Source organism: Dipodomys merriami, unplaced genomic scaffold, assembly GCF_024711535.1.
Source record: "Dipodomys merriami isolate MVZ:Mamm:240054 unplaced genomic scaffold, mDipMer1.0.p SCAF_22, whole genome shotgun sequence".
NCBI lineage: Eukaryota > Metazoa > Chordata > Mammalia > Rodentia > Heteromyidae > Dipodomys > Dipodomys merriami.
Window position 1 is genome coordinate 12689 of NW_027203604.1, and position 144179 is coordinate 156867.

The 144179-nt window shown below is 41.3% G+C and overlaps 2 protein-coding genes and 1 pseudogene across 8 annotated transcripts; 2 read left to right on the top strand and 1 right to left on the bottom strand.

The window, feature by feature from the left end:
- Nucleotides 1-2262: 2262 nt before the first annotated feature.
- Nucleotides 2263-49623, top strand: Psip1 (PC4 and SRSF1 interacting protein 1). Of its 6 annotated transcripts, none has more exons than XM_070033136.1 (16): nt 2263-2390; nt 2903-3109; nt 7926-8002; nt 18771-18909; nt 22023-22127; nt 23383-23445; nt 31314-31410; nt 32985-33060; nt 38695-38923; nt 40534-40652; nt 43680-43735; nt 44237-44307; nt 44552-44653; nt 44752-44965; nt 47955-48066; nt 49316-49623. In XM_070033136.1, the coding sequence occupies exons 2-16, from the start codon at nt 3038-3040 to the stop codon at nt 49374-49376; spliced, it is 1593 nt and encodes a 530-aa protein (XP_069889237.1). In that variant the 5' UTR covers nt 2263-2390; nt 2903-3037; the 3' UTR covers nt 49377-49623. The 6 variants fall into 6 exon arrangements, with proteins under 6 accessions (XP_069889237.1, XP_069889238.1, XP_069889236.1 ...); XM_070033135.1 differs by lacking the exon at nt 2263-2390 and adding an exon at nt 2565-2664; XM_070033141.1 differs by lacking the exon at nt 2263-2390 and having other exon boundaries at nt 2908-3109.
- A 3177-nt stretch (nt 49624-52800) lies between these two features.
- On the bottom strand, nt 52801-99115 carry Snapc3 (small nuclear RNA activating complex polypeptide 3). 2 transcript variants are annotated; one of them, XM_070033143.1, is made up of 9 exons: nt 98802-99115; nt 98057-98134; nt 85836-85920; nt 75105-75209; nt 72631-72780; nt 66533-66615; nt 63136-63300; nt 57590-57697; nt 52801-53932 (listed from the first exon to the last, which is right to left on the bottom strand). In XM_070033143.1, exons 1-9 carry the CDS (start codon nt 99098-99100, stop codon nt 53893-53895), a joined length of 1113 nt encoding a protein of 370 aa, XP_069889244.1. In that variant the 5' UTR covers nt 99101-99115; the 3' UTR covers nt 52801-53892. The 2 variants fall into 2 exon arrangements, with proteins under 2 accessions (XP_069889244.1, XP_069889243.1); XM_070033142.1 differs by lacking the exon at nt 52801-53932 and adding an exon at nt 55384-55604.
- Nucleotides 99116-103230: 4115 nt separating this feature from the next.
- Nucleotides 103231-104177, top strand: LOC138834566 (stathmin-like; annotated as a pseudogene).
- The last annotated feature ends 40002 nt before the right edge of the window (nt 104178-144179 follow it).

Sequence of the window (144179 nt, forward strand, 5' to 3'; positions counted from 1 at the left end):
ATCCATTCCCTTCCTTCTTCCCCTCCCCCCCTTCCCCCATCAGATTCAGAACTGCTGCCCCCAGGGATCCTGGCTTTTGTTCTGTGGAGGCTTAAACTCTGACCTGTTTTTGCCCTGGTTCATTGTTTAAAAGTTATCACCTGCTGTCTGGAGAATATTACAAATTGAAACTGCCAAAATTTATTGGCAGGAAATGCTAAATATCATGCTTTGTTCAATACTTACACATCAATGCTTTTACTTTTTTTTTTAATTTCCTGAGGATCCCTTCCTCCATCATAATAACCACTCCCTCTTCACTTGTTGGTATTGCCATTTAGCAACAAAAAGTTCTATTTATGTTCTTACATATTCTTTTAATATTGATTATAAAATTTATCAACCTATCTGTCTATATGTGTTTTTTTTGTTTATTTTTGAGACACAGTCTCATTATGTATTCCAGGCTGGCCTTCAAAACTATCCTCCTGCCTCAGCCTTCCCATTGCTGTGTAGGAGCTCCCATCCAAGTGATTGTAAGTTCTTACAATCTGTTTTAATATCCCCTGCAACTTGCTTCTCAAGCTTGAATATTCATAAGAGCCATCTGGGAATTTGTTAACATGAAGATTATGATTTAGTAAGCCTGGACTTTTAACAAATGCTCAGGTGAAAAGCTAATGTTGTGGGCTATGACCACAGGACCATCCACTGTTGAGAACAAAGGAGATGCATTACACACAAATAGATTGCTGGATAAGGCCTCGGTCTCTACTAGTATAAATGTTGGACTTTAATGCATCTTTCTGTCCCTTTTCCAATGAACAATTTACATCCGGAAAGTCTTATTTTCCTTTAAAAGACATTCTGTATTCCTTAAATAAAAAAAAAAGCAACCCAATTTTTGTCTACTCAAAAATTTTGCTTTTCCTGAATTATTTCCAATTGTGACTCCTTTATTGAAAGCAGCATTAGCTAGGCATTGATACTTACATGCTTTAATATTTTTATTTCTCAACCTGTTTTAACTAACAAGTATCTGTTCTTGTTTGTGGCTGTAACAGCAATACAAGGCAGTGCTTGACATGCAGTAGGCACTTCCAGGGGAGTTTGAAGGATGAAACAAACTTAAGGTTAATTTTTATTACTATTCAATTATTTTCATTAATGTTCTTATCACATATTTACTGGGAATCTAGGTGAATGTTAAGAGACCAGTAAAAGTTGTAAAATTATGGTGACATAGCTTGGGCAACAGTAAAAAAAACACTTAGAATCAATTCAAATAAGACTGCTGGGTATATTATTACCAATATTAAAAACATGCATTGGCTAAACGATCAAAAATAAAATGCTTTTTTTAAAGATACTCTTAAAAGAGTATTATTAAGAGCCCAGACCTTTCAGGTTTAGTAACACTTCTCTGCGGTGCAGCATGTCACTCTTACAGGGAAATAAAATTTAAATGCAGTCACAATTTTGTTGGGGGCCCAAACCCACATCCTTTCTAACAGTCTTAGTTTTCCTGTCATTGTTTTGTACCTTTCATAGTATGCATTCGTTAGGAGTACGTTTTCCTCAACAGTTCTTGCTTGAACTGCAAAAGAAATGAAAGGAGGTTTGCTCATATTACATTCTCAGGCCAAGGAGACTGCAAGGCCCATTCAAGCGAGGTGTGAGAGGCCTACCAGCTGCACACCCTGCAACAGCTTCAAGCTTCAGTTTTATCTATGGGCTTCGCACAGCTCCGGGGGGAGGGGGATGTAGGGATGATGTAAATCGCCCAAGAGCTGCAATCTTCCCCGCCCTGGGAAACCGTGGAAGAACGTGCAGTTTAGGCAGCCAGTCTCTCCCTAACACGCAGCCCAGGGCCACAGGCCCCGGTAACCGACCCCCAAGCCTGGTGCACAACAATTGTTTCCTTCCTTCCCCGCCTTTTACATACAGTACACATACAAATACACACACGCAGCGCAGCCAGCAGGGGCGGGCCGGGCGCGACCACTCCGCCAGCCGCAGGGGGAACCTTCAGCCAGCCCAGATAATGTCTGCTCCCTTGTCTTCCTTGGTGTCGGTCTTTCTCCCCAACGAAAAGCAATTGTTGTCCCCAAGCAGAGACTGTTGGGTCTAGCATCCTCAAAAGCTCCGCTCTTAAGCGACAAAGCCCCGGAGGCGCTGCGTGCGCCCCCCCTGCCTCGGCGCGCAGTTGGTACAGCCCCACCGCTAGCGGGCGCCGAGCGGGAGCCGCGCGGGAGCGGCGCAGCGACGGCGGTGGCGGCAGTGGCGGCGGCGGCAGCGTTTCGGAGCCGTTGAGACGCCTCTGCGGCAGCTGGTGGCGCAGGTGGCTTGCGTGGACGCGGCCAGCGAGCGGCCAGCCGGCCCCGCAGCCTCCGCGCTCGCGGCCGCAGCAGGTGAGCGAGCGGCAGCGTCCCGCCCCGCCCCCCCCCTCGGCGGCCTCTTTGCAGGCGGTAGCGGGGAAGTGGACGCGCGGCCCACCCGGGGGGCGCAGGGGAGGCCCCGGATGTGGGGATCGGGCTCCGGAGGGCGGGAGGGGGGAGGTCTGCATCTTGTTTTCTGGGCGCTACGCCCCCTCCTCCCGGGGTCTTCAGCCCCGTGGAGAAAGCCCTGAGAACGATGGGGCGGGAGGAAGGGCTCGGTGCGGCCGAGCAGCATCCCCGGCTTCAGGTGCTGGTGGCGCCGCCGTCCTGGTGGACACCCCCCCCCCCCCCTCCCGGCCTGGAGAGGCTCCTCCGGGGCTGCGGAGGCCGCGTTCCCGCGGCGGAGCGGCCCTCCTCCCTCCTTCTCTCCCTCCCCCTCCCCTTGCCGCCCCCACCCTCGCCGGCCCTGCCCCTCCCCCTCCGCGTGCGGCCCCTCCCTCCGGCTTTGCTGGATTTTTAACCGCCCTCCCCGCTGCCCCTCGCAGGCGTCGGGACAGCCCGAGGCACCTTCCGCCCGCCCGCCCACGCAGGACCCGCGGCTCGGGCCGCGCTCCCGCATCCCTTCGCCGCCCGCCCGCCCAGCTCCGGGCCTTAGGACCCCCCGGCTTCACACCAGAAACATGACTCGCGATTTCAAACCCGGAGACCTCATCTTCGCCAAGATGAAAGGTTATCCTCACTGGCCAGCTCGAGTAAGTGATTGGTAGCCTTCGCCGTGCTCGCCCGCCTTCCCCGGGCCTGCCTTTCCTCATCTAGCCCCCCCCCACCCCCCTTCCTTTCCGATGTCCTTTTTTTCTCCCTTGCTTTTCCTTGTTAGCGCCATTGGGGAACCTGTGGGGTTTTGTTTTTTTAATGTTTTTCTTTTCCCCAGTAATCTCCCATGTGATTGTAAAATAAATAAATACATTGTAGATCTTAACTACATACCTGTGCAATCCCCTGTGGCTTGTTTGAGTCTGGGACAGGAACTCCTGGTAGGAAACATTTAGATGACATTCCAGTTCATGGTTCCATTGTAGGTGAAAGGACCCAAGGAGCAGTTTGTATGTTTAAAATTCAGTGAAACATCACCATTTCTTTAATTTTTTTGAGTAACATTCAAAATACCCACAGAATCTAATGCAGATGATCAATTCTTGAGCAACACCTATGATTAAGTTGTTTTACACTTTTTGCTTACAAAAGGATTACAAAATTGCAGTTCATGAGACTTTTTCTGTATTTAGTTCAGAGAAAGGTCTTTTTTTAAAAATCAATTTATGGTGGGATTCAAGTCCTCAGAACCCAGGAATATTGAGATCTATTAATTAGGTACAGTCAAAACCCCTTTTAAAAATATAACTGTGATGTTCCAGAGTTGTTTTATTTTCAAACTATTTGATACTTAATTTTCTTTAAAAAGACAGTTCTTAAAAATAAATCACAGTTCTAGTTATGGTACCTAGGAAGAGGAGGTGGGGGAATACCCATTAGATAGAGAATCATGGAGTGAGAAGCTAAGTGTTTCCCAAGTATTAAAAGAGCACTTTGGGGGCTGGGAAGGTGGCTCAGTGGTAGAGCACTTGCCTTGCATGCATGAGGCCCTGGGTTCGATTCCTCAGCACCACATAAGCAAAAAGAAAAAAGCCACAAGTGGTAAAGCGCTAGCCTTGAGCTGAAATGCTGGGTGACAGCGCCCAGGCCCAGAGTTCAGGCCCCACAACTGGACCCCCACCAAAAAAAAAAAAAAGATCACTTTGTTCCTTGATTTTGTTTCATATTTATATATTTTCATGAAAACAGTGTGTATAGTAGTGTGCCCAAGACTGCAGTATGTGGCTTGATGGGCTTTTCCAATGTGCCTTGATCCCTTCTTCCAGCTCTTTATCAATTTCAGTTTGTTTCCTTTTTTCCCCCTAGTCTACCTTTTCAGTAGAATCTTACTTGAATAATCGTTAATATAATAATCTTTTGGTGGGGCTGGGAAGGTGGCTCAGTGGTAGAGCGCTTGCCTTGCATGCAAGAGGTCCTGGGTTCGATTCCTCAGCACCACATAAGCAAAAAGAAAAAAGCTGGAAGTGGCGCTGTGGCTCAAGTGGTAGAGTGCTAGCCTTGAGCTGAAGAGCTGAGGGACAGCGCCCAGGCCCCATGACCGGACCCCCCCCCCCAAAAAAAAATAATCTTTTGGTATTTTAAGCTAGCAGTTCCCTTTAGGAAAATCTATTTAACTCTTTTGTATATGCTTTGACTTTGAAACATATTGCAAGCTTCTTGAGAGTAGTGGCCCTAAACCAGCTTTAAAGGCCGGAGGTTCCCTCTAATATAATTTTGTATGGTTTTCTTTGAAGTTATCCTTATTTTGAGCTATCATAAAATCTGTTTATCTAATAACATCTGTTTTGTTTCCATACCAGATGGAAATGCTTTCAAAATTTTCTGTTCCAACTCATCCTTTCCGCTCCCTTCAGTATGTTAGGTGGATAAGACAACTGAGTAAAATTATGTGGCCTTAGGAAGAGTATTTTCCTTCTCCATTTAATGAGCTGTTATTGAGTTCGCTTGGATTGAAATGGGGAGTATTTTTGTTTTTTTTCTTTTTCTTTAAAACTAATCATTGCTTATACAGGAGTGAGAATTTATTGTTACATTTTCTGCATGTTTACATTCCAATCAGTATCATAATTTTTCCTTTTGAATCAGTTGAGTTTGGTTTTAACGTATTGTGTCCAAATATACAAGTTCTTTTCAGTCTTTAATATAGATTGTAAAGTTTTGATGATAAGATCTCAGCTATAAAGCTGACATTTTAATTTTGACTCTAGCATTTCCTTCTTTCCTTCCTTCCTTCCTTCCTTCCTTCCTTCCTTCCTTCCTTCCTTCCTTCCTTCCTTCCTTCCTTCCTTCCTTCAGTGTGTGCATGGGTGTGCACACTCGTGCTGGTTCTTAGGTTTGAACATGGGACCTGGTCACTGTCCTTGAGGTTTGTTCGTTTCTTTTGCTCAAGGCTAGTGCTCTACTACTTGAGCCACAGCACAGCTCCACTTAGGGCTTTTTTGTTGTTTAACTGGAGGTAGTTTTGTAGATTTTCCTGACTTGGCTGGCTTTGAACTGTGGTCCTCAGATCTCAGCCTTCTTAGTAGCTAGGATTACAGGTGTGAGGCCATCAGAACTCACCTTTCTCTCTCACTCCCCCCTCCCCCTCCTTTTTTTTTTTTCTTTTGGGTCCATAGCTGGGCTTGAACTTTGGGCTTGGGTGCTGTCCCTGGGCTCTTGAGCTCAAGGCAAGCACTCCACCCCTTGAGCTACAGTGCCACTTCTGGTTTTCTAGTGGTTTTATCTGAGATAAGAGTCTCACGGACTTTCCTGCTTGGGCTGGCTTTGAACCTTGATCCTCAGAGTTCAGCCTCCTGAGTAGCTAGGATTACAGGCCACTGGCACTAGTGGTATTTTAAAAATAAGATTTTTTTTATTATTAAAGTGTTTTGTACAGGGGTTACCATTTCATAAGTAATGAGTACATTTCTGTTTTTGAACCTTGTCACCTCTTCCTACTAGCAGTACTTTTGAAAATAACTTAAAATAATTGCCTAACATGTATTAAGCGTTTGAACAAATTCTTAAAGCTGTTGCTGTTTACTAGCAGAAAGAAGCGTATGAACCAACATAATAGTGTAAGGATGGAGGGAACAAGTAGAGATATTAATAAGGTTCTTAGAACTATTGGATGATGATTCTCTTATTGTCTGAAACCCTCATTATTATAGATTATGAGTCCAGATTTTCTATTCTGTAATGCTTACACAGATAGATACTAGGGTCAGCTCTTGTATTTGCAGTCAACTCGTTTTCTTTTCTTTTCTTTTTTTTTTTTTTTTGGGTCCGGTCATGGGGCCTCAACTCTGGGCCTGGGCGCTGTCCTTCAGCTTTTCAGCTCAAGGCTAACACTCTACCACTTGAGCCACAGCACCACTTCCACTTCCGGCTTTTTTCTTTTTGCTTATGTGGTGCTGAGGAATCGAACCCAGGGCCTCATGCATGCAAGGCAAGTGCTCTACCACTGAGCCACCTTCCCAGCCCTTAAAGTTCGTTTTTCGACATAGCATCTTGTACATGTCATTGTTACAATGGATCAGCCTGTATCCCTGTTCAAACTATTTTTTCCCTCTTCCCAAATTATACCAACATCAAATACAGTGAAAACGGGTTATACCGTGGGGGAGGGACATACAAAAAAAACAAAAAAATCATGTGGTACCTTATAAATATGTTACAAACAATAGCAAGAAAGAAAAAAACCACTTGATTCCTTATCTTGGGGTTCATTTCATTTAACATCATCTTATTTGACCTTTTCTGCTTGTCTCCGATATATACTAGTTATAGCAAATAAGGGAAACCAATGGGATCTATGTTTCTTTGCACCTGGCTTACTTCACTTAATATAAGTTTTTTTTTGGGGGGGGGGGGTCCGGTCGTGGGGCCTGAACTATGGATGGGCCTGGGCGCTGTCCCTCGGCTCTTCAGCTCAAGGCTAGTGCTCTACCACTTGAGCCACAGCGCCACTTCCAGCTTTTTTCTTATGTGGTGCTGAGGAATCGAATCCAGGGCCTCATGCATGCAAGGCAAGCGCTCTACCACTGAGCTACCTTCCCAGCCCCTAATATAATTTTTTCCAAGTCTTTCCATTTCCTAACAAATGGGGCAATGTCATTCTTTATGATAGTGGCATAGAATTCCATTTTATATATACCGCATTTTCTTGATCCATTCATCTACTCAGGGGGATCTGGGTTGGTTCCATATCTTAGCTATGGTAAATAATGCTGCAATAAACATGGTTGGGCTGGTAGCTTTTGTATGGTCTTGTTTGTGATCATTTGAGTAAATGCCCAAAAGTGGGTCATAGGGGAGCTCTTCGTGGAGTCTTTTGAGGAATCTCCATAGTACTTTCCAACGTGGTTGAACAAGTTTACACTCCCACCAACTATGCAGTAGGGCTCCCTTCTGTCCACATCCCCTCCAGCACCTGTTGTTATTAGAGGTCTTGATTATAGCCATTCCAAATGGGGTGAGGTGGTATTTCAATGTTGTTTTGATTTGCATTTCTTCTATGGCTAGAGAGGTTGAGCATTTCTTCGTGGATTTTGACATTCTTTATGTGAAATACTTAGAGTAAGATAAGTTTAAGAATTGAGAATTTGGGGATTTGAGGAAGTTAAAGGTAGTACATATTCCATGTGTTTTGCTACTGCTAGCATGGCACATAACTTTCTGCAGAGAAATCATAGAAACATGACTGAGTAAAAGAAATGACTGAATTAGCTTTGGTTTTGCAACAAAGTGAGTTTGAAAAAGAAACACCTTTGTTTTATGGAACTTCTTAGGTTTCAGAGTTGGGAATAAGATTTGGAACCTGTAAAATGTCCAATTTTATATCTTCAGCTCTCTTGAATATGTTAATCAACTTATTCAGATGTGTTGAAGTGTATATGACTGAAGATGGTAATTTTTTTTTAATGTTTCTTTTAGGTAGATGAAGTTCCTGATGGAGCTGTAAAACCACCTACAAACAAACTGCCCATTTTCTTTTTTGGAACTCATGAGACGTAAGTCCTGTTAGCTTTTAGATGCAAATTAGAAGTTTCAGGATTGTGCATAAAATGAAAAAATAGAGATTAATTTAAAGAGGAATAGGAAAGAAATACAAAACTTTAAAATTGTGTTTGAACTTTAGAATAAATTTTCAAGCTGCCTCTTTGTGTTGAGGAAGCACTATGTATCTTTTACTTTTAGATAGTAAAGGCACTGTAGGTTTAATTTTGATTGTAGGTTTAATTTTCTTAATCAGGGAAGGAAGCAAAAGAATGGGGGAAAGTTTGTATGGGAAGTTTTTAGACGACATTCAATATTTCTGTTCAGTAAAATTATATGGACTTTTTCCCCACTATTCTGGGATTTGAATTCAGTGTCCTGTACTTGGTAGGCAGGTGCTCTACCATTGAGTCATGCCTCTGGCCCAACTAAGTGATTTCTTTTTTTTTTTTTTTTTTGGTCATGGGGTTGAACTCTGGGCTTAAATGCTGTCCCTGCGCTCTTCAGCTAAAGGCGAGCACTCTACCGCTTAAGCCACAGCGCCACGTCTGGTTTTCTAGTGGTTTATTGGAGATAAGAGTCTCATGGACTTTCCTGCCTGGGCTGGCTTTGAACTGCAATCCTCAGATCTCAGCCTCCTGAGTAGCTAGGATTACAGGCGTGAGCCACCAGCGCCTGGCCCAACTAAGTGATTTCCATAAGGATTATCTTGTGTCATGCTTTAGGCCTTAGGCTATATTGTATGAAATAAGAGAAGATGAAATCTGGACAGTTCCTTTGAGTGTACTAGAGGCTTATGGGTAGTAGAGCCACTCTGATTTGTTCTACTGTCCCTAGTGGATATGGGCACAAACTGATTTGGTGAGACGATTTTAATTTTTCAAAAATTAGCTGAAAATTGAACTGTTACTTTTACGTGCATAAGATTTTCTGGGAGCTATCTCATTGGTTTCCAATGATTATATTCCTATATACCTATCATTTAATAGCCTTCTAAGTACTATATAATTTGACTGGTTTTGAACTTAAAATAATTTCTGTAGCTTAGGCTTGCTTATTTGGGATGAAGAGAAACAAAGCTTGGTATTCCTCTTCTAATTATAATTATACTCCTAGAAATGGCTACAATGACAATGTCTGATTTAATGTTTCTTAGCAACCAGCTTCCAGTTATTAATGTGTATTTGTGGTACTGAGGTTTGAACTCAGCCTTATGCTTACTAATCAGGTACTCTGCCAATTATCCTTCAGCCCTTTTAAATTCTGGTTGTAAGTACAATGCATCTTTTTTGGGGGAGGGCGGGGGGCTGAACTCTGGGCCTGGGCGCTGTCCCTCAGCTCTTCAGCTCAAGACTAGCGCTCTACCACTTGAGCCACAGTGCCACTTCTGGATTTTTCTTCTTACATGGTGCTGAGGAATCGAACCCAGGGCCTCATGCATGTAAGGCAAGCACTCTACCACTGAGCCACCTTTCCAACCCCCTTCCTAAGTTTTTTTTTTTATTGTAAAGATACTATACAGAGGGTTACAGTTACTTGAGTGAGGTAATGAGTACACTTCCTCTTGAACATTGTTACCCCCTCCATTGTTTTCCCCCTACCATCCCCTCCCTTCCTCCCTCCCTTCCCCGAGGTTCTTTTTTTTTTTTTGATTGTGATTAAGTGATTACATAATTTCCGGAAATTCACAGTATTGTGGAATAATGATGCTCATTTAAAGTCACAAGTTCATTCTAACTTTCCTGGAGCAAATTGTCTATCACAGTCTGTAATATATAACGGTGCTCACATGTTATATACCATATATGTGATCAGCAGCATGGGGATATTTAGTAGTGGTTCAACCAGATGAGTGGGAGTTCTTTGTTTCTTAAGTCCTGTTAGTTTTGTCATATCACCTAACATTTTGGATTTATCATCCACTTATCAGGGAGACCATGTTCCGTTTGTCTCTTCGTTCTTGGCTTACCTCGCTCAACATGGTTCCTTCTAGCTCCATCCATTTCCCTGCAAATGCCATTATTTTGTCATTTCTAATGGCTGCATAATATTCCATTGTGTATAGATACCACAATTTTTGGATCCATTCATCTGTGGTGGGGCATCTAGGTTGTTTCCATATCCTAGCTATTGCGAATAGTGCTGCAATAAACATGGAGGTGCACGTGTCCTTGTATATTGGTTCCTGTTGTTCAGGGTAGATGCCTAGAAGTGGTATGACTGGGTCGTAAGGGAGGTCAATCTTTAGCTTCTAAGGACCCTCCAGACTGCTTTCCAAAGTGGTTGTATAAGTGTACATTCCCACCAGCAGAGAGTAGGGTTCCTCTTTCTCCACATCCCCTCCAGCATTTGTCGTTGGCTGATTTGTGGATGTGGGACATTCTGACTGGGGTAAGGTGGTAGTATCTCAGGGTTGTCTTTATTTGCATTTCCTTCACCACCAGAGATGATGAACATTTCCTCATGTGTTTCTTTGCCATTTTTATTTCTTCATTTGAGAAGTCCCTCTTTAGTTCCCTTGCCCATTTAGTAATTGGTTTGTTAGGTTTGGGAGGGATTAGCTTCTTGAGTTCCCTGTATATACAGGATGTTAACCCCTTGTCTGATATCCTAAGTTTCTTAAAATACAGTTTTGGTTTCAGAATTGGATTGATACCATACTTAGTTTGTGTTGGGTTCAGATATATTCTCCATATAAAAATAAAATTTGGGGCTAGGAAGGTGGCTCATTGGTAGAGTGCTTGCTTGCATGCGTAAGGCCCTGGGTTTGATTCCTCTGCACCACATAAGCAGAAGGAAGCCAGAAGTGGTGCTGTAGCTCAAGTGGTGGAGTGCTCAGCTCAGTGGTGGAGTGCTAGCCTTGAGCTGAAAAGCTGAGGGACAGCGCCCAGACCCAGAGTTCAAGCCCCATAACTGGCAATAAATAAATAAATAAATTTATTTTAGCTGGGTACTGGTGGCTCATGCTTGTAATCCTAGGTACTGGGGAGGCTGATACTTGAGGATCATGGTTCACAGCAAGCCAGATCATGAAAGTCCATTAAGACTCTTAGCTCCAGTTAACCACCAAAAGCCTGGAGCTAGCGTTATAGCCAAAGTGAGAGAATGCTAGCCTTGAGCATAAAAGCTCAGGGACAGCACCTAGACCCTTAGTTTGAACCTTAAGACTCACATCCACACCATTTATATGTATGAAATTTTAAGGAAATAAGGAATTTCTGATCCCATGGTAGTCTTCCATTTGAAGAAACTTGAGCAATTAAGTTTAATAGAGAAAGCAATCTAAAGAATTACTGCATTATATGTTAGAATAAGGGTTTTAAGAGGGTGGTACCAGGTTAGGTAGAGCATTTATCAGTTTTTTTTTGCTGGTTGTGGGGATTGAACCAGGCCTGGGTGCTGTCCCTCAGCTCTTCAGCTAGCGTTCTACTACTTGAGCCACAGCACCACTTCTGTTTTTTTCTGTTTATGATGTGCTGAAGAATTGAACCCAGGGCCTCATGCATGCAAGTCAAGCACTCTACCACTGAGCCACCTTTCCAGCCCTGTTTTTTTTTTTTTTTGGGTGGGGGTCCGGTTGTGGGGCTTGAACTCTAGGCCTGGGCACTGTCCCTCAGCTCTTCAGCTCAAGGCTAGCACTCTACCACTTGAGCCACAGCACCACTTCTGGTTTTTTTCTTTTTGCTTATGTGGTGGTGAGGAATGGAACCCAGGGCCTCATGCATGTAAGGCAAGCGCTCTACCACTGAGCCATCTTCCCAGCCCTTTTTTTTTTTTTTAAGAAACATTTCTTTTTTGGGGGGGAGGGGGGTCCGGTTGTGGGCCCTGAACTCTGGGCCTGGGTGCTGTCCCTCAGCTCTTCAGCTCAAGGCTAGCGCTCTACCACTTGAGCCACAGCACCACTTCTGGCTTTTTTTCCTTTTTTTTTTTTGCTTATGTGGTGCTGAGGAATCGAGCATTGCAAGGCAAGCGCTCTACCACCGAGCCACCTTTCCAGCCCTTAAAGAAACATTTCTTAGGGCCTATCCAAGACTTTCTGAGTCAGTCTGTAAGCTGTGGAGTTCAACAGTCTAACAAGCCTGGAGATGATCCTGAGCCATACCAGATTTACAAATACTGTATTAAATGTAGCTGGCATTAGTTGAATTTTCTTTGGAGGGGAAGGGAGGCAGTTTTGGGGCTTGAACTCAGGGCCTGGGAAGTGTCCCTTAGCTTTTTTGTTTAAGACTAGCACCCTACAGTCACTAGAGCCACAGCGCTACTTCTTGCTTTTTGTTTATGTGGTACTGAGGAATCAAACCCAAGGCATCATGGCATGCTAGGCAAGTACTCTACCACTAAGCTACATTCCCAGCCTCCAATTTTTTATTTTTGTAACTTTAAAAAATTCTTTCTGAGTGGGCTGGGAAGGTGGCTCAGTGGTAGAGTGCTTGCCTTGCATGCATGAGGCCCTGGGTTCGATTCCTCAGCACCACATAAGCAAAAAGAAAAAAGCCGGAAGTGGTGCTGTGGCTCATGTGGTAGAGCGCTAGCCTTGAGCTGAAGAGCTGAGGGACAGCCCAGGCCCAGAGTTCAGACCCCAGGACCGGACTCAAAAAAAATTCTTTCTGATTTCTCTGATTTTAAGACATTTTGTAAAATATTCATATGTGTGTATATGTGTGTATACATATACATATATGTATATATATACATATATGTGTGTATATATATACACACATCCTTATAGTTTTATAGGGCACGTGTGTAGACCATTGTTACTTCTTTTTTTTTTTAACAGTCTTGGAGATCCAATGAGGTCCTAGTTCATACAAGGCAAGTGCTCCTTCAGTGAGCTAAAACCTCCAGCATTAGGTTACTATTTTAAATTTAAAAGTGACTATTCTTTCCCCAACATTAAAAAATGGAGAACTTTTATTTTCAATGCTGAAGATTAAACCTAGGGTCTTGAACTTGCTGGGCAGTGTTACCACTGAGAAGCATATGTAGCCCAAAGTCTGTATTTAAATCACAACATTACACTGGGTAACTAAACTGATTAGGTATTACTTGGTTAATTAGATATTAAGATGGTTAATGGGGGAAAAAAACGAGAAATTAAGAAATTAATCAAGAAATTAAGGCCTGGGTAGGTAGCTCAGTGGTAGAGTCCTTGCATGCATGAGACCCTTGGTTCCTCAGCACCACTTAAGCACCACATAAGCAAAAAAAGCTGGAAGTGGTGCTGTGGTTCAAATGGTAGAACGCTAGCCTTGAACTGAAGAGCTGAGGGACAATGCCCAGGCCCAGAGTTCAGGCCCATGACTGACCAAAATAAAGGAAATTAAGATATATTCTAAGTTAAAAATACCTGTTTTAAGCTGGGTGCCAGTGGCTCACACCTGTAATCCTAGCTACTCAGGAGGCTGAGATCTTGAGGATTGTGGTTCAAAGCCAGCCCAGGCAGGCAAGTCCGTGAAAATGTTTTTTTTTTGGGGGGAGGGGGAGGGTCCGGTCGTGGGGCCTGAACTCTGGGCTTGGGCACTGTCCCTCAGCTCTTCAGCTCAAGGCTAGCACTCTACCAACTTGAGCCACAGCACCACTTCCGGCTTTTTTCTTTTTGCTATGTGGTGCTGAGGAATGGAACCCAGGGCCTCATACATGCAAGGCAAGCACTCTACCACTGAGCCACCTTCCCAGCCCCAAGTCCTCTTATCTCCAATAAACCACCAAAAAACTAGAAGTGGCGCTATAGCTTAAGTGGTAGAGCTCTAGCCTTGAGTTGGAGAGCTGAGGGACAGCGCCCAGGCCCTGACTTCAAGCCCCACGACCTCCAAAAATAAAAAAATAAAAAAAAATAAATAAATAAAACTACCTGTTTCATAAAAATTTAGTGGCATTTTTATTTCAAAGTGTACTTTAATGTTTTTGATCTGCAGTGTTTTTTTTTTTTTTTTTTGTGCTAGTCCTAGAGCTTGACCTCAGGGCCGGAGTGTTCTATTCAAGGCTAGCACTACCACTTGAGCCATAGCTTCATTTCTGGAGGTCAGAGTTTTATAGACTTGCCTGCTGGTCTGGCTTCAAATTGTGATCCTCAGCTCTCATCCTCTCAGCTTACTTAGTAACCAGGATTATAGTCAGGAGCCACTGGTGCCCAGCTATTATCAGTGTTCTTTTAAGTATACCATTTACATTTGCAAAGTCAGTACCTCCCAAAAGCTGGGAGAGTAAAGTCATGGGTTGATGATGAATTTGCTTCGTAACACTTGACACAGGATTTAATACAAGTAGATCACAGCAGTCGCATTTGCCTATTTTATGTGACCTTCAGCAAATTACTTACATTTGTGTCCTTCTGAATTTGTAAAATAGGGATATCATCTATCTTAGAACTTTCGGGCACAGCTAAGGTGCTTTCATAAATAATTACTTAGATTAATGCTAAGTATGTGTTGAATAAAATGTCAGTAAGAATTGTATGGCTTTGAAAGACTTGGGAGCAATACTAGCTGGGATTTATAAATTAATAGTAACAATGCATATTTTTTTCTAAGGCTGTTATTGTAGTGTTACTAAGTTTAGATCAGCTTAGTTTGAATTTTGCTGACTAGTTTTGCTAATCGAGAGAATGTCTTCAAACTCTCCAAACTTGAAAATTTAGTCATACTTTGTTGCTTTTATCTCTTATTCTTAATTTTATTAATGTTCAGCTTTAGAAACTTTAAAAATACTATATAGTATAAGTAGTGTATAGTATGCATATAATTTTTAATTACTGTAAATTTACAGAGGTTTCATAGTTGTATTTTCATACATGCATATAATGTACATTGTTGAAATTATGTTAATTTTTTTTGGGGGGGGGTCAGTTGTCGGACTTGACCTCTGGGCCTGGGCTCTGACCCTCAGCTCTTCAACTCAAGGCTAGTGTTCTGCCACTGGAGCCACAGTGTTAATCCAATTTTTTGCTGATTTATTGGAGATTAGAATCTCATGGACTTTCTGGCCCGTGCTGGCTTTGAACCGTGATCCTCAGATCTCAGCCTCCTGAGTATCTAGGATTACAGGCGTGAGTCACCGGCACCCAGCTTGTCCTTTCTCCTTCTGCTGGTCGTCTTTCCCCAACATTCTACCTTTTACTGTCATAGTATCTATTTATTTATTGAGGCTATTTATTTATTGAGACAAGCCTGGGCCTTGCACTCAGGGCTTGGGCACTGTCTCTGATTTTTTTTTCTCTCTCTCTCTTTTTTTTTGCTCATGGCTTGTACTTTACCATTTGAGCTTGTAGTTCCACTTCTGAATTTTTGGCAGTTAATTGTAAAAGTCTCATGGGCTTTTACCCATGATCCTCAGCTCTTACCCTCCCAACATGTTAGGATTACAGGTGTGTATCACTCATGTCTGACTTGTTATAAAATTTTAGTAAACATCCTTTTTAAGATTTCTGTTTCAGGGGCTGGGAAGGTGGCTCAGTGGTAAACCACTTGCCTTGCATGCCTGAGGCCCTGGGTTCGATTCCTCAGCACCACATAAGCAAAAAGAAAAAAGCCGGAAGTGGTGCTGTGACTCTAGTGGTTGAGTGCTAGTCTTGAGCTGAAGAGCTGAGGGATAGCACGCAGGCCCAGAGTTCAGGCCCCTTGAGCAGACCAAAAAAAAAAAAAAAAAAAAGATTTCTGTTTCATATTTTGTGATTTTATAATAGGTAAATGAAGTGGCAAGGTAGAGTTGATAAGTTGAAAATGAAACGTTTTGTTTAGAAAATACTACTTAACAAAGATAAATGACTTGATCTTGATGTCCTTGTCTCTGATAGGCCTTCATATTTTGATTAGGGCCTCTTTGGTTTGACTTAAAAGTTCTAAGTTTAGCCGGGCGCTGGTGGCTCACGCCTGTAATCCTAGCTACTCAGGAGGCTGAGATCTGAGGATCACGGTTCAAAGCCAGCCCGGGCAGTAAAGACTGTGAGACTCCTATCTCCAATAAACCACCAGAAAACCGGAAGTGGCGCTGTAGCTCAAGTGGCAGAGCGCTAGCCTTGAGCTGAAGAGCTGAAGGACAGTGCCCAGGCCCAGAGTTCAAGCCCCACGACTGACAAAAAAAAAAAAAAAAAAGTTCTAAGTTTGTGGTGACTTTGTGTGAGCTTTCTTATGGGCATCCATACTGTTAAGTAAAAAGGTAAAATCAGAGACATAACTGCTTTTCTATATATTTGTAAAAGAACTTCAATCCACATAAGTTTACTGTTAGATTTGGAATTTACTGCTTAATTTTCTCATTGCTTTTAAAAAGCAAATAATAAAAGGAAAGTTCTACAATGTAATCACTGAAGAGAAAGAATAATATTTTTATATTTTAGAATTTCTAAATCTGTTGTGTTCTGATTTTTTTTTCCTCTGAACTTTCACAATTTTCCTTCCTTCCTTCCTTTCTCTCTCCCTTTCCTCTCTCCCTCCCCTCTCTTCTTTCCTCTCTCCCTCCCCTCTCTTCTTTCCTTCTTCCCTTTCCTCCCTTCTTTCCTCTCTTTAATCTCTTTCTCGAGCTGGTACCGGCACTTGAACTCAGGGCCTAGGCATTTTCCTTTAGTGTTTTTGTTTTTGGTGCAAGGCTGGTGCTCTGCTACTTGAGCCACAGTTTCACTTCTACCTTTTTGATAGTTAATTGCAGATAAGTGTTTAATGGCCTTTTCCGCTTGATCTGGGTTCTAACCATGATCCTCATATCTCAGCCTCCTGAATAGTGGGTTCCTAGCTTCACAATTTTTTTTGTATTTGCTATCAAAACGTAATTAGATTATATCCTATTTCCATTTTGCATATAAAACAATTTTTGTAGGCCATTTGAAAATGGAACATTTCTAAGAGAAAACCATAGCCACAGCCACCATAAGGTGTTCCTTGGTAACTAGTGGTGCGGTCTGTAGGCTAATTTATGTACCATTCAGGAATCTTAGGGGATTGTATCCCCATGGACAATTCTTTTTTTCATCAGCTTTGTTTTTGACTTACCAGTCTTGAACATATCCTTTACCCCACCTACACTTGGAATTGACTGTGAAAAACATTGAGCAGTATATTTACTGTTACAATATTTATTTTATTTTTTTGTGTGCTGATGCTGAATTTTGAATTCAAGGTCTTATACTCTTGCTTGGCTTTTTCACTGGCCTGGTGTGTGCCACACTTCCAGGATTTTGCATGTTAATCGGAGAGTCCCTTGGACTTTTCTGCCTGGCTGGCTTCAAACCAACATCCTCAGACTGAGCCTCCTGAGTAGCTAGATTACAGGCATGAGCCGCTGGTCCCAGACTCTTAAAATATTGCAGCCTCCTGGCTACTTAGGAGAACTGAGATCTGAGTATCTTGGTTTGAAGCCCAAAGAAAAGTGCTTGGGAATCCCAATTAACCAGCAGAAAAGCAGATTGGAGTGTGTGACTCAAGTGATAGAACACCAGCTATGAGCAGAAAAAAGACAGCAAGAATATGAAGCCTTGCCTTGAGTTCAAGCCCTCACTATTGGCACAGAAAAAGTGCTCAAACAATAGCTTGATAGATGCATTTAGCAAAATGTATTAAATAATTACTGACATGAAAATCTGTTCATATTTAATTAGAAGTATATAATGATGTTTAAATTAGATACTTTCTGTTTTTTCACAGAAAAAAGAGTTTGTGCTTGAGCTTTGAGGCGTTGAGCTTGGTTTGTTTGCTTGGCTTGGCTGGTTCTCTACCACTTGAACCATGCTTCCAGACCATCTCTTTGCTGGTTATTCAGACTTGGTGATTTTTTTTTTCTCCCCAGCCTGGCTTTGTCCAGTTTGGGGGAGAAGTTTTTTTTTTTTCATTCGTGGGGCTTGAACTCTGGGCCTGAAAAGCTTGGTCAATTAAACTGAATGAGACCAGGTGCTGGTGATTCCTGTCTCTAATAGCCACATGAGGCTGAGATCTGAGAATTGAGGTTCTTAGCCAGTCTGGGCAGAAAAGTTCATGAGAATCCCATTTTTAGTAACCAGTGGAGCTATGACTCAAGTGGTCTAAAGCTGTAGCCTTGGGCACAAAAGTTCAGGGACAGCGCCCAGGCTCTGAGTTCAAGGCCCAGGATCAGTACCAAAAAAAAAAAGTTTATGTAAATGAGATGGTGTTATGGATCTAGGAACTCATTACTGAATTAATAAAGTATATCAGATTGACATGTAGTTCTGTGGTTTAGTGCTTTACTTGTTTCTTTGAGACCCTGGATTCAATCCTTAGTACTGTAAATGAAAAAAAACAGTAGTATTTGGAATAAAATATAGTCTACCTTATCCCTACCCCTAAACAGAAAACATTTATTGTTCCGCAAAGAAATGCAACCTAAAAATCTTTTAGAAGCCAGGTGGCTGGTGTTTCACACCTATACTCCTAGCTATTCAGCCTGAGATATGAGGACCAAAATTCTAAGCCAGCTGGGAAGAAAAGTCTGTGTGGCTCTCTTGTGTTCCAAGCTGGAAGTGGAACTATGGCTGTAGTAGAGTGACTGTAGCCTTGAGTGAAAAAGCTAAGCAGTAGTGGGAGGCTCAGAGTTCAAGCCTCAATATCTGCACATGTATTCCCCCCAAAAGACTTTTCCAACATTTGTTCTGCCAGTACTTAGAGCCTTCTCATGTCTTGGTGAGATTGCGTTCATTGAAATGAGTTCATCAGGCTTGTCTTCCCTTTAATTTGTATTTTATAAAATGCATCATATAATAGTGTTATTTTAGTAATGTAATATGTATATATTTATTTGAGGTTGCATTGTACTTATTATCTTCTTCTGTTTTAGTGCTTTTTTAGGACCAAAGGATATATTTCCTTACTCAGAAAATAAGGAAAAGTATGGCAAACCAAATAAACGAAAAGGTTTCAATGAAGGCTTATGGGAGATAGATAACAATCCAAAAGTGAAATTTTCAAGTGCACAGGTGAGTCATTGGATACCCACTTAATTTAGTATTATTTATTCAGTCTTGGAGGAAAAAATACCATCATAGCTAGAGGAAAATAAGATGGCATTTAAGAGTCTTAGTAATTTTGGATTAAATTGTGTTCTTATTTATGGGATAAACCTTGACTTTTTATGTCTAGATGAACTACTGAAATTATTACACTACTAAAGAGACCTCAGAAAACTGAGAAATGCTTGGTTATTTACTCCTAAGATAAAGTTTAATATATTAGATTTAAAGCCATATGTACTGTCTTTTTTTTCTTTCTTTCTTTTTTTTGTCAGTTGTGGGACTTGAACTCCGGGCCTGTGCACCATCCCTGAGCTCTTCAGCTTAATGCTAGAGCTCGACCACGTGAGCCACTTCACCACTTCCAGTTTTCTGGTAGTTAATTGGTGATAGAGTCTCAGGGACTTCCTTTGCCCAGGCTGGCTTTGAACCTTGGGATTACAGGAGTGAGCCACCAGTGCCTGGCTTCTATCTTTTTTTTTTTTTTTTTTAAAGATTTTTATCTTGTATTAGCTCTCAGACATTTCCATACATGCATACAAATTGTTGAAAATGTTTTATTCTGTTTTGATACATGTGTAAAGTACTTAATTTGCCCTCTCCTTGGCCTTCTTCCCTCCTGCTATACCTGATCACCCAGAAGAGCCTATATTACTTTCCTATCATTCATTTGTTAAGTGTGTATTACACAAAGGAATTTAGCCATGTTATTTCACATATATACATATATGCTATATTCAGTTCAGGATATTTTTTTGGAGGGGTCGGTCGTGGGGCTTGAACTCTGGGCTTGAGTACTGTCCCTGCGCTCTTTAGCTCAAGGTGAGCACGCTCTACTGCTTGAGCCACTGCACCATTTCTGGTTTTCTAGTGGTTTTTATTGGGGATAAGAATCTCATGGACTTCCCTACCCGGGCTGGCTTTGAACCGTGATCCGCAGATCTCAGCCTCCTCAGTAGCTAGGATTACAGGCATGAGCCACTGGCGCCCAGCTTCAGTTCAGGATTTTTATAGCATGTATCCAAGTTTTCTTTTTCTCTTTAATTTTTTTTTTTTGAGGGGGGTCTGGTCGTGGGGCCTGAACTCTGGGCCTGGGCTCTGTCCCTCAGCTCTTCAGCTCAAGGCTAGCGCTCTACCACTTGAGCCATAGCACCATTTCTGGCTTTTTTCTTTTTGCTTATGTGGTGCTGAGGAATCAAACCCAGAGCCTCAGGCATGCAAGGCAAGCGCTATACCACTGAACCTTCCCAGCCCCTGACACTTTTTTTTGCCCAATTTGTGTATTTTTTCTCATGCAATAGGAATTACTGTGTTTCTCTTCATTTTTTTTCTGTCCTGGTATTGATGCTATTTTAAACATGTTTTTCTCTATTTTGCCACTTACACTCAAACTATGTAAATACTGTCACATGTCACATGGAAGTCCTAGAATTCTTACTATGTATAATCATCATGCTGGTTTTTCTTTTTTTCTTTTTTTGGGTCCGGTCATGGGGCCTGAACTCTGGGCCTGGGCGCTGTCCCTCAGCTCTTCAGCTCAAGGCTAGCACTCTACCACTTGAGCCACAGCACCACTTCCCGCTTTTTTCTTTTTGCTTATGTGGTGCTGAGGAATCGAACCCAGGGCCTCATGCCTGCAAGACAAGCACTGTACCACTGAGCCACCTTCCCAACTAGTTTTCTGAATATTTTTACTTTATTTTGTTGGATTTGTTACACTAATGGGAATCTGTGCTCATAATTGGATACTTTGAAACATTTTTAATTTTCTGATAAAGATACTCATACTGTAATATTTAAAATTTTTAGCTGGGTGCTAGTCTCTCACACCTATGATCCTAGCTACTTTTGAAGCTGAGGTGAGAGAATCACTGTTCAAAGCCAGCCTGGGCAGGAAAGTCTGGGAGACTCTAATCTCCAATTAATCACTCAAAAGCCACAAGTGGTACTGTAGCTCAAAGTGGTAGAGCACTAGCCCTGAGTGAAAAAGTTCAGGGACAGCACCCAGCTCATGACTGACCAAAGGAAATAAAAAAAGATTTACTTGTAAAGGAAGTTAGAATAGTAATTTTAAAACACATAAAAATAGAAGAAAACAGTGACTGAAAATATAAATGTGGAACTAAGATAGCAAGACAATAATTTGACTTCCTCTGACTCATCTGGAATGTGTTGATTTTTGTTACCATATTTCAATATCATGGGCTTCTGGGAGTCAGAATTATTCACTGGTGCATACATGTGCTTGAGCTGTTTTTTTCTCATAAAATCCATAATTTCGTAGAGTGCATGAACAATCCACTGGTAGGAGTTTCAGAGCATTTTCTCCTTATTCAATATCATGAATAGTGAGTGCCAGAACAGTTTCCTGAAGATTATGTAAAATCATAGAATTTTATTTTTTGGTGTAGTTATGTACTTACTGTATAAATAAGATTAAATGCCACAAACTATGTAGAATACAATTATAATTTCACAGTAATATGTAGAGTACAAGAGGAGAAATAAGGTCATGCTTGTTACAGTATTCAGCAATGGATTTACACAAATAGTCCAGATAGTTTCATGGCTGAGGAAAAGCCCATAAATATTGTACAGTAGCAGAGCCAAGAAGCTGGTGGGTGGGGGTAGGGGAGAGGGATGGGGGAAGATGGGAGGGCAGGTATGGGAAGGAGAAACAAAGAAGGAGGCAACAATGCTTGATAAGAAACATACTTATTACCTTGCTCAAGTAATTGTAACCCCTCTGTATGGTATTTTCACAACAAAAAATCTTAATAATAAAAAAAAGAAATACTAAAAGGAAGCTGGCCCATGTTTTCTTTGCTTACATTTGATAAGATGAATAAAACTCCATTGTAAATTTGTACCACATTATCTTGGTCTACTTATCCAGTATAGGGCATCTTAGCTGTTTCCATAATTTGGATATCATGAATTGTGCAGCATTGGACATTGATGTGCAAGTGTCTATACTAGAGATGTGTAAATTTACTGTAGACAAGCTTTTGTTTCATGAGAAACTTTTAAAAATTGGGTAGAGTTTAATTTTGTGAAACTAATAGAGTTATTGTGCATAGGCATCAGCCAAACAATCAAATGCATCATCTGATGTTGAAATTGAAGAAAAAGAAACTAGTGTTTCAAAGGAAGATACTGATCATGAAGAAAAAGCCAGTAATGAGGTATGTTTTATTTTCCATTCTAACAGGGATTTTATAGTTTAATTGCAAGGGAGAAATAGAAAAAGGAGTTAATCATACGGTAGGAAGTAATCTCTAAAATATGTGGAAATGAATAATACTAGAGGCTTATTTCCTTACATAAATGTTAAATAAAATACCTTTAGATGCAGGATATTTATCTGGAGGTGGGATAGATGCAGAACAGATTAAAGCTAGCAAAAGTTTGGAATTATAAGGTCCAACCTCTCAGCCTTTGCAGAATTCATGGTACATTAATGGGTTAAATTTTTGACTTATGGAAGCATTGCTCTTGCTTGGCTTTTTCCACTCAGAGCTGGTGCTCTGCCACTTGAGCTCTGCCACTTGAGCTATACTTCCAGCCTACTTTTTTGCTGGTTAATTGGAGAGGGACTGTCAAGGACTTTTCTTCCTGGCTGGCTTCAACCCAAGAACTTCAGATCTCCGCCTTCTGAGTAGCTAGGATTACAGGCATAAGTCTCTTTTTAAAAGAGAAGTTCTTTGTGAGTTGGATATATCAGAAAGAACTTGTAGACTGAGAAATTTAAAACCCCTGTTGATTTCCACCTTTGATTTTCTGAGTTTGTGTTACTCATTTAGCTCTTCTAGGCTTCAGAAAGTGGTTGTTTGATGATTTCTGAAGTCATAGCCATCTTTTACAATTTATAACCCTGACATGGAAGGGTTTTACTATAGAAAAAGATAATCTTATAAATCTGAATAGATATATTTCTGGTGTACTATTAAGCATACTTTCTGTATCCGAGATAATTGTGGAAATTTGTCCTCTTCCACCAGGAAGATATTGGCTGTTATTTTATAATGTTTAAGACATTGAATGTTTATTATTTGAAAGGTTGGAGCAGCAGAACAGACTTTTCAATACTTAGTGAAACATGTTTGTGCCCTTTTTTTGGTGCTGGTGTTAGGGGCTTGTACTCAGGGCTTTGTGCTCTTGGATAACTTTCGGCTCACGTCTAGTGCCCTACCACTTGAGCCATGCCAACACTTCCTGCTTTTTTTTTTTCTGGTTAATTGGATATAAAGAGTCTGTAGGATTTGGCTACCTATTTTTCTGTCTGGGCTGGCTCAATCTCCTCTTGAATGACTAGGATTACAGGTGTGTGTGAGCCACTAGCATTAAGCATTTTTGTGAATTTTAAGAAAGTTTATTTTAGACTTGGTATATTAAGGCTTAATTTATATAGTGTCATCTACTTTGTTTTTTATTTTGAAGGATGTGACTAAAGCAGTTGACATAACTACTCCAAAAGCTGCCAGAAGAGGGAGAAAGAGAAAGGTAATTTCCTTAACGATAGGAATCCTTCACATGAAACTTTTTTTTAAAGGATAGGATATGATGTTTACTTTGCAAAACTCTTCTTAGTGATATACTCTTAGGATAAGTACTGTACCTGCCGGTACTCTATTGATTGATAAAAGGAAATAGAGTGAACCAATTTTAATCTTTATGGCTGCCTCAGTTTTCTCTATAAAACATATAGTAATATGTAGTGTTGATGACTTAATATTTGAAAAGTGTTTATAATAAATCCTGATCACTAAATACTGGTACACACTATATTTGTTGTCCCTATTATGTTATTGTTATGTCTCACAACATTGCGTATAATGAGAAATAGAAGTGACAGTGTAGGCCTAGAGGTTTGTTGGCTTCTAATGGCTTCTTACATGAAATTTTGTTTGCCCCTATTTCTCACATAATTTATGGCTCAGATTTTTATATATCAAAGATGCAAAGAAAAATGAGTTCTTTATCTCATGGGGAAGTTAAGCACAAGAACATAATTAAGATGACTTTTTATCTTCTGTTGTATATGTGGGAGGAGACAAATTCAATACTTGCCTGCTACAAAGTGTACCAATGGAGAATGAGATCTGGGGAAATTTAAATTGTATATCTAGTTTTGTAGAGAGAATTGTGAGCATTTTGAGTTCAATATTGCATTTCAGTATTAACAGATTTTTTTTTTGTTGTTGTTGGTCATGGGGCTTGAACTCTGGGCCTGGGCACTGTCCTTCAGCTCTTCAGCTCAAGGTGAGCGCTTTACCACTTGAGCTACAGCGCCACTTCCGGTTTTCTCCGGTTTTCTAGTGGTTTATTGGAGATAGGAGTCTCACGGTCTTTCCTGCCCGGGCTGGCTTTGAACCACGATCCTCAGATCTCAGCCTCCTGAGTAGCTAGGATTACAGACGTGAGCCACCGGCATCCAGCTATTAACAGATTTGTAAAGAGAATGTGTAAAAACCTAATGTTATCTTCAGTGAAGGACTAGAGCTTAGAGAAGTGATAGGAAACCATTCAATTCCTTTGAATTTTAGATGTCCCCTTTATTAAATCAGTGTAATGGTAGGGATTGGATAGCAACACAATTTGCTGGATGTGTACAGTGAATAAGGATGATAGGTCTCTATTTTCTTTTTCTTTTTTCTTTTTCTTTTTGTTTTTGATCGGTTGTGGGGCCTGAACTCTGGGCCTAGGCGCTGTCCCTCAGCTCTTCAGCTCAAGGCTAGCACTCTACCACTTGAGCCACAGCACCATTTCTGGCCTTTTCTGCTTATGTGGTGCTGAGGAATCAAACCCAGGGCCTCATGCATGCAAGGCAAGCACTCTACCACTGAGCCACCTTCTCCAGCCTAGGTCTCTATTTTCATTGAATTACATTGTTTTGGGTGTGAAAATGCCAGTTATGGGAATTAAACTGGGCACTGTCTTGGAGCTTTTTTGCTCAGGTCTAGCCCTATACCACTTGAGCCACAGTTCTGTTTCTTTTAGTTTTTGGTAGTTTATTGGAAATAAGAGGCTCAGTGGCTTTCCTGCCTGGGCTGGCTTCAAACCACAAACCTTAGATCTAGCCAGGTGCTGGTGGCTCACGCCTGTAATCCTAGTTGAAATCTGAGGATTGCGGTTCAAAGCCAGCGTGGGCAGGAAAGTCCATGAAACTCTTTATCTCCAATAAACCACCAGAAAACTGGAAGTAGCGCTATAGCTCAAGTGGTAGAGCGCACACCTTGAGCTGAAGAGCTGAGGGACAGTGCCCAGGCCCAGAGTTCAAGCCCTATGACCGACCAAAAAAAAAAAAACCCTTAGATCTTAGTCTCTTGAGTTACTAGGATTACAGATGTGAGCCATTATTATAGCTGAATCTTAACTTTTGTTGAGGTTAGAGACAACATAATTTATCTCTGTCTCACTTTGCTTTATTGTACTTTGCCATACAAAGTGGTACTTAGAAGCAAAGTTTATGGCAAATGTGCATAGGGCAAGTTATTTATTTATTTATTTACTTTTTGGTCCGGTCGTGGGGCCTGAACTCTGGGCCTGGGCACTGTCCCTTAGCTCTTCAGCTCAAGGCTAGCACTCTATCACTTGAGCCACAGGCCACTTCTGGCTTTTTTTTTTTTTCTGCTTATGTGGTGCTGAGGAATCGAACCCAGGACCTCATGCATGCAAGGCAAGCGCTCTACCTCTGAGCCAACTTCCCAGCCCAGGGCAAGTTATTTATTAGTACCTGGCTTCCAATTCCATGTGCTCACTTTGTGTCTCTCTCATTTTGTTAATTTTCTTAGTATTTCAGACTTTCTGTAGTTCTATTCTGGTGGTTTGCTATCAGTCATCTTTTATGTTCTTTTTTGGGGGGAGGGGCGGTTGGTCATGGGGCTTGAACTCTGGGCCTGGGCGCTGTCCCTCAGCTCAAGGCAAGCATTCTACCACTTGAGCCACAGAGCCACTTCGCTTTTCTGGTGGTTAATGGGAGATAAGAATCTCACAGACTTTCCTGCCAAGCTGGCTTTGAACCTCGATCGTCAGATCTCAGCCTCCTGATTAGCTAGGATTACAGGCTTGAGCCACTGGCGCCCAGCTATCTTTTATGTTGTTTATGATTTGTTTTTTGTTACTACACATCATGTCCAATGTGTGACAGCAAACTTAGTTGACTTGTGTTCCTACTGCTCCCCCTACTGGCCATTCCCAGTCTCTCCCTTTCCTTGGCTCTTGTAATTCCCAGAAACACAGAAAGTCTAATGAATAACCCTGCTCTAGATGTTCAGAAGTTAGAAATGGTTTAGTGAGGAAGCCATGTTGAAAGTTGAGATAGGTTGAAAACTTGGCTTCTTGGGTGGTAAGTGAAGTTGTGAATGCTAAAAGATGTTGAAGGGAATTAAATAATGCAGGAATGATAAGAAAGTGAAACAAACTTACTACGTCATGAAGACAGTTGTAGTGTTCTAGTAGAAGATAAAGCCAGGGTTGGGAATGTGGCTTAGGGATAGAGTGCTTGCATGAAGCCGCCCTGGGTTGGATTCCTCAAGTACCCACATAAACAGAAAAAGCTGGATGTGTCACTGTGGCTTCAATAGAGCACAGACAGGTTCAGGGACAGAGCCCAGGCCCTGGGGGGGAGGGGAGGGAAATAAAGCCAGCTGCCTGCAGTGCTTCCATAAGTCAAATTTAACCCATTAATGTACCATTAATTCTGCAAAGGCAGATGCAAAACAGATTGTAGCTAGCAAAAGTTTGTTCAAAAGGTTTATGGAAAGGAGCTGTCTCCATAAATTATTTTTATGTCTCCCTAAAGTACAAGGTAAAGTAGCAAGCACAGGAATTTATCCAGAAGATCTAGCTAAGTTGTTGAAGAAAGTGTCTACACAAAAGATTTTCAGGAAATATCTTTACATTGGAAGAAGTTGCCTTCTAGTACAAAATTAGAAGTAAGTGGTTGCCTTTAAAATTGTGAACAGGCTAACTCTCTGACTCTTGTTAGTCCAGTGGAGCTAGTGACTGAAGTTTAATTTATGACAACAGTAATTTATGACACGGTTTCTGAGTATTTAAAGTTCAGCATTGAGTCCTATTGCTCAGGAAAAAAAAAGATGAGTTTCAAAATACGTTCATCGACAGTGTACTTGGTTGTCCTAGTAATGGAAATATATTGTGAGATATATATATTGTGCTTAAGAATGAGCAAAGAAGCCAGGTGCCGGTGGCTCATGCCTGTAATCCTAGCTACTCAAGAGGCTGAGATCTGAGGATCATGGTTCAAAGCCAGCCCAGGCAGAAAAGTCCATGCGACTCTTATCTCCAATAAACCACTAGAAAACCGGAAGTGGCTCAATGGCTCAGTGGTAGAGCGCTCGCCTTGAAACAGCGCAGGGACAGTGCCCAAGCCCAGAGTTCAAGCCCCACGACCGACCAAAAAACAAAAAAAATGAGCAAAGAAAGTGGTTTCTTGAAATGGAATTTATTGATGAAGGTGCTATGTTATTGAAGAAAGGATTTAGAATAATTACAAGTTGTTGATTTATATTTAAATTGTAATTTAGTAATAGTAACTGATTATTATTAACCATGTATTCGTTGATAAAGCAGTGGCAGAATTTGAGGGGATGATACCAATTTTGAAAGTTCTGTGGGCAAACTGCTATCAGATACCACCACATGGTAATGTAGCAATATAGGGATTTGCATAGGTAAAGTATTTAAAGTGAAAAAAATAAAGTAGATGTTTTAACATTTTTCTTTACAGAACTTAGGAAAGATTGAGGATGTGGATGGAGATGTTAGTTGAGGATTGAGTTCTTAGAAATACTTAAGTATATGCTGGATTAGAGAAAAAAGAAGCATGTATGAGAGAATTGATGAAGAAGGGAGAGAGGTGTGTTAGCCTCTAATTTGAGAAAACAGAGGTGTGGGTAACTTCTTTAACATAGTGAGGTTCTAAGGAGATAGTCTAGGGAGAGGCAGTTGCTTGCTGGTGGTTCACAGTTGTAATCCTAACTAGTTAGGTTAGGAGGCTGAGATCTAAGGATTATGGTTCAAATCCAGAGGGGCAGAGAATTTTATCACTAATTTAACCAGCAAAATGCTGTCCTGGAGGTGTGGCTCAAGTGAATGAAAAAAGTTAAATGAAAGCACAAAGTCCTGAATTTAAAGCCCCACCCAGTATACACACATACATACACATACAAATTCTAGGAAAATTTGAAAATTTCTCTGGCCTCAGTTCTCCCCTTTCTTACTCACTTTCTGTGGTTGCAGGCAGGTAGAATGGTAGAAGTTTATGCTAGCTATTCAGGGCCTGAGATAAGATTTGGCAAGAGTAACGGATGGCTTTGAGACCCTAATTCTGATGTATAATGAAACAGAAGCATATTCCCCAGTAGTGTTCAGCATCTTAGGAATAACAAAGTACAACTTCATAGCAATCCTCTTTGGGGGATTTGTCACATAATGAAGTGTGCAAAGAGCTTGAGGAAATATATGAACAGTAGTTCTATGAGGTTTTTGTGTGTGGAAAGGCTATAAGATAAATGGAAGATAGGACATTAGACATCCCATTAATAAAGGGGGAGATATTGTGAGTTATTTTACTCTGAAGAACTTAACTGCCCTCTCAACAGATCAGGAAGAGCTTTTTTTTTCCCCTCTTGGTCGTGGGGCTTGAACACTGGGCCTGGGCGCTGTCCGTTAGCTCTTCAGCTCAAGGCTAGCGCTCTACCACTTGAGCCACAGTGCCACTTCCGGCTTTTTCTGATTATGTGGTGCTGAGGAATTGAACCCAGGGTCTCATGTGTACAAGGCAAGCACTCTACCACTGAGCTGCCTTCCCAGCCCCAGGAAGAGCTTTGAAAAATTTGAGTGGCTGGTTCCCTAATTCAGAACTTACCAATCATAGCTGGGCGCCGGTGGCTCACGCTGTAATCCTTGCTACTCAGGAGGATCGCACTTTAAAGCTATCCTGGGCAGGAAAGTCCGTGAAGCTCTTATCTCCAATAAACCATCAGAAAACTGGAAGTGGCATTGTAGCTCAAGTGGTAGAACACCAGCCTTGAGCTGAGGAGCTGAGGGACAGCGCCCCGGCCCAGAGTTCAAGGCCCATGACGGATTCCCCCCCCCCCCCCAAAAAAAAAGAACTTACCAATCAGGACTGGGATGTGGAAAGGTGGTCTCATAAATTGTGAAGCTTGTTATGAAGGAATATTTGTAGGATTACCTTAGATGAATTTTAATATTTCGAACATGCCTTAATGTTCCAATGTGAAAGCAAAAGCAGATAAATAAAAAACCAGTTTTTTTGGTTGTTTTACTAAGGGGTTTTGATTGTACATGTTTCAGAACACTTTCTTGCTCTTATTTTTGTTGGTCTGATTAATGAGGAGTATAGTTAGAGAATGGGACCTAGCTCTTTGATGGTTATATTCTTTTTTGTGTGTGTGGGGGGTCATGGGGCCTGAACTTTGGGCCTAGGCGCCGTCCCTCAGCTCTTCAGCTCAAGACTAGTGCTCGGCCACTTGAGCCACAGAACTGCTTCCAGGTTTTTCTGCTTATGTGGTGCTGAGGAATCAAACCCAGGGCCTCATGCATGCAAGGCAAGCGTTCTACCACTGAGCCACCTTTCAGCCCAGTTCCATTCTTTTGTTGTTGTTGGGTTTTTTCCCCTTCAGTTTCTTTCCTCCTTGTTTTTTTTTCTTTCCTCCTTTTGACATGATCAGTATCATCTATTCCTCATGTTTATATTTCTTTTCTGATGTTCTTAACCTTTGTTCTCTTGTAATTCTATAATGCTGGTTCTCATTTGGATCATTCTCTCTTCCGGTATTTTGTTTTGTTTTGTTTTGCAAACATTTCTCTCTCTCTCTTTTTTTTTTTTCCTTTTGGGTCTGGTCGTGGGGCCTGAACTCTGGGCCTGGCGCTGTCCTTCAGCTCTTCAGCTCAAAGCTCAGCGCTCTACCACTTGAGCCACAGTGCCACTTCTGGCTTTTTTCCTTTTGCTTATGTGGTGCTGAGGAATTGAACCCAGGGCCTCATGCATGCAAGGCAAGTGCTCTACCAAGCCACCTTCCCAGCCCATGTATATATTATTTTTAACTGAGACTTAACTCCCTTAAGAGTTAAGACTAATTTTCTCATAAAGAGAAATGTTTGGGTTGGGAAGGTGGCTCTGGGTTCGATTCCTCAGCACCACATAAGCAAAAGGAAAAAAGTCGGAAGTGGCTGTGGCTCAAGTGGTAGAGCGCTAGCCTTGAGCTGAAGAGTTGAGGGACAGCACCCAGGCCCAGAGTTCAGGCCCCACAACCAGCCCGGCCCCCTCCCCACCCCCCCAAAAAAAAAATATATATATAGGGCTGGGAAGGTGGCTCAGTGTTAGAGTGCTTGCCTTGCATGCATGAGGCCCTGAGTTTGATTCCTCAGCACCACATAAGCAAAAAGAAAAAAGCCGGAAGTGGTGCTGTGGCTCAAGTGGTAGAGCGCTAGCCTTGAGCTGAAGAGCTGAGGGACAGTGCCCAGGCCCAGAGTTTAGGCCCCACGACCAGACCCCCCCCCAAAAAAAAAATATATATATATATACATAAAGTATATATGTTAACAATTACAAATACCACTGTATGAGTCTCACATTACATTACATACACTTTGCTGTTTCTTAGATTGAGAAATTGTGTGTATGTGTACACCAATACTAAATCTTGAACTCAAGAACTAGGACTCTATCCCTTAGCTTTTTTCACTCAAGCCAAGCCCTTTTATCACTTGAGCCACAGCTCCATGCTGGCTTTTGGGGATGTGCCTATTACCTTATTTACACAAATAAGAGGATTGGAAGCAGGCTGGCACATAAAGGAAGACACCATTTCAACCATAACCAACACAAAAATGTCTTTGGGAATGGCTCACGTGATTGAGCACCTGCCTAGTCAAGAATAAGGCCCTGAATATAACCTCCAGTACCACCAAAAAAGAAATGTTCACTGGAGTTACAAGCAAAGTTTAAGCAATTCATTCTAATAATTTTTTTTTTTTTTTGGGTCTGGTCGTGGGGCCTGAACTCTGGGCCTGGGCACTGTCCCTCACCTCAGCTCTTCAGCTCAAGGCTAGTGCTCTACCACTTGAGCCACAGTGCCACTTCCGGCTTTCTTTCTTTTTGCTTATGTGGTGCTGGGGAATGGAACCCAGGGCCTCATGCATGCAAGGCAAGTGCTCTACCACTGAGCCACCTTCCCAGCCCCCATTCTAATAATTTAAATATAAAGGTGATAGAGAAATTATGTCTGTACTTGTTATCAGAGTGGCATTTTTTAGCATTGAAGTAAGTTTTGAATTTATACTGTTTATTAAGTAAGTTTATTTACATCTTTATGATTCAGGCAGAAAAACAAGTAGAACCTGAGGAGGCAGGAATAGTGACAACAGCAACAGCATCTGTTAATCTGAAAGTGAGTCCTAAAAGAGGACGGCCTGCAGGTAGGATTATCGATGCTTAAGTATTCGTTTGGTTTGTGATGAATATTGTAATTCTTTACAGTGTTGGCTACCTCAGGTGTTTTCAAATTAAGTGAATAAGCAATTGATCATAGCCATTGGGTTAACTTATTGGCATGGATATAGATGGTGTTTGAAAAGTGAGTCATTAGGCAATTCCTTTGCTGTGAAAATATATTAAATGTACTTAAAACTAGGATGGACTGTAACATCAGTAGGTCATATAATCTTAGAGAACCACTATTGTATATGTAATATGTGTTTGACAAAAATATAGTCAGTATAAGACTGTAATGTAATGATTCCAAAGGAGATCTCGGTTTCTGCTTTGAGACAGAATATTTGAGTTTGAAATAATTCTTTGTTTTGCCCCCATTAAATCCTTACCAAATCATTTTAAGTGAGTCTGTTAGGAAGTTAAAACTTCTAGGAATAATATATTTATTTTACCTATTACTTATAGAGAGGTGTAAGATTTCCAAATGGAGTCATAAAGAATGAAAAACAGCATGTGTTTTAACTGCTGTTAAGATTTGTAATTACTGTATTTTGTGTTCATATATATAGTATGCTAAGCATAGTTAATATTTTAATTACTTTAGTCTATTTATTTGTATATTCATAATATGCTTTGTATTCCCTCCCTTCCCTCCCTCCCTTCCTCTCTTCCTCCCTTCCTTTCTTCTCCTTGAACAATCTGGATGCTGTCCCTGGGCCTCTTTGTGTTTTAAGGCTAGTGCTCTACCACTTGAGCCACACCTCCATTTCCAGCTTTTTCTGAGTAGTTCATTGGAGATAAGAGTCTCATGGACTTTTCTGCCTTGGCTGGCTTCAAACCTCGATTCTCAGATCTCAGTTTCCTGAGTAGCTAGGATTACAGGCATGAGCCATCAGCACCCAGCTTAGTATTTTCTTTATTTGTCAAATTGGAAATAATCTTGAAAAGCTCTTGACTAATATGAAGGAAATAAAGCCTAGCCAAAATAGAACTGTTTTTTTTCTACTTCATAATAAGATTTTTACTGAAAAAAGTTAACAACAGACCACATATACCACAGTGATTCCATTAAGGTTATATGGCCTATTGACATCATATATGCCATACTAGTTTGTGTTTACTAGCAAGTGAACAAAAGGATTGAGATTTACTTATGTAATATTTTGGAATTCATTCTTGTATTAAATTGTGTTAGAAAAGTGAGTTCTGATTCACTTCCAAAGATATTTGTGTAAATATACATTATATGTACATGAGTGTTAATTATAAATGATAACTTCCTGAAATTGCGTTTTGTTGCTGCTAAAATAGCAATTAAAAATGTTTTAAACCCTCTCAGACTTAATAAGGACAATTCGAATATAACTCTATATCTATAAATTGTTTACTGTTTCTCATTTGATCCATAGTACGACATTGTTTCTAAAACTTGCAAGTAATTGAATCTGTAATCTGCTAAATAAATATATATAGTATGTATCATTTGTAATCATTCTATGTGATATTTGCAATTTTAAAGGGAAATTGGTAATGGTCTTTTTCCCCACATGAATATTAGCCACTGAAGTCAAGATTCCAAAACCAAGAGGCAGACCTAAAATGGTAAAACAGCCCTGTCCTTCAGAGAGTGACATGTGAGTTTATTTTAATGTATAATTACTTAATAAATTAAAACTTGGACTGTAAATGTACATTGATCACTTTTCATTTTTACCAGTTTTTTCTTGTTTTTTTTTTTTTAGGTCCGGTTGTGGGGCCTGAACTCTAGGCCTGGGCGCTGTCCCTCAGCTCTTCAGCTCAAGACTAGCGCTCTACTACTCTTGAGCCACAGCGCCACTTCCGGCTTTTTTCTTTTTTGCTTATGTGGTGCTGAGGAATCAAACCCAGGGCCTCAGGCATGCAAGGCAAGCGCTCTACCACTGAGCCACCTTCCCAGCCCCAGTTTTTTCTTGTTTTATAGAGTATTGCTCTATAGCTATTGTGTTACTATTTTGATACTTTAAAAAATTATGGGGTAGGGGAAACAAAAATTTTTGAAAAGAATGAAAACTGGTAGGGAATAAAAATCTGTTTATCTTTATTGGACTAATTGATTTTCTTGGTATATAAAGATAAAAATTTACTTTGGTAAAGTAATATGCTGAAGAATTTCATAATGCAATGTTCACTCCTTTTAGATTCTCTGGAATAGGTGATTTATTTAAAAACAGTATGGAAGGGCTGGGAAGGTGGCTCAGTGGTAGAATGCTTGCCTTGCATGCTTGAGGCCCTGGGTTCGATTCTCAGCACCACATACGCAGAAAAAGCCGGAAGTGACACTATGGCTCAGGTGGTAGAACACTAGCTTTGAGCTGAAGAGCTGAGGGACAGTGCCCAGGCCCAGAGTTCAGGCCCACAACTGACTAAAAAAATAAAAATAGTTTTGAAATGCTGGGCATTGGTGGCTCACGCTTGTAATCCTAGCTCCTCAAGAAGCTGAGATCTGAGGATCACGATTGAAAGCTAGCCCGGGCAGGAAAGACTCTTTATCTCCAATAACCACCAGAAAACCAGAAGTGGTACTGTGGGTCAAGTGGTAGAGCACTAGCCTTGAGCTGAAGAGCTGAGCGCGCCCAGACCGAGTTCAAGCCCCACAACCGACCCCTCTCCCATACCCCCCCCCCAAAAAAAAACCAACAATATGGTTTGATGACTGCAGTGAGATTGTAGGTAACAGTCACTTATAGGAAGGAAATCTTAAATTCTAGGAATATATTGTGAGGTCTTCCTATTTTAGCATTTCCTGGTTGAATCTTGTTTTTCCTTGGGAGTATGCTGTATCAGCCCCATCTCCATGACTTTTTGCTGATTCCTGTGGAGATTCTCTGCTTTTTCACTGTCATCTAGAGTTGCATCTGACATGTAGGAAAACATTTTTCTTATCCACTGAGTAGTTTTTTTCAGCCCAGTGTTCCTATTTAGAGCTCATTTTCTCTGGATACAAACTGGGGAGTGTTTCTTATTGAGAGCTCACTTTCTCTTGATACAAACTGTGTCATTTTTGGTAGTACACGACTTCATCATCATCATCATCATCATTATTATTTATTATTATTATTATTTTGGTCAGCTTCCTTGACAATGGTCTCATTTCTAAGGTATCCTCAGATGTGCTTATCTTTTTGTACTTTAATTATAGATACGTTGAATTTATAGGTTTTTATGTGAGAAATCAACCATTAGGAACCTTGAAAAATTAAGCCAGCCCATTTTGAATTAAATCTGACAGTCATACCCTTGATCTGAACTCTGACACCAGACTGAATTTAAAAATCCTATATCCTTTAGGATCTTGAAACAATTGGGCTGTGAATGTGGCTTAATGGTAGAGTGCTTGCCTAGCATGCATGAAGTCCTGGGTTTGATTTCTCAGTACTACATACACAGAAAAAGCTGGAAATGGCACTGTGGCTTCAAGTGCTTACCTTGAGCAAAAGAAGATCAGGAACGTTGCTCAGGTCCTGAGTTCAAGCCCCAGGACTGGCAAAAAAAGAAACTATTCTTTAACAAATTTTTTTTTTTTTGGTTGGTTGTGGGGCCTGAACTCTGGGCCTGGGTGCTGTCCCTCAGCTCTTCACCTCAAGGCTAGCGCTCTACCACTTGAACCATACATAGTACCACTTCCCGCTTTTTCTGCTTATTTAGTGCAGAGGAATCAAACCCAGGGCCTAATGCATGCAAGGCAAGTGCTACCTTCCCAGCCTCTCACTCTTGTTTTTAAAAAGCCTGGTGATGATCTAGTTAAGCTGATTCAAACTATCAATATTCTAATTTTAATCATCCCAAGCCATGAGGGCTGAATACATCTCATACATCTCAAAGCTCTGGTTTTACTGATGGAATAATATCTTTGTAAAGGAGCTCAGGAGGGCTGGGAATGTGGCTCAGTGGTAGAATGCTTGCCTCGCATTTTTTTTTAAAGGAGCCATGGAGGGGTAGCTCGGGTAGCTCACTTAGTTGAACATTTGCTCAGCCTGCATGAGGACCTGAGTTCAATAAACGGCATTGAAAAAAATTAATAAATGAGGATTTCCATTTTATCTGATCCATAGTGAATGGCATGTTTTAGATTTTTTGATTGTGTTACTAGTTTTTTTTTTTTTTTTTGGGTCCGGTCGTGGGGCCTGAACTCTGGGCCTGGGCGCTGTCCCTCAGCTCTTCAGCTCAAGGCTAACACTCTACCACTTGAGCCACAGCGCCACTTCCGGCTTTTTTCTTATGTGGTGCTGAGGAATCGAACCCAGGGCCTCGAGCATGCAAGGCAAGCGCTCTACCACTGAGCCACCTTCCCAGCCCCTGTGTTACTAGTTTTGAGAGCGAAATTTAGTATTTTGTGTTACTGGGGCTTGAACTCAGGGCCTCCTCCTGCCAGTATTCTACCTTTCCATTTGAGCCCTAGGGCTTTCGTTTTTTAACATTTTTCTGAGCTAAGGTCTTAAATTTTTGTCTCAGCTAGAATTAAAGGATTTACTTTGGTTTTAACAAAAACAATTTGTGGGGCTTGAACTGGGGGACCTTGGTTCTCCTGTCTTTAGCTTTTCACTCAAAGATGGTACTCTGCTACTTGAGCCACAGCTCCACTTCTGGCTTTTTGGTAGTTAATTGGAGATAAGATAATTAGACTTTTCTTCCCTGATTGCTTAGGAACTGCAGTATTCACATCTCCTGTTCTCCTTATTTTTCAGATAGGGTTACTCTTTAATCTTGTGGCTGGTCTCAAACCTTAATCCTGTTACAACTTTTCAAGTAGCTAAAGTTTTCTGGCCCTATAGTGAGGTTTTGTTTTGTTTAGACTAAATAATCCTAAAATCCAATAGCTTACAACATTACATCTTGAGTCAGCTGGATGTTGTCCTTAGTTACTATTGATTGTAAATTTGGGCACTAAGTGGAATAAAAGGCTAGATTTAGAAATTGAGAAATATTGGTTGTAAGTTACTGAGATCTTTGGATGTGTTGAGGGGTGTCTTTGGCATAACAACTCAGAACCTGTGTAGTCTCTGGGCTTATTTGCTCAAGGCTAGCACTCCACCACTTGTCACAGTTCCACTTCCAGTTTTTTTGGTGCTACTAGTTGCAGATAAGAGTGTCCTTGGCTTTCCTGCCCAGCTTGTTTCAAACTATAATCTTCAGATCTCAGCCTTCTGAGTAGCTAGGATTACTAATGTGAGCCGCTGGATCCTGGTGCCACGGAGTGTTTGGATTTGTTTTTAAATTGACATAATCAAACTAATTTTATTAGTATAATTTGAACTAGTACAAAGATAATCAAATTAATTTTTATTAGTATCACTTGAACTAATGCAAAGAGAAATGTTCATGAGTCTGTAATTCAGGGAAGGTGTGGCAAGAAGGATCATTTGGAAAAAGCAGTTGATGATGTACTGAATTCTTTGCTTTAATACGGTTTGTAAAACCTTGAAAAACAATCTCTTATGATTTTATGATAGTATTTTATGTTGCTCAGGTTGATCCCAAAATCCTGGGCACAAATGATCCTGTCTCAACTCACCTGGACTAGCTGGAACTACAAGCACAGACGACCACACCTAACTTAACTTTTTTTGGTGATCATAAGGTCATCTCATACCTGTTGAAACATGTACTATTATAACAATGAGCTATAATGCAGCTTCAGAATTTTGAGACATAGGCCTAAAAGTCACTTAAAATGCTACATATTTTGATGTATAGGTATTATAATTTTAAAGATCTTTTCCATATCTATGTTTATGCTTTGAAGAGGGGGTGAAGAGGGGGCAGGCATCCTTGAGCTTGAACTTGGGCCTGGGCACTCTCCCTGAACTTTTATGCTTAAGGCTAGTACTGCACCATTTGAGCCACAGCTCAACGTCCAGCTTTTTGGGGGTGTAGGGGTTTAATTGGAGATTAGAGTTTCTCAGACTTTTCCTGCCTGGGCTGAATTCAAATAGCAATCTTCAGGTCTCAGCCTCCGGAATAGTTAGGATTATAGATATTGGCACCTGGCTTAGATTTATGCTTTAAAAAACTGACACCTGGTCCAGTTATAGAGTGCTTATCTAGCATACATGAGATGCCCTGGGCTTGGTCCTTAGCATCCACCAGATGTAATATCAAACGCCCTTGAGGTCAGTAGATTTGGAATTGAGATTATAGAGCTTATTATACAACTTTTGCAACTTTATTTTCTAAGTTTTCAAGTGTGGAAGCAACTGGAGGTCGTTTTCAGCTCTAAAATTCATTGGTTTAATTGTATAATTTGTGGAAATTTTAATAAAATTCCATGGACAGTTTTTTAAAAAGGCATTAAGTTGAAATGTGTACAAAGGAACTACTCTAATTATACATAAATGCCATGGATATGTTAGCATATAGTTCATTTGATGTTCGTAGAGCTTCTATCTGCTATTCAAATTTGCATAAACATTAGCGAGCAGTGATTAAATACTAAAGCAAGTCAGTAATTTTTTAGCGATGTTTATGAAATCAAGTGCTCATGGAAAACTTGGTTGCTATTCTGCTCACCACTGTTAGATACTGTGCTTTAACTGACTAGCCATAGTTATCATTATATGCTTAAGACCTTTTCTTTGAGGGCTTGAAGGTTGTTCAAATGATAGAATACTAGCCTAGCAAATGTGAGGCCCTGAGTTCAAGTCCTAATACCTCAAAAAAACCCAAGAGTACTTCTTTGAATTTCAATATAGTTGTGTTAGATTTCACTTCTACAGTTTTATTTTTTTCCCAGCTTTTAAGGCAATACTCACTTGTACAAATATATAGAATATAACTCCATAAATTGAAGCTGGGTGAATCTTGGTGGAAGAACATGTGCCTGGCATACACAAGGGCCTGTTTCCAATTCCCAGCACCAAAAGAACAGTTTATATGCTGTGGTATCCTAGGATTAAAAACAGTTCCTTGGTGCACAAGGAACTTACTATTTTTCTGAACAAATGAATCATATTAAAAGAAGCTTGGAAAGTGGAGAACTCTGTTTCTATCAACCTTAGAAAGTGGAGAACTTTGTTTCTATCAACCTTAGTGTCTCTATAATCTCAAATGTTTTAATTAATACCAAGAGGCTATTTTGTTACAGTATTCTTCTATGATATGGTACGACACCATTTTACATGAAGCTGTTTGTTTTTACATAGCAGTATTGCTATAATTCATTTCTGAAATACTTGATGATGAATTCAGATGAAAGACAAACTCACTTTCCATTGTTGGACTCTTAAAAATAGGATCCCCGAGGAAGACAAAAGTAAGAAAAAGGGGCAAGAGGAAAAACCACCTAAGAAGCAGCTTAAAAAGGATGAAGAGGGACAGAAGGAAGAAGATAAACCAAGAAAAGAACCAGACAAAAAGGAAGGAAAGAAAGAAGTTGAGTCAAAAAGGAAAAATTTAGCTAAAACAGGCGTTACTTCAACATCTGATTCTGAAGAAGAAGGAGATGATCAAGAAGGTGAAAAGGTAGAATGTTTATATACCATATAAAAATTGTTTTATTTTTGGGTTTCTGATGCAGTTTTTAATCTTTGCCTGGAAAGCTTTTACTATTTTTACAAAAGTTAACCTGGGTCTATTTCTGAATAGACATTAAAAAAACTTTTTCCTTTATATTTGATTCTAAATTGAACTTGCCCTTCCATAATTATGATTTGGAAATGTTCCAATAATCTACTTACCTAAAACCACCAGAACTAAGTCAAGTTGGCTGTGACCAGGACAACAAAGGTTAAAAGGTATATTTATGTATTTGTTTTGTTTTATTTTGTAGTACTGTCTTTGAACTTGTGGCCTTGTATTTGCTAGCTATGCCTCAAGCCTGCAGAGTTTTAAATTTTACCCCAGGAAATCCTCCTCATCATTCCTGTTATATCAGTGATGTGTAACTATTTGGATGCCATTCAGGAATCTTACTAAAGCCATGTGTCAGCCGGGGACCAGTAGCTCACATCTGTAATCCTAGCTACTCAGGAGGCTGAGATCTAAGGGTGGGATGTTCAAAGCCACCTTGGGCAGGAAAGTCTATGAGACTTTTCTCTCCAATTAACTATCAGAAAACCAGATGTAGAGTTGTGACTCAAAGTAGTAGAGCACTAGCCTTGACTGAAAAAGCTCAGGAACAGTGCCCATGCCTTGAGTTCAAGCCCCATGACCAGCAACTAAAAAGCTATGTATCCTTTTGTTTTTTAAAAACATGCACACACAAAACCCCCACAATTTTGTGCTTAGCCTTCAGAATGTATAGATCCAAGTCACAGATACGTTTTATTTGTTGAGGGGGTTTCAATTGAACATGTCCATTTATGTGTACAATTGCTCAGTTGAGTTACATGGATTATTTAGCCTCTCACTGTATCATCCCCTTTCTGATTTTTGTCTTTTTTTTTTTTTTTGGTCCAGTTGTGGGGCCTGAAGTCTGGGACTGGGCGCTGTCCCTCAGCTCTTCAGCTCAAGGCTCCACCACTTGAGCCACAGCGCCACTTTTTTTTTTTTTTTTTTTCTGCTTGTGTGGTACTGAGGAATTGAACCCAGGGTCTCATGCATTCAAGGCAAACACTCTACTACTGAGCCACCTTCCCAGCCCCTTGTGTTCTTCCTTTCTTAATTTTTCTTTTCTTTGTTGGTCAATTGTGGGGCCTGAACATTGGGCCTGGGCACTGTCTCTCAGCTCTTCAGCTCAAGGTTAGCGCTCTACCACTAGAGTCACAGTACCACTAACGGCTTTTTCTGCTTATGGGGTGCTGAGAATCAAATCCAGGGCCTCATGCATGCTAGGTAAGCACTCTACCATGAGCCACCTTCCCAGCCCCCTTTGTCTCATATATTAATATTTTAGAAACCAAAAAATTTTAACTGAGTAGTATGCCTATTCAAATTAAAACACTGCACTGAGTCAGATAGTCTGCTGTACTTTAAAAGCAATCACATAGATGCCTGGACAAAAAGTTGCCTATTCCACAGTCATAAAAGTATTTCTCCCTAAAAATTACTTCCCCTCAAAAAGTTTTAACTAGTGCTACTATACTAGTCACTGACTCAATACTTACCCAAGTCCTAATTCTCAAATAAAACAGAAGAGAAAGGGTGGAAGAAACTTTCAGACTGCTCACAGGAGGAATCTGCTGAAAGGCCAACATGAGAAAGAAGCAGCAGATCGAAAACGCAAGCAAGAGGAACAAATGGAAACCGAGCAGTAAGTATTTTTTATTTGCTAAAACTTGCGTTCTTCCTTAAGGCTAGCATGAAAATTTTTAAACAGTAGACTTTACTTTTCCAGAGTTTTTGAAGCCTTTTAGACTCACTTTTCCCATGTTAGAAAAAGCTTCCATACATATATTTCAGGCTTCACTGTTTTCTGAAAATGAAATTCACTGAGGCAGAAAACTATTTTTTAATTTGGAGTATAGTTTTTAACTTCTAGTGGTTTGCAGAAAATATACTCATCCTGTGCTGTTTGTATAATATACTTAGTATAAGAAGATTGGCAGTAATAATGTTGGTGGAGAAAGAAAGCAGGAAATACTCTTTTTGGTTATACCACCAGCAAGCCTACCCCTAAAGACCAGCAAAAAAACCTAAAGCACAGCTGGAAGTCCAGAAAGTCAGTAAAAGTAAATAAAAATATTTTATAAGGTTTGCATTTGATGTGTGCAATATAAATCAAGCTCAATTTTGTTCCCTTTGTTTTAATACTTGGAGAACAGTATATACTTACCATGGGGAATTCTTCCCCTTTATTATATAATTTAATGGGAAAGTGATAGCAATGAAAATGATTAGACTTCATGTCTTTTTATTACATTTGTTTTCCTAGTAACCTTTATACTGTCATTTCTGAGTTCTTTCTCTAAAATACTTACTCTGTGAAGTGTCTTCCACTCTGATCAAACTTTGCTTTTTTGTTCTTACTTAGTGGAGGTAATTTTAAAAATATGCTCCAGGTCATACTGAGACAATATGAGCAATGAAGCTCTAATCATAATTTTGTTTTTCTTTATATAATGCATCCCTATGCCAAAAGCCAAGTACATTGACTGCTTCCTAGTTGTTTGGAGGACATATAAGCAGTTTCAGCTACTTGAGGGAGTAATTGAAAATTAAATCTCACAAAAATGTTACTCCCAGTAATGTTAGATTTGGACCACTTACATGTATTAGTTTTTTGTTACCTATCCCTTTCTATCTTTCCACTGAAAAGTTGTTGGACTGTTTGTTGCTTTTAACGTCATTGTGTTCCCCAAATTAGTTGTTGCTTAGTAAATCTAGCCCAATCTTCTTTCAGTATCTCAGTTTTCTTTATGTATTTCAGCTTCTTTTGAATGTCCTCCAATGTGACTTTCTCGAATTCTAATATTTGTGTTTTCTTTCCTTCTCCTGTTATTACAAAACTTTGTACTTGGACAGTTTTGCTCTGTAAAGCATTTCAGATGCATCTTGTGTGAAATGCATTATGCAAAATAAAGTTTATTGTATTGTATTCCCAGCCAAACAACATGTAATCTACAGTAATAAAAAATATATCTCATTTTGGGCTCAAAGCATTAATCCAGTAACTGAAAAGAGAATACAAGTGGAGCAAACCAGAGATGAAGATCTTGAGACAGACTCATTGGACTGAATTTTCCCCTCCCCCCCCTTGATGGAAGAATGTTCCAGATTCTAAATTGAGGACTTCACTATTAATGGCATTATTACTGTGTTATGATTGTTAACAAAATTTCCTGTAAGGTACACACTACATATTAAGGTTGGCCATCATTCCTGTTTTTTTTTTTTTTTTTTTTTTAAACCAAGCTTAAGATGAAGCTTTGTGTTTGGAAGTTATAAGCGTAGATAAAGTTGGTGGTTGTACATTATTTCATTTAGAAAATATAAAAATTCGTTTTGTTTTGAAGCTAGATATTAAACTGGAATAGCTAAGAACTGGAATCCCTAAGAATGGGGCAGTTGTGCCCTTTCCTTGACATTTCTTTGTTGTTCACTTCTTTAGAATCTTGTTTTTTTTTTAATCCTGAGAGGTTAACCAGTAGACGTGTTAAGTACAATATGAAACTGTAACCAAAATTTTAAAATAAAGTTTTTTTTAAAAAAAAAACCTGATTTTTAGGTATTTTTTTTGTTCTTGTCTATTTTAATTGGTTCATAATATGGCCTGAGCTCTGAGCTATGGTATTAGAAATTAATATTGCAATTTTAAGTGGTTATTTTTGTGATTACACTGAAATGGTACCTTTTCATTTGTGAAATGGTATGTAAAATGGCTGTCATTTGATTTGTTGGCCTGTCCCTGATCTAATTAAAAATTAAAGAAATCACAGTACAATCGTAATGTAATATAGTTAATATTGAAGCCAAGTTCAAAACCCCTCAAACTGTCCTTTAAGTATATGGAAAATAATTCAGTTGGTCAATTTTGACCTTTTTAAAATGACTTTTGTTAATAGGTATTTTCTTAACTGTTGGAGCTTGCTTATCCATTGATCTTGAAACTAAACTTAACATCTATTGTTGGAAAGAGAATTTCACTCTGATAACTTCAAAATCATTTTGTGTTGTCACTAAAAAAAATTACATTTTCTGGGCACAAGAGGCTCATACATGTAAACCTAGCAAAGCAGAGATAGAAAGGATCTCAGTTTAATGTGCCTACATGGGCAAAATGTGAAATCTCATTGTAAGTGTGCTAGTTCACATCTATCATCCCAGATACCTGGGAATCTGAGATTGGGAGGACCAAGGGTTCCAGGCTACTCTTGACAGAAAAAAAAAGTTCATGAGATCCCAATATTAATAGAAAAGAAGTGGGGTGTGGTGGCATATGGCTGCCATCCCAGCTACAGAAGTATGGTTCACACCAGCTGAGGGTTAGGGTGGGAATGTGGAGTGAGACCCTATTTCCAAAATAACCCACAGCAAAAAGAGCTAGAGGCATGGCTTAAGTGGTAGGCCACCTGCCTAGTAAACACAAAGCCCTGAGTTCAAACCTCCATACCACCAAAATTTAAGAAGAGACTAAGTTTAGCATGTTCAAATTTTACTTATATTTATGCTAATGCATAGTTATGAAAACTAGTCAGATCCCTGTGGTCTAGAATATTAGTTTATGGAGATTTTTTTACATTTACATAGGGACAATAGGCACTTGGTAATTTTTATGGGTATTGGTAATAAGAGTCACAAGGTTCCATTGATTTGAAATATTTGTGTTAACATTTGATAGGCAGAATAAAGATGAAGGAAAGAAGCCAGAAGTTAAGAAAGTGGAGAAGAAACGAGGTTAGTTATTTCACTTTCTAAGATACATAAGATTCTAGTTACATACATAAATTCTATTGGGTTTGAACTTACATCTCATTTTTTGTGTATTCTCTACAAGTACACTTTTTCAAATCCTAGTGGATTTATATAAATTGAACTTTTCGGGTGAACTTTGAAGACTTTATATCAATGTTTGTTTAATGTCAGGTTTTTGTAACTGCCAGTACAAATCCCTTCAACTTATGCATAAGGTAAAGCAGATTATATTTTAGCTTGGTGCATAGTAGAGGAGTTCATTATTGGATACACATTTATTTTAGAAAAAGGAGCTATAGGGGAATTTTGTGCTTTGATGTAGCAAGTTGCCATGTATTCAAAATAGCAGGGTAACCTTACTTTGAGTTGCTTAGTAAAGATTACTAAGAAATTTTTTCTTTGCATTATGTTTTGCTGAGACTGTACAGAAATATTAGTTTGGGAAAAAACTATTTACTGTTTTTCACATACTTAAATTTATAGAAACATCAATGGATTCCCGACTTCAAAGGATACATGCTGAAATTAAAAATTCACTCAAAATCGATAATCTTGTAAGTGTTAAAACTACAGTGCTGCTTTAAGTTTTCTATTTCTTACATGATTGTAGAAATATGCAACTTTAGCATAAAAGGGATGACTGGTCATCTGTACTGCCTTGAGTTTATAAAAAAATCTTCAGAAATAGGTTATATATATGTATATGTATGTATATATATATATATATATATATATATACACACACACACACATATACTGTGATAACTGACAGTTATGACATTTTTGTTTCGCCTAAAGGATGTGAACAGATGCATTGAAGCCTTGGATGAACTTGCTTCACTTCAGGTCACAATGCAACAAGCTCAGAAACACACAGAAATGATTACAACACTGAAAAAAGTAAGTGGTTTCAACTCATAGGCTTCTAAAATTTTTTTCTCATTTTTTCAAAAGTATAAACTGATTAGGGAAAATCATGGTATTTATTATTTTCTCAGATACGACGATTCAAAGTTAGTCAAGTTATTATGGAGAAGTCTACAATGTTGTATAACAAGTTTAAGAACATGTTTTTGGTTGGTGAAGGAGATTCTGTCATCACACAAGTGCTGAATAAATCTCTTGCTGAACAAAGACAGCATGAGGAAGCAAATAAAACCAAAGACCAAGGAAAGAAAGGGCCAAACAAAAAGCTAGAAAAGGAACAAACAGGTATGTGTTAATGACTTTGAGGCTTGGGTTTTTAACTGAGGACTGCTTTTAAAAATGGTTTTGAGGGCTGGGAAGGTGGCTTAGTGGTACAGTGCTTGCCTTCCTTGCATGCATGAGGTCCTGGGTTCGATTCCTCAGCAACACATAAGCAAAAAGAAAAAAGCCAGAAGTGGCGCTCAAGTGGTAGAGCGCTAGCCTTGAGCTGAAGAGCTGAGGGACAGCGCCCAGGCCCACAACTGGACTCCCCCCCCCCAAAAAAAAATGGTTTTGATAACATTCAAACAATATACCTTCAGCGTGTGCCAGTAAGCTGGAAGAAGTGGATTTTGAAGAAACATAATATTCATATAACGAGGCTCTGTTACGCATTCATTGACCTTGAAATAGCCAAATAGTTCTGAATGAAGGTAATAGTGACTGGAGATGGTAATACTGCAGAGAAAGTGCTTATAGACAGTAAAAATTGATAAAGCTTACTGGTAAACAATTCATTATTATTGGTCAACATTCATTATGACACAAGAAATCTTGTCAGATGTACAAGAAACCCCAACAAGCCGGGCGCTGGTGGCTCTCGCCTGTAATCCTAGCAACTCAGGAGGCTGAGATCTGAGGATCGCGGTTCAAAGCCAGCCCGGGCAGAGACCGTGAGACTCCTATCTCCAATAAACCACCAGAAAACCGGAAGTGGCGCTGTAGCTCAAGTGGTAGAGTGCTCGCCTTGAGCTGAAGAGCTGAGGGACAGCGCCCAGGCCCAGAGTTCAAGCCCCACGACCGACAAAAAAAAAAAAAAAAAAAAAAAAAAGAAACCCCAACAAAACCTCTGTTAGACAAAATACTCTTGTGTCTTGTATCAGAATGCTGGAGAACCACATTTGCTCCCTCAACTGCTCTGATCCTTCTAACCAAAAAAAGTAGAGTAACCAAAATGTGGCATCAAAGTGGAGATAAGCTGTTGATATTACTGTTGTTGTTTATCACTGATGTGATGTTACTGTGCTGTTTTGTCATCCAGAGTACATTAGTTTTTCACTGTGCCAATGATATGTAATTTTCTTTCTTTTTTTTCTTTTTTTTTTTTTTTTACAGTTAACTGCTTCTGTGTAGATAAATATAAGAAAATAGTTGCTAATTAGTAGCACATAAAGGTAGTCACGGGGTCTGGAGGTATGGCTTATGTGGTAGAGTGCCTGTTGAGCAGGCAAGAATGACAATCAAATACTGTCAAAAACTTAATGTAGCTGGGCACCAGTCACTCATGCCTGTAATACTTAGGAGGCTAAGATCTAAGGATCTTGATTCAAATCCAGCCAGGGTAGGAAAGTCCATGAGACTTTGCTAACTCATGGTGGGGAGTCAGTCATTGGGATTGAACTCATGGCCTGGGTGCTAGCCTTGAGCTCTTTTGCTCTGGGCTAGTGCTCTACAACTTTGAGCCATGGCTCCACTTCCAGTTTTCTGGTGATTAATTGGAGGTAAGAATCTCATGGACTTTCTTGCCTTGCCTGGGCTGGCTTTGAACCATGATCCTCAAATCTCAGCCTCCTGAGCAGCTAGGATTACAGCCACCAGTGCTGGGCTCTGTGAGCCAGATTTAACCATGACTAGTCGTGAGCACAAAAATTTAGGGACAGCACCCAGGCCACAGGACCAGCACCAAAAAAAAAAAAAAAAGTTTAAAATGTAACCCTCCAAATCCCATGTTCCATAATCCAAAATAGTCTGCAATCCTAAAAACTTCTGGGTAAGCATTTTGGATATGTATACTTAATCGGTACATGATTATAATGGACTCTAAAAATCAAATTTCAAACTTTTTTATTTTAAACTTCCATTAGGGAATCAGGCCTGCTTAAAAATACGATGGGCAAGAAAGCTCCTGTGATTCACTTACTAGACAAAAAAATCCTATCAGGAAACACTAATGTTAACATTTTGTACTAAAATACTAATAATGATTATAAAATTTGTACTTGAGGGGCTGGGAAGGTGGCTCAGTGGTAGAGTGCTTGTCTTGCATGCCTGAGGCCCTGGGTTCGATTCCTCAGCACCACATAAGCAAAAAGAAAAAAGCCGGAAATGGTGCTGTGACTCAAGCGGTAGAGCACTAGCCTTGAGCTGAAGAGCTGAGGGACAGCGCCCAGGCCCAGAGTTCAGGCCCCAAGACCGGACCCAAAAACAAAACAAAAATTTGTACTTGAGTCATTTAAAAATCTGTATTTATGTAAAAAACTTGGAAGTAACATAGTAAACAGTTGTAACATTTTGTAGTCTGCTAGTAACAACTGTTAAATGAGTAATCAGTTCTTTTCTCCATAAAGAACAGTAATAATCTTTTTACTGAACTGTAGCTATTTAAAGGCCTTTGCTGATGACAGTTGACAAAACAGTATTATTTGCTTATTTATCTTGCTGTTCCAGGAGCTATCCCTGGGCTTCTTTTGCACAAGGGTAGCACTCTACCCCTTGAACTACTGCATCACTTCTGGCTTTTTCTGTGATTAACTGGAGATAAGAGTCTTACTGACTTTTCTTCCTGGGCTGGCTTCCATCATGATTCTTGGATCTCAGCCTTCTGAGTAGCTACGATTACAGGCATGAGCTGCCAGCACCTGGCGACAATACAGTATACCTGTACTGAAATGGTATCAAGAGAGGCACAAGACTAAAGGGACAAAGGGTGCACAAATGCAGTCCTGTGCAACTTATAGGCAGGGACAGGAGGGAGGAGCAATGGGGAAAAGGAAAGGAAGGGGCAACATTGTCCAAGAAGCATGATATTACCTGACTTACTAGAATTGAACCCCTTTGTATAATTCTTATTAATTAATAACAAAAAAATTAACTGGGGGGAAAAAAGGACTTGCTTAGGCAGTTTCACATGTAAAAAAAGGCATCAAATATTTAATATTAGAAACAAGTGCTATGATATAACACTTTGTAGAAAACATTTGAAAAGTAATGTCTTTCCATTGGAATTCTTCTAAAGGTTCAAAGACTCTCAATGGAGGATCTGATGTCCAAGATAGTAATCAGCTGCAACACAATGGAGACAGCAATGAAGAAAACAAGGACAACCATGAGGCCAGCAGTAAAAAAAAGTGAGGATATACCTTAATGGGTCTTTGTCTGTTTCTCTCATTTACATGTTTAATCATAGTACTGCTCCAAGATTATTTCTAAAGGGCTTCATTTATTTAAGTTCCTACATTGCTGGAGATCAAATTCAGGATCTCAACCACACTTAAGACTAAAGTGTTCTACCCATGGCTGTAGGGGTTAGACTAAAGTGTTCTACCCATGGCTGTAGGGGTTATATTTTAATCAGTGAATTCAATAAAGGCAAGAATAGCAACAGTTTATGTAAAATTAATTTGCCACTATATTCAAGGAAATTGTGCTAGGTAGCAATACAATTTAAGAAAAATTACTCTCAGATGGAGACTGGTGGCTCACACCTGTAATCCAAGCTACTCATGAGTTGGAGATCTGAGCATCGAGGTTCAAAGCCAGGCCTGGCTGGAAAGTCTGAGACTCTTGTATCTCCAACTAACCACCAGAAAACCAGAAGTGGAACTGTGGCTCAAAGTGGTAGAGCACTAGCCTCCAGTGGAAAAGCTCAGGGAAAGCATCCAGGCCCTGAGTTCAAGCCCTACGGCCCACCAAAAAAATTAAATAAATAAATACTCTCGCTGGGTGCTGGTGGCCCACTCCTATAATCCTAGCTACTCAGGAGGCTGAGGTCTGAGGATCACAGTTCAAAGCCAGCCTGGACAAGAAAGTCCCATTAGACTTTCATCTCCAATTGACCACCAAAAAATACAGAAATGAAGGTGTGGTTCAAGCGATAGAGTACTAACCTTGAACAAAAAAGCTCAGGAACAGTGCCCAGGCCCTGAGTTCCAGCCCCCCAATTGGCCACTCCCCCCAAAAAATTATTCTGATTTTTTTAAAAATTGAAACTTTCATAGTTCGCTGAATTGTGAGGAAAATATATTAAGAACTAACAACTGTTTTATACTGTAATCCTACCCTAAATAACTAGCTATTTAGTTATGTAAACTGTAATCTTAGTTTTGTTCAAGTATTTGAAATTTAGTATCTTCTAATTCTGAAAATAGGGGAAATCTCTTTCTATATTTCTCCCATTTTATTGTTTGATATTGATAGCATAGATCCATTAAAAAGCATGATACTTTTGTTATTTTACTTGATCTGTGTAATAATTTGGGAAGATACAACACAGTAAAATAAAATTTTGAACAAGGGTTTCTTTTCATGATTTTAAAAATAGAAGGCTCATATTTAATAGATTTTAAAGGAGATTTTACACCTTTTCCCCTCCTTTAGGCCATCTGGAGAAGAGAGAGAGACTGAAATATCGCTCAAGGATTCCACACTAGATAACTAGGTTGACCTGGACTATAAAGAACATATGAGAAGTTTGTAATAGTTTTCATTTGAAATATTTAGACTGCTGAAAGTTTTTAATTTTGTAAGCATAGGTTTTGATGTTTAATACTTAAGTTTTGAGGGAGAAGATCCCTTTATCTTTGTTTAAAAGTAATTGAACATTATTGCTAATTGTACTTGTGCAGTATTAACAACTACATTATACAGTAAATGTGTGTGTGTGTGTGTGTGTGTGTGTGTGTGTGTGTGAAATCCATTTAGAAAATGCTAAACTGCCTTTCCAGACATGGTTGTAGCATATTTTCAATTAGCGTGTCTATGTTAATGTGTAATTGATAGTAGAACAAGGTTACATTTTTAAACTGCTACTTGTATAAATCTTTCCTCTTTTCCCATATATGATGGGTTTTGTGGCGTTTTTACGAACTTGGATTTATCAGACTGTCTTTTCACTGTGTGAGTTTTGTAGAAGTTGAGCATTTTTATGGCTGGATAAAATGTTACTTCTATACAAGTACTCAGTCTCTCCTTTATCAAAAGTTAATTTTAATCTCAGTTTACATTCCCTGCTTTGGTAGCAATGTGTGGTCTGTATACCTTTTTGTATGACTCCTCAAGTTAACTTTTGAAGGTAGTTTAGTTCTGGCTAGGAATTCAGTGATATCACATAAATTCCTGACAGAACAATGGGGTACATATAGGGATGAATCTGGCTTTAGAGTTCAACTATCTTAAGATCTTTTCCACAAGCAATAGTAACAACAGAAAATGAAAGAAGTTTTTTTTTTTTTTTTTTTTTGGTAAATATCCTTTTAGGGCTGGGAAGGTGGCTCAGTGGTAGAGTGCTTGCCTTGCATGCCTGAGGCCCTGGGTTCGATTCCTCAGCACCACATAAGCAAAAAGAAAAAAGCCGGAAGTGGCGCTGTGGCTCAAGTGGTGGAGCACTAGCCTTGAGCTGAAGAGCAACGCCCAGGCCAGAGTTTAGGCCCCACGACTGGACCAAAAAGAAAAAAAAAGAAAATACCCTTTTAAGTTACTAATTCAAAAAAAAAAAAAAACACTCATTACGGAAGTCACAAAGTAATTTTTAATTAGAAAAAAGGCAATCCCTAATGCTTAGGTGGTTAATAAAAGTGCTATGTTAGGAAAGTAACCTATTGAAAGCATGGCTATATTAAAAGGGAATTGGTATTTAATTTTTATACATGTAAGGATCACAAAAGGTAGAAAGATTACTCTAAGGTAGTACATTATATTTATGTATATGGACTCAAGCACAGTGAACCAATGTTATTACAAAATTTAAGATTAAAGAATGGCATATCTAAAATACTTTGGATATTAAGTTCTTATTTTGAAACTATATGAGAAATGTTTGTGGCATTTATTATGCTTTAACTTCGAGAATAATTGTTTTCATTGGCACCAAAACTTTGAATTGGTAAAATTGGAGTTATGCCTTTGAAAGATCTTAAAACAGAACTACTGTTTTGCAAAAACTCTAGTTAAGCCATAGTATTGTGTGAACTTCTTTTGATTAAAAATTTTTTCTATCAAACTTAGTAAATTACTCTTGCTACTTTCTAAAACAAGTGAAGGAATTTTGGTTTGCTAAGGAAATAATTTCTTAATTAACTGCTGCTTAGAGATATAGTAAGCTGATGATGATAAAGGTAGTATTTTTAATTTTTGTTCATATTGTACATTCTTCCATGATCCAGCTGAATGATTTGTTTGCATAGGCTTAATAACTATGCTCTAACCAGGGATGTCTGTTTTGTTTTCTTAAGCCTAGTTACCTGTTGTTTTTTTGTTTTGTTTTTTAGTTCATGCAGGTAATGGGGCTTGAACTTGGCCTGAGAGCTGTCCCTATGCAGTTTTGCCAAAGGCTAGCAGTCTGCCACCTGAGCCACATCTGGATTTTTGGTAGTCACCTGGAGATCAGAGTCTCATAGACTTTCTTGCCCAAGCTTACTCTGAACCTTGAGCTAAAGATCTCAGCCTCCTGAGTAATTTAGGATTACAGATGTGAGCCACTGGCACCTGGCAACAGTTGCCATTTTTTAATTTTGAAATTTGGTCATAGTCTGATTCACAGACAGAGCTCTTAACACACCAAGAACTTTAAGAAACATTGGTTCTACTTAGTTTTATGTGGCTGGGCACACTCCTGTAACCCTAGCTACTCCAGGCTGAGATCTGAGGGTCGCAATTCAATGCCAGCATGGGCAGGAAAGTCCTTGAGACTCTTACCTCCAATTAACTACCAGAAAACCAGAAGTGGTACTGTGGTTCAAATGGTAGAGCACTAGCCTTGAGCAGAAAAGCTTAAGAGACAGCGCCCACTTGCTGAAAGCAAGCCCCAGGACCAGCACCAAAAAAAAAAGTCACTGAGGTTATTTCAATGAAGTCCTCAGATTTCAGCCTCCTCCCGAGTACAATTACAGGCCTCAGTCACTAGTGCCCACCTGTTTCGTGCTTTTTTAAAAATCACTGGAAAACATATTGAAGAGCAAGAATTGTCGACCATTTTCTCAGCAGTTTGGAGAAATTTCAGATGTATCTCTAGATTCAAAGAACCTGATTAGAAGCTTGTATATAAAAATAATTTGAGGGCTGGGAAGGTGGCTCAGTGGTAGAGCGCTTGCCTTGCATGCATGAGGCCCTGGGTTCGATTCCTCAGCACCACATAAGCAAAAAGAAAAAAGCCGGAAGTGGTGCTGTGGCTCAAGTGGTTAGAGTGCTAGCCTTGAGCTGAAGAGCTGAGGGACAGCGCCCAGGCCCAGAGTTCAGGCCCCACAACCGGACCAAAAAAAAAAAAAAAGAAGAAAAAAAAATTGACCAGGGTACTTTAAGCCATACAACTATTATGTTCCCTGTTTTTGCAAACTCAGTGATAACAGAACACTAACAATGTTCCCTACTTACGCTAACTTACCTGTTTAAGATGTTATGGCAAGGTGAGATCTGCCATGAAATCTTTAACAGAACAAAGGCTTCTGTAACTCTACTAGCACTTCACTAGTAAGTTTTTAAATATTTTTTTGGTCAGTCGTGGGGCCTGAACTCTGGGCTTAGGCGCTGTCTCTGCGCTTTTCAGCTCAAGGCAAGCACTCCACTGCTGGAGCCACAACGCCACTTCTGGTTTGCTAGTGGCTTATTGGAGATAAGAGTCTCAAGGAGGGGCTGGGAAGGTGGTTCAGTGGTAGAGCACTTGCCTTGCATGCCTGAGGCCCTGGGTTCAATTCCTCAGCACCGCATAAGCAAAAAATAAAAAGCCGGAAGTGGCGCTGTGGCTCAAATGGTAGAGCGCTAGCCTTGAGCTGAAGAGCTGAGGGACAGTGTTCAGGCCCCATGACCGGACCCCCCCCCCCCCCAAAAAAAAAAAAGAGTCTCAAGGACTTTCCCTACCTGGGCTGGCTTTGAACCATGATCTTCAGATCTCAGCCTCCTGAGTAACTAGGACTACAGGCATGAGCTACCAGCGCCCGGCTGGTTTTTTTTTTATGTATTGGAAATAGCAAACCTATATTTCTGAGACCCCAAGAAATGAAGAATCTACTACTATATGCTTATATTGTTGTGTTATTCTCTTAACAGTGCTGTTAGAGACAACTGTCCTTTTCCTAAATAAAACTATCAATGTCTGAAAAGGATTTTGAAGCTAGAGAGAGATGTTTAAGGGAATACTATTGCTTTTCTGTACAGTGGTCTTTTGCACATGTACTCATCATTATACGAAGAACTAATTTCTAACTATGGAGGTATTGATAAATTCCCTATTTTAGTATCTGCTTTTGCTTCTTACATTGATAGATGTAAAAGCCATGGTATATTTACTAAAGTTGCATTTCAATAAAGTCTTATTTCAGGGATTTTATAGTTCCAGAATGTATAAAGTTAGGCAATTGTTTTGACATGAATTTAATGGGGATACCAGCTGCCATAAATGATCAGTAACATATTGGGCAACATATTGTTCCTTGTTTCTCAGTTTTGTTAGTAAATAGGTCTTTGACAGTGTTAGCCCCAAGAACTAGCAGAACAAGATTCTCAATCATAAAGAAGTATAGTATAGTAATGTTTTATCTAATACCTAAGTGTATTATCTAATCTGTTGTAAGAAGTGAAAACCAATCAAAAACAAACCAACCGTTCTAAATTATTGCAAGAGCTATAAGAAATACAATATTAATAAAGGAATCAAAATAATTTTTTACCTGTAAACTTCTAGGACTTGGGTAAATCACTCATCTTAAAGCTGTGATTTTTTTTTCCAACAGAATTTTCAGTTTGATCAATGTTAGCACCATTGGATACTTGAATGTAAGAATTTAGGCACAAAATAAGGCAGCCATTGAGGGGTGTCTAGTCCTTTGTGCTAATCCACTAAATGTGAATGTGAGCACCCTTAGACATACCAGAAACAGGATGTTGATATATGAGTCCATGAAAATACCTTTACTGTCAAATCTTTTAAACAGGCTTTGTAATGGTAAGATGTTCTTAGCCATTCAGAGAAATATGGAATTCGGCTGGATGTAAATATATAACCTAGAAGAGAAAAAGTGAAAATTGAACATTTAAAATATTTTAAGAGGACTGGGAAGGTAGCTCAGTGGTAGAGTGCTTGCCTTGCATGCATGAGGCCCTGGGTTTGATTCCTTAGTACCACATAAGCAGAAAAGCCGGAAGTGGCGCTGTGGCTCAAGTGGTAAGAGTGCTAGCCTTGAGCTGGAGAGCTGAGGAACAATGAATGTCCAGGCTCAGAGTTCAAGCCTCACGACTGATCCCCCCTCTCCCCCACCCCCCCAAAAAAAATTTTTTTTAAATGTACTAAATTTTATAACCAAAAGGGTTTCCACAAGATTTTGATCAGGGGATTTATTTATGTTCCCTTTTGAATGGAAAAAGGAGTAACTATTATAAAAGGGACCCAAAAGAACATACTTAGTATTATTGTCCAAGAATGAGTAAGCCAGAAGTAGCAATCCACAAAACTTGCCCCTGCATACCTCCATAGTAGTATAAAATCAGTTACTGGTTTTGTTTTGTTTTGTTTTTTAATATTAAACTTGGAACATAGGGCTGGGAAGGTGGCTCAGTGGTAGCTTGCAATGCAAGAGGCCTTGGGTTCGATTCCTTAGCACCACATAAGCAAAAAGAAAAAAGCTGGAAGTGGCACTGTGGCTCAAATGGTAGAGCGCTAGCCTTGAGCTGAAGAGCTGAGGGACAGAGCCCAGGCCCAGAGTTCAGGCCCACAACCGCTCCCCCCCCAAAAAAAAAGCTGGAAGTGGAGCTGGAGTACAAAAAGCCCAGAGACAGAACCCAGACCCTGCATTCAAGCCCTAAGACTAGCATCCAAAGAAAAAGAGCATTGTATACTTTATTTCTATATAATAAAAACCTATCACAAGAACCTATTAGAAAATTATATTCATTCCTAATTTTGTGTTTATGAAATAATTTGCTCATTTTTAACTTCTTCCTGATTTTCCCTACAGATATTTGAAGGATCTTTACCTTGGAAGCTTTATGGTAGAAGGTGTAGCTCTCAAATTCTTCAAAGAAGCTGGGCGCCAGTGGCTCATGCCTGTAATCCTAGCTACCTGAGGCTGAGATCTGAGGATCACGGTTTAAGGCCAGCCAGGGCAGGAAACTCAGTGAGACTCTTACCTCCAATAAACTAAAAAAAGCCAGAAGAGGCACTATGACTCAGATGGTAGAGTGCTCTGGACAGTGCCCAGGCCCAGAGTTCAGGCCCCACGACTGGACCCCCAAAAAAAAAAATCATTCAAAGAATTTTCAAAATACTTCTAATACCTGATTTATCATTAATTACATTCTGTCCTTAGCAAAAACAAAAGAACAACAAAAACCACTAAGGATACAGAATAGGCAAGCAATGGATTGAGAGAAATGAATGAGAATTGTGTATCTGCCCATATACATAATTAGAATATATAAAGCACTTCTATAAATCCATTAGATAAAAACAACCCAAATGAAAAGCACAAAATAAATATATTTGGAATAAATAGTAAAAGATATTTCAAACATTTGGTTTTTGTTTTTGTATTAATTAAAGGTTCCAGGATCAACATAGGGATAAGCAAGGAATTCCCCCAGTTTGTTGCCAGCTGAATCATAGTGGAGCATTCGGAAGCAAACATCACAAAAGAAACATGGGTCCTCTGGTGCAAAACTGTCATTGTTCGTCACCCACCTGTAATTTTTTTAAAAAAAAAGAGGTGTGCATCATTTTTTAATGCTACAGCATGATGTAATATGTAAATAAAACATTTCCACTAAGTCAAAGAGGCACCTAACAATGAGATACTGTTTCTCTAAGATTTCCTTTAAGGATAAGTAGAGGAAACTACAGATGTAGAGGAAAAGATCATACATGTGCTGCAGCATAGCTGTCCTGCTGACATGGTCACTTTCTTTCAATAGGCCACTTGAAAACCATGTTTCCTAGCTGTCTTAATTTAACTTTATTATATGCCCTTGTTTTGTTGGGGGGACAAGGTCTTGCTAAGTAGCCAAGGTTAGCCTTGAAATCAAGATCATCTTGCTGCCATTTCCCAAGTGCTGAGAATGTATGTCACCATGCCCAGCTAGCATTTTTCTGTTTTTAATTGATGTATGTTTATAACTGATCAAGATAAAGCATTCATATTTCCTTGAGCATTTACCATTTCTGAGCTCTTGAGAGCCTTCTAGTTCGTCTAGTTAATTTGAAATGTATCAAATTATTGTAGACACTCCTTATTGTGGGGTAAAAAAATCACAAATCTGCATGGCACTCTTGTTCAGGGGCTATGGTAACCTGCATCGTTCCAAGTTTATATGCATGCTACCAAGGCAAGCACTAATTTCTTTTGTTGTTGTTGGCTGTGGGGCTTGAACTCTGGGCTTGGGCGCTTTCCCTGTGCTCTTCAGCTCAAAGCGAGCACTCTACCCCTGGAGCCACAGCGCTACTTCCGGTTTTCTGGTGGTTTTATTGGAGGTAAGAGTCTCATGGACTTTCCTGCCCGGGCTGGCTTTGAACCTTGATCCTCAGATCTCAGCCTCCTGAGTAGCAAGGATTACAGGCGTGAGCCACCGGCACCCAGCTAAGCACTAAATTATTTTAAAACTGGTAAAATATAGTACTGGCTAATTTGGAAACAATTTAGTATTCTAGGATGTTTGCCTTTTAATATCCTTTCATTTTAATTTCAACTACTTTGTTTTTCTTTGGGGGGGAGCAATACTGAGATTTGAACTCAAGCATGTGCTCTACTGCTTTGTTCACCATCCCCTTTTTGTATTAGTTATTTTGTACAGAGGGTCTCACTTTGTGCTTAGGCCAGCCTGAACTGCAGTCATCCTACTTATTTTCCCTTATCATTGGGATAACAGGTGCATGCCATCTCTGTCAGTCATTGATTGAGCTAGAATCTCAAACTTTTAATTCCTTGGCTGGCCATGAACTGTGATCTCCCCAGATCTCTGCCTGTCAATTAGTTAGGATGGTGATTGCTGTTTCTTATGGCTCTTCTTAACCCAAGGCCAGATGAAGACACTTATTTTCTATTGCTGTAAATAGTTTTAAAACTTTCACCAATTTGCCATAATAATGTAAACATACAGACTCATATAAACACTACACTTTGGGCAGTATGGAGACTTGAACCCAGATACTGTGCATGTTAGGCAACTATTCTATCACAGAAATACACATCTGTCCCCCATCCGCTGCCCCCAACCCCCACATTGCCTAAGACTCATACTTCCCTTGCCTCAGGCTCAAATTACCTAGGGGTTAGAACTGTGTGTCACTACACCATACCAAAAAACTTTTGTAATTATTTTGACCTCATTGTATGGAATGTGCTCCATTTTTTCACTAAGGAAAAGCTGTATGGTGGGTGGAGCTGGTTTTGTAAACTCTGGTCAAGAGGCCACCTAGATATTTCAACCCTGAAGTTATACATATAATCTAAGATAAAGCTCTATCCATCTATCATTTTGTTTAAAATAAGACCCTGGGTTCAATCCTTAGTTTAAACAAAATGCTCTATTTTAACCTACTAAACTGACTAGTGCTTTCCCTGTTAGATAAAGGTCCTTACAATCTCAAGGCAAGATTGCTTAAATACAAAATGGAAAACAAGTGCTCAAAGTACTTAATTTTTAGAGACAAAAAAAATAGGTACCACTCACCTAGCTGTGTACATTTTACACACAAAACATTTTCTGGTCCACAGCCAGTGCTTTTTAGTAAGAAGTGGATAAAGTTTTCTATCCAAGCAGTCGTCATGATGCACAAGCCTATCATTTGTGAGAAAATGGAAAATATTTTGGTAAAAACTTATGATATATAAAACATTATGTGTACTTCAATATTAGGAACCTAAGATTCTATTTTCAAGTTTTAGTTACAAAAGATTTAGCTAAACTGACTTGTTATACCAAGTTTGACTCACCTGTTGCATGAAATCCTTTCTTCCAGCAATATTTTAGATTATACAAGGTGTTTTTGTTTTTGTTTTTGTTTTTTGCCAGTCCTGGGGCTTGAACTCAGGGCCTGGGCACTGTCCGTGAGTTTCTTTCGCTCAAGCTAGCATTCTAACACTTGAGCCACAGAGTCACATCCAGCTTTTTCTGTGTATGTGGTGCTGAGGAATCGAACCCAGGACTTTACGCATGCTAGGCAAGCACTCTATCACTAAGCCACATTTCTAACCGCAAAGTATTCTTTCATGTGAGCTTGTACATCTCTCATGCTAAAATATTATTACCCTCTAAAAAGGAACTACTGTATACAGCATTTTTTTTTCTTTTTCTTTTTTCTTTTTTTTTTTGTGGGTCATGAGGCTTGAACTCTGGGCTTGGACGCTGTCCCTGTGCTCTTCAGCTCAAGGCGAGCGCTCTACCACTTGAGCCACAGAGCCACTTCCGGTTTTCTAGTGGTTTATTGGAGAAAAGAGTCTCATGGATGTTCCTGCCCCAGCTGGCTTTGAACTGAGATCCTCAGATCTCAGCCTCCTGAATAGCTAGGATTACAGGCGTGAGCCAGCGGCGCCCGGCATACAGCATTTCTTAAATGTATGACATTAGAGAATCCTTGCTTTAACACTCAGAACCTTTACTTAAGGAACATAGTTGGAGCCAGAATACTCAATGATGTTTTTCCTAGCTTGAATGGTTATCAACTTGGCTCTTTTTTTTCTTTTTTTCCACTATTACTATTATTAAAATAGTCTAAGTCATTAAAAATCCAAGTCAGGCTGGGAAGGTGGCTCAGTGGTTGAGTGCATGCATGAGGCCCTGGGTTCGATTCCTCAGCACCACATAAGCAGAAAAAGCTGGAAGTTGAGGGGAGGATGGGATGGGAAAGGGAAACAAAGGAGGAGGCTTCAACGCTTGATAAGAAATGTACTCATGGGCTGGGAAGGTGGCTCAGTGGTAGAGTGCTTGCCTTACATGCCTGAGGCCCTGGATTTGATTCCTCAGCACCACATAAGCAAAAAGAAAAAATCTGGAAGTGGCACTGTGGCTCAAGTGGTAGAGTGCTAGCCTTGAGCTGAAGAGCTAGGGGCCAGCACCCAGGCCCAGAGTTCAGGCCCCATGACTGGACTCCCCCCCCAAAAAAAGAAAAGAAATGTACTCATTATCTTGCCCATGTAATTGTAACCCCTCTGTACAGTATTTTCACCAAAAAAATTTTTTAAATTTAAATTAAAAAAAAAACTGGAAATGGCACTATGGCTCAAGTGGCTCAAGTGGTAGAGCACTAGCCTTGAGCTGAAGAGCTGAGGGACATTGCCCAGGCCCACGAATAACCAAAAAATAAAATAAAAATCTATGTCTGGCTTCTGGTATATATATATATATATATATATATATATATATATATATATATATATATATATATATATATATAACATGAATTGGTGGGATTTTAGTTTTAGGTATCAGAATTATAATACTTTTTTGTTTTGTTCTTTCTGTTGTGGGGCTTGAACTTTGAGTCTAGATGCTGTCTGAGCTCTTTTGCTCAAGGCTAACAATCTACGACAGTGCCACTTCCAGTTTATTTTTGAGTAGTTAATTGGAGATGAGAGTTTCATGGGGACTTTTCTACCCAGGCTGGCTTTGAACCATGAACCTCAGAACTCAACCTCCTGAGCAGCTAGGATTACAGGTGTGAAGCACGGGTGCATGGCTGAAATGTTTTAAGAAACTATGTAAAAAGTAACTACTATATACTTCACATGTATGATAACATTCAAAAAATTAAACTGTAAAAAGTGGAAATTAGCCTTCACCCTGCCACTAATCAGCTGCACAGCTTCAGACAAATCCCTTAAAACATTATGTGCCAGGGCTGGGAAGGTGGCTCAGTGGTAGAGCGCTTGCCTTGCATGCCTGAGGCCCTGGGTTCAATTCCTCAGCACCATATATAAGCAAAAAGAAAAAAAAAAAAAGCCGGAAGTGGCGCTGCGACTCATGTGGTAGAGCGCTAGCCTTGAGCTGAAGAGCTGAGGGACAGCGCCCAGGCCCAGAGTTCAGGCCCCACGACCGGACCCAAAAAAAAAAACAAAAAAACATTATGTGCCAATTTATATTCTTAATCTGAAAAATGAAATCACCTATTAACCTAAATATTTCTTGTCCTAACACTTGACTTAATTTTTTTTGGAAGAAAATCATACTCAGCTGCAATAGGGGGCTGGGAAGGTGGCTCCGTGGTGGAGCGCTTGCCTTGCATCCATGAGGCCCTGGGTTCAATTCCTCAGTACCATATGAGCAGAAAAAGTGGGAAGTGGTGCTGTGTTTCAAGTGGTAGAGTGCTAGCATTGAGCTCAAGAGCTGAGGGACAGGGGCTGGGAAGGTGGCTCAGTGGTAGAGTGCTTGCCTTGCATGCCTGAAGCCCTGGGTTCGATTCCCCAGCACCACATAAGCAAAAAGAAAAAAAGCCAGAAGTGGCACTGTGACTCAAGTGGTAGAGTGCTAGCCTTGAGCTGAAGAGCTGAGGGACAGTGCCCAGGCCCAGAGTTCAGGCCCACTACTGGACAAAAAAAAAAAAAAAAAGAGCTGAGGGACAGCGCCCAAGCCCAGAGTTCAGGCCCCACAATTGACAAAACAAAAAACAAAAAAACCCCACAAAATACTGCAATAGAAGGACAAAGGAGTTCAAGGAGCCAGTCTAGTCTACAGATCAAGCCCACTGTCTTACCCATAAAAAATGATTAAACTTCTGGTAGTAATATGGAATGTCATTTAATAATTAAATTACCTATAAGATGAAAATGAAAATGACTTTTTAAGTCACTAATAAAGATTTCTCAGCAAAGTCAGTTTTATCCTTAGAACGATACCTTTTATAGCACTATGCCTATACTACAAGCACTTAAGGAAACTAAAACTATCAATTTTTTTTACTTGTTTTCAGCCACACTTTATGTACACTGAATAAACAATCTACTTCTGAGCTACAATGCTAGCTTCTCTCTATCTTACATTTGCTACGATGCATATAAACTTTAGTAACATTACCAAAACACAAATTCTGTATAAAAAAAAAAAAGTTCATATGAACATGAGGTTTATAAGTTCTGACTCTTACAAATGCTTTCTATGCTTAACGTGTGTGTGTGTGTGTGTGTGTGTGTGTGTGTGTGTGTGTGTGTGTGTGTGTGTGTGTGTGTGTGTGTGTGTGTGTGTGTGTGTGTGTGTGTGTGTGTGTGTGTGTGTGTGTGTGTGTGTGTGTGTGTGTGTGTGTGTGTGTGTGTGTGTGTGTGTGTGTGTGTGTCCGTCCCTAGGCCTGGGTGCTGTCCTTCAGCTCAAGGCTAGCACCCTACCATTTGAGCCACAGCGCCACTTCTGGCTTTTTCTGCTTATGCGGTGCTGAGGAATTGAACCCAGGGCCTCATGCATGCAAAGCAAACACTCTACCATGGAGCCAACTTCCCAGCCCCTCTATGCTTAACTTAAAAAAAAAAAATTTAGCTACTCAACTTTGTTATATAGCTAGAACTACTATACTTTTAATTAAGTAATGTTTAAATTATGACAGTACTACTTATTTAAGCCCATCTCTTTAGTAGACATTTTTCTGGTTGGATATAATGTAGTGACTAGTTTGGTTCCCAATTTTCTGACTCAACAGTGGACGACATATGTTAAAGCATCAGTGGAGGGCGGGGTGCCAGTATAATCATAGCTACTCAGGAGGCTAAAAATCTGAGGATCTAACGTCAAAACCAGCTCAGACAGAAAGTCCCCAAGACTTGAACAAAAAAGCTAAGGAAGGTTGTGAGGTTCTAAGTTCAAGGCCCAGTACTAACACACACACACACAAGCAAAGCACCAACAGAGCTCTCTAGGTTCTATTTTTCTCCCAAGTCATGCTTCTCCGTCATGAATTCTCAATGCACATGGCTCCAGGTTCCCAGCACATTGTGCTCTAGGTCTGCTACGTGGCTATCAAATGAGAATTTCATTTTCCCATGAGATCTATTATTTCAAATGCATCCCACATCTTTACTATGTTTTACTCTGTAGAAGCTTCCTAAACTAAGTGAGTTGCATGGGCTAAATTTTACATCAGTCACTGAAACTATAAAGAAGTAGAAGCAAGCGACTTTTCCAAAATCACTAATTCTTTGTGCTCATTTAATAAAAACATGGGTATATCATTGCTTTAATAAAGATTTAAAATGGTTTCTCAAATGGAATTAAGCAATAGAGCTGGGCCTATTCCTTCACACTGATCCTTCTTAACTGGTATTTCTTAAATAAGGAAATGAATAGCTTTATTCATGAGAAAGAGTATCAGTTATATCAAATATTAAACTAATCCCCAAATCTCCTCTTAACTATTTTAATTCCTTTCCAATTAAAATCTACCAAAGCATTTAAAACTCTACATTTGTCAAATATTAAAATTATTCTTCTTTTCCTCCAGTTTCCTTTGATCTCTTACATTTTGGCAAAAGGACTAGCGCCTCAGAATAAGGCTAGGGATATAGCTTAGTGGTAAAGCATTGCCAAGTACTTTTCCCCAGCTACACACACACACACACACACACACACACACACACACACACACACACACACACACACACACACACACACACACACACACACACACACGCGCGCACACACACACACACACACACACACACACACACACACACACACACACACACACGAAAAAACCCACCACCACAACCTCTTAGACATAGCCTAAGAATACAGTTGAAAATAGCAAACGGCCATAATAGGATACAAAATAGGTATGTGTTAAAAATATATAGACATTTAGTTGAAAATAGCAAACGGCCATAATAGGATACAAAATAGGTATGTGTTAAAAATATATAGACATTTAGCCGGGTGCCTGTAATCTTAGCTACTTAAGAGGCAGAGGCTCAAGTGGTAGAGTGCTAGCCTTGAGCTGAAGAGCTCAGGGGCAGCACCCAGGCCCAGAGTTCAACCCCCACGACCGACCCTCCCCCCATCACTCCCCCAAAATTAGACATTTAACCTAACAGTAATTTACTAACTGTAAAGCATTTCTTAAAGATTTTCAAAAGTTAACAACAGAAGATACAAATGGATGCAAAAAGTTGATTATTCCACAGAAGATATTTTTGCTGCTCCCAAGGCAAGTGACAGTGGTGATCTATTTTAATTTATAAAAACTACTTTTATAATATATTAGATAACAATAACAAAATGCTCTAAATGCTGCTACATACCTTATGTCTGTAATGACAATAACATGTTCACAGTCTCCCTGGTGACAGTATAAGTAAGGAAAGCCCAGTTTAATTTTTAGGTCGTTGAAGGTAAAATCTTCCATTCTAGCAGTATGCAACTTTCCATAGCCTCGATCATGGGATTCTGACCATTCAATGATAGTTCTGAGATGGGGAAAAAAGGCAAGAATGTAGCATTGTTCCAAAAAACGACAGTAAAGAGTTTGTACCTGCAGTATTTCAGATTATCTAGCTCACCCAATAAACTGGAGAGCTGCCATCTTGACAGAAAGACCATAGTGACTGACACATTTTCGGATTAAGAACACTGAATTTTCTTCATCTATCAGAATAATTCTCAAAGTGGGGTCCAGCAGATCAAAATTATCTTCAGAATTATATTGTCTGCCAAATTATCATCCACTCGTAAGATTTTTAGTGGCTGTGTAGACTAACGCTACTCTTCTCATTTAACTTTGGACAACATTTTTTTATACATAGCTTAGATTAATATTTTCATATTTCATAGTTTCAATGCTTAATATAGTAAGTACTAATAACTATAACCTACATATACTATATAGCTCTTTGGGGCCCTTAATTAAAAATTAAAAGTTGGGCTGGGAAGGTGGCTCAGTGGTAAAGTGCTTGCTTTGCATGCATGAGGCTCTGGGTTTGATTCCTCAGCACCACGTAAGCAGAAAAAGTCAGAAGTGGTGCTGTGGCTCAAATGGTAGAGCACTAGCCTTGAGCTGAAGAGCTGAGGAGCAGTGCCCAGGCCCAGAGTTCAGGCCCCACGACCAACCAAAAGACAAAAAAAAACAAGTTAATTAAAAATTGAGTTGAGCCGGGCGCTGGTGGCTCACGCCTGTAATCCTAGCTACTCAGGAGGCTGAGATCTGAGGATCGCGGTTCAAAGCCAGCCCGGGCAGGCGAGAGACCGTGAGACTCCTATCTCCAATAAACCACCAGAAAACCGGAAGTGGCGCTGTAGCTCAAGTGGTAGAGCGCTCGCCTTGAGCTGAAGAGCTGAGGGACAGCGCCCAGGCTCAGAGTCTAAGTCCCACGACCGACAAAAAAAAAAAAATTGAGTTGAGACCAAGTTTGAGAAAACTGTTAGAATATGAATACAATATAATATATTCAATACAATGAATACAATCCAATGAATACAATACTCAAGAGGCAGAAACCAGAGGTACTGCAGTACGAGGTCAGCTGGAACAAAAGTTGGCAAGACCTTCAACCCTTTTCTCAATCAATAATCCAGACAAGGTGACTTGCCCCTGAAGTCCCAGCTAATGAGAGGATCACATCGGAGGTTACTCCAGGAAAAAGTAAGAGACCTTATCTAAGAAAGCTAAAAAAAAAAAAAAAAAAAAAGCTCAAGACAGAGAACCTGACTAGTACCATGAAGCCCTGAGTTAAACTCCAGTATAGTTTAAAAAAAAAAAAAGGTGATGGGGAGGGAACGCTAGATGTTTATACATAAACATTAATAATGGGGCTAGGCCATTAGTAATAAAAATGGTCTCATTAAAATGATGATAGAAGCCAGCGGATCATGCCTGTAATCCTAGCTACTCAGGAGGCTGAGATCTGAGGATTGCAGTTCAAAGCAGGTTCAAAGCCAGCCTGGGCAGGAAACTCCATGAAACTCTTATCTCCAAAAACCACCAGAAAACCAGAAGTGGTGCTATAGCTCAAGTGGTAGAGCACTAGCCTTGAGCTGAAGAGCTGAGGGACAGGGCCCAGGCCCAGAGTTCAAGCCCCACAACCAACAACAACAACAAAGATACTAGGCTGGGTGCCAATGGCTCTTGCCTGTTATCCTAACTACTCAGGAGTCTGTAATCTGAGGATTGAGGTTAGAAGCAAGTCCAAGCAGACAAAGTAACTCTCATCTTCAATCAACCAGCAAAAAGCTGAAAGATGTGAATCAAGTAGCAGAGCACCAGATTTGAGTGAAAAAGCTAATAAGCAAGATTTCAGGCTCCTGAGTTCAAGCCTCAGTAACTGGCACAAATGAAAAGATATTAACAGCTAAACACCAGTGGCTCAAACCTGTATTCCTAGTTACTCAGAAGGTTGAGATCTGATGATCGTGGCTCAAAGCCAGCCCAAACAGGAAAGTCCATGAGACACTTATCTACAATTAATCAGCAAAAAGCCAGAAGTGGAACTATGGCTCAAGTGGTAGAGCATTAGGTTTGAGCATAAAAGCTCAGGAGTAAAACCCAGACCCTGAGTTAAAGCCCCAAGACTAACACACAAAAAAAGATATTAACAAGGATTCTAGTATTTGGTTTTGGTTTTTGTTTTTTTTGGGTCCGGTCTTGGGGCCTGAACTCTGGGCCTGGGCGCTGTCCCTCAGCTCTTCAGCTCAAGGTAGCGCTCTACCACTTGAGCCACAGCACTACTTCTGGCTTTTATTCTTTTTACTTATGTGGTGCTGAGGAATTGAACCCAGGGCCTCAGGCACTGTACCACTGGGCCACCTTCCCAGCCCTGGATTCTAGTATTTGTGTACCAAAGAAATGTCATCAGCCTGGTGATGGTGGCTCACGCCAGTAATCCTAGCTACTCAGGAGACTGAGATCTGAGGATCAAGGTTCAAAGCCAGCCTAGGCAAGAAAGCCCTGAGATTTTTTTTTTTTTGTGGGTCTTGGGGCTTGAACTCTGGGCCTGTCCCTCAGCTCTTCAGCTCAAAGCTAGCGCTCTATCACTTGAGCCACAGCGCCACTTCCACTTCTGGTTTTCTGAGTGGCTTATTGGAGATTAAGAGTCTCAAGGACTTTTCTTGCCTGGGATGGCATTGAACATGATCATCATATATCAGCCTCCTGAGTAGCTAGGATTAAAGGCATGAGCCACCAGCGCCAGGCAGTCCTGAGATTCTTATCTCCAATAAACCACTCAGGAAAAATGGAAGTGGCGCTGTAGCTCAAGTGGTACAGCACTAGCCTTGAGCTAAAGAGCTCAGGGATAGCACCCAGGCCCAGAGTTCAAGCCCCACAACTGACGAAAAAGAAAAAAGAAATGTCATAATATACATATTATACATAATATACATCTTATATATCCTTACATGGATACAAATATATCTCTAGTCACCCAGGGCAAGCAGTAGCATATACAGAACAAGCAAGAAAGTACTATCAACTAAATAACCAAAGATTAAAATGCTATCAACTAAATACAGGTTAATAAAATGCCTCAGTGGCATCTACTTTTTTAGATGTAATGTTCAATGTACCATGTTCAATACAATTTTCAAGTTCAATACAAAATTTATAAGTAATTTCTCAGCAAAGATCCTCAAAAGTTCAACAATAGGATTTATGGAGCTACCACTAATTTGAGAATTACAAATAGGGAAAATTTTGGAAAACTATACCTGCTCAAATCTCTGCATTCCGGGTATCTTTTATCATTGTAAAATGTCCCTTCAAAATAAAAGAAGGCTGATTTATATAGGTCCTAAAAGAAAACAGATGATATTAAAAGAAAGCCTACTCCTAAAAATTATCAAAATGTTCAAATAATCTTGCAAAATTTATATATCATAACATCACTCTACTATGTTACAATAACTTTGTTGATCTTCATAGAATATGTTCAAGTTATAAACTTATTTGAAATTTAGTAGGACTCACTCACTATTTTGTCTCAGACATAATTTTTGTGGCTCTTTTCATTCTTATCCTATTACTGTTTCAATCACTAAGAGTGATTTAAATATATGTATTTTCCTGAGATTCATGTAACCCAATTAGAAATTATATAACTTCAATAAAATTATATGCAAACTGGGCACCTGTGGCTACTATAATCCTAGTTACTCAGAAGGCTGAGAGCTGAGGATTGCAGTTTGATGTCAGCTCGGGCAAGGAAGTTATGAGACTCTCATCACACTAGCCAGAGTGAAGAAGCTAAAGACTCAAACCTTGAGTTCAAGTTCCATGACTGACACAAGACAGACAACATACATTTATGTATGTGTGTGTGTGTGTGTGTGTGTGCGCGCGCGCGCAAATAGTACAGTTATTTTGAATACTACAATTAAAAAAACTAAATAGTTGGGCTGGGAAGGTGGCTCAGTGGTAGAGCGCTTGCCTTGCATGCTCGAGGCCCTGGGTTCGATTCCTCAGCACCACATAAGCAAAAAGAAAAAAGCCGGAAGTGGCGCTGTGGCTCATAGTGGTAGAGCGCTAGCCTTGAGCTGAAGAGCTGAGGGACAGCGCCCAGGCCCAGAGTTCAGGCCCCACGACCGGACCCAAAAAAAAAAAAAAAAACAAAAAAAACTAAATAGTTACATCTTTTTTATTTCCCCGATAATAACAAAGATCACTGAGTTATGTTTTTTTAGCCTTCTTTTTTGTTTTTTCAATGTATATTTTAAAAATTCTCTAAATTTTCCATAACTCACTGGTAGGTGAAATATGAACTTCTATTTTTTTTTTTGGTCCGGTCGTGGGGCCTGAACTCTGGGCCTGGGCGCTGTCCCTCAGCTCTTCAGCTCAAGGCTAGCGCTTGAGCCACAGCGCCACTTCCGGCTTTTTTCTTTTTGCTTATGTGGTACTAAGGAATCGATCCCAGGGCCTCACGCATGCATGGCAAGTGCTCTATCACTGAGCCACCTTCCCAGCCCATGAATTTCTATTTCTATTGAAGCAATCAATCTTGCCTAATGTATCATAGTAATAATCACAGTGGGTTGAACTCCCAGATTCTTTCATTCAACCAGACTTCACTAAAGATGTAACTCTTAATTTTCAATGAATAAAACCATTATATTCCTTGTTGATTGTTAAAGAGATAATAAAAGATATACTTAATGCTATGTGTGGGTGTAATTTATCACTTAACTTCTAAACCCCCAACACAGTAAGATATAATCTAAAATAAAGGTTCTAAAAGAATAACTATTGCCTTATTTTGGAAGGAAAATATTTTGCTTATTTTAAAATGTTTGTCTAGGGGCTGGGAAGGTGGCTCAGTAGTAGAGCGCTTGCCTTGCATGCCAGAGGCCCTGGGTTCGATTCCTCAGCACCACATAAGCAAAAAGAAAAAAGCCGGAAGTGGCACTGTGGCTCAAGTGGTAGAGCGCTAGCCTTGAGCTGAAGAACTGAGGGACAGCGCCCATGCCCAGAGTTCAGGCCCCATGACCGGACCCAGAAAAAAAAAAAATGTTTGTCTAGAACTTCATCTTAAGCAGCTTAAATAACAAAAACTTTTTAAACATATTTAGCAATTGCAAGGTAAATTCTCAAAGAACAAAAATGGTTTCCAGGGCTGGGAAGGTGGCTCAGTGGTAGAGTGCTTGCCTTGCATGCATAAGGCCCTGGGTTCAATTCCTAAGCACCACATAAGCAGAAAAAGCCAGAAGAGGCTCAAGTGGTAGAGCGCTAGCCTTGAGCTGAAGTGCTGAGGGACAGCGCCCAGGCCCAGAGATCAGGCCCCATGACCAACAGAAAAACAAAAACAAAACAAAAAATGGTTTCCATCTAAATGTTGTCCACTATTAATCTTTCCTTATTTCGTTGCAGCAGAGAATGTATTATCACTCACAATGAATTTTAATTTCCAATGTCAACCAGAGACAGTCACTAACTAGTTTCCCTACTGTGTCAGAATCTCAACTAGTTGAGCTGATCAAATTCCAAGAGAGGAAGGAACACCAATCAACATAGAAGTTACTTGTTATGTTTAATATGGAAAATTAACTGAAAGAATAAAGTAAAATCGCCATGTTTTGTGCTGATGAATCACTCTTTAGAGTAGCACTGACACATTCTATATTAATGGCATTAATAAAGTAAAACATGACAATATGACTCAAAAAAAAGTTACTTGTTTTACTAATTCAGTGTAAGCTAAGTGGACTGGTACTATTAATCACTAGACAAGAATGGTCATTTGACAGTCATCTGTTAGCTTGTAAATATTCAAATCAGCTATGTTAGAACTTTAGAGACAGTCTTAAAATCTGTTGCGACGGAAACTGTCTTGGGAGAGATGTGCTGGATAAACTTGGTTAAGTCCTCAAGTTAAATTTACGTCGCCATTCTCCCTTTATTGAAGTTTATAATTAATAATAGAATAATATGTGTAAAAATATTCAGAGTTCCTCTAAGAAACAATTTTCCCAGAAAATTGACAAAAGAAAAAAGATTGACTCATCTCAGACAAATAAAAATGGTTGATCAGACATCAAAACATGAGAACCATTAAAAATATACTTGATCATTGAGGGGCTGGAGGTGTGAATCAGGAAGTAAAGCCCCTGCTACTAAATGCAAAGCTCTGAGCTCAAACCCCAGACTGCCTTTCTTGTTAATAAGAAAATACTGGTAACAGTTTTATATGTTTAATTTAAAAATAGATTCCATTCTTGAATTCTCATAGTCCAAAAACAAATACTGGCAAAACATATATTAAAGTTTTAAAATAGATTTGAAAATAGTGGACCAACTAAGTCCTGTCACACATGAAATTAATCAAAAAATATTTTATTCAAGGGATTCCTCTTTGTATTCCCTCTTTGAAGACTCTCACTACTTTCACTTTCAAATAAACTTGCTTTTTTTACCTTAAAAAACAATAGATGGGGGGTTGGGAAGGTGGCTGGGTGGTAGAGCGCTTGCCTTGCATGCATGAGGTCCTGGGTTCGATTCCTCAGCACCACATAAGCAAAAAGAAAAAAAGCCAGAAGTGATGCTGTGGCTCAAGTGGTAGAGCGCTAGCCTTGAGCTGAAGAGCTGAGGGACAGCGCCCAGGCCCAGAGTTCAGGCCCCACGACCTAACCGCCCCCCCCAAAAAAAAAATTCTATGCAAGTCTATGCAAGTACTTTTATGTAATAGTCACACCTCCAGCACCTTATTAATTCTTTCTAATATCATATATTTAGCATATGTAGGTATTCATTTAATAGTGAGATTATTATTTTTAGTAAATGGAAGAGGGAGAACCTAACAGTAAATGTTAATATTTTTTAAGTAGGACTATGGGTCATGTAGTTCCTGCTTAGAAAACTGAAGGTATTAACACTGACGTACTAGCACTAATCAAGAAGAGTCTCCAAGATTTCCTGGAGGTAAGGGTGATTCCCAGATTGAACTCAAACTTCTCTAACAATGACATGTGTGCAATAAAAAGGGTGAATCCAGGCACTTTACTATCTTATAATTATACCTCTATTTTTTTTTTTTTGGTAGTGATTAGGAAACTTTGAGAACACCGAAACTTTCTTCTCTTTTGAAGAAAAAGACAAATCTCTATTTCCTGTTTTAAGCAGTTTTAAAATTCCACTTATTTCGTTTTCTCCTCCAAAAGCACTGAGATGACAACTTTGAAAACCTATCTTAAAACCATTTTCAGGACTGGGAATGTGGCTTAGTGGTAGAGTGTCTGCCTAGTATGCATGAAACCCTGGCTTCAATTCCTCAGTACCACATAAACAGAAAAAGCCAGAAGTGTCGCTTTGGCTCAAGTGGTAGAGTACTAACTAGCCTTGAGCAAAAGAAGTTCAGGGACAGTTTGAGTTCAAACCCCAGGACCGCAAAAACAAAAAACAAAACAACAACAACAACAAAACTCAATATTTAAGGTAGGAGCCAGTGGCTCATGCCTGTAATCCTAGCTACTCAGGGGCTGAAATCTAAATATCACTGTTAGAAGCCAGACCAAAGAGTCTGTGAGACTATCTCCTTTAACCATCATAAAGCTAGAAGTGAAGTTATGGCTTGTGGTAGAGCATTCGACTAAGGGCCTGAGTTCAAGCCCTAGCGCGCGCGCACACACACACACACACACACACACACACACTCTCTCTCTCTCTCTCTCTCTCTCTCTCTCTCTCTCTCTCTCTCTCTCTCTCTCTCTCTCTCTCTCTCTCTCTCTCTCATATATCATGGGACTTGAGCTCTGGGCCTGGGCGTTCTCCCTGAGCATTTCAGAATAAGAGCATTTCAGAATAAGGCGAGTGCTCTACCACTTGAGCTACAGTGCCACTTTCGATTTTCTGGTGATTAATTGAAGAGTCTCACAGACTTTCCTGCCTAGGCTGGCTTTGAACTGCGGTCCTCAGATCTCAGTTTCTTGAATAGCTAGGATTAGACATGAGCCACCAGCACCTGACTAAAAAAATGTATTTTTATGCTAATCTCTACATCAGTCTCCAAAAAATCCGTAACATGCCAGTTGCTGTGGCTCACGCCTACAATCCTAGCTACTCAGGAGGCTGAGATCTGAGGACGGGGATCAAAGCCAGACCAGGCAGGAAAGCCTTTGATGCTATTCTCTCCAATTAATCACCAGAAAATGAGAAGTGGCTCTGTCACTCAAAGTGGCATAGTCTTGAGCAAAAGATCTCAAGGACAGTGCCCAGGCTGAGTTCAAGCCCCACAACTGACAAAGAAAAAAAAGTCTGGAACACAACCAACAGATGCACATCAAATAGCACTGAGACAATGCAACTGTACTATGATGGACACATGTAAAGGTACCGGACACATAAAAAGTTAAGAAAAACTGTTATCTTAAGCTGCAAAGAGGAAGGGAAAAGGTTTCCTACCTGAATACTCAAGTACAAGGGTATAGACCACATAAAGATACACAAATTCACTGTGGCTAAAGCAGAGGGAGCAAGTAGTATGGAACATTAACTTGGGAATCATCAATATATGTCAGACTAAGAAGAAACAGTATAGCTAACATTTAGGTGGAATTATAAAGGAACTAGTAAAAAAGGAAATAGTACTGGTTCTTGTCCAAGTTCTATCTTCATCCTTTAAGTATCTTTCAAATATCTTTAGTAGAAATTGCTCTCTTCATAAGTGGATCGATAAATCTGGAGTCCTCTCCCAAGGTTGTACCAGGTAATATAGCCAGTTAATTTTTCCCTGTGCTGAAATTTGGAAGGGTCAAGACCTTGCGCCTGCTTAGGTAAGCAATCACTTGAAAAAGGCAGTCAACCTACCACTTTGTTCCTTTCAAAGGAGTGCCCCAAAGATTTTCTGTTGCACATGGAAAGGTGAAGGAATGCTAATGAGACAAATGTAGACTCCTACTTATTGCTGGAGAGATTTTGAAACAGGATAAACAAACGGTAAAGTTAAATGTGACAGTAAGGCTAGGGACATACCTTGAACACAAAGCTCTAGCAGAAAAAATGGGTTAGAAGGAGGAAAGGAAGGGAAGGGAAGGGAAGGGAAGAGAAGGGAAGGGAATAGGGAAGGAATGGGGAATACAGGACAAGGCAAAAAGCTATAATGAGGATAGGTTGTATGACAATCAAAGAGACCAACTGTCCAGATATGTCCATAAAACTGTTGAGAAATAAATGAGATGAAAGGAAGGAAAGAGATACAACTGCAATTTGATAGAATATAATGAGAAGCGTTTATTAGAACACTGATGAACCTGCTAGAGTAGAAACTATTTCCATAGCTTATTATTATTACTCCTTTTATGGGGGTGGGGAATCACCTTACTTTGCTAATATGCTCAGGAGCTTGGTCAGGAGTGTTGCTGAATTCTCCACCAATCTGCAGGTCACTGACACAGCAAATTGAGTCTCTCAGTTCTGTGAGCTTTTGACTGCCCAAAACCAGCATCGTCTGGAATGGCTTATGTTCTTTATGCTAAAAGTCAAACAATAAGTAAGTGTCCATTTACCAACAAAGCAGCTAAACCATAAATCCTGTCAAGACTAGATCTAAACAAAGTTACTGGCCTTCGTAATTTAAATTGTCCCCTTGGGCTGGGGTTGTAGCCCAGTGGTAGAACAGTTGCCTAGCACATATAAGGCCTTGGGGTTTGATCCCCAGCACTGCAAAACAAAACAAAACAAATTGTCTTCATGAATTGTTATGCTGTATTTAGTTATTAATTTTTTTCTTTTAGATTCTGATTTCTCTATTTCACATCTATTAATTACAAGACCAAACTAAGAACGTTGTTAAGCTGAAGGTGTATCCTAGTGGTTAAGACTTTGCCTACCATGCATAAAGCTCTGGGTATAATCCCTAGCACAGAGGAAAAAGAAAAAAAGCTATTTATAAATTATTTGCATTCCAGATCTAAAACCACTTTCTTTAACTTTTACTCATAAAGCTAATCTTGCCCTAGGTGCCCAATCATCCTAAGTGAACCAGGGGCTAGATAACAGAAATCAAACTTGTTGCTCCAAAGCCCAATGGAATATTTAAACCAGTCCAAAATTGTTTACCATGTTCTTCCTCGATGTTCCTATAGAAAACCCCATAAAAGTTGTGGTCTATGACTTTTCCTCTGCTTTCTACCATAGCACCAAGACTGGTGTTCACCCTGTGAACGCCTTATGTGGTATAGCATGCCTTCTCTTCCTACAAAGGAAATACTAGTAATAATCTTCCATTTGATAGCATTAATCTGTATCGTCACACAATTATCTCTATAGATTAAATTAAATCCCATAATTATTTGCCAACAGAACTTCTCTAGTTTAAGTTGAAATTTATAATCAATAAACTACTTAATAACATCAGGATTATGAGCCTTTAGCCTATAACTTTACCTAGCAATACTGTTGTCTAAATTTTCCTGGAATTTACACCAATGAAGTCAGGCAATCCATACCTTATCTTCAGGTTATGAAACCAAGAGGTTAATTGTTATTCATGTTTTATTGAGATCTCAAACAAAATAATTCTAGATGCTTCGTCAATACTTTTTTGTAAATAAAATCTCTGTATACAAATACTTCAATTAGACCTCATCAGAGTTTAGGATATGCATGTGCATATCCTTATGCATGTGCAAGCCTGGTTTAGATACCCAGCACTTGGGAGAGGGAGAAGGAAATGCTTTGAGACTCCTAAGAAATTCTTTGTTAATTCTATGTATCTTCACCAAAGAGTTGTTTTTAGTTAATTCCATAATTTCCCAATTATTCTCAATTGGTGAACAAGGTTTATTCCTCTACCAGCCTTCTGTGCTGCAAAAATCTTCAAGAATTCATAACATTAGAATCACTGGGTATTTATATATACTTTAATGCAGAAATCAGTTATCCATTTCAATACTAGGCCTGTAATTCTATTGGACTGAAAGACTGTTTGACATTTCACTTTCTTTTGGTATCAGAAAGAAATACCTTATTAAAACTAAGTACCAGCTGGGTGCTAGTAGCGCCACTGGAACAGCTAAAAATATATATTTATATGCAGTATGAGCCATCATGCTAGTCTCTACATCCATCACCAGAAAATTCAGAACATGCCAGGCGCTGTGGCTCATGCCTACAATCCTAGCTACTCAGGAGGCTGAGATCTGAGGATTGCGGATCAAAGCCAGACCCGGCAGGAAAGCCTTTGAGACTATTCTCTCCAATTAATCACTAGAAAATGAATAAAAGAGCTCAAGGACAGCACTCAGGCCTCAAGTTCAAGCCCCAGAATGAAACAAAAATAAATAAATAAAAAGTCCCCAAGAATAAGGATTGTCAGCTCTAAAAATGTCAGACAGCATATACTTGCATTTATTTTGAACACTGAGGTTCAAATAACTCTTCAAATGATTGAGTCCTATGTCAAAAATAATAAGGCCTAAAGATATAGCTCAGTGGTAAAGGGTTTGTCTAGCATGCTTGAAACCTTGGGTTCAATACGCAACAAGAAAAGGATAAGGAGCTAGGCACAGGTGGCTCACACCTATAATCCTAGCTACTCAGGAGGCTGAGATCTGAGGATTGTGGTTCAAAGCCAGCCCAGGCAGGAAAGTCCTTGAAACTCTAATCTCCAATAAACCACTAGAAAACCAGAAGTGGTGCTGTGGCTCAAGCGGTAGAGTGCTCACCTTGAGCTGAAGAGCACAGGGACAGTGCCCAAGCCCAGAGTTCAAGCCCCACAACTGACAAAAAAAAAAGGAAAAGGGTAAGGAGAGTTAGACATATTATCCATAAAACCCAAAAGGTTTTACTACTGACCTTTTGAAATATAATAGGATACAAGATATTCACAGATAGGATAAGCTCTCCTTCTTCAATCAGGTCTGCTGGATTTTCAGGCTTTTTGCCTATTGCATGTGACTCCTGAAGAAAAACAAAACTTTGAAATTAGATACTTTGAACTCAGATAAAAGGGAAAGTGAAAAAAGGGCTGTTAATGGCAGCCTGAGTTAGCTCTGGGTTTGATGCCTAATTATACTTCAGGAAAACCATTAATACCTTTCTAAATTATGAAACTAATTTTACAGAACTGTTGAAGGAAATGTGTATGTAATATATACTTAACAACTAACAATAAAATAGGATACCAACTAATACCAATATAACATTGGTAATTCCAGTTATTAATACTTTTTAACGTATTATCTAACCTATTTCAACATATAAAGAACAGAGGTTCAGCAATTTACCCAAAGTCAGACCAGAGAGTTGAAATCCAAATATACATGATTAGCACATCTTTAACATATCATATTCTTTTATATGTCCTTAACTGCTACAAAATAAGAGCTGCTAGGGTAGAATGGTTAAGAAATAAAGCTGCACAGAGAATATAAGAGATGAAGTTGATTGGGATACATTGCATACATGTGTAGAAATGTCGCATTGAAATCCCCCTTTACACAAATAATGTATGCTACTGATGTAGGAAAAGGAAAGAAAAAGGTGTACAAGCAATTCTTCAGTCACACTACAGCTGAAAACAGCAGCCCAAATTCCTGCAACTGTTAGCTGGTCCAGGGCAGTGAGTGGGGATTATGTGTTGTGGTTTGTCCAAGGTGCTGTCACAAGGCTTGCCTTAGTTTTGATCCTGTTGGCAGCAGTGGCAAGTGACAGCAGAATCTATTAAAAGGTTTAGACACAATCTTCTTTCTTTTTGAAGCTATTAATTCAAGGAAATCTTTCATTAAACTCATGAAACACAAGTGGCAATGAAATAGAAATGTCAGTGACCACATGTAAATAACATGCATGCTCTAAAAATAGTCTAGAAAAGCAAACAAGAAACTCCTGCCCTCTACAATAAAAATAAATACTCAAGAATGTCCAACTCTCAAAAACACTTACAAAAAATATGAAGTAGATAAATATGGCTCATTCATAGAAGGAGATGAGAATTGGACAAAAACCAATACTGGGGAAGCTGAGACAATAAGATTAATTGCCAAACACATTATTCCTACAGGCAAATGCTAGACTCATAGAAATAAAAGTCCACTAAATAACAAACAAAAAATGAGGATAAATCAACTATCCAAATGAACTAAGGAAAGCCAGACAAAATAATTACAGGAAATGAGTTTCTCAATTAGCTTAACAGCTGATTTTCATCAGAAGCCAGGGAGACAAGAAACAAGTTGAGATGACAAGCTAAAAACCACCAATGAAAAACACTGTTAACCAAGAACTGGAGCTGGCAAAGCTATCCTTTAGGAATGAAGAAGAAATAATACATTTTCAGATAAAAACTCAAGAAGTTAGCCGGGCGCTGGTGGCTCACGCCTGTAATCCTAGCTACTCAGGAGGCTGAGATCTGAGGATCGCGGTTCAAAGCCAGCCCGGGCAGGAGAGACCGTGAGACTCCTATCTCCAATAAACCACCAGAAAACCGGAAGTGGCGCTGTAGCTCAAGTGGTAGAGCGCTCGCCTTGAGCTGAAGAGCTGAGGGACAGCGCCCAGGCCCAGAGTTCAAGCCCCACGACCGACAAAAAAAAAAAAAAAAACTCAAGAAGTTCACTGAAGTAGGTTTGCTTTATAAAAAGTTCTAGAGGGTTGTTCATGATGAAATGGAAAAATGAGACAGAAGTAACTTGAAGCCATAAAAAGAGAGAACAATGGTAAAGTTAACTACATAAATATACAAGCCAGGGCTGGGAAGGTGGCTCAGTGGTAGAGCACTTGCCTTGCATGCCTGAGGCCCTGGGTTCAATTCCTTAGCACCACATAAGCAAAAAGAAAAAATCCGGAAGTGGCACTGTGGCTCAAGTGGTACAGTGCTAGCCTTGAGCTAAAGAGCTGAGGGACAGTGCTCAGGCCAGAGTTCAGGCCCCACGACCGGACCCAAAAAACAAAACAAAACAAAAACAAAAACAAATAAATATACAAGCCAGTAACTGAAGGCTTTTCTACCATTTCTTGCATGGGGTCAGAAAGTATTTCTCTCTTTTCCATACCTCCCTATTTCATCTCCTACTAAAAGGAGGGAAGGACTGATAGTGTAGTTAGTATGGTTAGTGGCTGTCTTACATGCAGAAGGTCTTAGGCTCAATCCCCAGAACTGCAAAGCAAATGAAGAAAGCAGTAAGTTTTGAGATTCTGTGGGGTCAAGTCAGGTTGGTGTATAAAAGTTTCTTCTTCTCCTTTTTTTTTTTTTTTTTTTGGATCTGGTCGTGGGCCTGAACTCTGGGTGTGGGCACTGTCCCTCAGCTCTTCAGCTCAAGGCTAGCACTCTATCACTTGAGCCACAGCACCACTTCTGGTTTTTTTCTGCTCATGCGGTGCTGAGGAATCGAACCCAAGGCCTCATGCATGCAAGGCCAGCACTCTACCACTGAGCCACCTTCCCAGCCTCAAGGGTTTCTTCTTAAGAAGGGGCTTTGAGAAAGAAAGATTAGCCATATCAGATAGGATCAGAAAGATTAGCTCCACGAAAACTCCAGGGGCCAACAGTTCCTACAGCTGAGCTGCATTAATAGACAGGACTATTTACATTTCAGGACATAGAGTTGGACCATTCAAGTGGACAGCTGTGCCAGGAGGCACAGAAAAAAATTAAATGAGCTCTAACAAACAGGTGAAATGCTGAAAGTTGCAGGATGTGAGTTGATTAACGTAGTAAAAACAACTGTCTTGCTGGCTGACACCAATGACTTTGGGGCTGCCCAATAAACCCTATCAAGTAATGTTCCTGCCTAAACCTGCTTACCAGGTTGCCCAGAGGAGGCTGTGTTGAGCAGAGAGAGGTGTTGAGGGTGCCTCACAACAGCACTACCATAAATATATAAATACATACATACATATACTATACTATACAGAGCAATGTGTTTGTTCTGGGATTTTCATACTGTCTTTAAATTAACATCTTAACTTTTACAATTAATATTAGGAAGGAGAAGTGTAATTATCATAGAAATACCTATTATAGGGAGATCTGACAAGAACTGAAGTTTATCAGATCATGAATCATATTGCTGATACTATAAACTGTCTACTCATTGTTAAATGTGAGATGAGTGTTAAAAAAATAAACAAAAAAGTGAGTTATTGTAGGAAAAATGAGGTATTGCTCCTGAGAAATAATAAAGAACACTCAAAAGTCAGTTAAATCTTAGTAATTTAATTATATTAACTATTTAGTTATCATACTGGATACATGGTAAGTAAAATTAAAATACTCAAACTTGAATAGAACGTGTAAAGAAGTAGACAAAGTTGGTTTTAGTTTTTGTTGGTTGTGGGTCTTGAACTCTGGGCCTGGTGCTGTCCCTCAGCTCTTCAGCTCAAGGCTAGTGCTCTACCACTTGAGCCACAGCACCACTTCTGATTTTCTGGTGGTTAACTGGAGATAAGGTGTCATGGACTTTCTTGCCCTGGCTGGCTTTGAACCGCAATCCTCAGATCTCAGCCTCTTGAGTAGCTAGGATTACAGGCATGAGCCACCGGCGCCTGGCTCAAAGTTTTATATAAATGACATTTTTCTAAGAAAAAACAATATGTAAATTTTTTAATTAAGTTTTTTTTTTTATTTGTTCTTATTTTTGAACTCATGACATGAGTGCGCTCCATGAAATTTTGTGCTCAACGCTACTGCTCTACCACCTGAGCCACAGCTCCACTTTTGGCTTTATTTTTTTGGAATTTATTGGAGATAAGAGTCTCATGGGCTTTCCTGCTAAGGCTGGATTTGAATAATGATCCTCAGAATTCAGCCTCCTGAGTAGCTAGGATTACAGGAGTGAGCCACTACTGCCCAGCAATATTAAGTTTTTATGCTGCAGGTGAAAAACTGTGGGTTCAATTGTCAGTAACATAAAACAAATAAATGAAAAATTACAATATATGTTTAACATTAAATTGTAGGGCTGGGAAGGTGGCTCAGGGGTAGAGTGCTTGCCTTGCATGCATGAGGCTGTCGGTTCAATTCCTCAGCACCACATAAACAGACAAAGCCAAAAGTGGCGCTGTGGCTCAAGTGGTAGAGTGCTAGCCTTGAGCTGAAGAGCTGAAGAACAGTGCCCAGGCCCGGAGTTCAGACCCCATGACTGACCAAAAAAAAAAAAAGATGTTGTCTTGACAACCTTTTGCCTGGGTTGGCCTTGAACCATGATCCTCCCATGATGTACCCTCTCATAGTTTACAGATAAGGGCCTGGCCCAGTAATTGTTTTTAAAATTTTTTTTAAAAAAAGCAGATGGTGGCTCAGTGGTGGAGTGCTTGCCTTGCATGCATGAGGCCCAGGGTTCGATTCCTCAGCACCACATAAGCAGAAATATCCGGAAGTGGCGCTGTGACTCAAGTGGCAGAGAGCTAGCCTTGAGCTGAAGAGCTGAGGGACAGTGCCCAGGCCCAGAGTTCAGGCCCCACAACTAACAAAAAAAAAAAAAAAAGGCAGATGAATAGATTAAATTATAAAAATTTGATTCATATATACTGTGTACCAGACTCATTTTAGTAAAAGGAGATTCTATACAAATAGCAAACAAAAGAAAATTTGGTGTTTATATTATTGTCAGACAAAATAGACTTTAAGTGAAAAAGGTTTCAAGAGACAAAGAAATATGTATTAACAAAAAGTGCCATCTAGCAAGAAAATATACAAAACAATCATATGGAGCTAATAATAGAACCATAAAATGTATGAAGCAAAACTGACAGAATTTTTTTTTTTGGGGGGGGGGTCTGGTCGTGGGGCCTGAACTCTGGGCCTGGGCACTGTCCCTCAGCTCTTCAGCTCAAGACTAGCGCTCTACCACTTGAACCACACCGCCACTTCCGGCTTTTTTTCTTTTTTCTTATGTGGTGCTGAGGAATTGAACCCAGGGCCTCATGCATGCAAGGCAAGCACTCCACCACTGAGCCACCTTCCCAGCCCCCAAAATTTTTTTTTTTTTTTTTTTTTTTTTTTGCTAGTCATGGTGCCTGAACTCTGGGCCTGGGCACTGCACTGTCCCTCACCTCTTCAGATCAAGGCTAGTGCTCTACCACTTGAGCCACAGCACCACTTCCAGCTTTTTCTGCTTATGTGGTGCTAAGGAATCGAACCCAGGGCCTCATGCATGCAAGGCAAGCACTCTACCACTGAGCCACCTTCCCAGCCCCCAATTTTTTTTTTTAATGTGAAGGAAGGGTCAGTGGTAGAGCACCTTTCTAGCAAGTGTGAAAATGTGAGGCCCCAGTGCCACCAAAAAACAGAAAGACAATTCTATAATAATAGCTAGAAAATTCAATCCACTTGCAATAATGTGAAGAGCCAGTTAGTAAGATTAGTAAGAATACAGAAGAATTGAGCAATAGCATAAAGCAATTAGAACTTTCCACTGTTAATAGTCTTCTCAGCTGGATTCCAGTAGCACTTAGTAAGCTGAGATACAGGGTATCGTGGTTCAAAGCCAGCCCAGAGAGAAAAATCTGAGAGAGTCCATCTCCAAAATAACCAGCAAAATGCCAGGCTAGAGGCATGGCTCATGTGATAGATTGCTAGCTGAGCAACAGTGACACCCTAATTTCAAATCCTAGTGCCAAGTCAGGTACTAATGGCTCATGCCTGAAATCCCAACTACTCAGGAGACTAAGATCTGCAAATTATAGTTCAGAGCCATTCTCAGTAGACAAAATCTGAGAGACTTTTATCACATTAACCACCAAAAAGCCAGAAATGGAACTGTGACGCCATTGGTACAGCAGCTCTATGCTTGCTAAGGGACAGGCCTTGAATTCAAGCCTCAGTACTGGCACACACAGAAAAAAACCTAATACAGCAAAAAGTAACAATAATAAAAAACAATAGTCTTCTCAAGTGCATATGACCATTCGTTAATATAGGCCACAGATCTTAAATGTTAAAACAAAATCTGAAATTACAAAAATATCTTTTCTGATAGTAGCACTGGAAATCAGTAACAAAAGGAAAACTGAAAATTTCACAAGTAAGCAGAAGTTCTTGAATATGCTGGTAGCCAGGCACTATGGTGGATGTCTGTAACCCCAGCATTTAGAAAGCTGGGGCAGGAGGATCTTGAGTTTGGTGCCAGCCCGGGCTGTGTAGTAAGACTGTCTCAAAACAGAACAACACAAAACAAATCAAAAGAGACACTCATAAAACACCCAATAGGTCATAGGAAAAACTCAAAAGGGAAATTAGAAAATACTTTGAGGGGCTGGGAAGGTGGCTCAGTGGTAGAGCGCTTGCCTTACATGCATGAGGCCCTGGGTTCGATTCCTCAGCACCACATAAGAAAAAAGAAAAAAGCCGGAAGTGGCGGTGTGTCTCAAGTGGTAAGAGGGCTAGCCTTGAGCTGAAGAGCTGAGGGACAGCGCCCAGGCCCAGAGTTCAGGCCCCACGACCGGATCCAAAAAAAAAGAAAAAGAAAATACTTTGAGACAAATCAAGAACAACATATATACACAACAACAAATGGAAATCTGAATCTGTAAATACCTACGTATAAAAATATTAATAATAGCCGGGCGCTGGTGGCTCACGCCTGTAATCCTAGCTACTTAGGAGGCTGAGATCTGAGGATCGCGGTTCAAAGCCAGCCCAGGCAGGAGAGACCATGAGACTCCTATCTCCAATAAACCACCAGAAAACCGGAAGTGGCGCTGTAGCTCAAGTGGTAGAGCGCTCGCCTTGAGCTGAAGAGCTGAGGGACAGCGCCCAGGCCAAGCCCAGAGTTCAAGCCCCACGGCCGACCAAAAAAAAAAAAAAAAAAAAAAAAAAAAAAAATTAATAATATAACAAGAAAATTGATATATGTTAACATCTGCATCAATAAATCATATTTTAAAGAGCTAAAGAAAAAAGAATTAAAAGTAAAGCTAACAGTAAAAAAAAGGAAATTTAGGGTGGAGATGAACAAAACAGAAAATAGGAAAATATAGACAATTCAAAAACAAAGGCTTGGGAGGGGGGTAAAATTGGGTGGGGGGAGGGGGGAGGCGGGGAAGGGAAGTGAAGGGTAAACAAAGGAGGAGGCTGCAATGCTTGGTAAGAAATGTATGCATTATCCTGCCCATGTAATTGTAGCCCCCCTGTACAGTATGTTCTCAAATAAAATAAAATACAATTAAAAAAAAAAAAAACAAAGGCTTGGTTCTTTGAAAACTTTGAAAAAAGAAGGCTTATGTTACTAAAAACTAGAAAAGCAAACATTACTACTGACTTTACAGAAACAAAAAGGATTAGTAGAGGAAGTATGAATTATTATAGCTCAAGAAACTGGATCAATTTCAGAACATGTTGAATGGGTAGTAAAATACTTCTCAAAAAATATAAATACTGGAGCTGGGAAGGTGGCTCAGTGGTAGAGCACTTGCCTTGCATGCATGAGGCCCTGGGTTCGATTCCTCAGCACCACATAAGCAAATAGAAAAAAGCCGGAAGTGGCGCTGTGGCTCAAGTGGTAGAGTGCTAGCCTTGAGCTGAAGAGCTGAGGGACAGCGCCCAGACCCAGAGTTCAGGCCCACGACCGGACCAAAAAAATAAAAAATAAATAAAATAAAAAATATAAATACTTAGATATCCATGACCAGATGAGTGAATTCTAGCAAATTATTAAAGATTGACAACAATGCTTTTCTAGCTCTTACAAAAAATTTGAAAAGGACTGAACACTTTCTACCTCATTCTGTAAGGCCTGTATTAATTATCCTGACAGCACAAAGATACGAGAACAAAGAATACTACAGGCCAATATTCCTTGTGTATACGAATGCAAAAACTTTAACAGAGTACTTGCAGCCCAAATTCAGTAGTACATTAAAAAGTATTATAAAGCTCAACCCAGTGGGGTTGAGTAAATGAGTAAAATGACATTAGCAAATCAAATCAATTAATCCAACACCCTAACAAAATAATGGGAGGGGGAACACGTCATTATCTCAATGATGCAATAAAGGTCTTTATAATATCTCCTACTTCCAGAAAAAAAAAAAAAGGCTAAATAGACTAAAAACAGAAGGGAATTTCATCAACACCAACATAAAGGCCATATATGAACATCAATGAGCTAGTATCAACTGCAAAAGACTGAAAAATAAGCCTCTATCAGTTGGAGTTTTGTCACATACATGGCATTGGAAAGTCTTGTCAAGGAAGTATGACAGGAGGAAAGGTGACAAAATTGAAAAGAAAGTTATCTTTTTTCTTTCTTTCTTTTTTTGTCGGTTGTGGGGCTTGAACTCTGGGCTTGGGTGCTATCCCTGCACTCTTCAGCGTAAGGTGAGCACTCTACCGCTTAAGCCACAGCGCCACTTCCAGTTTTCTGGTGGTTTATTGGAGATAAGAGTCTCACGGACTTTTCTGCCTGGGCTGGCTTTGAACCGTGATCCTCAGATCTCAGCCTCCTCAGTAGCTAGGATTACAGGTGTGAGCCATCAGCGCCCAGCTAAGAAAGTTATCTTTATACAGAGATAATCTTATGAGTACAAAATCAAGAGAAACCATAAAAACCAGAGTGAAAAGATAGTTCATAAACTGGAAAAATATTTTCAAATCATAAATATGGTAAATAAAAGATTTAAAAATTTAAAAATTTAACACAACTCTAATTGGCAACAAACCTGGATATCTAAAAAAAGAACAAAAAATATTTAAATAAGATGTACAGCATGATAAGTCATTAGGGATATAAAAAGACTTGATATCTTCTAGGATACCTATTTTAACAAACAGAAAATAAGTGTTGAGAAAGATATGGAAAAATTGGAACCTCATACATTGCTGAAGAGAGTATAAAATAGGGTAGTTTTTATGGAAGACAGAATTACCATATGACCTAGGAATTCAACTCCTAGTGCTATACTAGAAGAACTTAAACAAGCAACTTCATACACCAATATTCGTAGCAGCAACAGTCACAATATCAAAAAGTAGAAAAAAATTCAAATGTTTATCAGTAAGATGGACAAATAAGGGGCTGGGAAGATGGCTCAGTGGTAGAGCGCTTGCCTTGCATGCATGAGGCCCTGGGTTCAATTCCTCAGCACCACATAAGCAAAAAGAAAAAAGCCGGGAGTGGCGCTGTGGCTCAAGTGGTAGAGCGCTAAGCCTTGAGCTGAAGAGCTGAGGGACAGTGCCCAGGCCCAGAGTTCAGGGCCCATGACTGGACCCAAAAAAAAAAAAAAAAAAGATGGACAAATAAACAAAATGTTAGTTATTTAAATCCATGTATTAGAATATTATATTCAGCCACAAAAAGGAATGAACCTCTGAAACATTTGGTAGAAAGAAATGAACCTTTAAAGCCTTTAACGCTAAGTAAAATAAACTATACAAAAGAGAACAAATATTGTATGACTGCACTCCTACTAGGTATCTAGAACAGGAAAATCTACACAGATTGTAAAGAAAGTTTTAGACATAGACACTTCTAATTCCATAGCACTGTGTATAATGTTGCTTTCGTGAATATTTACAAATATTGATTAGAATGGGATGTTTTATGCAAATTCCACCACAATTTAAAAACAAGTGGGAGAGATTATCAAGGCCCTAGTACTCCATCTACCTGGCACATGACTGGTTTTCTGAACCCATTGTGTCTACTAGCAACTAAGTCCTTAATATTCATCTTTGTAACTTTTTCTTAGGGCTTTTACAAAAGATACTGGATTAGGATTAAGATATGTGCCAAAGGCTCATGCCTATAATTCTAGGGACTCAGAGACCAAGATCTGAGATCTGAGATTTCAGAAGACCTGAGATCTCCAGGGTTCTAAGCTAGCCTAGGCTGACACATCCCAGAGACAATTATTTCTAAATTCACCAACAAAAACCTGGTACTGGAGGTGCATTTCAAGAGGTAAAGCACGCCGGGCGCTGGTGGCTCACGCCTGTAATCCTAGCTACTTAGTAGGCTGAGATCTGAGGATCGCGGTTCAAAGCCAGCCCAGGCAGGAGAGACCGTGAGACTCCTATCTCCAATAAACCACCAGAAAACCGGAAGTGGTGCTGTAGCTCAAGTGGTAGAGCGCTCGCCTTGAGCTGAAGAGCTGAGGGACAGCGCTCAGGCCCAGAGTTCAAGCCCCACGGCCGACCAAAAAAAAAAAAGAGGTAAAGCACTAGACAGGCACAAAAAAGTCAAGAGAAAACAAGAGGTTCAATACTCAGCACATACAGACAGACAGACAGACAGACAGACAGACAGACAGACAGACAGACAGACAGACAGACAGACAGACAGACAGACACACACACACACACACACACACACACACACACACACACACACACACACACACACACACACGGTTAACATAGAATTGGGAACAGAACAAAAAGCCTAGACTGGGACTATGTGGTAAAAAGGCATAAATATAGCTTAATATTAAGAACAAAACCAAGCTAAGAGGAGATAAAGGCAGAGATCTGTAAGAGCCACATATATAATCACTTGAGCTCTGTGGGTAATTTTCTCTAACTAGTTTCCAGTCACTAACAGTAAATTTACTGCTTCATGAAGAACAAAGGGTGAAAAGATGAGGCCTTACCATCTCATAAGCAAATGTTTCTTGTCTGCAGACTCGATCTATCGTGATGGTTTCTTCTCGATGTTCCAAGAACCTCTTTCTAACCCTGTACATACATACACATACAAAATTGAAATTCAACACTCTTTTTTTCTTTCTTCCTTTTTTTTTTTTTGGTTGGTCGTGGGGCTTAAACTCAGGGCCTACGTGCTATTATCTGAGCTCTTCTGCTCAAGACTAGTACTCTTCCTCTTTGAGCGACAACTCCACTTCCAGTTTTTGAGTGGTTGATTGGAGGTAAGAGTCTTGGGCTGGAAATGTGGCTTAGTGGTAGAGTGCTTGCCTAGCATGCATGAAGGACTGGATTAAATTCCTCAGTACCACATAAACAGAAAAGGCTGGAAGTGGCAGTGTGGCTCAAGTGGTAGAGTGCTAGCCTTGAGCAAAAGAAGTTCAAGACCCAGCACTAGCAAAAAAAACAAAACAAGCCGGGCGCTGGTGGCTCACGCCTGTAATCCTAGCTACTCAGGAGGCTGAGATCTGAGGATCGCGGTTCAAAGCCAGCCCGGGCAGGAAAGACCGGGCTATCTCCAATAAACCACCAGAAAACCGGAAGTGGCGCTGTAGCTCAAGTGGTAGAGCGCTCGCCTTGAGCTGAAGAGCTGAGGGACAGCGTCCAGGCCCGGAGTTCAAGCCCCACGACCGACCAAAAAAAAAACAAAAACAAAAACAAAAGGTGCAAAAATAGTACAGAGATCCCTCCTACCTCTTGCCCAACTTTCACTAAGTTGATCATAACAGAAATATTAATATATTGTAGATCTTTTCCAAATGTCACATAATTTTTTTTTTTTTTTTTTTTTTTGTCGGTCATGGGGCTTGAACTCCAGGCCTGGGCGCTGTCCCTCAGCTCTTCAGCTCAAGGCAAGCGCTCTACCACTTGAGCTACAGCGCCACTTCCGGTTTTCTGGTGGTTTATTGGAGATAGGAGTCTCATGGTCTCTCCTGCCCGGGCTGGCTTTGAACCGCGATCCTCAGATCTCAGCCTCCTGAGTAGCTAGGATTACGGGCGTGAGCCACCAGCGCCCGGCTTGTCACATAATTTTTAATCTACTTCCTTCTACCTCTCGCCTATTCCCACTGTTGTAGATTCCTAAACAGGATTTCATATAGCATTGGTTGTTTTTCCTCAGTCTCCCTCAAGTTAGTTCTTCTGTCTCTCTTTGTAGTTCACATAGTTTTTCCTTTTTGGAAACCAAAGATGTCAAAGATTTATACTGTATTTGTTTTTCCCTAATCCTAGAACTGACTACTTCTATGGATTTTTTTTTTTTTTTTGGGTCCAGTCATGGGGCCTGAACTCTGGACCTGGGCACTATCCCTCAGCTCTTCAGCTCAAGGCTAGTGCTCTACCACTTGAGCCACAGTGCCACTTCTGGCTTTTTTTTTCTTTTTGCTTATGTGGTGCTGGGGAATCGAACCCAGGGCCTCAGGCATGCAAGGCAAGCACTCTACCACTGAGCCACCTTCCCAGCTAGAACTGACTACTTCTAGGAATCTTGTTCCTTTATTGGAAAGATGTGTTTAAAGACCATTATCTCTGTGTTATATGTTCTAGATATTAGAATTAGTAATTCTAGGTTTCTCAGCTGAGACATATAGAAAATACATATCTATAAATATCTGCATTGCTGTGCTTGAGTTAAATATATAATATACAGACACTTATCACCCCAAACTAAATCACAAGATTCATTGTAGCCTTCAATTTTACCTTGTTTATCACTTGTTTTTTCTCCACAAATAAGAAACCTATGTCTCAGGATATGTTCAATTCTTAAGTACATGGAGCAATTACAGAAATGCTTACCTTATACCCCTATAAGAAACACTAGAGTAGTTCTTTTGTTTTCTGCCTTGCAACATTATCCAGATCTGTTTAGTACAGACAAGTTATTCTCTTTCCTATCCTCTTAGCTTGTTGTGTTATTCTTCTGTATTCTATTTTGTTTCCCCCATCCTCATACTGGTTCATTTCTTTCTGATTATTTTTGGGTATGTGAAAGCTATGTGAAATATTTCTATGGCTCAAAGGAGCCAATTGTTAGGCTTCCTTTGTCCCTACTGACCTGTTCCCATTACCTCACTTCTTTCCTGCCCTTTCCACATACATACTGAAGAAAACCAATCTCTATAGTTCTGGTTTATCCTTTCATTAGCCTTTTGTTCAACAACAAAAACACAACAATGAAAAAAAATCCCAGATACCTGTATATTTTATCTCCTGCTGTACAAGTCTGAGTTCAACCAGGAGGAAAAAAACTAAATAGTATTTGAACAGAGAAAGCCTATTTCTTCTTCTTCTTTTTTTTTTTTTGGTGCTGGTCCTAGGGCTTACACTTGGGGTCTGCGCAATGTCCCTGGGCTTTTATGCTCCAGGCTAGTACTTTACAACCTGAGCTATACCTCCACTTCTGGATGTTTTTATTTTTGGCAGTTTATTGGAGATAAGAGTTTCATGGACATTCCATGCCCAGGCTGGCTTCAAACCATTATCCTCAAATCTCAGCCTCCTGAGTTGCTAGGATTAAAAACATGAAAATTATAAGAATTATTAACTTCAACAGAAGACTAGAACAATAAGGGACTAGCAAAGAAGAAAACTTCTAAAGAATACAAAAATGTTCTAAATAAAACCCCTAGATCTCACTGAGAATGCCCAAGGAAGTTCTTTGTCCTTCAGGATAAAGATCTAGATGTGTTAGAGAGCCTGGTATGATTCCCTTAGGAGCAAAAAATTGCTATGGTGATACATAAATGAAACCTACTGAAAATCCACCCTCAAGGGTACCAGGAAAGTTGTTCAGGGAGAAGATGTCAAGGAAAACTACAAGGTACTACATACTAAGGACTAAAGTGCACTGCTGGTGCTGGACAGTGGCAATGGGGTAGCTGTGTGTACTGCAGCTGCTGAGCAAACATCAGATTAGGAAGCAAAACCCTGTCATCTGATGCAAGGTTTCTCCAGAGTTTAAGAATGTGCCAGCTGGCAAAGGAAAAATATCTAAAGGGTCAAGGTCCATTCGTACAGAGCAGGCAAAAAAATGTAAATTTATGGATCAGAGACAATTATACATAGGGCACCTTCTTCCTTGAATATGCTCAGGGCTAACACAATGAAATCACTTCAGTTCATGCTCTCAACCTTTATCATAACTATAAGACAGTCCTTTAAAAAAATTATTTATTTATTTTGGGTCCGGTCGTGGACCTGAACTCTGGGCCTGGGCACTGTCCCTCAGCTCTTCAGCTCAAGGCTAGCACTCTACCACTTGAGCCACAGCGCCACTTCCGGCTTTTTTCTTTTTGCTTATGTGGTGCTGAGGAATCAAACTCAGGGCCTCATGCATGCAAGACAAGCGCTCTACCACTGAGCCACCTTCCCAGGCCTTAATTTTATTTTTTTGTTGGTCATGGGGCTTGAACTCAGGTCTGGACATTGTTGCTGAGTTCTTTCACTCAAGGCTAGTGCTCTACCACTTTGAACCACAGCACTACTTCCAGTTTTTTTTTTGTTTTTTTGGGGGGGTTCTGGTCGTGGGGCCTGAACTCTGGGCCTGGGCACTGTCCCTCAGCTCTTCAGCTCAAGGCTAGCGCTCTACCACTTGAGCCACAGTGCCACTTCCGGCTTTTTTCTTTTTGCTTATGTGGTGTTGAAGAATCGAACCCAGGGCCTATGGCATGCAAGGCAAGCGCTCCACCACTGAGCCACCTTCCCAGCTCTACTTCCAGTTTTCTGGTGGCTAATTAGATGTAAGAATCTCAGATTTCCCTGCCTGGGCTGGCTTTGAACTGTGATCCTTAGATCTTAGCCTCCTGGGTAGCAAGGATTACAGGCATGAGCCACCAGCACCTGGCTTGAGTGTATTTAAAGTATGTCAAATATTCTGTAAGCTAGGCTGGTGGCATACATCTGTAGTTCAAGTACTCAAGACACTCAAGCAGGAGAATTACAAATTCAAGATCAGCCTGAGTCCTTAACAACAAATTACTATCTAGTTAAAATCACTACTCCCTATGACTCCTCAAGAGCAAAGTTTTTCTAGCTGTTCTTGCATGTACTTTTTGTTTTTATTTATTTATTTATTTATTTTTGGGTCCGGTCGTGGGGCCTGAACTCTGGGCCTGAGCGCTGTCCCTCAGCAATTCAACTCAAGGCTAGCACTCTACCACTTGAGCCACAGCACCACTTCCGGCCCTTTTCTTTTTGCTTATGGGGTGCTGAGGAATCGAACCCCGGGCCTCGAGCATGCAAGGCAAGCGCTCTACCACTGAGCCACCTTCCCAGCCCTGCATGTACTTTTTTATATGAACTTTATCAACTTTTCTAGCTAAAAGGTTACCTAATACTTTTAATAAAAATACTTTATTGGGATTATAGTATTCATAAACTAATTTACAAAGAGCTAACTTATAATGTTTAGTCTTTCTTCTGGGTCCAGAAGTATTGGCTTACATCTGTAATCCCAGTTAATAGGAGAAGAAGATAGAATTGCAAGTCAAGGCTAGCCCTAACAAGAAGTTAGGGAGACCTTATCTCAAAAACAAACTCAGTGTGGTAGTGTGCAACTGTAATCCCAGTCAGTTGAAATGTGGAGATAGAGGATCACAGTCTAAGGACAGCCTTAGCAAAGTTAGTTTGAGACTCTAGCTGAAAAACCAAAAGGACTAACTCTCAAGTGGTAGTACAGCCCTTTTCTAGCAAGAACAGCCAAGTTCAATCTCCAGTACTACAAAAAAATGTTTAGTCTTCCACCCAAGAATAGGGAATGTCTTTGGGGGTGGATCAAGTTTTCTCTAAGAGTTGAAGGCATCGTTTGGTGATATTATGCTAACTTTGCAAGCATAAGACTCTGAGTGCCTCATCCCCCACAAAAAAGCAAGTCTTCCCTGAGTTTTTCTGGAGTGTTTTAAATTTTCCTCACACATTTCTTATTAAACTTATTCATAAGTATTTGAGCTTTACTGTAAATGCTTTTTTGTACTACCAGTATGTCCTCGATTATTTTTTGTATGCATAAAGGCTATGGACTTTGATGTATCAATTTTATACTGCTATTTCTCTAAAACTCTTTGAGTTAGTTTTAGCATTAATTACTGATACTTTCCAGCCACTGTCATTTGTTTGTATTGCTTCTCTATACAAGATAATCACTTTACAACTAAGCTATGTATTTTTTACCATGTTGAAACAATATTTCTCCTTTCCAATTTCTACACCTTTGAGTGTTTTATAGTGAATCAGTGTTGAATTTTGTAAGGCTTTCTCAACATCTTAGGAAGTAATAAAATTATTTTTCCTTATTTATTAATATGAAATACAATTTATTTATTTATTTATTTTTTGTCCATTGTGGGGCCTGAACTCTGGGTCTCGGCACTGTCCCTCAGCTCTTCAGCTCAAGGCTAGAGCTCTACCACTTGAGTCACAGCACCAATTCCAGCTTTTTCTGCTTATATGGTGCTAAGGAATCAAACCCAGGGCCTCATGCATGCAAGGCAAGCATTCTACCACTGAGTCACCTTCCCAGCCCCATGAAATACAATTTTTATATGTATCTTTATATTGAACTTACCCTTCATTTCTGGAATCCCACCTGGTAATGGTATAATGTCTTCTTAATATGATGTTGGATTAACTGATAATTTGTACAGTGAGAAATATTCAATTGTTTTCTTTTAATGTATTTATTGTTCCTATCTAAACATCAATGGACTCAAGCTTGCTGGGCTGGCACTCTACTATATGATTAAAGACTTGAGTCTCCTTCCCTGCTCTCTGCTGGTTATTTTGGAAATGGAGTGCAGTAAACTCTTCAGCTCAGACTGGCTTTAAATCTCAATCCTCCACATCTCAGCTTCCTGAGTAAATAGGCATGAGCCACTGGTACTTGGCTCAAAATATTTTCTTTTATTGTTTTTTTTTTTTGGGGGGGGGGTCCGGTCATGGGGCCTGAACTCTGGGACTGGGCGCTGTCCCTCAGCTCTTCAGCTCAAGGTTAGCGCTCTACCACTTGAGCCACAGTGCCACTTCCGGCCTTTTTCTTTTTCTTTTTTTTTGTCAGTCGTGGGGCTTGAACTCGGCTTGGGCGCTGTCCTTGAGCTCTTCAGCTCAAGGTGAGTGCTCTACCACTTGAGCCACAGCACCACTTCGGTTTTCTAGCAGTTTATTGGAGATGAGTCTCACAGACTTTCCTTGCCCGGGCTAGCTTTGAACTCGATCCTCAGATCTCAGCCTCCTGAGTAGCTAGGATTACAGGTGTGAGCCACCGGCACCCAGCTTCCGGCCTTTTTCTTTTTGCTTATGTGGTGCTGAGGAATAGAACCCAGGGCCTCATGCATGCAAGGCAAGCACTCTACCACTGAGCCACCTTCCCAGCCCAATGCCCAGCTTTTTATACTTATTTCAAATGCCTTTAGTAAACCATGCTCTTACTTAACCTTTTACTATCTGGTTTGCCAGACAGTATTATTTAACACTCACCGTTTGCCCATACATTAGCCTATCTTCTTCTATCTTTTTAGTTATAGTATTACACATTGTTGTAATACATAACCTTTGTAAATCATTGTTGCAGTAAATTCCAAGTTACTCTTTTTTTTTTTTTTGGGGGGGTCCTGTTGTGGGGCCTGAACTCTGGGCCTGGGCACTGTCCCTCAGCTCTTCAGCTCAAGGCTAGCACTCTACCACTTGAGCCATAGCACCACTTCCGGCTTTTTTTTTTTCTTTTTGCTTATGTGGTGCTGAGGAATCGAACCCAGGGCCTCAGGCATGCAAGGCAAGCGCTCTACCACTGAGCCACCTTCCCAGCCCCTCCAAGTTACTCTTTAGTCAGAAATAGATGCTACGGGCAGGAATTTAATTTTTCACAGTGTTATAAGCTGAAACACATTTCTATAGCTTCAATATTTGAAGGACATTATGGTAGACATTAAAGGCTTAGATCCTGCTTTCAAAGAGTTCCAAAACAATAATGCTACAGTATAGCCTTGCTTTTTATATAAGTTTGCAATATTTAATGCTTTTTATAAATCTTCTTTAGTAGGTTACTTGCTTTTTTGGTGAAAGCCTTAATCATTTTATCATTATCTCTACAATATGATAGTTCTACTAAGTTATATATCTTAGTAATTCTAGATTGTCAAACTTAAGAAACTTTCAATGTATAACTTTTGGTTCTTGGCACATCTGCAAACTTTTGTTTGATTATAGCTGTGTGTGTGTGTGTGTGAGCGCGCGCACACTAGTCCTAGCACTGTCCCTGAGCTTTTTTTGCTTAACTAGCTAGCATTCTCCACTTCTAGCTTTTTGGTAGGTTAGTAAAATAAGAGTCTCATGGACTTTCCTGCCTTGACTGGCTTTGAATCATGATCCTCAGATCTCAGCTTCTAGGAACTGAGACTAATAGCTAGGATAGGCATGAACCACTGGCACTGGACAGATCATACTTTTTTTCAATACATGAAGAATTTTTTAAAATACTTTAAAATATTAATTTTTGCTACTACTTGATCTTCCTTCTTCAGGGACTCTGATAATTTGAATATTTTTCTTTTTTGCTTTCTCCTATTCCTTTCTGATTCCCCTATGCTTTTTGACTCATTTTTACTTTTCTAAGAAAAAGTCATCTTCAATCTCCTGGTTGTTTGTTTTTTGTTTTGTTTTTATTTTTGTCGGTCATGGGGTCTGAACTCTGGGCCTGGGCGCTGCCCCTCAGCTCTTCACCTCAAGGCTAGCACCCTACCACTTGAGCCACAGCACCACTTCCAGCTTTTTCTGCTTATGTGGTGCTGAGGAATCAAACCCAGGGCCTCATGCATACGAGGCAAGCACTCTACCACTGAGCTACCTTCCCAGCCCCCTCCTGATTGTTTTATATGCTTTCTCTCATTGCCTCTTATGAAATTTCCATTTGAGTCTATTCTCCCTTGAGTATCTCACAATTTTTTCACTTGTATTATGATTTTGCCTTTTCCTTTCATATTTTCCACCATTCTATCAATTTCTTTTCATTTCTCTTTTTCCTCATCATTTCCACTTAGTTTTAAAATGTCTAACCTGAGGTATTTTTATACCCTAAAATGTTTGTTTTGAATATATCCAATTCTATTTGCTTCTCTGCTTTAACCTTGTTATTTTCTGAAGAAAGGGAACTCAGAGTGACACATGCTCTACCACTTAACCATACTCCGAATCTTTATTGCTAGCTTTTTTTTTTTTTTTTTTATCTTTTTGACATGGGGTCTTGCTTTTTGCCTGGGTAAGTCTTTCAAGCATGCCCCACAACACTTAGTGTTTTCTGTTGAGATAGGGTCATATGAGCTTCTTTGCCCTGGCTGGCCTAGAACCACATCTTCCTGCTCTCTGCCCGCCACGTAGGATTACAGACATGAGCTACCAAGCCCAACTAAATCTTCAATTATTTGTGGCTCTTTTTCTTGCAGGACTCTAAAGCTTTCCTTTTCACCTTTAAATGGTATATATTAGACCAGTAAACAGTGCTTGTTGGCCACAGAAATGAGAAGGATGGGCAGGATAACCTAGCTGAAATTGTTATAAATTAAAAATAAAGGTGTGGAACCTTTTATGAAACAAATTTTCATAGCACCATTACAGCAGAGACAAATCTCTCTGGTTTTCAGAAATTAAAACCTTTTATTTAGTTAGGTGCCAGTGGCTCACACCTATAATCCTTGCTACTCAGGAGGCTGAGACCCGAAGATTACACAGGAAAGTCCATGAGGTTTTTATTTCCAATTAACCAGTAAAAAGCTAGAACTGGATGTGTAGCTCAAGTGGTAGAGTGAAAAGGCCAAGGTAGATTTCAAGGCCTAGTACCAGCATGCGGGCGCGCGCGCACACACACACACACACACACTCTATTTAAAGTATATAAAAAGATATAGAAGATAAGCTATTTAGTTTATCACAGATTAAGGAAAATGACATATATCAAAGAATCTCTAGCAATTAGCCTTTTTATCCTTATATGCAAAAGTAAGTCAAATAGCTATTTCATTAGGCAAGAAAAAAAAAGTGTCAGAAATTGATTTCACGTCACAATAAAAGGATAATATGCTTTTGTTATTTTTATGTTAAGTAACTGGTAAAGAGAAGAAAAGTTGGGGGAATAAAAGCACAGATAGATTTAGGCTTTTGGAATAAGTCTGACACTTTATAGGATCATTAAAGTTTGTGTAAATCATGTTTTAAATATGATAATGCAGGGTACATCAAAACAATCTAACTAGGGTTGGGAAGGTGGTTCAGGGGTAGAGTGCTTGCCTGCATGAGGCCCTAGGTTCGATTCCCCAGCACCATATAAGCAGAAAAAGAAGGAAGTGGCACTGCAGCTCAAGTGGTAGAGCACTTGCCTTGAGCTGAAGAGCTGATGGACAGTGCCCAGAACCAGAGTTCAGGCCCCACAACTGACCAAAAAAAAAAAAAATCTAGCTAAAGAATACTCTGATTCCGGGCTGGGAAGGTGGCTCAGTGGTAGAGCACTTGCCTTACATGCATTAGGCCCCAGGTTCGATTCCTCAGCACCACATAAGCATAAAAAAATAGCCGGAAGTGGCGCTGTGGCTCAAGTGGTAGAGCGCTAGCCTTGAGCTGAAGAGCTGAGGGACAGTGCCCAGGCCCAGAGTTCAGGCCCCACGACCAGAGCACCCCCAAATAAAAAAGAATACTGATTCCCTTTCTATAATACATTATAACATTCTATGTTATATGTTACATTCTGTGCTGTTACATGTTATATTATATTTCTATATACCATTTGTACATATTCATATACACATGTACATATGTGTATATACATGGTGTGTGTGTGTGTGTGTGAGAGAGAGAGAGAGAGTGAGTATTCCAGGGAGAATAGTAAAAAAGGTGGTATAAATCAGGAAACCATAAAATGAAGGTTATAATTTCACTAATACATGCAGATGATCTGTGAACTACATGTTATCTAATGTGTGCAGAAAATAAGTGAGCATTCAGAAATTTTCACTACGAGTTAATAGTAGTTTTAGACTTGGATTTCATAGCAAATTTGGAAATGTAGCTAGGCACTGCTGTCTTATACCTGTAATCCTGGTTACTCAGGAGACTGAGAACTGCGGTCCGTGGTTCAAAACCAGCCTGGGAGGGGGAGGGGATGACTGAGTAGGTGGCCCAGTGGTACAGTGCTTGCGTTCCATGCATGAGGCCCTGGGTTCAATTCTTCAGCACCACATGAACAGAAAAAGCCGGAAGTAGGTGCTGTGGCTCAAATGGTAAAGCGCTTGCCTTAAGCTGAAGAGCTAAGGGACAGTGCCCAGGGCCAAAGTTCAAGCCCCACGACCCCCCCCCCCAAAAAAAAAACAAAAAAAAAAAAAAAAAACCTGCCCAGTCAGTGAGACCCATCTCCAATTAATTACCAGAAAACCAGATGTGACACTGTTGCTCAAAGTGGTAAAATGATAGCTTTGAGCAAAAAGAGCTCAGGGACAGTGCCTAGGCTCCAAGTTCAGGCCTCATGATTGACAAAAAAAGAATTGTTAATGTGTTTGTCTTTTTAAACTCCATTTTTTGATTTCATTTTCATAGTATTTTATGAAAGTATGGATCTGCCAAAGATTAAAAATTAAAAATAACCAGGCACTGGCTCACACCTATAAGTCTAGCTACTCAGGAAGCTGGAATCTGAGATGTGGACCCCAGACAGACAAATCTTCAAAACTTATCTCCAATTAACCAGCAAAAAGCCAGAACTGGAGGCATGACTCAAGTGGCAGAGTGTCTGCCTTGAGTAAGAAAGCCTAGTGAGGGCACAAGGCCGAGTTCAAGTCTTAATATTGGCACAAAAATAAATAAATATTAAAAGCTAGTCCTTTACCACAGATACTTTGAGAAACAATATTATTTAACTTGAACTCCAAATCTAGTTTAACTTTACCTTTGCAAATACACATAAACCAGCTGGATACTATAAATCCAACTTTTCAAAATATAGTCTTTTAAAAGTGTGTAGGAGCCAGGTGCCAGTGGCTCATGCCTGTAATCCTAGCTACTCGGGGGCTGAGATCTGAGGATCATGGTTCAAAGCCAGCCCAGGCAGTTAAGTTCATGAGACTCTTAACTCCAATAAAAACCACTAGAAAACTGGAAGTGGCCCTGTGGCTCAAGTGGTAGAGCGTTCGCCTTGAGCTGAAGAATGCAGGGACAGCGCCCAAACCTAGAGTTCAAGTCCCACGACTGACCAAAAAATAAGTGTAGGCTGGGGGGTTAGGAAGGTGGTTCAGTGGTAGAATGCTTGCTTGTCTTGCATGCATGAGGCCCTGGGTTTGATTCCTCCGCACCACATAAGCAGAAAAAGCCAGAAGTGGCGCTGGGGCTCAAGTGGTAGAGCGCTAGCCTTGAGCTGAAGAGCTGAGGGGCAGTGCCCAGGCCTAGACTTCAGGCCCCAGGACTGAGGGGGGGGGGGGGGGGGGGGGAATGTGTAAGCTGGGCGCTGGTGGCCCATGCCTGTAATCCTAGCTACTCAGGTGACTGAGATCTGAGGATAGCAGTTCAAAGCCAGACAGGGCATGAGACTCTTATCTCCAATTAACCACCAGAAACGCAGAAGTGGCAGTGAGGCTCAAAGTGATAAAGAGCTAGCCTTGAGCTGAAGAGCTCAGGGACCGAGTCCAAGCCCAGAGTTCAAGCCCCACCACCGACCAAAAAAAGTATAAATAAGCCAGTGGCTGGTGGTTCAGGCTTGTAATCCTAGCTACTCAGGCTGAGATCTGAAGATTCCAATTGAAAGCCAGTCTAGTTAGGAATGTCTGTGACACTCTTATCTCCAATTTATCACACAGACACACACAAATCTTTAAGTGGAGCTGTGGCTCCAACGGTAGAATGCCAGTCTTGAGCAAAAGAGCTCAAGGATAGCACCCAAGCCCTGAGTTCAAGCCTCAGGATTGGTGCGTGTGTGCGTGCGTATGGGCATGGGCATGGGCATGCGCACACACACGCACACACGCGCACACACACACACACACACACACACAAAGTTTAAATAAATAGCACTGCGTCTGGCAATGTGGTTCAGGTTCAGTGTTATATGATCAACAAAAGCCAGGCAGACCCTGGGTTTCAATCCTCAGCACCAAAAATAAATTAAGTAAAGAACATAGAACAAAAACAAAGTCATCCATACCCCAAAGTCACCAGGTCAGTATCTTCTGGAATGACTTCAGGATCCTCACCTTCTTCGAGGCATTTCAGTTTATCAACGCTAAAACGAACGAGGAAAAGTAAAACTTTGTCAGCCATGCATCGAGTCAACAGCAAGTCAGAGCTTGTCCTAAATACACCACTGAAATAATTAAGAAGTCAGATGAAACCAGGAGGCAGCTTAAGAAAAGGGTAGGATCTGAGGCAATAGTTTCTGTTCAGATATTTTATGATGGATCTATGGGCGACAGAGGGTGGCAAGTACCGTTAAATGGAGAAAGATTGTTATGTTTTCCTTTCACCCGACACGAGGCAATTTGGGGGGAAATTTTCAGTAACAGCACAGCCAAGAGAACGTGTCTGGACCCCAATTTTAAATACTTCTCTGACTAAGCCCCATTCTACCTCATCATTACTGAGGTGCTTCCATTGTCAAAGTGTCAATGGCAGATTCGCGTCACTGAAATCCTGCTTTGATCAAAAATGAGCGAAAATGGAGGAAATAAAACCCGAGTCTTTCGTGTAGCTGTCTCATTCCTTTCACTCGGAGCAATTGTACATTCACACCCCAGGGCCTCTCCCGGGTTTCAGCAAGGGATGGGGGAGGTCGGGGCAGGTCCTCCACAGACCCCGAGTGCACGCCCCGGGCCCCTCGCCAGCAGGGGCTTGATCAGGCAACCGCGCCCGGGCCCCGGCCGCTGCGCCCGGGGGCCGGGCCGGGTACTCACCCGCACACCGCCCTCAGCTCGGCCGCCGCATCCAGGCTGCAACCCAGATCCCGGGCCACCGCGACATCTTCCAGGTCGGAGTCCGCAACCCCGGGGGTCGGCGGCTCCCTCAGCGACAAGTCCCCGGCTCCGCGCAGCCGGCCGCGCCACAGCTCCCCAAAGGCTCCCACGTGGAAAGCGCGAGTGTTCAGCTCCGGGAACTCGTACTCTGGAAAGTTGCAACCGCCAGCACTAGACACAGGATCTTGCTTACCGCCCATCCCGCTACACGCAGGACCGGCCCCAGCATCTTCAGCCATGTCAGCCACACTCCTTTTCCGCAAAAGCCCCGTGAGCAGGATCTCGCAGGGCGTGACGGGATTTGTAGTAGCGCGCGACACCCGGCCAGCGAGCAGTGGCGCGACGCAGGCGAGGCCTGGGAAACTACATTTCCCGGCAGGCCCCGCGCGCCGCTTGGGCGCGGCTCAGCCGCTGCCAGGGTAGGACTGGGCGCATTGTTCTCGGCTGGCTGTAGGGGGGGTGGAGGGGGGAGGAAGGGGCGGGGGAGGGGGGAAGCAGTGGTGGCCCTGGCCCGCAGTCACCCGTCTGGGACTCTTTGACCCGCCAGCGATAACACTGCAGAGTAGAGTGGCCTTGCCACGCCCTGCGATCCGGCTCGTTGCCTCCATCCGCCCAGGCCAGTGAGTGTGGAACTTTTCCTTGACTCCTGGATTCACGGTCTGCGCTGCTGTCCTGCTGTCGTAGGGCTTCAGAGACCACGGGGAGCGGGGACAGAGACGCAGGAACAGGGACCCGCCCTCGGGAGCCTCCGAGGCCCCGGTGTGCGCTCGTGCGGACGTACGCATCGCTGTACACACGCACACTCGTGTTGACGGAGCTCCCACTGAGCATCGCACTCGCTTCGTTAGTAACCACATCTTCATTATAATTTAATTATAGTTCATTACGAATCATAACCTTTCCAGGAAATGGATTGTCAGCCGCGTTTTGCTGTTGAGGGAGGAGTTACCTGCTAGGAAATAGAAGCAGCGTTGGAGCGGTCCCCATTTTCTCAGAGGTCCCAAAGAACATAGAAGGATGTGTAGAACGAGCCTGGGATATTTGCTGTGTGATGAGATCTCATGCTGCATCCTTTCATTTTTAGTATACACACAGAGTTGGATAGTCATCATCATCATCAATTTGAGAACATGGGAACATTTTTTCCAAAAAGAAACCCTGCAATTTATGTGTGTGGGGGGGGGGGGGGCTGGGGTTTGGTCTGGGTACTGTCCCTGAACTTTTGTGCTAAAGGTTAGTGCTCTACCACTTGAGCCACTTCAAGACTTTTTGGTGATTAATTGGAGGTAAGAATCTCACAGACTTACCTAGTCTGGCTTTGAACAGGGATCCTTAGATCTCAGCGTCCTGAGTAGCAACGATTACAGTGTCCAGCTAGGAAGCCTGCAATATTTAACCATCATCCCCAGTCCTCCCAACAACTCCAGTCCAAGCCAACACCTAAATCTACTTTATGTTTATAGGGGCTTCCTTATTCTGGACACACTATAAATAGAATCATCTCCGGTTAATATTTCATGTGGTAGTATCAATACTTTACTTTCTTCTTTAGCTGAATAATATGGCATTGTATGCTAATACAAATTTTGTTGCTGAAAGGTGTTTCTATATTCTGGCTATTAGGAATGAAGGATGGATGAAGGTCAATGTACAAGATTTTGAGAAGAGGGGCTGAGAATATGGCTTAGTAGTAGAGTGCTTGCCTAGCACGCATGAGTCCTGGGTTCGATTCCTCAGTACCACATAAACAGAAAAAACCAAAAGTAGGCTGGGAAGGTGGCTCAGTGGTAGAGTACTTGCTTGCTTTCCATGCATGAGGCCCTGGGTTCAATTCCTCAGCACCACATGAACAGAAAAAGCCAGAAGTGGCCCTGTGGCTCAAGTGGTAGAGCACTAGCCTTGAGCTGAAGAGCTGAGGGACAGCGCCCAGACCCAGATTTCAAGATCCACAACCGACAAAAAAGAAAAAAGACCAAAAGAGACCCAGGGACAGTGCCAGGCCCTGAATTCAAGCCCCAGGACACACACACACACACACACACACACACACACACACACACACACACACACACACACACACACACACACACACACACACACACACACACACACACACACACACACACACACACACACACACACACACACACGATTTTGAAAAGACGCATTTTCATCTTTCTTTTCTTTTCTCTTGGAGCTTGAACTCTGGGCCTGACACACACACACACACACACACACACACACACACACACACACACACGATTTTGAAAAGACGCATTTTCATCTTTCTTTTCTTTTCTCTTGGAGCTTGAACTCTGGGCCTGAGTGCTGTCCCACAGCTCTTCAGCTCAAGGCTAGCACTCTATCACTTGAGCCATAGAGCCACTTCCAGTTTTCTGGTGGTTTATTGGAGATAAGAGTCTCACGGGGAAGTGGCGCTGTAGCTCAAGTGGTAGAGCGCTTGCCTTGAGCTGAAGAGCTGAAGGACAGCGCCCAGGCCCAGAGTTCAAGCCCCATGACCGACCAAAAAAAAAAAAAAAGTCTCATGGCCTTTCCTGCCCGGGCTGGCTTTGAACATGATCCACAGATCTCAGCCTCCTGAGTAGCTAGGATTACAGGTGTGAGCCACCAGTGCCTGGCTTCATCTTTCTTTAATATGTACCTAAGTGTATGTTTTGGGTAAATCTGATGTTGGACCATTTGAGGAACCATCAAACTTTCCAAAGTGCTGCACCATTTTAAACTCCTGTCGCAGTGTATGAGGGCTCTCATTTCTTTACATCTTCACCAATACCTATTATTTGGAATTTTTTATTATGGCCATCTTAATGGGTATGAAATAGTATCTTATTGAGTTTTAATTTTTACTTCCTTGATGAATAATGATGCTGAACATGTTTCATGTACCTACTGAGCATTTGCATACTTCTCTGGAGAAATATCTATTTAAGTTGTTCATTTTATAAAAGTCTTAGTTTTCATTAGTCTGTGATAGAAAACATCTGCTGTTTTTGTCTGTCTAGAACTCCTTTTTTCTTTTCTTTTTTTTTTTTTTTTTTAATTGGACTTTCCATTTTCCTTTTGGGTCTCCTGAGGCTGCCAATCATATAACTCTTCCCTCTATGGCAAAAGTGATTGATCCAAGAACAAACAAGTGACTCACTGAAACTAGTCACAATCTTTCCCTGGGATTTTAGGTCCAAATTGAAGAAGCCCTCTCTCAACTCTGAGGACCTGAGAATGTGTTCTGCTGTAGAAGAGTTAGAAAAAAAATAGACAAAGTTTGGATAAGCAAACTCAGAAAAATGGAGCCAGGTGCTAGTAGCTCAGGCCTGTAATCCTAGGTGTTAGCATTATCTCGCCTCAGTCCTCAGCTCCACACAGACCTGAGCTCCTCACAGACCTGGCCACTCCCTCTCTCTGCCAGAGTTACCTTACCTCGCCACTACCAGAGCTACCTACCTGGATGGGGGCAGACACCATATTGCTCTCTCTCCAAGAGGAGATATGACCCTTCTAATAAACCTTTTTTTTTTTTTTTTGGGGGGGGGTCTGGTCGTGGGGCCTGAACTCTGGGCCTGAGCACTGTACCTCAGCTCTTCAGCTCAAGGCTAGCGCTCTACCACTTCCAGCTTTTTTCTTTTTGCTTATGTGGTGCTGAGGAATCGAACCCAGGGCCTCAGGCATGCAAGGCAAGCGCTCTACCACTGAGCCGACTTCCCAGCCCCTCTAATAAACCTTAAAATAATCTTTCTCCTGTGCCTGCCTGCTTCCACATGGTTCCCTGGGATGGTTGTGATGGATCCTAACACTTGGTACTCAGGAGGCTGAGATCTGAGGATCACTATTCAAAGCTAGTCCAGGCAGGAAAGTCCCCTTAAGACTCTTTATTGCCAATTAACCACCAGAAAACCTTGGCAAAAATGCTCAAGGATAGTGCCCAGGTCCTGAGTTCAAGCCCCATCACCCACAAAATAAATAAAATTGAGAAACAGAAAAAGAAGCAAGTGGACTATGCCATCACTTTTCCTAAACTTGCTCTCAAACAGGAGAGACAATTCTTTTTTTTTGCCAGTCATGGTACCTGAACTCTGGGCCTGGGCGCTGTCCTTCAGCTTTTCAGCTCAAGGCTAGCGCTCTACCACTTGAGCCACAGCACCACTCCTGGCTTTTTCTGTTTATGTGGTGCTGAGGAATCGAACCCAGTGCATGCTAGGCAAGCACTCTACCACTGAGCCACCTTCCCAGTCCAAGAGAGAGACAAAATTTTGCACCTGCCTTCTTAGGGGTTTTCAGCCCCACTTGAGAATTACATTTATATTAGAAATATCAACAGAAGAGAGTGTGGCCAGGCAGCTCAGATGGAGCAGGGCTTTCTTTACCAGTGGATTTGTGTTGAATACACTGTCAGTCTCTTGTCTTCTATTCACCATGGCTTCTTCTGATATTCAGGTGAAGGAACTGGAGAACCGAGCCTCAAGCCAGCTGATTCTCAGCCCTCGGTCAAAAGAGTCTGTCCCTGATTTCCCCCTTTCCCCTCCAAAGAAGAAGGATCTTTCCCTGGAGGAAATTCAGAAGAAATTGGAAACTGCAGAAGAAAGACACAAGTCCCACGAAGCTGAGGTCTTAAAGCAGCTTGCTGAGAAACGAGAGCATGAGAAAGAAGTGCTTCAGAAAGCAATAGAAGAGGCCGGGCGCTGGTGGCTCACGCCTGTAATCCTAGCTACTCAGGAGGCTGAGATCTGAGGATCGCGGTTCAAAGCCAGCCCGGGCAGGAGAGACCGTGAGACTCCTATCTCCAATAAACCACCAGAAAACCGGAAGTGGCGCTGTAGCTCAAGTGGTAGAGCACTCGCCTTGAGCTGAAGAGCTGAGGGACAGCGCCCAGGCCCAGAGTTCAAGCCCCACGGCCGACAAAAAAAAAAAAAAAAAGAAAGCAATAGAAGAGAACAACAATTTCAGCAAAATGGCGGAGGAGAAACTGACCCATAAGATGGAACCTAACAAAGGAAACCGAGAGGCACAGATGGCTGCCAATTGGAGCGTTTTCGAGAGAAGGATAAGCACATGGAAGAGGTGCGGAAGAACAGTCCAGAGATCCTGCTGATGAGACTGAAGCTGACTAATTTTCTTCTGAGAACTGACCTTCTCTCCTTCCCCTTCTTAAATATCCAAAGACTGTACTGGCCAGTGTAATTTTATTTTTTTCCCTCCTGACAAATATTCTAGAAGCTGATGTAGGACTGTATAGGTAGATCAGACTGTAAGCTGATGTTTTAGGGGCTAAAGGGGAGAAACTAAAAGTGTTTTACTCTTTTTCTAAAGTGTTGGTTTTTTTAATGTAGCTATTTTTCTTTTTTTTGTACGGTCGTGGGGCCTGAACTCTGGGCCTGGGCACTGTCCCTCAGCTCTTCAGCTCAAGGCTAGCACTCTACCACTTGAGCCACAGCGCCACTTCCAGCTTTTTTTTTTCTGCTTATGTGGTGCTGAGGAATCGAACCCAGGGCCTCATGCATGCAAGGCAAGCACTCTATCACTGAGCCACTTTCCCAGCCCATAATGTAGCTATTTTTCTTGTTGCATCTTTTCTACTTCAGTACCCTTGGTGTACTGGGTTAATGGCTAGTACTGTATTGGCTCTGTGAAAACATTTGTGAAAAGAGTATGTAGTGGCTTCTTTTAAAGTGTTAGATGCTGAATATCTGTTCACTTTTCAATTCCAATCCTATATTTTACCAGATGCTATTGTACTTAAGTGGTTAATGAACTGCAGAGTGCTGAAAAAAAAGAAAAGAAAACAAATATCAACAGAAGAAAAACACAGGGCTGGAAAGGTGGCTCAGTGGTAGAATGCTTGCCTTGTATGCATGAGGTCCTGGGTTCGATTCCTCTGCACCACATAAGCAGAAAAAGCCAGAAGAGGCACTGTGGCTTAAGTGGTAGAGCGCTAGCCTTGAACTGAAGAGCTGAGGGACAGCGCCCAGGCCCAGAGTTCAGGCCCCACAACCAAAAAAAGAAAGAAAGAAAGGAAAAAAGAAAGAAAGAAAGAGAGAGAGAGGGAGAGAGAGAGAAAGACATTTATTTAATACAAGTTTTACATGGCAAAGGAATCTTCAGAAGGAAATGAAAATTCATTGACACAAACTTGAACGCTTATGCAGTGTGTTAGACAAAGGGTAGCAAATTGTAAAAATGTGACAAAGCAGGGGCCTGGGATGGTGGCTCAGTGGTAGAGTGCTTGCCTTGCGTGAATGAGGCCTCAGATTCCTCAGCACCAAATAAGCAGAAAAAGCCGGAAGTGGCACTGTGGTTCAAGTGGTAGAGCGCTATCCTTGAGCTGAAGACCTTAGGGATAGCACCCAGCCCCAGAGTTCAAGCCTCATGACCCACCAAAAAAAAAAAAAAAGGTGACAAAGCAGAGACTGCGTTGGGCAGTTAACTGCTAGGGCAGCTAACTGAGCAGAGAACACTTAGAAAGATAAGGGAAATGAGGTTTAGTTTAACAGGACTGGTTTGTACAGTTTTGCTTAGCCTAAACTTCCTATCCATGGGGATAAGAATGGTAACTTTCTTTTTGGTATAGGGAGTATATCATGGGATTTTTTCAAGTCCTGTTCCCCTATCTCCTCCCCATACACACTGGAGTTTGAACTCAGGGTCTCCTGTACTCAGCTGTCTCTTACCCAGGTTTTTGTGTACGATTTTGGAAATGGAGTCTTGAGGACCTTTCTGCTTTAGGTGGTTTTGAATCATAAACCTCTATACCTCAGCCTCCTGTGTAGCTAGAATTACAGAAGAGTCATCCTGCTTTTAAGAAACAGAAAGAAGTGATGGTGCACCTGCTATTTTTCTATTGCCTTTAACTTAAAATGTGCGAGAGTAGAGCATATGTGGGGATGGCATATTCTTTACTGCTTCACTGATTTTTTTTTCACCTTAAACTAATTGGAGTTAGTTTATCAGCCTCAAGACATAGACAGTCCTTGCACAGCTAATAAGGTTTGGTTCTAATCTCAACAGGGGGCACTCTCACTCCAGAGAATGAACTCTAGCATAGGTCTGGAGGTTTTGGTAATATTTGCTCTAGGAGTATATAGGCCAGGGAGGCTAGTGAGCAGCACTGGGTAAGGGTAAAATCAAAGGAGCACCAAAAGAAATTGTGGGTTGAGCTGGGAAGGTGGCTCAGTGGTAGAGCGCTTGCCTTATGAGGCCCTGGGTTCTATTCCACATAAGCAGAAAAAATAAAAACACTGGAAGTGGTGCTGTGGCTCAAGTGGTAGAGCGCTAGCCTTGACCTGAAGAGCTGAGGGACAGCACCCAGGCCCAGAGTTCAAGCCCCACAACCAGACCCAAAAAATAAAAAAATAAAAAGAAATGGTGGGTTGTGGTCAGTTTGTGGACAGAAGCTTAGGAAGTGGGGGTGGTACGGATCAGTGGGAAAAGAAGGATTATTGTTGAGTCCCAGCAGCAATCACAATATGGCAGTCAATTGATTCTTATCAACAGCTTCCTCTTCTTGGGAAAAGGCCACAGAAAAGACAACTTTTGGTCTTGTAGCAAATTTGGCAGATGGGGCTGTTGCTAAACCTAGCACTAGGACCAAACAAATAGCAGAGAGACCATGTTGAGATTCCAACATAACAAGAATAAAGTCCCTATAATTTGGGGTGGGCTGGGGTGGGGAGAAACCATCATTTTAGATGATGGAACCAATTTAGGGCCCGGATGCTGTCTCAGCTTTTTCACTCAAGGCTGGAACTCTATCACTTGAGCCACATATCTACTCTGGATATTTGCTGGTTAATGGGAGATGAGTCTCAACAGATTTTCCAGCACTTCCTGAGTAGGTAGGATAAGCATGAGCCTAGCTTTCCAAATTTTTAATGGCAGTCCCAATGTGTTTCATCTTTTCCTTTGATTTATACCACATTGGAAGAAAGGCCCTGTGAGACTGATTGTGGAGCATCTTTTTTTTTGTTGTTGGTCATGGGGCTTGAACTCTGGGCCTGGACGCTGTCCCTCAGCTCTTCAGCTGAAGGTGAGTGCTCTATCACTTGAGCTACAGCACCACTTCTGGTTTTCTGTTGGTTAATTGGAGATAAGAGTTTCATGGACTTGCCTTTGGATTGGACTGACTTTTAGCCTTGATCCTCAGATCTCAGCCTCCTGTATAGCTAAGATTACAGGTGTGAGCCATCAGCGCCCAGCCTGTGGAGCATCTTTAGTTACAGACATGTCCCTTTGGTGTGTCTACAGAGGAGGAAGGTCAGAGGGTAAATGCCAACTCTTCACTATCCTACCTGTGAGAATTGGGCAAAGTAAGAACTAACTAACTAGCTTTACCCACACAAAGGCTGGTGTGTGAAGGTTAACTTTGATTTATTATCATCATCATCATCATCATCATTAATATTATTATTATTGTCAGTAATAGGCCAGTCAGGGCCTAGACACTGCTCCTGAGGTCTTTCACTCAAGGCTAGTGCTCTACCACTTTGGGCCACAGCTGTACTTCTGGTTTTCTGGTGGTTAATTAGAGATAAGAGACTCTTCAGGACTTTTTTGCCTGGGCTGACTTTGAATCCTGATCCTGAGGTCTAAGCCTCCTGAGTAGCTAGAATTACAGGATCACAGGTGTGAGCCACCATTGCTCAGCTTGAATTTTTAACTTGCTTGGATTAAGAAACACTCCATTCAGTGAAGAATACTTCTGGATTTGTCTATGAAGGCCTTTCTAGAAAGAACTGGCATGTGAGACAGCAACTGAGGAGGAAGACCTGAACTGTAAGTAGCTATCACTATCCTAGAGTGTAAAGGCTGAGACGGAGCAAAAGGGCAAAAAAGGAGGAAGTTAAGCCGGGCTCACGCCTGTCATCCTAGCTACTCAGGAGGCTGAGATCTGAGGATCGTGGTTCAAATCCAGCCTGGGCAGGAGAGACCGTGAGACTCTTCTCTCCAATAAATCACTCAAAAACCAGAAGTGGTGCTATGGCTCAAGTGGTAGAGCGCTAGCCTTGAGTGGAAGAGCTGAGGGACAGTGCCCAGGCCCAGAGTTCAAGGCCCCTGACTGACAAAAAAAAAAAAAAAGGAGGAAGCTGGTGAGTGCAGGCGGTCTTGGCTTGTTGGCTACCACAAGGGGGGCAGCCTTAGCCCTCACATTCTGCTTCACGATTGGCCCAGACACCTGAAACTAGCTAACCTTGGATAGACACTTTTGAGACAATAACTCAAAATACATCTTTTTGGTAGATATTTTGTAGATATTTTGTCACAGCCAGGAAAAGACTGACATAATTGGGGATTCCTGGGAGAAAGAAAATGGATATCTTGGTCTACCATGTTTTTTTGAATCCCAAGGATAATATATGAGTTTCTCTCTGCCAAAGAAAGAATACTTAGGGCTGGGAAGTTGGCTCAGTGGTAGAGCGCTTGCCTTGCATGCCTGAGGCCCTGGGTTCAATTCCTCAGCACCATATAAGCAAAAAGAAAAAAAAAGCCGGAAGTGGCGCTGTGGCTCAAGTGGTAGAGTGCTAGCCTTGAGCTGAAGAGCTGAGGGACAGTGCCCAGGCCCAGAGTTCAGGCCCCACAACCGGACCAAAAAAAAAAAAAGAATACTTAGTTGTCAGTGGAATGAGAATAATGCGAATGGAAAGACAGCTGAAGAGCTTGCAGTCTTGAAGGGAGTTAGTAGCATACTAATAACCATTTTGGTAATTACCAAGATGTATAACCCACTCCAAAGCTTGACATTAATTATAAGGAATTCTAACAACAGGTAGAAAACTTGAATCTAATGTCTTCTTCAAGCTAAGCAGTGCTCCTTCAAGGCTGAATAACTGTTAATAGGTACTTATTTGCATAATGATTTACTTTCTATTCTCTAAATTGCTTCCAACAAACTGCCTTAGAATAGCTCTAGTTGTCTCTCCTCCTTATACACTAACTTTCCAGTAGCCATGATATGTAGAAACTACATAATTAGCTTCTGTGAGAACTGTGCCTAATTTATTTTAAGGTGCTTTAAATTCTGGATTAGTACTGAGAGTGAGAAAATCTACTGGTAAAAAATACAATGCCAGAGAGAAAAAAAAGTCAGAAAACTTTTTTTTTTTTTTTTTAAAGAAACCACTTTATTTATTTATTTATTGGGTCCGGTCATGGGGCCTGAACTCTGGGCCTGGGCACTGTCCCTCAGCTCTTCAGCTCAAGGCTAGCACTCTACCACTTAAGCTACAGTGCCACTTTTTTCTTTTTTATGTGGTGCTGAGGAATCGAACCCAGGGCCTCAGGCATGCAAGGCAAGCGCTCTACCACTGAGTCCCCTTCCCAGCCCCAGTCAGAAAACTTTCTAGCTCTTTTAAGTTAAGGGGACAGTGGACACAGAAGGAATTTTTTGAAGAAGCTACAGTATTTTGGAGAGCGGTTTGGATTAGGACACTGTCCACGACACAAACCTGATCTTTGAGTTAAGTGTGTTTTGTTTTGCAGGGCTGATATTTCTGTCTGGCTCTGGGTCTGACTCCTTACTGTGTCAAGAGAAAGTAATATAGCATGAAAAAATGGTTTTATTTACAGTTGGCCAATCTAAGAGAGAGTCATTCCTTTCCCATAGTATCAGCACAATTTATAGAAATAAAAGCCAGGAAATATACATAGAGAGATTGACCTATGGGTCCCAGTTGAGTTCTGAGAAATAAGTTTGTGAGTCACAGTTCTGGCTTTCCCAGCATTTTATTTTATTTTATTTTTGCACTCTCCTAATGTCAGAGTCTAGGGCTTTCTGGGGTCATAGAAGAGTCTGTCTCTCAGTGTATTTCCTGTACAGAGGCTGGACTGAAAAATGACAATGAAAAGAATCATAATTTCAAGGGAGACTTGTTGAACTGAACTGAACTGAGGGTTCTGGCAAGTGTTAAGTACTTTTTCATTAATAGAACCTCAGTCCTATGATATTTTGCGATAGCAAACTTAACAGGAGAAAACTTCAAATTCTTTTTTTTTTCTTTCTTTCTTTCTGAGATGAGGTCTCACTGTGTATGTAGGCTGGCTTGTCTCAGTCTCCCAAGCACTGCTATTACAGGTGTACATCACCACACCTGGCAGTAAATCTAAATTTTTAGTGGCAACCAAATGTATTTGATCTTTTTTCTCTGACTGTGATCAGATGTTCCCACCACATTCAAAGAAAGGCCCTGTAATAATGACTGAGGCAGCTTTTGCTACAGCCAGCACTCTCTTTGGTACTTATAAATAAATAGACAGTTAATGGCAAAAGAACCATTGTTTTTATTTGCTTAAATTACCTACGGTTAAAGTAAAAGCAATGGATCCTGAAGTCATAGAAAATGATTGAAGTCAGAAAACTATGTGAGCAGATAACCTTGTGCCTAATGTAAGACACTGTCCTTATTTTAGAAGAAAAGCATCTTTCTATTTTATTTATTTATTTATTTTGCTAGTCATGGTGCCTGAACTCTGGGCCTGGGCACTGTCCCTCAGCTCTTCAGCTCAATGCTAGTGCTCTACCACTTGAGCCACAGCACCACTTCCAGCTTTTTCTGCTTATGTGATGCTGAGGAATCAAACCCAGGACCTCATGCATGCAAGGCAAGCACTCTATTACTGAGCCACCTTCCCAGCCCCCCAAAAGCATCTTTCTATAATAAGTTCCTGGAAACTGCTTTTCCTAAAAGTACTGACTTTACTTGGGCCCATAAATTAATTCTCTGTCCATCTGTCTTCATTTTGTGCAGATATTTGCTCTGAGTCACTCAACTTTGGTGTCACCTTGTAATCCAGGAAGGATACGACTAATTGATTACATCTTTACAAGGAGGATTAGAAGAAACTGCTAGAAAGGAAAGGGGGAAGGAAAAGAAAAGGAAGAGCTGCAGGATGGATTTTCCAGGCAATAATGACTTGTTTTTTCTTTTTTCTTTTTTTTTTCTTTTTGGGTCCGTGGGGCCTGAACTCTGGGCCTGGGCGCTGTCCCTCAGCTCTTCAGCTCAAGGCTAGCACTCTACCACTTGAGCCATAGCACCACTTCCGGCTTTTTTTTCTGCTTATGTGGTGCTGAGGAATCGAACCCAGGGCCTCATGCATGCAAGGCAAGTGCTCTACTACTGAGCCACATTCTCAGCCCCATGACTTGTTTTTTCTGTTACAGCAGTAACTACTTCTGGAATGCATAATGATCAACCTGGCCATTATTGACCAGGATTGTTTGATAACTATGCATACCTTTCCCTGACTGCCCCAAATTCTTTCTCTAAACCTAAAACTCCTATCTGTAATCTCATAGTGTTTACAAAACAGTTTATTCAAGGTGCTAATTGTATCAAAACCAGAAAAGAAGCCTCAACTCTGCCCCCTTACATTTATTAGATAAAGAAACAGGACAGCCCTTAGCACCTGGTGGCTCATGCCTATAATCTTAGCTACTCAGGAAGCTAAGATTTGAGGATCATGATTCAAAGCCAGCCCAGGCAGGAAAGTCTGTGAGACTCTTATCCCCAGTTAACCACCAGAAAACCATTAGTGGTACTATGGCTCAAGTGGTAGAGCACTAGCCTTGAGCTGAAGAGTTCAAGTGGACAGCACCCAGGCCCAGAGTTCAAGCCCCACAATCTAGAAAGGAAAGAAAGATAGAAAGAAAGAAAGAAAGAAAGAAAGAGAGAAAGAAAGAGAGAAAGAAAGAGAGAAAGAAAGAGAGAAAGAAAGAGAGAAAGAAAGAGAGAAAGAAAGAGAGAAAGAAAGAGAGAAAGAAAGAGAGAAAGAAAGAGAGAGAGAAAGAGAGAGAGAAAGAAAGAGAGAAAGAAAGAAAAAGAAAGAAAGGAAGGAAGGAAGGAAGGAAGGAAGGAAGGAAGGAAGGAAGGAAGGAAGAAAGAAAGGAAGAAAGAAAGGAAAGGAAAGAAACAGGGTAAGCCAGCTGCTCATTCCTGTAATCCTAGGGACTCAGAGGACTAAGTTCTGAAGAAAATGGTTTGAAGACAGCCTGGGTTCCAAGACAGCCTAGGCAGAAAAGTCCATGAGATTTCCTATCTCCAGTTAACCACTAGAAAACCAAAAGTGGAGCTGTGGCAGAAGTGGTAGAGTGCTAGCCTTGAGCAAAAAATGCTCAGGGACAGCGCCCAGGCCCAGGATACACACACACACACACACACACACACACACACACACACACACACACACACACACACACACACACACAAAGAAAGAAAGAAAGAAAAGAAACAGGGTAGTCTGAAACACAGAGAAGGTTATTGAAGGCAAGGAAAAATGAAGTCATCCATAATGTGTACATACAGAATTCATCTTCATATCTGGTCATAGGATACCTGTTCAGAAAATGGTAACATGAATTAGTTTGGAAAGTGGAATATGAGCCCTCTCAAATCAAAATGTCATCCAGGTACATTCATATACACATGCATGAGTGAAAGGTTGCCAATTTCAATGACTTTGAACTCCCTCCTGGGTCCTGAAAAACAATGTAGGCAGTCATTACCATCATGATCCCTAGGTCAGAAATGTTATGGAGATTCTTTTGTGAGTGTACCCTTAGTTGCAAAGCAACCAATCCTGAGCCTAGTTCCCTAATACCTCCTCAAGGAACTCTCCAGCTCAGTCAGGGCTGCTACTTGGTTGCCCTCTTCACTCCAGAGCCATTTAACTACTAGGGACAACTCTGGTGCTCCATACAACCACTCAAACTAGTCAGTCCTAAATCTTTTTTTTTTTTTTTAACCTTGTCTCATCCACTTTCTTTTATAGAAACCACAATAAAGGGTTTGGCTGTGGTTTTGCTTCCTTCCGGACCAAAGTTGCTATTTCCCTTTGTGGTTTAGCAGAGCATGACCCCCTCATCTTAGGAAATGTAACAAGATTTTTGTTTTTTGGTTTGCCCCCCCTTTCCCCCCAGCAGCCCTGGGGCTTGGACTCAGGCAGGACATGGGCATTCTCTCTGAGCTTTATTTGCTCAAGGCTAGCATTCTATCTTAGAGCTACAGCTACAGGGGCTGGCCGGGAAGGTGGCTCAGTGGTAGAGCGCTTGCCTTGCATGCCTGAGGCCCTGGGTTCGATTCCTCAGCACCACATAAGCAAGAAGGGAAAAAGCTGGAAGTGGTGCTGTGACTCAAGTGGTAGAGCACTAGCCTTGAGCTGAAGAGCTGAGGGACAGTGCCCAGGCCCAGAGTTCAGGCCACACAACCGGACCCAAAAAAAAAAAAAAGAACTATACCTACACTTCTGGCTTTATGATGGTTAATTGGACATAAGAGTCTCACAGACTTTCCTATCCCTGCTGGCTTCAAATCTTTGCTAGACATTCATCTCACAAGGAATTAATATCCAGAAGATATAAATAACTCAAAAATTACACACCCAAATGACAATATAATCAATAAATGGACAATTGAACTGACACTTTTCAAATTAAGTAAAAATGATAAATAAAGGAGAAAATGTTCAATATCCTTGGCCACAAAGGAAATGGAAACCAAAACTTCATTCAGATTCTACCTCACTCCATTTAGAAGGCTCTCATGAGGAGAGTTGTGGGGCACATGGGTAGCAAAGATGGCACTGAGAGGAAATTGAGTGAGCAGAGCCCAAGTTGTTTACATTAAAATCTGATTGGATGCTGTGATCAGGCCTGATTGGATACCACGATCAGGTGAACAGCTAGCTCGTGGACAGCCGGGAAAGTATAGAAAGCTTAGGCGCATGATAGGTGACCTTTACAGTGATTGGTTGGTTCCTTTTCCTCCCTTTTATGCCTCGCGGTGTTTTGCTTTATTTTATTTATTTATTTATTTATTTTTTTGTCGGTCTTGGGGCTTGAACTCTGGGCCTGGACGCTGTCCCTCAGCTCTTCTGCTCAAGGCCAGTGCTCTACCACTTGAGCCACAGCGCCACTTCCAGTTTTCTAGTGGTTTATTGGAGATAGGAGTCTCACAGATGTTCCTGCCCTGGCTGGCTTTGAACCGCGATCCTCAGATCTCAGCCTTCTGAGTAGCTAGGATTACAGGCATGAGCCACCGGTGCCTGGCTTGGTTTTTTTGCTTTAAAAAGTGCTTGCTGTGGGCTGGGAAGGTGGCTCAGTGGTAGAGCGCTTGCCTTGCATGCATGAGGCCCTGGGTTCGATTCCTTAGCACCACATAAGCAAAAAGAAAAAAGCCAGAAGTGGCGCTGTGGCTCAAGTGGTAGAGCGCTAGCCTTGAGCTGAAGAGCTGAGGGACAGCACCCAGGCCCAGATTTCAGGCCCCACGACCGGACCCAAAAAAAAAAAAAGTGCTTGCTGTGTGGTAATAAACGAGTTCCTGCTTGACTTGACTCCCCGCTGCGTCCAACTGTCTCTGAGGCTAAGGGAGGCTGGTGATCTGGCAAGCAGTGCACTTACCTTTCCTAGCACCCCATCCATCTTCCGCCGTACGAAGACCCAACAGAGTAAATAACCACAATTCTGGTGAGGTTTTGTGGGCAATGGACTTGAAAGAACTCATGTATTTTTTTTTCCCCACTGCTGGTGGGAATGCAAATAAGCCCAGCCACTGTGAAAATCATTCTGAGAAAATCATTTCTGAGATTCCTCAGAAAACTTAAAAATAGAACTTAAAAAATATGATCCAGCCATACCATTTCTGGGTGTATAACCCCCCAAAATTAAGGTCAGCTTCCATAAAAATTCTTGAATATGAATTCTGTTCAAATAACAAATTACAGAATTAGCCAAAGTGTCCATCAATGGATGAATGGGTAAAGGAAATTTGAGCTTTACTAAGTTTTATTCAGCTATCAAGTGGAATGATTTTCTGTCATTTACTGGAGATCATCATGCTAAGTGAAATAAATGCATTCGCACAAAGACAAATATTGTATTTTTTTCACTTGTGGAAGCTAGGGGAAAGCCAAATTAAAGAAAACAGAAAAACTAAGAACATGAAGTAAAAAGGGAGACTACTGGGGAGATGAAAGGGGAAGGGAAGACAGAGATGAAATTAATGGAGTAAATATGACCAAAGTACATTGTATGCATTAAATGGAAATGTCATTATGAAATCTTTAACTATGTTCATTTGTTTTTTTGTTGGTCATGGGGCTTGAACTCTGGGCTTGGGCACTGCCCCTGAGCTCTTCAGCTAAAGGCAAGCACTCTACCGCTTGAACCACAGTGCCACTTCTGGTTTTCTGGTGGTTTATTGGAGATAAGTCTCACAGACTTTCCTTCCCAGGCTGGCTTTGAACCGTGATCCTTAGATCTCAGCTTCCTGAGTAGCTAGGATTATAGAGGTGAGCCACTGGTGCCTGGCTACTATGTTCAATTTAATATATGCCAATAATAAGGAAATAAAAACAGCTACTTATTTTGTTGTTCAAGTTGAAATTGAGGAAAAACTTGAATAAACCCTCTAGCTTGTTTTATAGTTCTTGCTTTTATTAGCAGCTGCATAATAAAACAATAAACTCTCATCAGTTTTGCCATAGATAACACTTCTGGTCATGGTGGTAGTAAATACCTAAGTTGTTTTTCAGGATCCTGGAGGTAGCTCAAAGTGGTTGAAACTATCAACCATTCACTCAAGCCTGTGTAAGTATTAGATGAATGACCTTTGAAGTCATTTCAGAACTTTCACATGCTTCCATTTCCTTTTTCTTCTTTATTTCCTGCTTTTCTTTTCCTGAATACTAGGCAAGTGCTCTATCACTGAGTTACACCTCCAGCCCTAATGCTACTATTTTCTACATATAAGTCCTATAAACAGCTATGAGCTTGGATTACAGATGCACAGACCAATGATAGATTTATTGGTCTATGTTTGTTTTTCTTTTCAAAACTGGAAATAAATATCAAAGTACTAAGTTTTTAAATTACTTAATCAATAATTTAAAATGACTTCTTGAAATTTTTTAGTAGCCATCAAAACTTTATGATATAAACATTAGATTTAGCTGCCAGTGGTCTCATATTGATGTCCTTCCAAGATTTGTGATCTAAGAAGTAAGTCCCCTTCTATCTCCAAATAGCAATGGCCCAAGAGAATAAGTACTATAACTCAGGACACATTCCTTTGAATAAATGACTGGAAGTAAGGGAATGGGCTACTGTGTTTGACTATTTGTAGGTCATCTGAAGCCATATGATGAGTACTGTGGTTGACAATGCCTCATAATGAAAGCAAAAAAGGACAATGTGACAGAAGCATCAGCTGGCAGATTTGGTAAGTAAAAGTTGGAAAGGAGTAGCTTCTCAAAGGAAAGAAGGTAGCAATTTAAAAATGGAAATCACTATAAACACAAAGATCTTTCTTTGTGTTTGGTAGAATAATCTAGTCCCTCCAAATTGGGTCATCTTTTGGTGAATTGAAAAGAAAGGTTTTTGGTTTTTTTTGTGGTCGGTCGTGAGGCTTGAACTCTGGGCCTGGGCACTGTCCCTCAGCTCTTCAGCTCAAGGCTAGCACTCTACCACTTGAGCTACAGCGCCACTTCTGAAAAGAAAGGTTTTTAAAACTATAAAATCAAGAGCTGAGCACATGGTGCCTCACACTTCTAATATTCTATATTTGGGAGGTTGAGACAAGGAGGCTCATGGTTCAAGGCCAGCCTTGGCAAAAACTTCCATGAGACCCTGTCTCAACCACTATTTGGTTGCAGTAGAGTATTATGTCAGATATATGGGAGCTTGAGAACAGGGTGATAAAGGCGCCATGCAAGATTAGAAAAAAATGAAAAAGATGAATTTGTTGGTATGAGTCTAAGCTATCATGGAAAGCATAAAATAGGACTGTAGTCCACATATAGGCTCTAATTCAAAATAAACAGTACAAAATGAGCTGGAGATGTGGCTCAACAGTAAAGTACCTTTTTTTTTTTGGCGGTCATGGGGCTTGAACTCTGGGCCTGGGCGCTGTCCCTCAGCTCTTCAGCTCAAGGCGAGAGCTCTACCATTTGAGCTACAGCGCCACTTCTGGTTTTCTGGTGGTTTATTGGAGATGGGAGTCTCACGGTCTCTCCTGCCCGGGCTGGCTTTGAACCGCGATCCTCAGATCTCAGTGTCCTGAGTAGGTAGGATTACAGGCGTGAGCCACCAGCGCCCGGCAGTAAAGTACCTTTTAACAAGCTCCGGGTCTGGAGTTCAAACCCCAGTACTGCGGCCTTCTCCTTCTCAGCCAGTGGTAACTGTTAAAGGTGTTTTAATCAATCTCACAATGATTTCACTGAATGATATCTTCTTTTATATCTTCCAGAACTCTCAGAAATAAGTTTCTGTTCATAAGCCACCCAGTCTATAGTGTTTTATTATAGCAACTCAGGTAGTAAGACAACAGTTCTAATTGTTTTCTTTCCCATATTTCCAATGAAAACTCTTCACTATGGACTGAATGAACCTGCATAGAAGAAATAAAAGTTTTTAAATATGTATGGCAGATTTCCCTCCTAGCTGTAGATCTCCATTCTTGTCTGTGTTTTTAAAGCTTTCTCTTCTCATATTAGGTAATCGCTGAACAGAGATAGCTGTTAGATACCTACATAAGAGGGAGGTGGAACAAAACACTCTTCCCTTCTTTTCTTTTCCAGCAAGTTTCTGGCTCATAGAGCACTTAAAAGTATTGTCTTCTGAGCCCTGTATCTAACTTGTGTTTTTCATTTCAATGCGTACTACAAAAAAATTTAATAGATATTTTCATATTGTTCAAAAGTGAAAAATGTAAATATTGAGTGAAAAGTCTTACTAATAACCAGCTTAGTAGAGCGTACTTGCAATCTCAGCACTCAGGAGTAGAGGTGAGAAGATTGCAAATTCTAGGCCAACATACATAGTGAGACTGTCTGGATAGCCACAAGTTTCCCTCCCTTTCACTTCTCACTACCATTTATTCAGTAGTAACTACTTCTAGTTTTTTTTTTTTTAACTTGGCAATGTCTTCAAAGACATTACAAATTACAAAAAGGGTACTTTTTAAAACAAACTGTAAAAATAATTTTTTAAACAGCTGCATTGTTTTCCATCAAGTGGTTGTACTATTATTTACATAACCAATGCTCTATTTAATTTTGTATTGGTTTCAGTCCCTTACTATCACAAATAATTCTACAATGTTTAATCTTATACATAAATTCTTTTTTTTTTTTTTTTTTTGGGTCCGGTCGTGGGGCCTGAACTCTGGGCTTGGGCGCTGTCCCTCAGCTCTTCAGTTCAAGGCTAGCACTCTACCACTTGAGCCACAGCGCCACTTCCGGCTTTTTTCTTATGTGGTGCTGGGGAATTGAACCCAGGGCCTCGAGCATGCAAGGCAAGTGCTCTACCACTGAGCCACCTTCCCAGCCCTTATACATAAATTCTTATGTGTACAAATGCATTGGTAAGATAAATTATAGCAATAGTTAACATTCATGCAGTTTTTTCTTACTACTTTCCTTTTTTTAAATTATTGTTATTAAGGTATTTTATTATTAAGGGTTACCATTTCATAAGTCAGGTAATAAGTACATTTCTTCTTTTTGGACAATGTCATCCCTTCCTTTGCTTTCCCCCAGTTTTCCTCTCCCATCCTGCCCACAAGTTATATAGGTCATAGGTCATTTTCCATTCCATACTGAATAGCCTGGTTGCATTTGTACATCCTTCCTCCCTCCTTTTCTTTTCTTATCTTTTCTTTTTTTTTTTTTTTTTTGTTGGTCGTAGGGCTTGAACTCTGGGCTTGAGCAATATCCCTCAGGTCTTCAGCTCAAGGCTAGTACTCTACCACTTGAGCCACAGCGCCACTTCTGGTTTTCTGGTGGTTTATTGGAGATAAGAGTCTCATGGACTTTCCTGATAGGGCTGGCTTTGAACTGTGATCCTCAGACCTCAGCCTCCTGAGTAGCTAGGATTACAGGCGTGAGCCACCAGAGCCTGGCTCCTCTCTCCATTTTTTTTTTTTTTTTTTTTGCCAGTTGTGGGGCTTGAACTCTGGGCCTGGGCGCTATCCCTCAGCTCTTAAGCTCAAGGCCAGCACTCTACCACTTGAGCTACAGCGGCACCTCCGGTTTTCTGGTGGTTTATTGGAGATAGGAGTCTCATGGTCTTTCCTGTCTGCGGGGGGCTGGCTTTGAACTGTGATCCTCAGATCTCAGCCTCCTGAGTAGCTGGGATTACAGGCGTGAGCCACCAGTGCCCAGCTTCCCCTCTCCATTTCTATACCTCCCCACTTACCACTCCCAAAAGAAAAAAAAATCAAAGCAACAACAAACACCCACACCACTACCAACAACAATAACAACAAAAACACCATGTTCCCCTTCCCTGGATAATTTTCTTCTTTTGATCACCTCAGCCTTCCTCCCTAATATTCCCTTTGAACAACAGCCACTCCTCTTGAAGACTTTCTGATCACCTTTCTGATGGTCACTTGCTTACCCACTGTGTTCTCATGGCCTCATCTCGGTAACTCCACTATAATTCTTAGCCCTTTGTACTGAGGTTATCAATGATATGGCAGTCTCCACTCATCTATGATGCTGAAAAGCAGAGATACTGTCTTCTATAGTTTTGGAATCCCAGGAACTATGGATAGGGCTTAGAATTCTGTAGATGTGCGATACTGACGGATAGACCATGTATTATTCAGCTTTTTGTCATTGTGACAAAAACCTAAGGGAAAACAACTTAAAGGAGGAAAGGTTTGCCGGGCGCTAGTGGCTCATGCCTGTAATCCTAGCTACTCAGGAGGCTGAGATCTGAGGATCGCGGTTCAAAGCCAGCCCGGGCAGGAGAGACTGTGAGACTCCTATCTCCAATAAACCACCAGAAAACCGGAAGTGGTGCTGTAGCTCAAGTGGTAGAGCGCTTGCCTTGAGCTGAAGAGCTGAGGGACAGCGCCCAGGCTCAGAGTTCAAGCCCCACGGCCGACCAAAAAAAAAAAAAAAAAAAAAGGAGGAAAGGTTTGTTTTGGCTTATGATTTTACAGGTTTCAGGCCATAGTTGGCTGATTTCTGAGCTGTGTTAGGTAGATCAGCATAGTGGAAGGGCATATCAGAGCAAAGTTGCTTACTTCATGGCAATCAGGAAGCAAAGAAGAGAGAAGGTCGTGGCCAAGATGTATCTTTCCAGGGCAGGCTCCCAGTGACAAATGCAGAGCTGAAATTATATGAGTATGTCTGGCCCCAGGTCAAGCCTGGCTCCAGGAACTAGAAAGAAACTAAGTCTGCCATTGAAGAATGAGTGAAGAATCACTAGAGATGCAGATGCAATCAGGCTGGAATCCAAATGGGGCTTGGCATGTACCACTCCTTCATTCCGATCTTGGGGAGAGCTAACCACATAATTCTCTACTCACCTGACAGCTGCCACTGAAAGTTCAGCCTTCTTTTATATTTGTACAGCATACTACCTCCATACTATCTCTTACCTATTGGAATTTTTTTTCTAGTTGATATTATTTGACTCTGAGTCCACCTTAACTGCTGGTGTGACTGAGAAAAGGGAAGATACTAGCATTCATTTCATACATATGTTTCAGAATTGATGGAAGTCTCATATATATGATATATATATAGTATATATATCACATATATTATTACCTTTTCAATTTTTTTGTTGTTGGTGGTGGTCATGGGCTTGAACTCAGGAATGGGTGCTGTCCCTGAGATCTTTTGCTCAAGGCTAGCCCTCTTCCACTTTGAGCCACAGCACCACTTCCAGTTTTTGAGTGGTTTATTGGAGATAGGAGTCTCATAGACTTTCCTGCCTAGGCTGGCTTTGAACCATGATCTCAGATCTCAACTTCCTGAGTTACTAGGATTCCAGTTGTGAGCCATCGGCACCTGGCTGCTTTTTTTTTTTGTCACAACACTCTTTTTGTATTGTGAGAATATTGTACAGAGGAGTTACGATTACATGGGCAAGATAACCAGTACATTTCTTATCCAGCATTGTTGCCTCCTCTTTGTTTCCCCTTCCCATCCCTTCCCATACTCCCCCTGTAACTCTAGCTTCTCCGGATGCTGAGATCTGATGACTGTGATTTAAAGCCAGACCAGACAAGAAAGTCCATAGTCTCTTGTCTCTAATTAACCAATAAAAAGACCTGGCTGCTTTTTTAATTTTCAAAATAATCTACTTCTTCCCTCCCTTTTTTTTTTGTGCTGAAACTGAGGTTTGAACTCAAGGCTTTGTGTTCACATGGCTTTTTGGTTCAAGGCTGGTATTCTTCCACTTGAACCACACTTCCACTAATAGTTTTTTGCTGATTTATTGGAGATAGAGTCTCATGAAATTTTTTTCCTGGGATGGCATCAGCCACAATCTTCAGACCTCAGCTTCTTGAGTAGCTAGGATTGTAGATGTGAGCTACCAACACCCAGCCAAAATAGCACTTTTTTGGGGGGGGGCGGGCGGTTGTGGGGCCTGAACTCTGAACTCTGGACCTGGGCGCTGTCCCTCAGCCCTTCAGCTCAAGGCTAGCACTCTACCACTTGAGCCACAGCTCCACTTCCGGCTTTTTTCTTTTTGCTTATGTGGTGCTGAGGAATCGAACCCAGGGCCTCAAGCATGCAAGGCAAGCACTCTACCACTGAGCCACCTTCCCAGCCCACAAAATAGCACTTTAAGGGAAGAAGTAGGCCTTTAAAAAAGAAGCCACTTTTTTTTTTTGGGGGGGGGTTCCGGTCGTGGGGCCTGAACTCTGGGCCTGTGCACTGTCCCTCAGCTCTTCAGCTCAAGGCTTGCGCTTTACCACTTGAGCCACAGCGCCACTTCCGGCTTTTTTCTTTTTGCTTATGTGGTGCTGAGGAATCGAGCCCAGGGCCTTAAGCATACAAGGCAAGCACTCTACCACTGAGCCACCTTCCCAGCCCAAGAAGCCACATTTTTGTTAGTTATAATTGAGATACAATATATACTTAATGTTTTAACTTAGTGAGTTTGGAGACAAATATACACACCAGTAAAATATGCACAAAATTTTGCCTTCTAAAAGTTTCCTTCCAGGATTGCACCTCTTTTTATAATTAAAATAATTTAAGTTAAGGGAAGTAAATTAATGTGCAAAAAGGTTTCTAATAATTACTGTAGAAGCTTACAAAAGAATTCTTTTTTGGGGGTTGGGAAGGTGGCTCAGTGGTAGAGTGCTTGCCTTGCATGCATGAGGCCCTGGGTTCGATTCCTCAGCACCATATAAGCAAAAAGAAAAAAAGCCGGAATTAGCGCTATAGCTCAAGTGGTAGAGCGCTAGTCTTGAGATGAAGAGCTGAGGGACAGCGCCCAGGCCCAGAGTTCAGGCCCCACCACCGGACCCCCCCCCCCCAAAAAAAAAGAATTCTTTTCTGGGGGCTGGGAAGGTGGCTCAGTGGTAGACACTTGCCTTGCATGCCTGAGGCCCTGGGTTCGATTCCTCAGCACCACATAAGCAAAAAGAAAAAAAGCTGGAAGTGGCGCTTTAGCTCAAGTGGTAGAGCGCTAGCCTTGAGCTGAAGAGCTGAGGGACAGCGCCCAGGCCCAGAGTTCAGGCTCCACGACCGGACCCCCCCCCCCAAAAAAAAAAAAGAATTCTTTTTTGGGGTGGGGGAGAATATATGAGGTGGTTGAGATTGAATTCAGGGACTTTCATGTACCGAGAATATGGCAGGAGAGATGAACATATTTCTCTCTTCATAGCACCCATGTAACCCAGGTCCCATGGTCTTTATCTTCATAGTGATTATATGCCAATCATGATGTCATGGGCAATGGAATGTACTTGAAGTCATATAATTCCCAATCAGGCCCAGTCATGCCATTAACTAATTAGTTGCTCAGTTTCTTATCTATAAAGTTGAGGAAGTAGAATCAGCATATATCCAGGCTCTTTCATAGCTTTAAAAATGCCTTATCTCTGGTTTCACAGCCTTTATTGCAATTAGAAATTTCTCCTGCTTTGGAGAACATCAATTTGTCCTGTAGCTATAAATCATAATGGTGCCATATTTTATTAGCCTGGGCAAAAATATGGACGTATTCTTGCATTTTTCTTTACTTCTTAAATAGTTTCCCTCATATAATTCCAAGAAACTGAATTGGATGCTATATCAACATGATAGTCTGACATTGCCAAGGTGTGAAATCTGAACTGAACTACACAGTTTCTCAGGTAACATTTGGCATATTGTCTTCTCTGATTTAAAATTTTTTCTTTCTTTCATTCTTTCTTTCTTTCTCTCTTTCTTTTTCTCTTTCTTTCTTTCTTTCTTTCTTTCTTTCTTTTTGTTGTTGTTGTTGTTGTTCATAGGGCTTGAACTCTCGGCCTGGGCGCTGTCCCTCAGCTCTTCAGCTCAAGGCGAGCGCTCTACCACTTGAACTACAGCGCCACTTCCGGTTTTCTGGTGGTTTATTGGAGATAGGAGTCTCACAGTCTCTCTTGTCCGGGCTGGCTTTGAACCGCGATCCTCAGGTCTCAGCCTCCTGAGTAGCTAGGATTACAGGTGTAAGCCACTGGCACCCGGCTGGAAGTATGGCTGGAGAAGTACCAGCCTTGAGGCAAAAAAAAACTTAAGCAAGAACATGAGGCCCTGAGCTCAAGCCCAGTGCTGGGGGAAAAAAAGGGGGGGGGGGTGAGGGGAATACATGAAGAGCTCAAAAAATCACAAAAGAATAAGTAATCTAACTAATGAATAGGCAAGTGAATTGAATAGATAGTTATCAAACGAACAAGTACAAATAAAGAAATACTCAACATCCTTAGCCATAAATGAAATGTAAGTCCAAACAACATTGAAATTCTATCTCACTGTAGTCATAATGGCTATCACCAAGAAAACAAATGGAAAGGATGTGGAGGAGTGAGGTAGGAACCCTTATATACTGTTGATGGCAATGAAAATCGGGTATAACCAGTGTGGAGAGGTTCCTCAAAAAATTAAAAGTAGAGCTACCGCGTGATTGGTGTACCACTCTGGGCCATGTATCCAAAGGAAGGAATACAACCTGACATACAATAGAGACATCTGCACACCTATGTTTATATCATCAAGAAAGCAGCCTAGGCCTATCAACTGATGAATGGATAAAGAAAACATGGAATAGTTATATTATGGAGTTTTATTCAGTTACAACAAACAACAAAAGTATGGTGTTTTCAGGAAAATGGCTGGAGCTGGAGATCATCATGTAAAGCAAAATAAGCCAGACTGAGAAAGACAAATATTCCATGTTTCCTCTTATAGGAAAAACTCAAACCTAAAAAAAAAAAACAAAACTAAACTAAAAGAACAACAAAAATAAGAGCATGAATGTAAATGAAGGACTGTTTGGGGTGACTCAGCAGGATGGGGTGACCCTCAGGAGAGGGTGATGGAGAGAGACAATGACCAATGACATTGCACGCATGCATGAACACACAACAGCAGTAGTTGAATGCACACACGTTTCATTATCAGTTTGACTTTTCTGGCTCATTTGTTCTCAAGCTTTCTTGTCTTTCCATCTTCTGCTACTAAGTGACAAAGCCATCTTGATGTTGGACTTCCCAGCTTCTAGAGATGTGAGAAACCAATTTTGCTTCTTTATTGCGCAGTCTACTTTTATCACAGCAACATAAGAGTAACTAAAGCACAAAGGTTCCAAATGCCTTGATGTCCTATATCAGTATCAACCACCTCTGCTCACCTTGTCTTCTGTTCAACTTCTACCTCTTATGTCTTTTTTATTTTTCCAAAAGACTGCTGCTTCTCAGATTAGGTGCCCTGGATATCATTTCTATTTAGTTATAAGCCAGTAGTATCCAAGTCCCATCTTCTGTTTCCATAATGCTTGATTGCCAGATTCAGGTTTTCTTAAATTAACTGAATCTTCTACTTTGTTCCTAGGTTTGTACCTTAAAAAAAATATCACCTAGGGCTAGGAAGGTGGCTCAGTGGTAGAGTGCTTGCCTTGCATGCCTGAGGCCCTGGGTTCAATTCCTCAGCACCACATAAGCAAAAAGCTGGAAGTGGCGCTGTGGCTCAAGTGGTAGAGCACTAGCCTTCAGCTGAAGAGCTGAGGGACAGTGCCCAGGCCCAGAGTTCAGGACCCACGACCGGACCTAGCTGGGTGCTGGTAGCTCATGCCTGTAATCCTAGCTACTCAGAAAGCTGAGATCTGAGGATTGGGGTTCAAAGCCAGCCCAGGCCGGAAAGTCTGTGAAACTCTTTTTTTTTTTTTTTTTTTTTGGTCCAGTCGTGGGGCCTGAACTCTGGGCCTGGGCGCTGTCCCTCAGCTCTTCAGCTCAAGGCCAGCGCTCTACCACTTGAGCCACAGCGCCACTTCCGGCTTTTTCTTATGTGGTGCTGAGGAATTGAACCCAGGGCCTTAGGCATGCAAGGCAAGCGCTCTAGCACTGAGCCACCTTCCCAGCCCTGTGAAACTCTTTTTTTTTTTTTTGGTTCCGGTCGTGGGGCTTGAACTCTGGGCCTGGGCGCTGTCCCTCAGCTCTTCAGCTCAAGGCTAGCACTCTACCACTTGAGTCACAGCGCCACTTCCGGCTTTTTTCTTTTTGCTTATGTGGTGCTGAGGAATTGAACCCAGGGCCTCAGGCATGCAAGGCAAGCGCTCTACTACTGAGCCACCTTCCCAGCCCGCCTGTGAAACTCTTATCTCCAATAAACCACTCAGAAAACCAGAAGTGGTGCTGTGGCTCAAGTGGTAGAGTGTTTGCCTTGAGCTGAAGATCTGAGGGATAACTCCCAGGCCCAGAGTTAAGCCCCATAGCTTTGCCCCTCCCCCCCCAAAATACCACCTACATGTTCATGATTGTAATTGTACCTACTCATGAGGCTGTTATCTGCGGATTGTGATTAGAAGCCAGTCCAGTCAGAAAAGTCCCTGTGAAGCACTCTTCCCAAATTAACTACCAGAAAACCTAAGTGGCCCTGTGGCTCAAAGTGGTAGAGCCATAGCCTTGTGCAAAAGAGCTCAGGGACAGCGCCCAGGCCCTGAGTTTGAGCTCCATGACCAACAACAACGAAAGAAAGAAAGGAAGAAAGGGAGAAAGAAAGAAAGAAAGAAAGAAAGAAAGAAAGAAAGAAAGAAAGAAAGAAAGAAAGAAAGAAAGAAAGAAAGAAAGAAAGAAAGAAAGGATGGAAGGAAGGAAGGAAGGAAGGAAGGAAAAAAGGAGGGAAGGAGGGAGGGAAGGAAGGAAGGAAAAAAGGAGGGAAGGAGGGAGGGAAGGAAGGAAGGAAAAAAGGAGGGAGGGAGGGAGGGAAGGAAGGAAGGAAGGAAGGAAGGAAGGAAGGAAGGAAGGAAGGAAGGGAGGAAGGAAGGAAGGAAGGAAGGGGAAAGAAAGAAAGAAGAGGGCTGGGTAGCTCAGTGGTAGAGCGCTTGCCTTGCATGCTCGAGGCCCTGGGTTCGATTCCTCAGCACCACATAAGCAGAAGAAAAAAAGCCGGAAGTGGCGCTGTGGCTCAAATGGTAGAGCACTGGCCTTGAGCTGAAGAGCTGAGGGACAGCCCCCAGGCCCAGAGTTCAGGCCTCACGACCGGACCCAAAAAAAAGAAAAGAAAAAAAAGAGATTATATTTGAACAGTTTTTTTTTTCAGTCACAAGGAAGTAGCCAAAAGGTTTTGGGTGTGCTTGTTCTGCAGTATATTTGAAAAATGGTTTTCTTTCTACCTTTTTCTTTCCTTTTTTCTTCTTTTAGGCCTGGGGCTTGAACTCATGGCCTAGTCAATGTTCCTGAATTTTTTTTGGGGGGGGTGTGGGGGGTTGTGGGTGCTATCCCTCAGTTCTTCAGCTCAAGGCTAGCACTCTACCACTTGAGCCACAGTGCCCCTTTTGGCTTTTTCTGCTTATGTGGTGCTGAGGAATGGAACCCAGGGCCTCATGCATGCAAGGCAAGCATTCTACCACTGAGCCACCTTCCCAGCCCATCCCTGAACTTTTTTACTCAAGGCTAGCTCCTACCACTTGAGCTACAGCTCTACTTCAGCTTTTTTGGTACTTAATTGGAGATAAGAATCTCAAAGATTTGAGTGTGTGTGTGTGTGTGTGTGTGTGTGTGTGTACCCGTGTGTACGCACGCATGCATGCATGCACACACATGTTCACCAATACTGGGACTTGAACTTTTGGGCTTGGGCACTGTTCCTTTTTTTTTTTTTTCTCAAGGTTAGTTCTCTACCACTTAAGTCAGAGCTCTACTTCCAAGTTTTTGCTGGTTAATTGGAGATAACAGGTTCAAGGAGGGGCTGGGAAGGTGGCTCAGGGGTAGAGTGCTTGCCTTGCATGCATGAGGCCCTGGGTTTGATTCCTTAGCACCATGTAAGCAGAAAAAGCTGGAAGTGGTGCTGTGGCTCAAGTGGTAGAGCAGTAGCCCTGAGCTGAAGAGCTGAGGGACAGTGCCCAGGCCCAGAGTTCAGTCGCCACAACCCCCCCCTCCCCCACCCCGGCCCCCCCCAAAAAAAAAAAAAAAAAACCAGAGAGACAGATTTAAAGACTTTTCTGCCAAGGATGTCTTGAACTGTGATCCTCAGATATCAGCTTCCTGAGTAGTTAGTATTACAGGTGTGTGGCTAAGCATGCACTGTTTTATGTTTTTGTTTTGGTCAGTCATAGGGCTTGAACTCTGCCTGGGCACTGTCCCTCAGCTCTTTAGCTCAAAGCTAGTACTCTACCACCTGAACCACAGTGCCATTTCCAGCTTTTTCTGCTTATGTGATGCTGTGGAATCGAACCAAAGGCCTCATGCATGTGAGGCAAGCATTTTACCACTGACCCACCTTCCCAGCCCTAACCACACACTTTTAAAGGTCCTTTTATTTGCAAAGAATTCTGGGACTACAGACAAGAATGAAGTGTGGCTTCAGATTCTGAGACAGCCAGGGATGTGTGAAATAGATGTTTCATAAGCATAATACATTGTAGGAAGTAGCAATTTACATAAAAAAATGAACTCTGGAAACTCTGGTTCAAGGACCTGGAACCCTCTAGCTACTAGGGACCCTGCTCCCCCACACCCATTACCCCTACTTAAGTCCCTCCACTCTACTGCCATTACACCATGCCTCATGTCTCCAGAGTGTTCTCAGGTCACCATGGTGACCCTTTTCAGCTTTCTATTAAAGTTGATCTGGTCTGTTGAGGTTGTTTTCTGTTCTTTCTTTGTTCTAATATTCTCATGAATGAGTTTCCTAGCAGTTTATAAAAATAGTTTTGTAGAAGAGATGTCATATGACCTGGCCTTGAGAAGGACATGTGTTCCAATGAAAAATGTTCAGCAAACACACCTAAATAAGAGCAGAGCAAGCCCAGCACCAGCGGCTCACTTCTGTAATCCTAGCTACTAAGGAGTCTGAGATCTGTGGATTAAGGTTCAAAGCCAGTCGGGGCAGGAAACTCTATGAGACTCTTATCTCCAATAAACCACTAGAAAACTGGAAGTGGAGCTATGGCTCAAGTGGTAGAGCGCTAGCCTTGAGCTGAAGAGCTGAGGGACAGCACCTAGGCCCAGAGATCAAACCCCACAAACAACAACAAAAAGAAAGAAAGGAAGGAAGGAAGAAAGGAAGAAGGAAGGAAGGAAGGAAGGAAGAAAGAAAGAAAGAAAGAAAGAAAGAAAGAAAGAAAGCAGAGCACATATGTAATGATACATTTTGCTTTACCAGAGCAGGTTATAAAATGAAGCTATATTTCCATTCAATGAAAAAAGTTATAATTTATATTGTTTCCATCATGAAAATGCCTTTTTTTTGTCTTGGAGTTTCTTAGTCCCTCCTATGATAAATTTTGCAATATATTTAAGTGTTTATTTCTACTTAATATTGTTTTAAGACATCAGGTCTTAATAGCCTGTTTTTAGTTCACAAAAGAAAATCATTTTAAACTCCTTTACTCACCCCAGTTCAAATGACTGTCTATGTGAGTTACTCAAGCTTCCAACATTTTTTTTTCCTTATTATGGTGATTATTCTGATTGGTGCATACCACTTGTGTTAGTCAGCTTTGTGTTACTGTAACAACACCTGAGAAGATCAATTTTAAAAGAGGAAACATTTATTGACTCATGGTTTGGGAGGTTTCAGTTCAGGATCTTTTGGCCCTAGGAGTTTGGAGGCCTGTGGTAGAGCAGTATATGATGGTGAGAGTACCTGGTTGATGAGGCTCTTCATCTCATGCCAGCTGGGAAGCAAAGAAGAGAAAAAGACTGAAAGTCTCCTTTCAGTCATGATGGAATTAGAATAAAGAAAGAGCGGAAAATCTCAATAGACCAGACCAACTTTAATGGACAGTTAGAGAGGAATGCCAAGGTGACCTGAGGAACGTCATGTGTAATGGTGGCAAGGGTGGAGGGGATTAAGTCAGGTGATGGTTAAGGGGCAGGGTCTCAGGTAGCTGAAGGCTCAGAGAGTTTGCCCAGTTTATGGTATAGGTCTGGCAGGTCTGGGAACCTATTGTTTAAGTCCCCTGCCCCCTCTGCTTCTAGGAATTTAGGGACCTATCACCTGGGGGTGGGGGTGAGGAAGTGGACTTTCACATTTAAATTAAGATTGTGGGTTGGAGACTGGACTTCCCCCAAAAAACTGCTTGGGCTGGGGAGCCGAAGGGTGTTGTAGTTCAGAGGAACAGTACTTATCTAGCCTGTGTGAAGTACTGGGTTCCATCTCCAGTTGTGCAAAGAAGAAAAATAAATAACAACAAGAAACAAAATTAAGTTTAAAAATAAATGAAGAGGCTGCTTGAAGACAGGCCTCCCTAGGCTTAACAAATAGATCCTGCTCCCTGCGTTTTCAATGGAGGATGTTACTCATTAAGATCTGGGAGTTAAGGTAAGATTACTGCCTTGTTCTTGCAGAGAATATCTTGGTTAAATGAAGATGTCAGAAGAGGGTTGGTTGCTAGGCATCCGCACTCCATATTTGGAATAGCCCCAAGAGAGCATCCTTGTAAATGGGAACAGCTTGGGCTGGCCTTAGAGGGCACCCTAAGGGCTGAACACTTAGGCCCAAACCTAAAGACCTGACAAGAAAGAAGACAATTTGTGGTGAAATCAATCATCTCTTGGTAAGAATGGAATATTCCCATTTCAAAATTTTCCTTAACTAAATACTGTATGCTACTCATACCCCTTGAGAGATGCCCTATAAGCTATGCCCTGATGCATGAAAGGACCCATATACTCAGGGGAAAACAAGAGGAGCAGTTGTTCCTTCACAGGCTCCAGATAAAACATCCAATGGGCTAAAAGGATGAGAGTGTGCTAAGGAGGACACATAGAATTTGGTTTCTTCAACCAGCTTGACGCAAAGCAGTTCCCAGAGGAAATCTCAGATTTCAGAGCCAAGCTCAGTTGTTTGCAGCATCCTGGCTCAAAGGATGCCAGCTACAAGGGAGGGAAAGGCAAAACAAATGATAAATCAACAAATAGGGATTTCTCTGTTCCTAGAGCACCTTTGATACAGAAAGACAACTTTTTTTTGGCCTGAATAACTCACTTAACTCTTTTGGTTGCATCTCTTTGCACCTCTTCCTGTCTCTAATTGTCCTTTTTAATTAATTACAGAAGCTAATAGCTTCCTGGATGAGTTACTGTAAGGTTTAAAAAGAAAGCAGGTACAAAGCACTATGTTGACATAGAACTCATAAATGTTATAGACCACAATAGACAATTTGCCCCATGAAAGTTAGAATGTGTTTGTGACTTTAACTAAGCATCACTATGCCACAATACTGTGAAATTTGGGAAACTATGGAATTACTTAATCACAATAAAACATTAAAAAAATAACCTGTAAAGTCTAAAAAAAAAACCCACTATGTTGAAAATGAACTTTACAACTTTGGGGGGAGGGAGGAGGTGTTGGGGAGGTGGGAAAGGAAGGGACAGTAGGGGAAAAACAAAGAAGGGGTAATTACAAAGAGGGGGTAACAAAGCTTGATAGGCAATGTACTCATTGCCTTACTCATGTAACTGTAACCCCTCTGTACAGTATCTTTACAATAAAAATATTTTTTAAAAAAGAGCAGGGGGGCTGGGAAGATGGCTCAGTGGTAAAGCGCTTGCCTTGCATGTATGAGGTTCGATTCCTCAGCACCACATAAGCAGAAGAAAAAAAAGCCGGCAGTGGCGCCGTGGCTCAAGTGGTAGAGTGCTAGCCTTGAGCTGAAGAGCTGAGGGACAGCGCCCAGGCCCAGATTTCAGGCCCCACGACTGGACCCCCCCCCAAAAAAAGGAGCAGGCAGATAAACTAGGACAATGCTTAGCTTGGCGTAGTAGCTAGAGAAGAGTAAATATCACCTGTAACGAGATGTGAAATACCATATGTTGAGTATTAAATTGTAAATATATATAATATCATGTGTAACATATATTCACTATATCATATATGTGAATGGTCTTGGGGTTTGAACTCAGGACCTGGGACTTGTCCTTAAGCTTTTTTGCTCAAGGCTTATGCTCTACCACATGAACCACAGCCCCACTACTGGCTATTTTGGTAGTTAACTGGAGATAAAAGTGTCACAGGCACAGAAATGGAGGGACAATATTAGTATTATCCCTGCCTTAGGTCCTCAGCTCCAGCCAGACCTGAGCTCCCCTCAGCCCTGGACTTCGAGCCCTACAGCTGGCCACTCCCTCTCTCTGCCCAGACCCACCTGGGCTCCCACCTACCTGGCTTTCTGCCTCTGCCCCCCAGACTCCCTGCTACGGGGATAGGGACAGGTGTCACCTGCTCCCTCTGGGGAGGGAGGTGCCTGCCTGCCTCCGCATGGTCCCCTGGGATGGATGGGAAGGATCCTTCAGACAAGGGTAAAGAAATGCAGTAGTGATACTCACTATACACTATATTGAAAATGAATTATATAACCTGTGGGAGGGTGTCGTGGGGAAGGGCAGTGAGACCACCCAGTCCGCAGGGAAGATGTAAAAGATTTTATTGAGCGAAGAGTGCTGATCGCCAGGACCGCACCTGGAGTTGGGATCCAGGAAACGGCCCGAGTGCCAGCCCATATGGGCTTTTAAGTCTTTTGGGCTAGGGCAGGGAAAGGGGGAGGCTGGGCGTTGGTTTTAGCCAATGATTGTTACAAGAAATGCACACCTTAAGTTTAAATTTCCCGCCAAGCTGGTAGGAAGCAGGGGAATAGAACAAAGGGTGGTGATGCCCCGCTGGGTTAAGGTTCCCATTGCTCAGAAAGCAGCAGAAGCAGTGTGACAGTTACAGGGTTATGGAGTTACAGAGTTACAACTACAGTTATGAGCTAAGGTAATGAGTCACTAGGGAAGTCTTATCCACAGCACACTTACATTTAGATCTTAAAATCATTCGTTATCCATTTTACACAATCCAAACCAAATATCGTATTCCATCTTTACGTCCTCCACCACATCAAGGGGAGCAGGAAGGAAAAACTGGAAAAGAGAGAGGGATAGAGAGACTGTTTACTGTGGAGCTCTACCGAGAGCAGCTGTTGCCCTTTCAGGATCAATTCCCAGAGGATGGCAAAGAGTGAGCATGAGAGTGTTGTACGGGAATTCAATCGGTGAGCTATAGAGAAGCCACAATTGAGAGGTCGAATGGGGAGTCTTTATTGGAGAGCTGGCAACTCCGGGTGGACTCCTGTCCCAAAGACCTGCAGCCCAGAATCAAGCTTGCACCAAGCTCTTAAAGACAAAAACCACATACTTGCAATGGGGAACAGTCCAGGCTGAGCATTCTCTGGAGTAAATCTTTCCGGAGGCTAAACAGCATGGTATCTGCATAATCTCCGAAGTAGAGCTCTCCTTTCTCTCCTGGGGCTAAGTATCTGCAATTCAAAGAATGGCTTGTTTCACCTCTAGGGTTTTGAAGCTGAGTGAAAAGCCCCATCACCCAGCTAAGTGCTGTGAGGACTAGGCTTAGATCCAGTATTCTCATTTCAATAGAGCTACACTTGCCTTGATTCGTGGAAGAGGTGAGAAATTTCCAGTGAGGAACTGTGAGGTGATTCTGTTTGTTTGTTTGTTTAACATACTTTTTGCCTTTGGTATTCTCTTCCCCTGAGCTCTCTTGCTGGCTGGCTCCCAGTTGAGTTTGACCAGTGTGAGCACTAGCAGGAGCTCAGTTAGCAAGAGGAGGGAGTTCTGGACATGTCCTTCCTCTCGGTGTGTCTTTGGCATTTGCTCTGTCCTTGAGTGCTTGTATTCTTCCTGGAGTATACTTCAGGCAGGCAGCTCCTTCTTTACAATCCTTATTGGATTCTGCTATTATGATTTCCTTCCCTTGTCCTTTCATGCTGGGAATGGTAATAGCTTTTCACTGCTATGAATCTGTTTGTGATACTATCCTTTCTATATTCCATTAATCCTGCACACACTTGTAATAGTATGCCCTTCCTTGGGCCTCTGTTGGACCCATCTGGGGAAAGGGTTATTTTCTGCTAGACCTCTTGCCTGGCAGAGGTCACCAAAAAACTCACAGATGTGCCATTCAAGAATGACATAGTTGCCGGGCGCTGGTGGCTCACGCCTGTAATCCTAGCTACTCAGGAGGCTGAGATCTGAGGATCGCGGTTCAAAGCCAGCCGGGCAGGAGAGACCGTGAGACTCCTATCTCCAATAAACCACCAGAAAACCGGAAGTGGCGCTGTAGCTCAAGTGGTAGAGCGCTCGCCTTGAGCTGAAGAGCTGAGGGACAGCGCCCAGGCCCAGAGTTCAAGCCCCACGACCGACAAAAAAAAAAAAAAAAAAGAATGACATAGTTTTGGGGGGCTGGGAAGATGGCTCAGTGGTAGAGTGCTTGCCTTGCATGCCTGAGACCCTGGGTTCGATTCCTCAGCACCACATAAGCAAAAAGAAAAAAGCCGGAGGTGGCTCTGTGGCTCAAGTGGTAGAGTGCTAGCCTTGAGCTGAAGAGCTGAGGGACAGCGCCCAGGTCCAGAGTTCAGGCACCACTACCGGACCAAAAAAAAAAAAGAATGACATAGTTTTGATTATCTGGCATGTGTAAACACTGCCAATAACTTAATCATGATAGTGCAAGTCATAATTTTCCTGAAGATAATAGAAACATAGCTAGCAAGAAGGGAGAATGAATAGCAGAAGTCCAAAATGGAAAAAATAGAGAAGCTGATAACCATGGTAATAAGCTAAGGCTGGGACAGTGGAAGGGGAGGCTCCAGCTTAACATGAAGTTCAGTGGTAACTATTCTACAAGGCTGGTATATTAAAGATTAACCAGAGGGGCAGGGATTATACAGGACCAGTTTCAAAGTTTATCTTGGGAACAGAGTAAGAACAAGCTCCAATGCTTACATTTTAAAGGAGCCTGTAGGGTTTAAGGGGTGTAGCTCGTGATAGAGCATATGCTTAACTATGAGGCTGTAGGTTCAATTCCCAGCACCTAAAAAAGAAAATAAAAATAAAAAGAGCTGGGCGCTGGTGGCTCACGCCTGTAATCCTAGCTACTCAGGAGGCTGAGATCTGAGGATCGCGGTTCAAAGCCAGACCGAGCAGGAGAGACCGTGAGACTCCAATAAACCACCAGAAAATCAGAAGTGGCGCTGTAGCTCAAGTGTTAGAGCACTGGCCTTGAGCTGAAGAGCTGAGGGACAGCACCCAGGCCCAGAGTTCAAGCCCCATGACCGACAAAAAAAAAATAAATAAATAAATAAAAGGAGCAAAAACATTTTTATGTATGTATGTATGTATGTATTTATTTATTGTCTGTTGTGGACCTGAACTCTGGGCCTGGGCACTGTCCCTCATCTCTTCAGCTCAGGGCATGCGATCACATGTAATTCTTACATAGTTTCAGTGGTTAATAGTTGCAGTTCTAAAAAGACTTACTTGTGCAGCTTAGGTTGCGAAGGTGGGTCTCAATTATTGGCTGCATGCCTGGTTGGCTGTCTCTAAGTTACCAAATCATCGACCTTTTCTCACTGGGAGGAAAATGAATTTACTCATTTCTTTATTGTTTTACAACAAGGTGCTTTCTATTTTATAATGGTTCTTTTTTTTTTTTTTTTGCCAGTCATGGGGCCTGAGCTCTGGGCCTGGGTGCTGTCCCTCAGCTCTTCAGCTCAAGGCTAGCACTCTACCACTTGAGCCACAGTGCCACTTCTGGCTTTTTCTGCTTATGTGGTGCTGAGGAATCGAACCCAGGGCCTCTTGCATGCAAGGCAAGCACTCTACCACTGAGCCACCTTCCCAGCCCTTATAATGGTTCTTAAATGGTACCCGATCACATATTGTCATATTATTCAGCTTTTATTAGTCTAACTGGTTAGATCATTAAATACCTAACCTCACCCTAATGAAATATCTAGCCTCCCTAACATCAGATTTACAACAAAGGGACATTCAGAATTTTATGAGAAGGGCCGGGCACTGGTGGCTCACGCTTGTAATCCTAGCTACTCAGGAAGCTGAGATCTGAGGATCATGGTTCAAAGCCAGCCCGGGCAGGAAAGTCCCTGAAACTCTAATATCCAATAAGCCACCAGAAAACTGGAAGTGGTGCTGTAGCTCAAGTGGGAGAGCACTAGCCTTGAGCTGAAGAGCTGAGGGACAGGGATTCAGACCCAGAGTTCCAGCCCCACGAGCGACAAAAAAAAAAAAAAAAAAAAATTCATGAGAAGGGAAAAACCTAGAGTTAAAGAGTAAATATATGAGCTGAATGCTGGTGGCTCACACCTGTAATCCTAGCTACTCAGGAGGCTAAGATCTGAGGATCACGGTTCAAAGCCAGCCTGGGCAGAAAAGTCCGTGAGACTCTTATCTCCAAAAACCACCAGAAAACCAGAAGTGGTGCTGTGGCTCAAGCAGTAGAGCGCTCATCTTGAGCTGAAGAGTGCAGGGACAGCGCCCAAGCCCAGAGTTCAAGACCCACGACCGACAAAAAATAAATAAATAAAAGAGAGAGAAAATATATGGTCCCCTCCCCAGCAAATTGTTAAACTGTAATGTCCTGTTTGACAACCTACGTACGTCATGATCCCCTTAAATGTCACTTTTGTCTAAATTCAGTGATTTATGCCTCCATCTCCTTGTAGCTCCAGCCTTATCTGGTCAGTGCCTAATCTCCCTGGTACTAACTAAACATGTAACTCTCGCAGTTTCTGCCACTAAAAACCCACTTAACTTCCCCTCTGGATGGAGAGGACCTTTAACTTTCTTGGCGTGTGGCACTCACTCCTGTTTTGACTAGTGTGGGTGTAACAATAGGAAGAGAAGCTGTTTTGCTGCTGTTGTGGATTACATCAGAAATCAGAGGTAGACGAGGTATGAGAACAATAGGTCAGAGAAGTACTATGTAGGAAAGATGATTGTTACTCCAATCCAACTTCATTGGTCACTGTCTTTTGTGATTCTCACTTTCTACTACGTGATACTTAGTATTTTAAGCTCTTAAGTTCAATTTGTTAAGCCATCCCCAGATGTCCACTTGCTAATTAATTACGAGATCAATAAAGTATCATGTTTGTATAATTTATCAACACTTTTTTGTTGTTTGTTTGTTGTTGGTTGTGGGGCCTGAACTCTGGGCCTGGGCAATGTCCCTCACTTAGCTCTTTAGCTCAAGACTAGCACCCTACCACTTGAGCCACAGTGCCACTTCTGGTTTTTTCTGCTTATGTGGTGCTGAGGAATCAAACCCAGGGCCTCATATACACAAGACAAGCACTCTACCACTGACCCATCTTCCCAGATCTATCAATACTTTCTTCTCCTATCTGAAAAATATATGTAGAAATCCAGAATCGATTAGGATAATAACTTGGTGATCTTAGAATTAGCATAGTGCTGGGCGCTGGTAGTTCACACCTGTAATCCTAGCAACTGAGGAGACTGAGATCTGAGGATCATGGTTCAAAACCAGCTGGGGAAGGAAAGTCTGTGAGACTCTTATCTCCAATTAACCACCAGAAAACAGGAAGTGGAGCTAACATGAGAAAAAAGTACTTAAACAGTGCCTAGTCTCTGAGCTCAAGCTCCACAACTGACAAAACAAAAAACAAAACTAACAAAAAGAATTAGCACAAAGTGAGTCATTTGGATTGCTTTAGTGTCTAATATCATTCAGTTATAATCATTAGCAGGAATCTGGCTATATTGGGTTACTTAGACCCATTGAGCCAGGGATACACTCATAGATTTTATTTACCAACCCAAATACAAACTGATCGACACATTCATTGTTGTTTTTTTCTTTTTCTTTTTGTCAGTTGTGGGGACTGAACTCTGGGCCTGGGTGCTGTCCCTCAGCTCTTCAGCTCAAGGCTAGTGCTCTACCACTTGAGCCACAGCGTTACTTCAGGCTTTTTCTTCTTATATGGTGCTAAGGAAATGAACCCAGGGCCTCATACATTCAAGGCAAGCACTCTACCACTGAGCCACCTTCCCAGCCCCGACATGTTCTTTTTTTTTTTTTTTTTTGGGGGGGGGGTCCGGTCTTGGGGCCTAAACTCTGGGCCTGGACACTGTCCCTCAGCTCTTCAGCTCAAGGCTAGCCCTCTACCACTTGAGCCACACTCCACTTGCGGCTTTTTTCTTTTTGCTTATGTGGTGCTGAGGGCCTCAGGCATGCAAGGCAAGCGCTCTACCACTGAGCCACCTTCCCAGCCCCTATTGGAAGTGACCTCTGTAGGTAGACTTATGGACATATTACTTTCTGCCTAATTTCTCAACTGAATGCTCCTTGAACCTAAGGTTTATAACTTATGCATGGTTATATTTCCAGTTCCTAGAATACTTTCTGGCCTAGAGTAGATACGTTTCCTACTAAATATTTGTTGAATAAAAGAGCTACATTGTCAGTTTTTTCTCTCTTATCTACAAATGAAAAGTTTTCTTCTATGTGGAATATATATATATTCATATATATATATATATCAAAGACCCAGATAGCACTGAATTCTGAAGTGCTAAGAATAAGAAGGGTGGTAGTCAAGATTTTGACATTTGACATTTCAGTTTCAATATACTCTCCATAAGTTGATCCCAGTCTTTTGTTGTGTTGTTATATCTTCTTTATCTTGCTTTTTTGTTTCTGTTTTTGCTGGTCATGGCACCTGAACCCTGGGCCTGGATGCTGTCCCTCAGCTCTTCAGCTCAAGGCTACCACTTCAGCTCAAGGTCTACCATTTCAGCCACAGTGCCACTTCTGGCTTTTTCTGTTTATGTGGTGCTGAGGCATTGAACCCAGGCCCTCATGCATGCAAGTCAAGCACTCTACCTCTGAGCCACCTTCCCAGCGCCCTTTATCTTGCTTTTATAGCACCTTTATTATGTGCGTATGCAATATTTGAGCACTAGAATATGTCCTTGAATCACAGGAGTCCTAGGCTTGGTTCATTTGGTGCTTTTTATTAGATGACCTTTCATCCCCCTAGATCAGTCTTGGGAATCCCTTCTCAGCCTTTAAATTCTAATTCCAGATAAAATCTCATTCTTGCAAGAGTTTTTCTAATAGCTAATAGCTCTTGCCTTGAGGTATTGTGATTACTTCTGCATTGAAGGGAGGACAACTCATCAATGAGTTTTTCCTGGTCTTCATTAATTAGAACAAAATCTAGCACACAGTAATTACTCTTTATTATTCATCATTCTCCAAAGAAACAGAACCAATTAGACAGATGGAGAGATAGGTATGTCCAGAGACACATAGAGGTGGGAGAGAGAGAGAGAGAAAGAGAGAGAGAGAGAAACATGAGAGAATGCGAAAGAGAATGAGAAAAATATTTTGTGTGTAGTACTGAGGATGGAATTCAAGGCTTTTGAATAAAAACCACAACTCCACCTCTATATTTATTTATAAATAAACAAAAAACAAATCCTGGGTTGGCTTCAAACATTTATCCTCAGGTCTTAGCCTCTTGAGAAGCTAGGATTATAGGTATGAGCCATCAGCCCAATATAGACATTTTTGGGAAGTGGCACTGTGGCTCAAAGTGGTAGAGCACTGACCTTGAGCTGGAGAGCTTGGAATCAGCACCCAAGCCCTGAGTTCAAGCCCCACAACTGACAAAAATAAATAAGTAAAAATTAAAAAAAAAAGACATTTTTGCCTTTGGTTAAATCAGGAGTATTGGGAGCAAAGGTGAAAAGGGTACACATAGTTAAAAGTTCCAGGTCACAGGTGTGTTCAAAGGTGAACAGATGTGACACCAGGTGTTCTGACAAGTTATTGTCTCAGGATTGGTCAGATCTGACCTTGTTATGATTTGGAGTCATTGACACCTGGCAGGTGGGATGTGTCTTCCTGGATTCCAAGATGGTTGTGAAGTGAATGCTGGAGAGACTAGCTCAGGACAACCATACAGGAACAAAACAGAAGAACCTGAAATGTCTATCTTTATACTGCACCTAATTAGTTTATGGGCCTAGCAAACCCATTTAGCTGTTTCTGTACCTCATTTCTACTTCCTGTCTACAAGTACAATCTAACCACTTTGTGTTAGTGGCACTTTCTGAAAGTTTTCTGCATCTGAGGCCCAATTGGCAGAATTATTCTTCCTTCAATTAAACTCTCTTAAATTTAGTTTGTGTAAAATTTTCTTTATCAGTTGTTTATAGTAAGAAAAACATGAGTTAAATTATTTGGAAGGAAAATAAAGGTCTCTAAGAATTGCCGAGATAATTTGGAGTTTCCCAACTTAAGATTCATCACTAGGGCTGGGGAGGTGGCTCAGTGGTAGAGCGCTTGCCTTGCATGCCTGAGGTCCTGGGTTCGATTCCTCAGCACCACATAAGTAAAAAGAAAAAGCTGGAAGTGGCGCTGTGTCTCAAGTGGTAGAGTGCTAGCCTTGAGCTGAAGAGCTGAGGGACAGCGCCCAGGCCCAGAGGTCAGGCCCCCTGACCGGACCCCCCCCAAAAAAAGATTCATCACTGAAGAGACAATTGGGCTGGGAAGGTGGCTCAGTGGTAGAGCGCTTGCCTTGCATGCCTGAAGCCCTGGGTTCGATTCCTCAGCACCACATAAGCAAAAAGAAAAAAGCCGGAAGTGGCGCTGTGGCTCAAGTGGTAGAGGGCTAGCCTTGAGCTGAAGAGCTGAGGGACAGCACCCAGGCCCAGAGTTCATGCCCCACGACCGGACCCAAAAAAATAAAAATAAAAATAAAAAAATAAAGAGACAATTTCATGATAGATGTAGAAAAAACAAATTGGCACAATGACAGCAAAAGGGTGATGAGTCCTGGTTTTGAAATCGACCCTGACACTTTTTTTTCCAGCAACTAAGATGAATCCAGATGCATGTTCTATGAGTAATTGATGCTTGGATGAAGGCATATGCAGTTCTCTGTATGACATTGATTACAAATGACAGAGACACTTGACAATTCAAAAGAAGGTAATTACTTTGAACAGCAAGCTGGGGATTATAGCACAGGAAGAGTTTTAACCAGTATGTTCAGGATCCTGTGTTTGATCTTTAGCACTATTTGGGGGGAAAAATAGAGGGGCAGCAAAGTTTTGCAATGGACATGTGATTGGAAGAAAACAGAGAACTTTTTTTTGGTTCAGATACTGGAGATTGAATTCAGGGCCTTATGTTTGCTAGTTGGGTCCAATAATATTTGAGCCTTGCCCTCAATCCAGGAACCTCCGTCTGAAAAGATGGTGGGGAAGATAGTTATACTAGTGTAACAAACAGGCTAGGTGCCTGTGACTCAAGCCTAACTACGTGGGAATTGGCGATTGGGATGATCCCAGTTCAAGGCCAGCCTGGGCAAAATGTTCATGAGATCCTCACTCCAGCTCAAACAATAGCTTCATGCAGTTGTATGTACCTGTCATGCCAGCTACTTAGGAGGTGAGATGTTGGGCAGATTGCAGTTCTAGGCCAGCCCAGGCAAAAAAGTTTGAGATAACCCATCACACCAGAACAAGTAGGATATATATGGTAGTACTATCCTTGCTATGTGCAAAATACAAATACGATCATAGTCTAGGCTGTTCAGGGCAAAGAGCAAAATTGTATTTCAAAAATAACTAGATAGCCGGGCGCCAGTGGCTCACGCCTGTAATCCTAGCTACTCAGGATGCTGAGATCTGAGGATCATGGTTCAAAGCCAGCTAGGGCAGGAAAGGCTGTGAGACTTTTATCTCCAATAAACCACTCAGAAAACCATAAATGGAGCTATGGCTCAAGTGGTAGAGCACTAGCCTTGAGCAGAAGAGCTGAGGGACAGCACCCAGGCCCAGAGTTCAGACCCCATGACTGACAAGACAAAAAACAAAAACAAAAACAAAAACAAAAACAAAAACAAAAAAATAAAACAGGGCCACTTCTGGCTTTTCTGCTTATGTGGTGCTGAGGAATCAAATCCAGGGCCTTATGCATGCAAGGCAAGCACTCTACCGCCGAGCCACCTTTCCAGCCCCTCCATGACACGCTTTTTTTTTTTTGGGTCCGGTCGTGGGCCTGAACTCTGGGCCTGGGCGCTGTCCCTCAGCTCTTCAGCTCAAGGCTATAGCACTCTACCACTTGAGCCACAACGCCACTTCCGGCTTTTTGCTTATGTGGTGCTGAGGAATCGAACCCAGGGCATGCAAGGCAAGTGCTCTACCACTGAGCCACCTTCCATGACACCCCCCCCCCTCCATGACACTCTTATCTCCAATTAACTGCCACAAAAAAATGGAGCTGTGGCTCAAGTGGTAGAGTACTAGCTTTGAGTATAAAAAAGCTTCAGGACAGCACCAGGCCCTGAGTTCAAACCCCAGGACTTGGGAAAGAAAAAAAAAAAGACAATAGCAATAAAAGAAAGGCTTTTTTTTTGTTTGTTTGGTTGGTTTGTTTTTCTTTTAAATTGTAGGTAGCAGGCTTGAATTTTCGGCCATGACCTGGAAGAAAAATACTGAATTCTGTGTCAGGGCTGTGATATATATCCTTTTTTTTTTTGTCGGTCATGGGGCTTGAACTCTGGGCTTGGGCGCTGTCCTTGTGCTCTTCAGCTCAAGGTGAGCGCTCTACTGCTTGAGCCACAGCATCACTTCTGGTTTTCTAGTGGTTTATTGGAGATAAGAGTCTCATGGCCTTTTCTACCCGGGCTAGCTTTGAACCGTGATCCTCAGATCTCAGCTTCCTGAGTAGCTAGGATTATAGGCCTGAGCCACCAGTGCCCGGCTTATATTCTGAATTTGAGTAGTTATCTCCAGCTGCTTGTCTCTTTGTTTTAAATTACTCAAGTCTCAACTGGCCTATCGGCAGGGAGTCTAATTACCTCAGCATGGAATCAGTAATAAATGAAATCAGTAATAAATTTTCTATTCATTGCCAAGCTACATGTTCAGACTTTCCTGTAATGTGGAATATTGTTTTAGTAGGAAGAAAATTTCTCTAATTTTGAAAAAAAAATTAATAAGAAAGAACAGCACCTCTGAATTCACTTGACTATGACATTTCAAGGCATTAAGACAGAGAAAGGCCCCAGCAAAAGGAGCTGCCGGAGTCCTCATTCCTGAGCTCAATACAGTGATGCCATTTGTACCAACAAAGATGGACTGATGGCAGGTGAGTTTGTTTTTCAGTTGAATACTCATCCTTACTATCTTATAAATAAAGTGCATAACTTATTTAGCCAGTGAGACCAATAACAGAAAATTCAGATCAAAGTGGACAGTGTCCAAAGAACCTTTACCTAATCAAAACAAACTTTTTCAAAAGTTAAAAATTTCCTCTGCATGCCAGGCGCTGGTGGCTCACGCCTGTAATCCTAGCTACTCAGGAGGCTGAGATCTGAGGATCGCGGTTCAAAGCCAGCCCGGGCAGGAAAGACCGTGAGACTCCTATCTCCAATAAACCACCAGAAAACCGGAAGTGGCGCTGTAGCTCAAGTGGTAGAGCGCTCGCCTTGAGCTGAAGAGCTGAGGGACAGTGCCCAGGCCCAGAGTTCAAGCCCCACGACCGACCAAAAAAAAAAAAAAAAAAAAAATTTCCTCTGCATGGGCTGAGAAGTTGGCTCAGTGGTAGAGCGCTTGCCTTGCATGCATGAGGCTCTGGGTTTGATTCCTCAGCACCACACAAGCAGGAAAAAAAAAAAAGCCGGAAGTGGGGCTATGGCTCAAGTGGTAGAGCGCTAGCCTTGAGCTGAAGAGCTGAGGGACAGTGCCCAGGCCCAGAGTTCAGGCCCACTACTGGACCCAAAAACCCCCAAAACAACAACAACAACAACAAAAAACCTTCCCTCTGCAGGCTTTGGGTGTGGTTCAGTGTTTTGTGTCAGGTCTTGGGTTCCATCCCCACCACAAAAGTAAAGACAAAACAAAAACAAACAAACAAAAAAACCAACACCCTAAGGATGGCTTTCAAGTCTAGAAACTGTCACCTTCTTGCTGTCACCACATCTCTTTGGTTTCCAAAAATGAAATAATTATATAATAATTATATAATAAACTCTCAAATTTGTCCAAGTAAACATTGAAACATGTTTTTTTGTGGATGACATTTCAGATGTTCCCCAAAGGGACAGCGCTACTGCATCTTGCTCTTTATTAGTGCATTATAAATGACAACTGTTACAATGTAAATGACTTTTTTTTTTTTTTGCTAGTCCTGGGGCTTGAACTCAGGACCTGGGCACTGTCCCTGAGGTTCTTTTGCTCAAGGCTAGCACTCTACCACTTGAGCCACCATGCCACTTCTGACTTTTTCTGTTTATATGGTACTGAGGAATCAAACCCAGGGCTTCATGAATGCTAGGCAAGTACTTTACCACTAAACCACACTCCCAGCCCCATAAATGACTCTTTAAGAAGGATTTTTTAAGTACATGAGTGCAGTTCTGGTGCCTTCTGCTTGAAATCCTAGATAATTAGAATTTAATTACAAAGCCAGCCTGGGCAGAAAAGTCCTTGACACTCTTACTTCTAATTAACCAGGGAAAGACTGAAAATGGAGGTGTGGTTCCAGCAGTAAAGCTGCCAGCCTGGAGTGGGAAAAGCACTTGAGAATGTGAGTGAGGCCTTGAATGCAAGCCTCAGTACTGGCACACACACACACACACACAAACAAAAAGTTCATGACACCCTGTTCATACTCAGGTTTCAGATGTGGTGATGAGAGGTGTAGGCACAGGGAATGGATTAAAAGTAAATCTAATTTGAAAATGCTTACTTCCTGCCATTAGTGCATATATCCCCAAGACCAGTTGAAAGGACTTCTTTCATTCATTGAACATGATTAACCAGGAGTCTCCTTTTCTATTTCTATTTTTATTTTTTTGACTCTAGATTCTTTAGACTGTCTTCTAAACATTGGGATTATAGGTGTGACCATCACAATCAGCTTCTTTCTTTTTGTGCCCCAGGTGGAACTTGAAGCCTCACATGTGCTAAGCAAACTACCACTGAGCTATACCCTCTGCTGCTGAGTTTAAATGGGAGATTAAATGTCTCTTGAGGAGCTGGGAAG

What these genes read in the sequence shown, in the direction of transcription:
- Psip1 (XM_070033135.1), top strand. Translation starts at nt 2,614, where the DNA reads ATGGGGCGGGAGGAAGGGCTCGGTGCGGCCGAGCAGCATCCCCGGCTT. An exon ending in GAAGAGGGAGAAAGAGAAAG is followed by an intron (nt 23,446 to 31,313) that starts GTAATTTCCTTA and finishes TTTATGATTCAG; the next exon opens with GCAGAAAAACAAGTAGAACC. An exon ending in TGTCCTTCAGAGAGTGACAT is followed by an intron (nt 33,061 to 38,694) that starts GTGAGTTTATTT and finishes TCTTAAAAATAG; the next exon opens with GATCCCCGAGGAAGACAAAA.
- Snapc3 (XM_070033142.1), bottom strand. Translation starts at nt 99,100, where the DNA reads ATGGCTGAAGATGCTGGGGCCGGTCCTGCGTGTAGCGGGATGGGCGGT. An exon ending in CTCCTGAGCATATTAGCAAA is followed by an intron (nt 66,616 to 72,630) that starts GTAAGGTGATTC and finishes GTTTTCTTTTAG; the next exon opens with GACCTATATAAATCAGCCTT. An exon ending in GAATGCAGAGATTTGAGCAG is followed by an intron (nt 63,301 to 66,532) that starts GTATAGTTTTCC and finishes TCCCCATCTCAG; the next exon opens with AACTATCATTGAATGGTCAG.